The sequence below is a fragment of the Perca fluviatilis genome, chromosome 21, assembly GCF_010015445.1.
Source record: "Perca fluviatilis chromosome 21, GENO_Pfluv_1.0, whole genome shotgun sequence".
In the NCBI taxonomy this organism is placed as follows: domain Eukaryota; kingdom Metazoa; phylum Chordata; class Actinopteri; order Perciformes; family Percidae; genus Perca; species Perca fluviatilis.
Window position 1 is genome coordinate 10017215 of NC_053132.1, and position 143384 is coordinate 10160598.

A 143384-nucleotide genomic window follows, 5' to 3' on the forward strand; every position below is an offset into this window, starting at 1 on the left:
ACAGGGGCCGTTGGAAGCGGGATAGAGGCCAAGCTCCACGGCTGTGGCGGGACCGGGGTCCACCTCGCGGGTAAGGGGAATGCTACTCGGCATTCATACAGGTCAAGAACCTTAGCGGTGAGTAAGAAAAGCCACTGGTGTGGTGTGGGGCTCCGTAGTCCTCCACCGTTACGAGCTCCAGTCCTCCGGCAGGGAGTGCCGGCAAGGGAACCGTCTTTGGGGGATTGAGTCAGCGGCCTCATGCCCGCCAAAGAGGTCCCCTTCCCGGCTGTCTGTGTCACGAAGCCACAAGTGGGGAAGTGACAAGTCTGTGTGTGAATGTGTGTTTCTGCATGCTTCTTTTTCTTTCCCTCTCCCTCTCCTCTGCAGGCCCTTTTTTCCCTTCATCCACAGTGCAGTGTGTGAGCCGGCCTCTCCTGGGATCCAAACTAAATAAAAAAATTAATTTGCTAGCGCCATTGTGTTGTGTAACTAAGACATCTGCTGAAAAAATTATTTTATTCATTAGGATGATTGCCATACTTTTTAGTTCAAAAACATCCAAAACACCGTACAAAAACATAGCGGACCAGACGCAAGCTTTTATTTTGAAAAGTCAAAGCTCGTGGACAGTACCTAGCCGGGAGGGAGACGGGAGGTCTCCAGGCTGCAGCCATACCCGACTCAAATATCCTTTCGGTCCCGGTGATTATTTGTGAAATTGTGCAAACAGCTTTTTCAAAGCATGCAAGCTCCCAAATTGAGAAATGGAGTTTTGGATAATGTTCAGCTTCGGGAGATTTACCTATGCTAAAATATACAATGACTGAGGAAGCCTAGTGAGGAGTCCATAGCAACCAGTGTTGAATTTCCCAGTGTGCTTTGTTGAGTGGTCTCAATGTTTTATTGTTTTATTTCATGTGAATACTAGTTTACTAGAGGAGTAACTTAGTATTTGAAGTAATGCAGAAATGCAGGAAGTGTGCATTTAGTTTCCATGCTTATTGTGTTTCCACAACATTAGTGAGTAAATCAACTGAAATGGCCCCCACACCATAACAGGAGTGTGACGCGTCAGATGAGAATTCAGAGGTTAAGTCAAATTTGTCATGGCTGTGAAAAAACAATGGACATTTGTACATCTTTGACAAGTGCAAACCAGTACAGAAAGTATCAATAAGTTGTCAGGGACTGTCATCCTTTTTTTTCCAAATCATTTTGTAGGGTCATCCAAAATGTATTTCTGTGGGAGGCAGGGTCAGGTCTATTTTGGCTGAAGATCCTAAATCTCCTCTGGTGGCCCCTGAAATAAACAAAAAAGTCCCTAGTCCCCTTTTGCAGGTCACATAAAGTGGTGTGCTGAATGTACCACGTGGTGTAAGGATTGTAATTAACTGTAAATGTTCTTAAGGACCAAAATAAAGGTCTATAATATTTTTGGAAGAATAACTTTTTTGTCTCACACACACATATACATGCACACACGCAAATACACACACAGAGACTCTTTTTCTTTGTTTATTTAAGCCGTATGAAGTCTAATACATGCATTTTTCAGAACCAGAGGCCTGTACTACGAAGCAGGATTTGGCGTTAACGAGCTAACTTCAGGTTCAACCCAGGATTTTCTGTACTACGAAAGTGGATCAGTTGTTATCGGGTTCAATCGCCGTGGTAACTCATGCTGAACACCTAACCTGGTCGGGAGCAGGTTAAGTTGGAGATCAGAGATCAACCGGTGTTAAAGCACCGCCTACTGACCAATCAATACTCGACTGATAACGGCGTCACCGTTCTTAGAAGACCAGGCGGAGCTTGGTACACACACACACACACACAGAGAGAGAGACAGAGAGAGAGAGAGAGACAGAGACAGAGAGAGAGAGAGAGAGAGAGACTCATAAAAGTTAAAACATTTAGAGATCGACAACCCGTTAACATTCTCTCTTCGCCAATGCGCACATCGGTTTGAAATATGTTTTTTATTTGCTCTCACGATCGCTTCCCACTGCCAGGGTTGCAACTGAAATTATAGGCTAAAGCAACGACACTTTATGGAAAGCACAAGTGTAATTATGGTCAGATCTTGGTCCTGACTGATGAGGAAGTGATATTAATAAGCGTTGTGATTTAAACATCTACAGCGTCTGCTATTTTTTTTTTTTTTGCCAGTTTTCCTTCCTGTTTTAGGAAGCAGCGACTGTATTGCGTTATGCCTGTAAAACCGTGTCTGTGTTCTTCATATTTATGTAGAATTATAGTTTGCTCTTGTTGAAAATATGCTGCTCTGGTAGATGTTTGCGATTGGTCGTGGTGCGCAAACCTCGCCTCTTTTATGTGAACGCGCGCGCCGCTGGATTGGGAAACCCTGAGTTGACTGAACTAGTTGATAACCAGCGTCGTAGTACAGGTTATGCGGGACCGTGGTTGTTAGGTTAGGTGAAGCCGGATTACTGAAAGAAATCCAGGCCATGTTGATCTTGCTTCGTAGTACAGGCCTCAGATGAAATGAATATTATTCCATCACATGAATGTAAGCTTAATGCAAATGCATTACTCTAACCATAAAAGAAAAGAAACACATTTACACGTCTACAGAAGCACACTTGGTATATAGTATATATGCTTAGTATTCTGGATGAGTAAGCAAAACACTTAAACAGTAGGCATTGATTACATTGCATTTCATTAGAAGATAACTTGATATGGCTCTTTAAACCTGAATACACCTGAATTTTAATATATTCAATTATGTATTTGATGAACATATTAAACAGAAGAAGAGAGATGAGAAAAAAAAAAAAAAAAAAAAAAAAGAGATATGCAAATACTACAAGAACTGTATAATGCAACCAGATTGAGGTCATGGGCTCATACAGAGTATACAGGGCTGGACTGGCCATCTGGCATACCAGGCATTTTCCCAGTGGGCAGACACACTTTTGGGCCAAATCATAGATATAATTTATAGGCTTTATTTTTTTTATTTTTATTTTTTTTGACCGCACCGGCCCATAAAGAACTGACAGCAGCCCATTGGTTAATTTTCTTTATTGGCCTGACCCAATCAAATCCAGGAACCCCCCTTCCCCACTCCCGGCCCTGAGACACGAGCTGTAATAATTATGCTTATGCTGGAAGTTTGGCATCCACGTTAGAATGGACAAACGACCACCAAAGCGCAAGGGAGGTGCAGAGAAATTACGGGAGAAAAAGATTAAGAATCTACAGGCGGATGCCTCAAAATGTGTCAACATTTCTGACATGTTTAGGGCTGTAGTAGCTGCTTCAACATCAGCATTACCTGTTACGGGTGAGGGAAGTAGAGGGCCCAAAATGCAGAGAGAGCAGGCAGGCAGGCAGGCAGGCAGGCAAACGTTGAAGTGGAGGATTTACTAAAAACAAAAAGCGGCAGCACAAAGACTGGAAAACATATAAAAACCAAACTGATGGGAAAAACACAGGCAGGAGCAAACACACGGCACAGGGAGGAAACACAAGGGCATGGCTACAAAACAATCTGACACAAGACAAGGGGAACACAGAGGCTAAATACATGAGGTGATGGGTAAATCAGAAACAGGTGAGACAACAGGTGAAGCACATCAGGGCGGGGCAGGACAATCAACAAAGGCGGGAAACAGAAAGCAAAGCTAGACATGACAAGACAGAGGACCAGACTACCAAAATAAAACAGGAAGCAGGACAAACAGACAAAACATGACATAACCTAACTACAGACACTTGACACAACACTAGGCAACACAAGGGATAACAGAGAATACAGGAATAAACCAAAACACACAAGACACAGAACAGAATACATCAACACAACAGGGAACAGCAATGTAGAGAAAATGCAGACACAGAAAACATACAGAAACCAATAAGGCAACAGAAACGGAACAAAATGCAAAGCAAAACACTGAAACCATAACATTACCTGAAGTAGAGGAAGGAGAGGAGGTTGGCTATACAGAGAAGTAGAAACAACATCATGAAAGGGAAGAAGCCGAGGAGGAGGAGAGTGACCATGACGGGGCCATGGAAGCGAGTGAGGAAAAGATGGAAGAGAGAGTAGTTGACGACATGGTAAGGAGTAGGCAAATTAACAGGGACTCTCAGGAAGGGTGGCTGTGTGTGTGTGTGTGTGTGTGTGTGTGTGTATGTGTGTGTGTGTGTGTGTGTGTGTGTGTGTGTGTGTGTGTGTGTGTGTGTGTGTGTGTGTGTGTGTGTGTGTGTGTGTGTGTGTGTGTTAGATTAGCATACATTGTCTTAATCCAGTTTTTACACTTTGCCACTACTCGTCTGGTGCATAGTTCCATATTAAAAAGATAACAACTAAAAACAGACTGGTCACTGTGACATAGAAAATGAAGAAAACTTTGTTGATTGTTTTAGCCACTCTGGTCCAGTAGCCGGGCTTCCCGTCTTCCTTCCTGCTGTTGAGGAGCAGGAGCAGTGTTTTCTCCACCTCCCTCAGCTCATCTGAGACCTTCTCCAAGGCATTGGACTCATCCGTCAGTTGGCTGCTGTTGCCCTGCAGAAGTGTTTTTTTTTACTTGTAATTAATACGATTATGGACCATATAGGATTGTAAGCTGCTACATTTAACATTTATGTTTTTGTGTCCATTGTAATGAGAATAAAAGGGTTGATTCATCTTAATAACAAACAAACATTTTTTGACTCACTCCTTCTGTTATCTTGTTTGTGCAGATAGTTTTGGGGTTGTTTTTGATATCTATCCCTGAGATTTCTGTCTTTTTCCCAAACATTGTTTTTCAATTTTGTTTATCGTGCTCAATGCATTTAAAAATCTAAACCAAAGAAATTCAACAGCAACAACCCTTGCCCAAAAACATAATCTTTGTCACAGAAGAGCCGAAATGTTTTATACTTTTCGTTGATCTATAAATGTTTGTATTTTTTAATTTGGGTGAACCAACCCTTTAAAGCGCAACCGATCCTAACCTCTCTAGCCACCGACAGCAGTTCAGATGGAGGTTCATCAGCAGACACGTCACAAACACAAGCACAGTGAGTCCATTTCTTCATCTCTGAAAGCATATGTTTGACACAATAAAGACAGTTGTAACATCAACATTATGTATTGTAAGTTGTAATTGTGTCTGTGAGTATTCAAGTAGCACTAGCAAACTGAACAACAATCAGAGATTGAGGTGTGATCCAGAGGTTTGTTAAGTCTTTACCTGCCTCATCGTCTTGGGATGCAGAGTCTTTCTCCATTAGATGCATCACCAAAATTGTCTCCAGGAGGCTTAGCATCATCAAACCAAACATCCCAATGCAGAAGACCGCTAAAGGGAGAAGGCAGCATCATTAATGTAGAAGAATAACCACATTGACTCAGTCCATGTGCTGTTCAAGCTCACATGAAGTACCGTCAAATAAAGGCAAAACTCTGAGCTTCTTTACCTATGAGAGGAACCCTGTCTGACGACGAAGGCAGAATCTCATTGAGAAGAAGCTGCATCACAGTGACAGCAAGCAGCACAGTGACCTTGAAGCCGAGCTTCTCCCCCCCGCTGTCCGAGATCAGGAATGAGGCCAAGTCCAGACAAAAGAAGAACATGATGGGTACCAAGAAGTTGGCGATGTAGAGGATAGACCGCCTCCTCATCTTGATCTAGTAAGGATTAGGTGGTTCAAATACTTTAGTCAAAGGAAACTCTGTGGTGCCCAGGTTGCATCAACAAGGTCTCTGCTCACGTCTGTAGTAGTTGAGGAAGCTTTTAAATGATTTACTTAAAGTGGCAATCATTGACATATACCTGTAAGTTAACAATGTATCAAATGATAACTTTAAACATCACATGTGCTTTGTTGCTGCTGTGCTGTGAGTGTGTTGTCTTTAAGCGTTGCAGGTTCCTGGTTGGGTAGAGCAGGAGGTTATCAAGGAACTAAAGGCAGCTGGCCAGTGGCCACTGTCTCTAGGTCATATAGGACCTGCGGCATCCTGGTAGTTTGCAGGCTCCCTCTCCCCTGGTATCACTTTGTGTTACTTTGGGAGGTTTTGACTTTCTGTATAAATTATTTAGGATTATCTTAGTTTGGAAGAATGTCTTATTTGTTTAATCTCTAATATCTGTTAAACAACCTCCCGTGCCATTCACAAAATCAAAGACAAATCTGGCAAGTTAATTACCTCACAACAGGCGAGGAAGGCCAGATTGTGGGCCGAAACATTGTGTGCCTTATTAAAGTATTTTTCGGAGCATTGAGCTGTTGTGCGGACTTTACCTTCTTTCCACATTTACTTTTTTGTCCTACACCAGCAGCTACTTGGATGCGCATTACATCGTTGAAAACAAACCTAAAAACACCATCCTCACCTGTTTTAATCGTCACAACGCTAACAGCAAGGGGTCAGTCTCGTTTCTATACTTACTTTTACTAGCCCATGTAATCTTATCTGATGCTAACATAAGGAAGGCTTGGGAAGAAGAAATGGGAGCTGAAATTACTGTTGATACTTGGAGTACAATTCTTGCAATGGTATACGAAAGTTCCATAAATGCCAGACATTGGCTTATACAATTCAAGATCATGCACAGACTCCACCTTATTGTGTGATAAGTGCAAACAGGACACAGGTACACTACTCCACCAGCTGTGGCTATACCCTAAGCTCCACACCTTGTAATATTTGACTACATTTCAAAGACTTATGACAAACCAATTACACCAGACCAATTTCTCGCCTTGTTAGGCTTTTCTTTGACTTCCACTCGGGATAATCACATTGTTTAAGTCATCTCACTTTGTACTTTGCTAGTGAAACGCCTCATTTTACAACAATGGAAATCTGAATCCATCCCTCATTCCACCAATGGCTGAGACAACTTGGCAATGTAATCCACATGGAAGGCCTTCTTTATAGGCTTGCCAATCAAGAGAGAGTCTTTTTAAATAAAAAGAACCCACTTCTTGACAAATGGTGGATAACTCAGCAGTCATGAATTGATTTACAAACTTCATGTGCCTGACCAAGTTGTTGTCAAGTTGTAATCCATAGTGTATCGCTACTTTTTCCTGAATCACTGTTGTTGCCATGTTAGTTCCTATTTTGTTCTTTTTTTAACTTCTTTTCTGCCCTTCTCTCTCACGCCCAGTATAACATCCATTAGTTTTGTGTCAGTGTGTGTGTGTGTGTGTGTGTGTCTGTGTCTGTGTCTGTCTGTATGTAAATTTCTGAGTGTATATGTATATGGGTGTATGTATGTATACGTTTGCATATTATGTGTGTTGTGTGTGTGTGTGTGTGTGTGTGTGTGTGTGTGTGTGTGTGTGTGTGTGTGTGTGTGTGTGTGTGTGTGTGTGTGTGTGTGTGTGTGTGTGTGTGTGTGTGTGTATGTGTGTGTGACGGCCGGCCAGCAAGGTTGTTAAGCCTGCAAGCGCTTGTGGAGTTTAACTCCGAAAATGCAGCTAACCACAGGTTCCCGTTAATCTTATGATGGACATGTGTTGTGATATTTAAACAAATAATCCATCAATGGCGAAATAAAAGCCTCTTATTTACGAGAACGGTCTGAGAGACCTCCAGCTTAGAGCGGGTCTCTGAGCAGGACTGTCTGAGCGACGAGCTAGCGGCCCCGGCAGGCGCTAGCTGGCTCTTGCATCACTTTATGGAGCTCCTCAATTCTGAAAACTTTGAAGCAAATTGTCAATTCGGAAACGATTTACGCAAGACTGCCTATATTCGAAATCTAAAGAGTTCATTTCTCGCCTAAAATGTATTCAGAAGTGAATTTAGTGATGAATAAAATGGCGAAAATTGTTAAAATTGTCCTGTTGCTGGTCTGTCTATGTACCGGAAAGCCAATGGTTGAGGCACGTGTGCATCACTTTAAAGTGTCCCCTGGAAACACTTCTGTTGTTGGGCTATTTGCATGTGTTGTCTTATTGTTGCGTGCTGTGGCCTCTCAGGGCCACCGTAAACAGCAGTATTTTGGCAGTAACATTTTCTCAATACTTACAGTGTAAACAATCATGCTTTGGTTGAAGATAAGATCGGTGACAGTTTTGATGTTAACTGTCATGGATATGAACAACCACTCGTACTGGGTCCGCATCAACTGGTGAGTCCACTCTGTGTTTTTGAAAACATCTTCGATGGTTTCAAACATTATTTCGTCATCTGAGGTAGAAAATAAAAATAAAACTTTTTTTCTTATTAGGTCAACATGTATGTGGTGGTGACAAACTGTTCAGTGTGATCAAAGTGATCGCAGCACACATGCATTTAAACACAAAACACACATTTAAGATGAACGTCTAGAACTTTTAAAATTGGTTACAAGCTCACCAGAATACACAGCAGACTTAAAAGAGAGGTTGCAGCTCTGAATGTCAAAGGGAAATTTGTAAACTTGCATCTTGCACGTGCTGACTATCATCAGGTCGTTCCTCAGTGTGATGTAGCCGTTATAGTCAATGGTAAGATAAGGACTCGGAGGGGCCTTGTCCTTCTCTGTCCTGAATAACAAACATTGATGTTTTTTATCTAACGACTTTCTTAACAGTCTGACGCTCTATCACTAATAACCATTGTGAGTGTATGTGGATTTGTGAGTGTGAGAGCATGTACAAAACTTCAAACTTACATCTCTTCAATAGTTAGATCTGGCTTCCACAATAATTCAGTAGGAACAACCACCTGTTCAATTCCACAATAATTAAGTGGACGCCACCTAATGTGTTCATTTCGCCATTTCTACACAGGAAAACATGGAGGGGATCAAGAAGAAAGGAAGACGAAGAGAAAGAATGAAAATAAATAATTTCAGTTTCCACTCTGATGAACAGGTACAAATGATCAGAAAACTGATATCAATCTCAGAGAGAACTCACCATATAAATCCAAACATAAGGAACAAAAGTCTGGTCTCTCTCTCTCTATGAGTAAAGAAAAAACTATGTGTGAAAGTCTTTCCTGCTGCACAATTCAGTGAAAATTGTGGCTGACCATACAGCAAAACTGTCATTAAACACAGCACTATGCCGGTTTTATTATAAAATACAGCCCTCAAACATAAAACTTCATATAACACAGGGACAATGACAAACAACATTTCAGTTAATACATGCCAAATCTAAGCACAAGCTCAAGGTTAAGGAAAACCATTGGCTTCCATTTGTCCAGCAATTGAGTATCAACAATCATCGCACAGCATCGCTAACTGCGATAAGATTTTTTTTTTCAAAAGCTAATCACATGCTCCTGGGCACATGGTCTTGATTTCCACATTATGTCTCTTGTTCAGAGAGTTCAATGAAAAAAAAAATACCCTCATTAGTAAAAGGAAATAACCCTTATCATTAAAAAGAAAATAAAAAAAATGTAAAGCTTAATTTAAAACTTACCACATCTAGGACGCCATAGATCGCCATTTGCAGGTGTACCCGTGTTGTTGTGTTAAAGTCTTTAACAGGTCGAGTGATGGTGTACGTATCGTTGTTTTTGTTCAGATTCAGGTAGTCTAAAACCTTCCGATAACTACAGTTTTCCCTAGAGATTTCCTCAGAGTTCAGATCTATTGGGAGATTTTAAGACACAATCTCAGTCAAAGAGTTTTTTCTTAAAAAATGCTTCAATGCTCTTATTTTTGTCTGGGCATCAGATACACTGTATGTATTCATGGTTACTTATAATTTAGAGAAAAGAAATGAAAAACAATAGGTAAACAATAGGCTCTGTGGGTAGGTATCTACTGTTTCTGAATTTATTATCAAACCTTGGAAAACACCAGCTGACAAATATCTGCAGTAATATCCAGGGATTGTGGTCAGTGAAAGGCTATTATGAGATGGGCGTTGGCAGGACTGCGGGTGTTTATGTCATCAGCCCACTAATGATTTTTAAATTTTTAAATGTCATTTAAAGGTCTCTCTGTTTGAGATCCATCCGGTACACATTGTCCAAATGCATCGTTGACCAGACCACTTTACTGTTTACACCAGAATATCTTTTTGTTTTATTATTACAAACAGAAACTCAATAGTTAAAAACAGACTTAAGTTTCAGGACGTATAACTGTCATAATTAAGGCTAAAAAAAAAATATATATATATATATTCATACATATAATACTGTGTAGTCTGTACATACCTTCATCATCTGCGAAGTTGGGTTTAACCTCTGTGTTATTGTCGGTATCTCCACCTGATAGAAAAGAGTATACAGGTCTGATTCAGTCAAAGCTGTATAAGGGGCGACACTGCAGGTGAAGAGGGAAAATGTTTGGTTACACTTTACTTGAAGGTATCTACATAAGAGTGACATGACACTGTCATGAACGTGTCATAAACATTATAAACAAGTCATAAACGTTTATGACATAAACGACACATTCTTTTAGTAAGTGTCATTTGGTTTTTTTCATGACAAGTTAGGTTTGGTTTAAAACGGGTTAGGTTAGGGTTAGAGTTCACGTGTCATGACACTCGCATGCAGATACCTTCAAGTAAGAGAGAGATATCACCGTTACATTTTAAGTTTAAATTTCCCCACATTAAGACTATATTGTTTGTATTATAAGTGTTTTTCTAATGTTATGTGTGTATATATACAAATGATCTTGTTAAATATGTTAGCTGCTAGTTTGCATACATTTCCAAAACAGAATTCTGAACATTGGATAAAGCCAGGTTCAAAATGATTGTTTGCTGTGGTTAACATATTAGAGTCTAAGGTTTTTACACAGGGAATTTTATCTCTTTTCATCACTTCATAAATCAGAAAATACTAGTCAATTTTCACCACGTTTTTAGGTGTAAAATGTTACATATATTAGGCTACGAATAACATATAAACAAACTCCTCTGCAACGTACTTTAGAAAATAGATAGGAGTGAAAGTGGAAAGTTTGATGTATATGTGTCTGAGAAAAACTAAATTTGGAGAAAACAACCTTTAAAGATATTGTAAAATTCCAGACATTCTACAAGACACTACAGGTGAATAGGGTAAGACATTTTAACAAACAGATATCATAATGAAACTTCCCTAATTGATTACCTAAGACCATTGTTTTTTGTATCAAAAGTTTTCAAAAAATATGTATGTTTAAATATGCAAATGATGCATTAACTATTGCTAACGTGTATTTAAAATGTGATTTGAAATAGGGTCAGTACCAAATTTGCTAAATAAATAATTTCCCCCTGTGAGTGTTTGATTTCTGTACATACTTTCCTCAACGCTGTAATTAGACATCTGTTGAACGTTAGAAGGCTCTGCTTGGTCTAGGAACCTATCGGGACTTCCACCTGACAGAAAAGAGTACACAGCTATTTGGATTCAATATTATTTTCATGCACACATAAAAATGAATTGCAACATATCTTTCCAGGAAGTGTCCCCATTACTCTAAATTATCCACTTACCACACTGTGAATGTTTTTGTAAATATATATTGAAGGTTGTGTTAAACTACAACTCCATTCATCTTAATTGTATTGGGGTGACAACACAAGTTTCACACCTGCATGCATCGTACAGAATTGTTCCAGCTTACCTGTGAGGAGGAGCAGAAAGAGGAAACCTGCAAGCATCATGACTCTAAGAGGTCTGAACAGTTAATGAGCATCCCGGTCCTCTCTGTGCTGCCTGAAAATGATTCTGTCAGTAATAATATCACTGCCTTGAACTAGAAGAGGGACGGGCAAAGTTTATAACCAACCCTTTATTTATTTATTTTTAAATCTCATTATTATAATGATAGAAACATGCCTAATGCAATAAAGCTCACAGGAACTGCCAACACCCTTGACACTTAGTGGGCAGATCAATTTTGCTATAATACCAAAAGCAGTTTAATTCTTACTTCCTGCACTGTTGTTGCTGTTTGGTTTCCCCAGTTGAGTAGTTTAATGGCTGCGCTGCATCTGAATGGACTCTTGTGTCAAGCATTTACATTTATTTACAATCAATGTACAACTAATCTCAGTTGTGATTGAGGGTTACAGCGCCAAGCTTTCCCATCCATTCCAGGGCACAGTTCATTTCTTGCCCTCTTTTTTTTCCACCAAACATCATGTTCCTCACAATCATGTTTTTCATTGGGAGGTGGAAGGAGCTACTGGTTCCCCAATCACAATGTTTGTTTACAATACCTTTGGGGTAGAAAATTCCTGCGTCCCACACATACAATTTATGGGGATGAGCAAACAAGGGTGAGAAACAACTGGATGTACTCTCATCTCATTCATCTATAATGCATTTCTTATGCTTTTATATTGCAGCACTTTCACTCATTAGGTTGAAGATTAATTTACCTGTTAGGCCGCAGACTAAAGAAAATGACACCACCCAAAACTAGCAGTTACTCTTACTGGAAGTAATATGTTGCTGTGTTGGCTTGTGATAGTGTGGTTTTAGCTGCTGGCTAATGTTAGCTTGCTTGCTCACTAGCTAACTGGTCAGCTACCAATACAAATCGAATCAAGACAAACTTAATTATGTTGGGGAAACTGTAGCTTTTTTATTAGAAGGACATGAATGAACGTTACTAAACGTAACGTGAATAAACTTGAATGGGTAAACCTGTCCGTGAACAGATGCATTCTAATCGGCGATGGTGTTTAACAATGAAAACTACAACTCCCATAATTCCACGCAACATTACAATGTCATCAAAAGTCTGTGTTTCCCATCCATTTTTTGGCAATGGTTGCCAATTTTTTCGGCAGGGCCCAAATGCAAATACAGTATTTGGTCATAAACCAAAGTTTTGGACACATCTCAATTTTAGTTTGTACAGATGATTCAAGCAATTTCAAGCCTCAAAAGTGCTAATGTTGTCTATGCAGAAAATGAAAGGGATTTTGAGGCCCGTTATAACTCCCAATTCGCAATTCTATAGAAAATTAATGTCAGTCAGTGGGGGCTCTCAGCTTGCTACTTTGTGTGCTACTTTTGTGTGTTTCTACCCTTACATCCATCATTAGACAATAGTCACTCTGTTATGGTTTTGGTATTTTGTTCTGTGTTTTGTCTTATTGTGGTGGTCTGTTTTTCTGTTTTGTCGTGTCTTGTTTTACTTCCTGTCTTTTGGTTTTCCCGCTCTTGTGATTGCCTGATGTTTTTCACCCCATGTCTTGTGTCAGATCGTTATTTGCTGTTCAGTTTATTCTCGTTTGGCTGTGTTGGTGGTTTGCTTATCGCTGTTCTGTGTTTGCCTGTTCCTGTTTTTGAGTTCCTACCTGCTCCTGTTTTTTTGTATTTTGACTCTTCCACTTTTTGGATTTTGCCATTAAATCTTTGAACACTACACCGCCTGCTGTCTCTGCAATTGGGTCCACGTTCTCTGTAAGACTGTAACACACTCCCTCAGTGGACCTCACAGCAACTTTGAACACAAAGTGAATTTCAGACATGCTGCACTCACCAGTGAACATACAGAGATATAAATGAAAAAAATGGAAATAACATTTACTACCAAGCACGGCAAAATTTGGCAAAGTGAAATTTAATTCTGTGTCCATGTGAAATAGGTGGTCCTCACAAGTGACAAAAAAATACTGGTCACCACAAGTGACAAAACACTGGTCACCACAACTGTCATAACGTGTGTGTGTGTGTGTGTGTGTGTGTGTGTTTCAAATGAAAACATCATGACCAGTGTTGGGAGTAATGCGCTACAAAGTAACTTCTATTACTTTTAGCGGTAACGAGCATGTAACTAAAAAGATTTTTTCATCAAGTAACGCAATTACAATTACTGAAATTTAAATGAGTTTGTTACTTGCATTACTCTCTTTTGTGAAAAATGAACGCGTGCAGACAAGAAGACAGATAGGCCTACTTTAGCTGCTTTTGATCTAACGTCACAGGACCTTATGGTGGCGCAATGATACACCAATCGAGCATTAAACCACAGCATGGCCAATAGTGCGGATAAAATGAGCTTTCTCTCCTGGAAGTATGGGCATTGTAAAATGATAACGAAGGAGGCAGTTTATCATTTAGTCTTCTTTACTCTGAACTCCCAATGCAAGTAACAAGTGAGCAGTGACACACGTTTTGGGTGCTACCGTATATATCACAGTATATGCGCAGGCATATTCTAACTATCGTATTCAATTCAATTCAATTTTATTTATAGTATCAAATCATAACAAGAGTTATCTCGAGACACTTTACAGATAGAGTAGGTCTAAATGCACAATTAGAATCTGTCTGCTAGTTCTGCACTTAAAACAATATAAGCAGTATAGAGTATAACACATAAATACAGTGGACCAGCCTCCTCTGATATATAACTGTGTAGATGTGGTTTGTCTGTGTATAGGCTCTGAACTTTGACAGATTAACAGACTCAAAAAGCCCAAATATTCATCACAGAGATTACTTTGTCGGCAGGCATAACACAGACACAAAAAAGAGAAAAACAGGCAAAATGTTAAGACAGGCATGATTTGCAGGCAGGCAGATTTAGTCAAAACAAAATGTTAGCAATGCTACGAGGACAATGAAGATCATGAGTGCAGGCAGTTGTGAGGTGACTGGCAAAGTAGGAACACAATGGACACCTGGTGGGCAGAAGTTGAAGGGCAGGGTCTGAAATGGCGGCAGATGTGAGAATCAAACAAGATTTCATAACTGTGAATAAGAACTGACAAAAAGCTTTGTAATAAAAATGTCTTCATTTATAGATAAAATGAAAAACAATCACACTATGTCTAAATGATGTTGCCTCTAACACAGGCCACAGTGCAAGCTTTGGCTAAGGTGAGGAAAATGACATTGGCAGAAGCAGTAAGAGAGGTTGAACAGGGCCAGATGGAGGAAAGGTGAGAGAACAACAATTATGTTGAAGGAGAAGGATTTGAAGAGTAAATTAAACCATTGGCAAATCTTTGAAGATATTTTGATTGTTTTCCAAAAGGTAAAAATAACTGTTTCTACTTTTCTTTTGAAGTGAGAAGGAAGACCTGCTCATGGAGATAAGAAATGACATGGAGAGTGGGACTTATACGTTGAATGTCAACTAGCAACAGCAGACCTGCTATAAAAGCATTACTAATCTGAAAAATGTATTTAAGACTCGTTAGCCTCTCTGGAATAATTCTTGTCCAGTTTTGACAAGTGGTTGGCGGTTTTGGATCTGGACCTGGTCCAATGTGGTCTATGTGTAAAAAAAACAGTATAATCTCCCTTTATTGCATTTTCACAAATAGAATGAAGCTTTCACAAATCTCAAACTGTGTTTTTAAGACTCCTTAGACTTTCTGGGATAATTTAGTCCAGGTTTGACAAGTCTAGGTATTGCGGTTTTGGATCTGGACCTGGTCCAATGTGGTCTATGTATAAAAAAAACAGTATAATCTCCCTTTATTGCATTTTCACAAATAGAATGAAGCTTTCACAAATCTCAAACTGTGTTTTTAAGACTCCTTAGGCTCTCTGGGATAATTTAGTCCAGGTTTGACAAGTCTAGGTATTGCAGTTTTGGATCTAGACCTGGTCCGATGTGGTCTACATATGCAAAAAACAGTATAATCTCCCTTTATTGCATTTTCACAAATAGAATAAAGCATTCACAAATCTCAAACTGTGTTTTTAAGACTCCTTAGGCTCTCTGGGATAATTTAGTCCAGGTTTGACAAGTCTAGGTATTGCGGTTTTGGATCTGGACCTGGTCCAATGTGATCTATGTGTAAAAAAAACAGTATAATCTCCCTTTATTGCATTTTCACAAATAGAATGAAGCTTTCACAAATCTCAAACTGTGTTTTTAAGACTCCTTAGGCTCTCTGGGATAATTTAGTCCAGGTTTGACAAGTCTAGGTATTGCGGTTTTGGATCTGGACCTGGTCCAATGTGGTCTACACATGAAAAAAAACGGTGAAACCTACTTTTATTGTGTTCTCATAAAGACAATAAAGCTTTCACAAATCTAAAAGTGTGTTTTAGAGATAATTAATAATTTATCGTAATGACTAACACTCATTCAATACAGTAATAGGTTAAAAAAAACGGAGGATCAGCAATGTAAATCGTGTTTCCCTGCTGAATCGGACAGTTTTAAGTTTCCCTTAAATTTCCCCTTAACTGCCGAATCGGAAGCTGCGAATCGGATTAATAATAAAGATAATGGAACAGTGACTACAATGGTAGTTGTTGTAGTTCATGTCATAGCAGGGCACTTCAGGGCGTTACGGGATGTAACGTGGCGCCGCAGAGCATGGGTGGATGCAGCGGACGCAGCAGGACGCAGCAGGACGCAGCAGGACATTGCAGGGAATCGCAGAGCATAGCTCTGCGAAAAAGAAACATAAGGACTCCGGGGAATAAACTCCCCAGAGCTACGTTAGTAACAAGCATTTCTGGGGCAAGGATGCACACAAAATGAAACAAATGAAAACAGAGATGAGAGAGCAGCTCAGTGTGTCATAGGAAGGAAGGAACTTCCCCGGCAGTCTAGAATTATATTAGCATAACTAAGAGAGGCAGGTTAGGTTAGAGAGAGGTATATGACAGACATTACTTTTCCCTCGTCAAAATGAAAGTGAAAATGGTGAGTTGTCAATTATGTGCAGGTGTAAAGAACCTATCCACATCTAAAAGTAGCAATTCAAATTTTATGAAGCACCTGTTGAAGCAACACACTTCAACAAAGCTAGTAGTGAAAGACCCCAGCCCTACGGATGCTGAAGGCACCACTCCATGCAAACAACCAAAGCTAGATTTTACACGGACTGCAGTGCAGCTGATAAGCCAGGCAGAACTGAATAAATTGATTGCTAGGTATACTGTAGGCCAATCGCTTTTATTTCATTGGGCCTAATGTGGTTAAAAAAAACACTGTTAAATGACTGAGACAGTTGTTATTTTGTTTCAAGTATAAAAAGGGACTTTTGTACTACTGCTTGATTTGAAGGCCTGTTGCCCTGTTGATTACAATAAATAGTTCTAAAAATTATGTTTATTGTGTTTGACTGTTCAGTACTGTTCATATTTACATTTAAAAAGCAAACATAAAAGTAACTTAAAAGTGACTTTCCCTAGTAACTAATTACTTTTGATAAACAGTAATTGGTAAAGTAATTAAAATACTTCTAAAAGAAGTAACTAGTAACTGTAACTAATTACTAATTTTCAGCAACTTGCCCAACGCTGATCATGACATAATATAGGCCAAAGCAAACAGAATTTTCTCACAAGAAAACACATGACATAATTATTACCGTACTTCTTTTACTATCTCAGTTTCCTGCAAGAATCCAGACAACCTGTGAGAGCATGTACGATATAAAGATTGTGCATATTACATGCTATAGACATGTAAATATCGGGTTGAGATTTAGTGACTGTGAAGGCCATGTCCTACTATTCACATACTTTGTATACTCCTTAAACCCTTTTGTGACCAATACCCTACATGTAATTATATGCAATGCATCTGTATGTTTCAACCATTTATTCACCTTTTGCTTTGTCACCCATCTGTATACTGTAATCCACATGTTAACATACAGAAATACAAAGAAAAAGAAAGAACAAAGTTTGTCTTTAGTGTTTATTTCAGCATTTTAAAGTCTGAAACATGTTTTCAGAACCAGATGACAAGACTTTTATTCCATCATGTGAATACCCAATGTAGCTTCATATCTATTCAATGCAGATAGATATATAGATAAATAAATAAATAAATAAATAAATAAATAGATAGATAGATAGATAGATAGATAGATAGGTAGGAGAGCCTGATATGTTTTCAAAGCCAATAACGTACATGAAAAGTTATCTTTAAGTGTCCTGCAAGAATCTAGACAACCTGTGATACATACAGATTATGCATATTACACCCTAAAGACATGTAAACACTAGATGTCATATTAGTGTACTATAATTACAATAGAAGAATTTACAATTCTTATTTTTTTAGAATTTAACATTCTACATACAGTATGTGTTTGATGTAGAAGTAGCACTACATAAAACATGCAAACAACAGTAGTTGCAATTTACAAAAGGATTAAATATCGGAACAGCCAAATGCATATTTCCTCATCAGCTTTGCCAAAACAAGTGAATGGAAAACAAGGCTTTTATATGCCAGCAGAGCAAGATGACTAATCCTAAGATAACTAGGTAATACACAAAAGCCGAGTAGAAGGGGAAGGAGAGAGCTTTTGGCAGTGTTGAACTCAAAGTGCACATGTGTGCTATTTCCTGCAAACAGTACATACCAGTGAAGACCAGGTACGTATTAAGCAAAAAAAGGAAAAAAAAGACTGGAGGAGATGGAAATTAAATTATTAGCTGTGGGTATAGCTAGTCATAACAAAGGAAACAGCTAATCAATCGTGTTTTCATTATGTAGCAATGATCACCTCTGCATTGTTCCATTGAACAAAAATAATTATTAAAAACAGAGTGACCACTGTTACATAGAAAATAAAGAAAACTCTGTTGACTTTTTTAGCCACTTTGGTCCAGTAGCAGGGCTTCTCCTCTTCCTTCCTGTTGCTGAGGAGTAGGGACAGTGTTTTCTCCATCTCCCTCAGCTCATCAGACAGTTTCTCCAAGGCATGATACTCCTCTGTCAGTTTGCTGCTGTTGTCCTGCAAATATATTTTAGTAGACTGGTTTACACAATTATGGAAAACATTATCAGCTGATAAAATACACTTAGTTTTAGCATTTTGTGTCCATTGTGGTTAAATGCAACCCAGTTCTAACCTCTTTGGCCACAGGCAGCAGTTCACATGGAGTTTCGCTAATAGACACGTCATAAATACACGCACATTCACTCCATTTGTGCTCCCCTGAAAGGACAGTGTTTCCCAAATTTAAAAAAATACAATTACCAAGCATGTATGCATTTGAAATAAAATGAGACATCATAACAGTAAGACATTATAACAGCAAAATAGATTGAAAAACAGCTTCTATGCCTCCAGATTGAGTTGCACCAGTTTTTTTACAAAATCATTTCTGTTTGTGTGTAAAATCCTTCCTATGAACGTTGTTTGGTTATATTTTCTAAACTAACTGGCATGGCATTTTGTAATTTAGGTATTTAATTCTTCCTAATTTACATAATTATTAAACAGGTCTATTAGTTTATTAGTTGGTTTATAGAACTACAACAGTTACATGTGGGAGATATTAGCTGTAAAGTAATTTACAACAACTTATCTCTACATAAGGCCAGTAACTACTAAGGACACTTTAACTAGGCTAATTGTGGACTAATGAACAGCAGGTGCAACTGGCCCCAGGTCTTACCTCCGTGACAGTTGTGGAGGTTGGCCTTGCGTTGTTTGTTACAGTCCTCACTCAAGCTTTGGTCTTTATCTGCGTCATTGTCTTCACATGCAGAGTCTTTCTCCATCAGATGCATCACCACAATTGTCTCCAGGAGGCTCAGCAGCATCAGAGCAAAAATCCCAATGCAGTAGAGTGCTGGGAGGGGCAGGCAGCATCATTAATGCAGACAAATAACTACTCATTGACTCAGTAAATGTGCTTGTTCTGCTCATATCAAGTACAGAAAAAGGAATGACTCTGAGCTTCTTTACCTATAAGAGGAATTCTGTTTGACGACGAAGGCAGAATTTCATTCAGAATGAGTTGTAACACAGTGACAGCAAGCAGCACAGTGACCTTAAAACTGAGCTTCTCCCCCCCGCTGTCCGAGATCAGGAAGGAGGCCAAGTCCAGACATAAGAAGAACATGATGGGTGCCAAGAAGTTGACAATGTAGAGCACAGACCGCCTCTTCATAGTGATCTGTGAAATGATGTTTGTGTCAGATGGTTGATGTTCCTACTCCTGCACATCTGAGAAAGGCAGCTTGAAAAACTATGTACAGGTAACAAGGTAATCTGCACCAATGTGCTTGTTTCCCTTGTCAAAAGAAGCAACAGGAGTAAAAGTACAGTACACTCAAATGTTTACTGGAGTAAAAACAGTCAAATGTAGTGAAGAAAAAAACATTTGAGAAAAAGGAGGGCCGAAGAATGAAAACAAGGAAGGAAATAAGGGGGGTAAAAAGGAAGAAGGAGAAAAAAAACAGGAAAGTAATAAGAAAAGGTTGTTTGACAGGACAGGATGGGGGAAGGAAGGAACAAATAGGGAAAGAAAAAGTAAAAAGTATAGAACGAAAAAAAGAAGCTACTTAAACCTGTACTTAAATGAAGAGCTTGATGAGACTTTCTTCCTGTGTACATCTGTATCTAGTTATACGTACAGTGTAAATGACGATGTCTTGGTCGAATATATCGCTGGCATTGTTGGCTGTAACTATCATGTTGATGAACAGCCATTCGTACTGGGTCCGCATCACTTCACGAGACCACTCTGTGGCCTCTGAAGAGTTGTCGCTTGGCTGGAGCCGAATGTCTCTTGCTGAGGTGGGAGATAAAAGAAGTGTAAGGTTGTTTTAGGTGAGATAACAAGAAACGAATGGATGATAAGTGGTGGAATCTGGTGGTGTGTGGTGGAGACAGGTAGCCAGGACCCCCACTCTCTATTACTGTAAATGAAAATACAGTATAAGTATGGTGTCAGTGCCAGCCAATAATAGGACGGGATGTTACTAATTTATGCAAAATGAAAAGATTTATTTATTTTTCAGTCTACATATTTTCCTTTTGATGTTAATACTGTCACACACCAATTCTGTTATGCATCAGCACCCGACATTGGTCCCGTCTCACTTGGTGCACCAAACTTGCACTCATGTCACAATAAACTCTTACAAACACAACTCATCCCGCTCTCACCTGTGTGTTGGGATTTTTAATGATAGACTTGAAGGAGAGGTTGCAGCTCTGAATGTCAAAGGGGAATTTGTAAATTTGCATCATGCAGGTGCTGACTAGCACCTGGTCGTTCTGGACTTCAACATCACCTTTATCATTGATGGTGAGATAAGGACTCGGAGGGGCTTTGTCTTTCTCTGTCCTGTATGAGAACACATGGAGACATGTGAACACAGAAACAAAAACTTAAAAAGCACTAATATCAATACTAGTGCTCTATTTTTCCTAAACTCAATGTATGTATGCCTCACTATGTGGAACTCACACCAAAATATTTGTTATGTACGCAGCTCAATGTGACTTAATAAATGTAATTTTTATTAAATTATTGATTTTTCCTGCAACGTGAAATTAGTTAATACTGACACGTATCTGTAACAACAATAGACAAGTAGTGCAAACTGTAATCTGCATACCTGATGTTTTCTTCAGTCATTTTGTTTTTATTGATATAACAACCTTAGCCAAATGTAAAAATTGTCTTACCACAATTCAACAAATTTTTTTTCTTTGCTCTTTTTTTGTGCATAAAAGCATGGGTGGCTGGAAACACTTAATTGTAAGTGAGTGTGTGTGTGTGTGTGTGTGTGTGTGTGTGTGTGTGTGTGTGTGTGTGTGTGTGTGTGTGTGTGTGTGTGTGTGTGTGTGTGTGTGTGTGTGTGTGTGTGTGTCTGTGTTTGTGTGTGCAAATACATTCACACTTACATTTCTTCAATAGTGAGATCTGGCTTCCACAAAACTTCCGTAGGGAGGGAAACATTATTAATTCCACAAAACTCATTTGGATCCCAGGAAATGTATTCATTGTGCCACCTCTACAGACAGGAAAACAAGTCAGAAAAAGACAGACAGACAGACAGAAACGTACAAATTAAGTGATGACAAATAAGAAAAGCATTCCCCAACAAACGTTCATCTTTCTGAGAGTCTACAATCTACTGACATAACTCTTACGACCCCTCCCTTTCCTGCCTGCTGTTGGCTTCTCTGGCTTTCCTGGCTGAGCTGGCAGTGTGGGAGGGGTCGTTAGTTGATTGGTGGACACTTGGGTAGGCCTCAACCAAGACTATTTATAAAATCATGTCTGATTGTTCTCTCTCTGCATTCTCCTTCTCCTAGGCTCCACATCTCCTGGTTTGGGTTTGGTTTACTTCTTTTGTTGCAGTTGTCATTTGCCTGCACGTCTTTCACTCACGCACACACCTGATAACATTGATTCCACACCTGTTTTGATTCTTTTGTAAATAGTAGTTTGTTTATGTTGTAATAAACACTTTATTGGCATTTTAACCTGTTTGGTCTCCCCTCTTTTATCACATGCATTGAGTCGGTTTGTGACACTCACCATGACAGTCCAAACATAAGGAATGAATTTCTGGTCTTTTTCAACCTGTAAACAAAAACGTGTGAGTTTTCTAGCCAGACCAACACAAGTTATGTCAAATCTAAGCTAGACACCTCTCATGGAGCCCATACCGCTACACAGAAAAGGCATAAAATGAAGGCATTACCACAGATCTAAATATTTTTTACACAGTTTGCATTTCCAGCTGGAATATTTTAAACCTTTTTTCTACATTTCACGATTCTGTATTTACTGCAGTCCGCCTTTGTAGATTAATACCATTGATTTTGTTGCAATTGCCCAATATGCTCAAGAGTTATTGCTGTTTGCTAAAATAATTTGACAACCAATTCAAATAACTGAAAGGAATATTTAAAGTGGACATGGTCTATTCTGACAAATAAAACCAATATACATTTTGTTTATCATTTTAAAATTTGACAAACAAAGTATGAACCACTTACCACATCCAGTATGGCGTAGAGCAGTACTTCCAGGTACACCTGTGTGGGGTGTTTGTAGTTTTTTACGGGCCGGGACATGGAGTACAGCTCATTGTTTTTGGTCAGGTTCAGGTGGTTTAAAACATCCTGATAACTGCAGTTACGCTCCGGGTACACACCATCTAGAGGAGAAACACATTCTCCATGAGAAAACATGCTCTTATTGACTTTTCTTCTAGATTAAATTAGAACTTCTCATGTTGTATGTGCTCTTAAATATATAATTTAGACTTAGATTTTAGTCTTTGTGGGTAGGTATCCACTGCCTCTGAATTTATTATCAAACTTGAAAACTGCATCACAAAAACCTGCAGTAATATCCTGTAATTGTGGTCAGTGAAAGGCTATTATGAGATGGGCGTTGGCGTTGGGGTTTTATCCCATCAGTCCACTAATGATTTTTAAATGTGAGCATTAGTGCATTAGTTTTAATGGGGCTAGCTGTCTAAGATCAATCTGCAATTTGTCACCCAATGCATGTTGTTCAAATCAAGGCACAATTTGAGTTTAAAAACCTATTTATGTCAGAAAAGGTTCTCCCACAACACTGTTTTGTGTCTTTTAGTGTTCCTATAATAAGCTATCTTTTTGAAAATTGTATTTAAAAAAATATATGCTAACTTTCTTCTTTTTTTGTATTTTGTACATTTGGTACTACTCTGGAAATGTATCAACGGAAGGAAATAGGAACTACTTCAGGCTTCAGACTGAAAGCAGTGATCCTTCATTCATTCATGCAATTATTAACTGTGAAGGTTACCACAGCTTTCCAATTGGCTTACTCTTAACCTTCAAAATACAACGTTGCATCGTATTTAAATTAACAAGCCATGGGAATGTTCATTAAAAAAGTTAAGCCTTTATCCAACCTGCAGGACATTACTCAGGATACACCTGAACGCATCATGCTGAACATTGTCCAATCTTACCTGTGAGGAAGAGCAGAAAGAGGAAACCAGTAAGCATCATGACTGTAATCCAGTGAGATGGTGTCTATACAGTTAATGTGTCTGTTGTCTGATGCTTCATACTGGAAGAGGGCTGGGCAGTTGAATCACCTATCATTTACCGGACAGTAAACAGCATTCACTCCCACAGTGGTCATCATAGCATCCCTCAGTGCTCTTTCAGTGGAGGACCAAGAGGTGGGGAGGGCCCTAGTGGAGACAAAAATATGCTGTAATTATGATTGATTGTTAAAGCAACACTAGAGAACTTTTCCCGCTTCGGTCCCCCTACAGGTTGGAGTGGTCAAAAGGTGGGTTTGTGGTTAAAGTATAGTATCTAAGATGAATATACTTTTATTCCCATTGTATTGTGAAACATTTTATGTTTGTTACCTATCAACATTGTTTTTAATCACATTTGACCTGTTTGTGGGCATTTGCCATCAAAACGTCAGTCACTGTTATGCACCTCAAGAAATCAAACTATTAAGTAAGAAGACATCTGTGTTGCACCGGTGATTTTGTTTGTCTACATTTCACCTTTAGTATGTCCTTTGGTTGTGTTTTTTTTTAAGCCAATACAGGTTTCCACCACACCCTGACATGTATTATGTATTTCTTCAGTGTGATTTGTATTTATGTGTGTGAAACAAATAAACAAACATGTTTTTGATGTGGATTATTTTCCTACTGTCATGTATAATTGATGATTAATTATAATAAATGTCACATTCTTTATTGAATTGACACAGCCATCATATTAGAGTGTAATGCTATGGGTAATACAGTGTAGTTAGATCCAACTTTGCATTTGGAGGCAAAAAAATCATTTCGGAGCGGTCATTAAAGTGCTGTAATTAAAGTGAAATCTTTGCTTTATATCAGTTTTCAACTCTGATCTCACTCGTACTGGAAAAGACCAGTACTATTAAAAAAAGAATGTGAAAATTCAAAGCTGACTGTTAGCAGAAAGTAGAGCTCACCACCTTGTGGTGGCACAAAGACACTGCCAGAGGATGCTGTTGGGATTAAATTACAATACATTTATATTACAGGGTCCAGGGTGCAGGGTTTAAAGGCTTGAAAGAAAAGGCATTAAAAGATAACGCAATTATGACAATTTTGACAAGTGGGATCCCGGACGAGCCCCCACTTGTCACAAACCGGCTCACAGCCTGTGGCAAAAAATGAGGGGACACCAACAACAAGTATAGGCCAATCAAAAATATATTTTATTGTAAACCAAAACATTAACTTTAAACAAAGAAAAAGGAATGAGGTGTGAGAATGTCATAATGTAAGGTGCATGTAAAGTGCATGGGTGAGTGAATCTGTATGTGTGTAAATGACTGAGTGGAAACTAAATAAAACTATAAAGTAACAAACAAAACAGGATCATACCTGGAGGAGCAGAGAGAGAAAACAGAGTGGTTAGAAGCAGCTTAAATACCCTGAGCCCAGGTGGCTCCAATCACTAACGACCCTCTGCCTGTAGGAGGAACCTCCCCTGCACTGCAGAGGTGGGGTCGTAACAATTGACTCAGAAACTGACTGTTAATTGATTTATACTTCTGAATGTATTTGCAATTTTTCTACAAAGCATAATATTTAGCTTTCACTCACCGTAAGTGGCAAACAAACATTCAACTGGCAAATTATAAGCTTGGTGATTATAGAATGTTAAAATTACTACATTCCACGGTAAGCCATCCAATAGTTGTTGAGGCTCAAAACCACAAATAGAAAAGCTGGGAGATCAAAACAGTCATCAGAACACATCATCTGGGAAACACAAACATCTGTATGAAATCTTAAAGATGTTTGAAGATGTTGAGCTATCTGACAGGCTAAGTGAAAACTTTTACCTGCTGGTGGTGCTAGAAGATCATCGAAGTTATTAGGATTCATCCTCTGGGGAACATGAAGGTCTGTCTAGCAATCCATCCAATAGTTGTTGAGATATTTCACCAAAGTGGTGGACAGACAGACCAACATTGCCCGCTAGTTATGGCCTAAAAAAATAACATCCACTGTGATTCGATGTGGTGACACAATAAATCGTGTTAAAGTCCTGAGGGGACTTTTTATAGGCAGCCTGAGTGATGAGAGTGCACGTGTCTTTGTCTGCTCTTGTTTCTAAGCGATGCAATAACACAAGATCCTCCTTTCTGATGATGAGTATATAACATAGAGGCTATATCAGGCTGGTGAGGATGGACAAAATTGGTTTAAAGTCTAAATGACAGATGAGCTGTACACTCAAAGTAGACAGAAACAGGACAGGAGGGAGAGATCTGTTTCTCTGAGCGGAGAGATAATGTGAAGTATTACAGTGTAAAAAATATGACATCAGCGAGGTCAGGGAAGGATTTGAACTGGAGGCAGTGAAGTTTCCTCTTTAATCTCTTACCGTCGATTGTCCTAATTGGATTAAATTCAATTGGATTTGTCTCTATTCTTTTTGCACACAAGATTTTGGGAGGTGGTCATGACCACATCGAGGTACATCACCAGACAGCTGCACCTTCATTTATACAATTATATCAACCTTTTGTGGACTTAAACGTCATTGCAGCTGTGGATGTATCGGTGGACAATGAAGACTTTTTTTCTTCTCTCCAGTGGATGGTAAGTGCATTTATTTATCATAAAACATTTTCAGGTCAAATCCACATTTTGCCGTTGGTTTTCTCTTCTCTTTTTTGAAATTCAAACATTTAGCTTTTACTTTATTCTGGTATATGTGGCTGTGAACGAACAAGGATTATTCATGACACATTTTTATACAATCATATTAAAAGTCACTACATTAAACTGTCTTCTGCATTAATGTTTCCTTAATTTCAAAAACGGACAAAGCTTTTATCGACCGTATACATTTCAGCAGCACACATCTACAGGATTGTGTAACTTCAACTTCAACTGTGGAAAAGTGATCTCATCTTTACTTCATAAAATAGACCACACCAAGCTGCTGTAAATACAGAACGTTTGCTTTTATAGCACAAGACGACACTTGTAGATTCTACAGTAAACTTTTGCCATCACGTGTTGGCATAAAGGTACAATACAGAAGGTATTACAAGGTATTATTCTACATTTCTAAGTGTTCCATTCAATAAAGATGAGGGTTAGAAACAGTGACACGGTGGTGACGTAGAAAATGAAGAAAGCTCTGTTAATTTTTGCGGCCCAGTGGCCGGATTTTCCTACTTCCTGTCTGCAGCAGAAGTGCAGATTCAGAGTTGTCTGCAGCTCTTTGAGCTCCTCCAGGATCAGCAGTAACACATGAGACTCTCGTGGCTGAACCTGCACACACCACAAGTCACAGACATGTTAGAGTGGCTTTTTTCTCCCACTGAGACTGATAATGTATAGCAAGCAAGGTGGACAAAATCGTCTTGTGCATGTTATCACGCAGGGTATTTCGTTCTTAACAAATCCAACTTATAGCTCGTAACAGGTTAAATTGGGCATCTTAGGTTGTTAAAAGTATGGTATGTAAATATGTTTTGCCATGTTAGCACAACAATGTTGGCTGAAGCTTCCATCTCCACTGAGGGCAGAGGAATCTGCAGCCCAAACATTGGTATATAAAAAACATAATGCCCTTAAGTGATGAGTAAATATTCTGTAATTTCCAACTGATCTTCTAAATGATTTTTTATATATATCGATAATAATCTTTCTAAAAATCTTTGCTTGATTTAGTCAGGTTTCCACCCAAACGTAGCACAATCTTTTATACAGAATTTGAAAATAAGAAAATGGGACTGAATGCATGTCTCCATCCATTACTGTTAAGAGACTATTAGGAATATGAGTCAGTTCATTGAGATAAACAGCTGTTGGTGCAAATTTTCCATTTGGGTGCCCTTAAACCATTGCAGATGAAGAGACTGCAACCAGATGCAGCATTAAAAGCCCAATGATGGAGAAACCATGTGGACAACATGATGGAAATATTGCATTTATATTTGTTGCATGTATTAATTTGAGGAACATATCAGTCTCCTCATCGCTTCACACAGATCTGACGTTTCCATTGCACTTTTCATTTTGTTTTTTTTAAATACATAAATTCTATTAAGTGTATTATTAGTTTAAATTTTATTAGTTAGTTTAAGTGTATTATTAGTTTAAACAGTTTGAATACAGAGATAATTATCACAGGGTGTAAAGGAGAGTTTTACAGCGCTATACCACTGCATACAATTACAATTAAAGGAAAAGGTAGTCATCTTGCCACACAGGTACCCCCCTAAAATGTTGCTCCTAATTCTAAACACATTACAGCTTTGAAATTGACAGACATTTAGTTTAGTTTATTATAGGATCCCCCATTAGCTGTGCCCTTAAAGTGATGGTTCAGAGTAATTCACCCTAGGGTCCTTTGCACCATGACCTCGAGCCAAACACCCTCCCAGAAGCTTTTTTCACCTGGGTCTAACATTGGGAGAGTTAGCTAGAGTAGCGTTATCAGCTGAATAGCTAACGATGGATTGGAAAGTTTGTAAGTACACCAGAAGTTTATGAACACTTGCCTGCTCTCTTCAGCTCTCTGTTGCTGCTGCTGCTGCTACCTGCAGTTAGACGAGTGCTTAGGGCTGTCTACAAATTACTACACCAAAAAGAGATACAACAAAAATATTTATTAATTCAATGATTAAATAAGGTAATGTCTCCAAACTTACCTCAATTATTACTTGTCTCCTGCTAGTTATACTACAGCACTTACTTAAAAAAAAAAATTTAACTAATAAATATTTTTGTTGCATCTCTTTTTGGTGTTGTAATTTGTAGACGACCCTAAGCACTCGTCTTACAGCAGCAACAACAACAGCAGAGAGCAGAAGCCAGCAGGCAAGTGTTATTTACATAAACTTCTGGTGTACTTACAAACTTTCCAATCCATCGTTTTATGAGAGCATAACCTATTTGTACTACTTGTAGACGTTTGGTATCATTTCGGGCATTATTAGTGGGGTAATTTAGGAGATACAAACGTGGGTCCGTTTGCCCCTGCGCTAAGCTATTCAGCTGATAACGCTACTCTACGCTAACTCTCCCAATGTTAGACCCAGGTGAAAAAAGCTTCTGGGGGGGTGTTTGGCTCGAGGTCATGGTGCAAAGGACCCTAGGGTGAATTACTCCGAACCATCACTTTAAGCACAGCTACTCTTCCTGGGGTCCACATTTAACGACGTAAGAACCATACTTTTAACCTGTAGACCCAATAGATTTGAGTGTGTAATGACATCAAGATCCTGCATGATTACACACGAGAACCTACATGATTTTGTACACCTATCTTGTGATAATAATGCTTTATCTGAACACATGTCTGTACCTCTTCAGCCACCGGCAACAGTTCATGCTGTTTCTCACCATCACACGCTGTACAGATGCACAAACAGCCAGTTAGTCTTTTCTCCTCTGAAAACACCCAGCATGTCTGTCACAAGAGTGACTACGCCGGAAATAGGATTCACAATTGTGAAAAGCACTGGAAAACATAGTTTTAGATCTACATTTTATTCTCTTTTATTACCGTTTTGTGATTAAATATGAAAAGAAAAAAACATCCCTAGTTATAGTTGATGAGGATTTAACTGTTGAAAACCAGGTAAATCTCCATCATCGAGACGTGATCAGATATGATCAACAGTGGCACTTCTTTGGAAACTTAAGCAAACCCGAAAATTTGGATTCATATACTAGAAATAGGTGAAGGAGAAAATTTAATTTCAAGGCCTTTAAAGAGCCCCTATTATGCTTTTTTAGATTTTTCCCATCTTTTAGTATGTTATATCATTTGTTTGTGTATGTAATAGTTGTATAAAAGTACACCAAAACACATTTCAGTCCTAATGGAGCTTTCTCTTCCACAGACAGCATTTTTTCTCAACTGCCTGAAAAAAAATCAATTAGTGATGCCATTGATTGAGAAAGCCAGCCCAGTTTTTCCTATTGGTGCTGCCTGAGCTAGCACAGCCTGCCCAGTGGTTTGTTTAAATTTGGTTGACCAATCACAACAGAGTGGGCCAGCTGACTGGGCTCTTCAGGAAGGTGGGCCAAGTGCTCAGAGTGTTTCAGGCGGAGGAGCTGCAGCAATGGGCAGTATGAGACACATATGTTTTTTGAACATCAAAGCATGTAAACCTATTCTAGTAGACCCCAAGACTACAAATATGACGCTGAAAAGGAGCATAATAGGGGCTCTTTAAGATTATCGACTTAAACTAGAATCAGTAGCCAGAACATTTCCCTTCATGGAGCATCCTATTAATCTGTGATCTGTGTCTCACCTGCATTACAGTTATCGATTTTCACTTTCTCCCGTTTGTCCCTCAGCCTGAGCTCTTCCCGGGATACAGAGTCTTTCTCCATAAGATATGTAACCAAGATTGTCTCCAGCAAGCTGAGCAGCATCAGAGCAAAAATCACAATGCAGTAGGTTGCTGAGAGAAAAAAAAAAAAGGCATTAACTACTTTTTGTTTTGGTTTCTTGAGCCCTTTACTGTATTATTCATAATCCAGTTAACAATAAGGCCTAAAAGTGAGAGTCAGTACCTATGAGTGGAGTCTTGTTGGACATGGAGGGCAGGATGTCATTCAGGATGAGCAGCAGGACAGAGATGGCCAGCAGCACGGTGACTTTGAAGCCCAGCTTCTCTCCTCGATGGTCTGCGATGAAGTAGGAGGCGAGGTCCAGACTCAGGAAGAACAGGATAGGCAACAAGAAGTTGATAACATGGAGGAGGGGCCTCCTCTTCATGGTGAACTAGGAAAAAATGGGTTCAAAGGTCAAACTAGATGGAGAAAAACTGACATTATGCCATATCTGGAGTTAGAAACCTAATAAGAAATGTGTCAGGAGTACAACAAATCTTCTTTGCCCTTGAGTTACCTAATTTGTGGTGTCATATTACTTAATTCATGCATAGCAATTAGTAATTCATACAACGTTATGTTTTGTTAATTTGCATACTAATAAATAAAGAGCACACATTATTAAAGTCCAGAGCATTAATTTAAAGCTGTGGTAGGCACTTTATTTTTGGCAGCTTTAGGGGTCTTTTTAACTGACAATATTGTTTAAATTATTCTCTGTAAATTTGCACACCCAATTTATTAACAGAGGAGCACAATTAAGTAACTCAAGATTATTAATTAAGAAACAGACAGGACTGTGCATCATGGCGCTCTCCAAGGTGCTGATCCTCTTGCAAGGAGCAGCGAGGGAGCTATCCAGAGTGCTCTCTTTCTCCGCCACCCACAGCAGTGGGAAGAGGCTTCCAGCCAATAGATTCCTTGTCTTGTTACCTGGTTTCTAACATATAGATATATATACCCCCACCCCCACCCTCCCCCAGAGAACAAGATTATGTCCTGTTTTGGGAACCCAACTTATTAAAGGTGGTCTAAGCGATGTTGGGTGACGGCACTTCTTGTTGACGTTCGTAGTATTGTCAAACAAAACGGAGGCTAGCTCGCCCCTCCCTCCTCCTCATCACATCCCCCCCTTCCACGCACTAACCCCCCAACCCCCACCCCCAACTCCTTCTTGTCAGTTATTGGCTGGAACACTGTTTGTTATGTTTCGTGGTGCAGGTTGGGTGCAGTTTGTTTTTGATGCTGTTTGTGGAGCCTGGGCTGACTATATATATATATATATATATATATATATATATATACTTACAGTGTATATGAGGTTTTCCCACTGTCTATCGTTGAAGGTGAAATTGTAGCTGGTGATGGACAGTTGGAGGAATTCCCACTCTCCCTGACTTTTCATCACCTCTCGGGAAAACTGGGTGGCTCGAGACGAGTTGGAAAAAGGAAGGAGACGCATCTCATTAACTGAGGAGAGAGGGAGAAAGTTTGAGTGAAAAAAAGGTGGAAAAAACTGACTTCCCTGCAGACAGTCACATACACACACTCCCTCCCTCACCACAGTGTATTGCAGATCCAATAGTGATGTTACATCTCTGAGTGTCGAAGGGGAACTTGTACACGTCCATCTTACAGGTGCTGACCACCTTCACGTCCTCTTCAAAAGTGATTGTCCCATCGTAGGACACGTACATGTACGGATTGTGAGGGGAGTCATCCTTCTGTATCCTGAGACAAAAATACATACAATCTTTTCATGTCATGTTTGTCAACCACATATTATTTCACATTTATCATGAACTGAATGAATAGAAGATGGAGCTTCTCCTGTCACCACCTCAGGATAATGTGTTTGCTTTAATAAAAGTGTGTACTTTAATAAAACTGAGCACACAGTGACATCATTTACCAACAGGGTGTGTAGCATCAGCAGATATCAAGGTATTAAATTGCTCAACGTTGAACAGCTACAAAATGCATATTCACAACAAAGTAGTCTATATCCTCGATGTTCCACTTCCAGTACTGCTCCGGTGCCACAGGAAATTCCGCAAGCATGTCTTTTCGCCGATGTCCGTTTCCTTCTGCTTTCTTTGTGTTGGAATTTTAAACTCCGGTGGATTTATGAGGATTATGGTTAACTGCTCCTCAGATCTCTGCAGGGCAAATCTAGACAGCTAGCTAGGCTATCTGTCCAATCTGAGTTTTCTCTCGCACGACTAAAACAACTTTTGAACGTACACATTCAACCAAAACAATTTCCTTCCCGAGTCTATTTTACAGCGGTTCCGTGCGGATCTTAGCGCCACCCATGACTATTGTGATTGGTTTAAAGAAATGCCAATAAACCAGAGCACATTTTCTCTCGTCCCGGAATGCTGTGTGGACTATCCACACCCTGCTCCGCAATGCTGTGGAGGAAGGTCTGGCAATGCAAGACTAACGAAAAAGTAATTCCTCTCATTCTTTACCAAACCTTTCCTTTCTTTTTGATTTAGTTTACTGCATTCATTCCAATCATTTTAAATGTTTCTTATCTGTTTACCCCTTGTCTTTTTTACTTTTACTTAACTAATTTCAACTGCTTGATTTAGTTTCCTCGTCCAATACAGTTTCCCTTTAAGTTCTCTTTCATTCCTGTTTTTGCAGATGACAATGCAGTTTCTACCTTACATTTAAAGGAATACTTCGACAGACATTTTGGGAAATGCTCTTATTTGCTTTCTTGCCGAGTGTTAGATGCAGAGTGTTAGAGTCACTGTTTCTCCCTGTTTTAAGTCTTTATGCTAAGCTAAACTTACTGGCTCTTAAATACAGTATAAGAGCGGTATCATCTCATCTAACACGTACCTTTAAAATCTGATTGGAATTGTTGCATATCTTCCCATAAACTACTGTGTGTCTGTGTGTGCTGCAGGCTCACATCTCATAGATAAAGAGGTCTGGTCTCCAGAGCATTTCTCTAGGAACTGAAATATGAGTGATTCCACAAAACTGAACCGGGTCCCACGAGATGCGTTCATTGTTCCACATCTGCAGAAAAATAAAGGTGAATGAATTACCAGAAAGATAAGAGACAAGTGAGTTGTAGCCAGATTTTGTGTGTTAGTTGAGAGGCACAGGTGAAAAGAAGAGACATTTAGCATTTAAATAAAATCAAAACTCACCATTGTTATCCAAATGAAAGGAACAAAAGTTTGTGTTTTCTCAATCTGGGAAGAGACACACACACACACACAGTCAGAACAGATCAACTACATGGCAACATTTAGCAGATGAATCATACAGCACCTACCACAGCCAGGATGGCATACAGGAGGATGTCCAGCTCCACCATAGTCGAGTGTTTGTAATCCAGAACGGGCCGGGTCAGTTTAAACGCACCATTATCTGTGGTCAGGTTTAGGTAGTCCACCACGTCCTGATAACTGCACACTTTCGTAGAGGATGCACCGTCTTCATTCAAACAGTTATCAGAGAGAAGTTTCGTCTTAAAACTAAGTACAACTTTTTTATTTAATTTGTTTGGAATGTGTGGATGCTAATCTTTTTAATATATAACATAAATTTAAGTGATGTTAAATTGTCTTTGGTATAACCTACTATAGTTTTTTGTAGTTTGTTGTTGATTTTACTGGATATATTTTTTTCTATGTTGAGTCTCAAAAAGGATAAAAGAAATAAACAGCAGCGTGAAGCAGACAAACGAGAGAAGTCACAGCATAACAAAAACATTTTTGTTTCAAGATTTGGTCAGGTATGAATATGATGTGAAATAGTTCTGTGGTTCAAACACATAAACACACCTCAAACATACTCATACAGACCAAAGTCTTACCTGTGAAGACAATCAGGAGGAGGAAAGCAACATGCATCATATCTTCAGCGGTGAGTTTGTGTGTGTTAGATCAGCCAAGTGTGTGATCCTGCTGTAAGACCAGATCCACTCTGTGCTGCTGTCCTTTGATTTGAGCTGACGAGGGCTGGGCTGAATGAATGGCCCCTGCCTGAAAAGAGAAACCCTTCCCACAGTGCACAGCAGAGATTGACACTGTAATTGGTTAACAGAGAAGGGGGGGCAAGCAGGGGTATATATCCGGCACTGGTTTCACTCTCGAGGCAGATGAGACTGAAAGTAACAAATAATCAAACTAAGGGAAAGGCAGATCTGAAAGAGGACTTAATGTGGATTCACAGCTTGCTCAAATATTTTTTGACACCTGTGACTAGGGTTGCAAAATTCCTGGGAATTTTCAAAGTTGGAAACTTTCAATGGGAATTAACAGGAATAAACGGGAATTAATGGGAATAAACTGAATATTTTTAATATTGCTTGTTATAATACTGTTAGTCTATAACAGGGAACTTAAATGTACTTGAAAAAAAAACATCTTGCAGCATAATCTTGGTTAAAACAACCTGATTTATTGCAACTTCAGTTGAATGTCCTCCCTATATTCGTCAATGCAAGGCTACTACATACTTGCCAACATTTAGTTTTTAAAATACGGGAGTTTTTTTTTTTGAGGGGTAATACATAACCCATTGCTATTAACCTATGTGTGTTAATTGTATAGCCCACTTGTTCTTGATAGGCTGGAAACAATAGACTGCGCTGATGACTTAGCTTAGCACGCATATAACCATAACCATAACCATAACCATAGCAAATCAAAGGCAGCATGCTAGCTACCTTCACATGTTAAGCTAAAGGTCAATGGTTTGGGCTAGTACCATAGACTAATAATATACAGTCTATGGCTAGTACTTAGCCTTCTGCAGGGCCATTGAGGCCACACACACTGCACAGATCATTTCTGGAATCCAACATTCTACAGCAGATTCAAGCTGATTGAAGACAGCGTTTGAGCCCAAGGAATACATCTCATCCAAATTCCCATAATTTCCATTAATTCCCATGAAAGTTTCAAAATTGGAATGTTTCCAAAATCCCCCAGCTAAACTTTCCATGGAAAGCAATATTAATAATATCCTGTTTATTCCCATTAATTCCTGTAATTCCCATTAATTCCTGTTTATTCCCATGAAAGTTTCCAAAGTGGAATGTTTCCAAAATTCCCCAGCTAAACATTCCATGGAGTTTCCGGAAATTTCCCAGAAACTTTGCAACCCACCCCTTTGCAACCCTACCTGTGACTAAAGGTTAGTGGGTGTAAGTCTCCACAGTTACAAAACAGACTGTAACACGTCGAGAAGCCTACATCAAATGAGAAGGGAAAATTCAATTAAAGCGCAACTTCATCAGAAAATAAACGTGGTAATGCCATTATGAACACGAACGCCATTTAAACTCACTCGTTCTTGTTGACAACCCGTTGCCAGGCTCACTGCGGGCAGTCGAGCATTAAAGCTGATTTATTATTTATGTAAAAAAAAAAAATCTCTTTTTGGACACTAAGGGACTTTGCTAATGTCATTTTAATTCCGAAAATAATGATTTTGTATTTTAATGGACTTCTGTGCTTACACTGGAGTTTATGAACAACTAATGATTATTTAACTATTTAACTAATGATTTCTGTTCTCATTAATAACTCCTTTTGTCCGATCAACAGTTCAAAACCCAGTCAAAGTTTAGCCAATGTTTTGATTAATGACAAAAGGTTATTGGTTATAAAAAGTTATACTTGATTAACTTTCTGTCAATTGAAGATGTCTAAAGAAGTACAAAAGTCTGTTCTCTAAAAGAGCATGTAGTGTACAGCTGCTTTTAGCTGATCACAACCATGCTGAGAGAAGTGAGAGTAAATCAAAACAGGTCAGTCAGTGATTTTTATGCAACAGTGAAAATAATGTATATTAATGAAAAACTATATTTCAGTCATGCTAATGCTAAGCAGACATAATTCTGTGAGAAAGGGGGTGGTTACAATTAGAGCTCTGTGGTGGGAAAATGCTGCAATGCAGTTTGAAAAATGATAGTATGAAGCAGCGAGGAGAGTTTCAGTGAAGAGCAGCATGTTCAGGGACATGACCCAAAACATAATCCTGCGCCGATTAACGAATCTTTCCCATTTAAAATCAGGAAATCACTCAGTAACCATTTAGTTGCAAAAACTTTATTGTCGGTTTTCTTTGACATTTTCACTCCTAGATTTAGAAAAGTGGGGGGTCTTGCAGATTTGGGACCCATTCCTTTGATATCATAATGTGACTGGTGCCAGAGAACGGCTTCATCTACACATTCGGACTGGGATCGCATGACTGTTTGCAGCTTGGATATATTAGTGCCGTCCTCTTGACTTAACAGTTCGGGTCAAGTGAATAGGGAGCCAGCAAACGATATATAACACTTCAGAGGGATGTGGTCCGGCTTTATGTGTGTGCAATGATCCATAATCAAGTATTCTACAGGAGGGAGCAGGCTGATCCAGACTAACATGCTTACTCTACTATCGCCTCATGCACTGCAAAGTGTGTTGTCTAGGAAACCGCTAATAGTGCATTAAATGTTGATATTGTCCCTTTTCAGTTATTCTTTATGTGAGCACGCATGTGTATAAACCTTTACCAATTTTTCACAAATTTTCATCCACATTCTAGTAAACGGCACAGTGTTTTGCAACAACTTAAAACACAGTAAAGGAGAACATCAACAGGTGAGCTATACATTAAAGTTATACAAAACCAAAACAACTAAAGCTTCACAAACGAGGAGAAAAGGGCTCGTTGGGGATGATAATAATATGAACAAAATTCCAGCTAACCACGGCGTGGCCTAAATCTCACGTTAAGGTTTTCAAATTGAGGTTTTTCCTCACAAAAAACAATTCCTTTACAATGGCAAAATAAAAAACAAAATAACAAACGCACTGAAATGTCTGAATTTGAATGTAATAGGCCAGTGCAAACACAGTTTTTGTTTGAACTGCACATGACCAACCTCCTGCAGGAGAAGAGGAGATGCAGCTTCGGCATCTTTATTGCTTGGTGGTACTTGTTGGTTTCCAGTTGCAAATACAATAATACTGACATGCTAAGATGGTGCTGCAGAAGGAGAGGATGGTGTGTGTGTGTGTGTGTGTGTGTGTGTGTGTGTGTGTGTGTGTGTGTGTGTGTGTGTGTGTGTGTGTGTGTGTGTGTGTGTGTGTGTGTGTGTGTGTGTGTGTGTGTTGTGTGTGTGTGTAACCAGTTTAGGGTTCAAAGTTCATGTTTAATTCCAGTTTAGATGACGATTTAAATGTCACGTACATTCCCCTTCTAAAAGATCCACGTTCATTGTTCTACATTCTCTGTGACAAGTCTCTCTTTTTTGTTTTCAGTCCATTTCTGTTCATTTTGGCCGCCGTTTCTTGGCTCGTCAGCCGCCTTACAAGTCCGACCGCTTCTGTATTCACATTCAGCAAAGGTTGTTTGGAAATCATGGCGGGAATGAGAGGAAAATGTCAGCAGAGGTCTAAAGCTGCATGCGAAGTTGAGATGGGAGCTCCCTGATCCGAAGAGAGGAGTCAGCGCGTTTTAGTTCGCTAAGGTAAGGTAGTCCGGTGTGAGCCGACTTTTGAATATTGTCCAAACACTCGTTCAACATACAGTTTATAAGAGAGAAGAAGAAGTACATTAGTAATAAATCAGATTGCCGATCACAGTAGCCCCTGACTGTTTGGCTGGTAATAGAGGAGAGGGAAGGAGACGAGCAGCATGTATTTTTCTAGAGATAGTGTCATAATACACAGCTCTCATTGGTTAGACCTACAGGTAATAAATAATAATGTAACAGTAGGCTAATCAATCCCACAACAAGTTAGGTCACAGACAAAAAAACAAACAAAGAAACTCCTGTGAGATCAAAGTGCACAGACAACAGACATGGGATGCCCTTCTCTTCCTCTTCCCTCCTCACAACAATTAATCCAGGAAGTGTTCAAACGGATGGGGGGTGTCCCTGCTCAGTGAGGACAGTATCCAGTGATGCAGCACTATGGCAGGGTAAGAAAAGCCGACTCTGGACGGAGAAGTTGGAGTGTTTTTGTGTGTGAGTTTGTTTGAGTGTGTTACACAATGAGTGGTCCGCGGCGGGGATGTTTGGGACTCTGGCCGTCCCGGTTCTCAGCCCCCTGCTCCTCCAGGTTGATGTTGCTGGTGGAGGTGTGGTGGGGGTGGGGCTCTAAAACAGGCCTGTAGCCCCCGAGATACATCAGACCTGAAGAAAAGAAGAAGAAGACACACAGAGAGAGAGAGAAAGAGAGAGAGAGAGAGATAGAGAGAGAGAGGTTGCAAAATCAGAGGAAATTTCCCCAACTCTTTTTAACAACACAGCTGTACATTCACCGGTGTAGATTCATGTCCCAAGACCAAGACACAGCTCCAAGATAGCAAACTACTGTCCCACTCATTTTCTACTAATAGAACAATTTGTCTTTTTTTAAGATTATGTTTTGGGGTCTTTTTTACTTTATTAGATATTGGCAGTGGATAGACAGGAAACGGGAGGGGGGATGACACGCAGAAAAGGACCAAAGGTCGGACTCGAACCCAGGCCGCTGGAAAGGACTCGGCCTACACGGGCCACACACTCTACTGGATGCAATTTGTCATTTTATCTTCTTTCGCCTGAGTGTGTTTAATAATTACAACATAACAATAGCCACTTGTTTTCATGTGCATTTTCAATTTGTGGATTAAAAAAACAGAGCGGAAACTTGAAAAAAAGTTGCTATACTGCAAGTATTTATGCTTGGCTGAGGTGGAAAAGATGTGTGTTAATAAAAAGAAAACACAACAAAGTGAAATAGTAAAACAACCATGACGTACATGAAGCTTAACGTCCACTGAAGAGATGAAAACATCAGCTCTGTGTGGAGCAATTAGGAGAATGTAACCTACCTCAAATTAATACATTAAACGAACAAACATTTGCACCACGTTTTCAACATGGTCGTTCTTTTAATTACGAGATCTTGTTGCTCCTTCACCTTTTGCAATGGTTGAATGGCACTGACTAGAGACTTAGCACCACCAACTGCTTTATCTCGATGCGCATGACAGTAGTGGATAGAAACGTGCATTACTTCACATTTTCTTTTGTGTTTTTACTGGAAATGACACTAAGTTTGGATGGAAGCTTGACTCATGTCCACGATGTGTTCAATGGCACTTTTACGCCACCGTGTTTGATTCCCGACGTTGGTCTCTAGCCTCCTGCCCAATCACCTTGTTCTGAAAGACCGCAATGTTTTTAACATGTAGTCTGACGTGTCTCTCACCAAGTCACAGCGGGAATTTAAAGCGGAGAGATCACCCAATACGACATTGTTGCCATTTCAAAAGACATAAATGGCTTGGTGTCTGATCCTGGCTTTACTGTACGTATGGCTGTGCTTTAATCAGACACTTCCTTTTCCTCTGTGCCCCTGTGGTGGGCTTAATTGATTCTCTTACAGCTGAATTAATTAATTAATTACTTAATTATTTTGCACCCACTGCTACACTTTAAAGACATACTAAAATGCAAATGCTTATCTCAGGTCTCTGATTTAAGTGATTGATCTCTTGGTATACGTCAAAATATGTGTCACAAAAAGTTCCCTCTCTTCTCATCCTGTAAAACGATGATCCTGTGACGATTCATCCTACAGTCTGATTTGGACTTGATGTTAGCAGGTTGGACAATGATCAATACACATATCGGGATAAAAACATAATCGGTTATCACCCTACTAGGGTTCAAACCTGACGTGTTCCATTGCAATGGAAATGATACTCTACTTTTCTTGAAGTGCACAATACTTTGTTGTAACTGAATGTCTTGTTTATGGAATAAACATAATATTCTATATTGTTGTAATTTTGAGCCTAGATGATTGTATACCATGCATTACACTGCAGTCCTCCTGGCCTGTAATAAGGCCCACTTCAGCAACTCAAGGGCTCCCCAACCAACATAGTCGGTAAATACTGTATCAGCCAGGGAATAAAATCAATTATTGATCGTTTTAGATCTTGACCACAGAGAGTATGAATAATGAATAACATCCGCAATTAAAACTACTTCCACTCAACTATTACTGTGCAACTTGAAAGTATGAAAACATTAGGGCTGCAACTAACGATTATTTTCATAGTCGATTAATCCATCAACTATTTTCTCGATTAATTGATTAGTTGTTTGATCTATAAAATGTCAAAACATGGTGAAAAATGTGGATCAGTGTTTCCCAAAAGCCCAATATGACGTCCTCAAATGTCTTGTTTTGTCCACAACTCAAAGATATTCAGTTTACTGTCACAGAGGAGAGAAGAAACTAAAAATTGTTCACATTTAAGAAGCTGGAATCAGAGAAATCTTACTTCTTTTTTTTACAAACTCAAACTGATTAATTGATTATCAAAATAGTTGGCCATTCATTTAATAGTTGACAACTAATCGATTAATTGATTCATCTTTGCACCTCTGGAAAATATATAAGGTAGATTCTGAGCTGTGATTGAGAAAAGATAAATTCTGAAAAAAAAGATTTCCCTTGTTGCATCACATTTTAAAGATATTTGCTTAGTGAATTAAACTATTTTTCAGGGGGGAACATCTTAAATAAAACTGAATCATGATAAACATGAAAACGTTTAAGTAACAAAAGAGGGTGACTGTTAAGGTACATGCAAACGACAATATATAACCCTGGTGTCTGATCTACTATCTAGTCATAACTCCATACCTAGTCCTCAATGTGCACTGGGCACGACTCCTCATCTGTCCATCCGAAAGAAGGTAAAAGAAGGAAGAGAGAGACAAAAGGAGAGGAGAGAGAGGTAGAAAGGAAAATGTCCAGGAAAAGACAGCAGAAGATGTGAAGAATGACGGGGAAAAAAAGAGAGAAAGAGAGAGATAACAGAACACTTTTACGACACAGAAAGATAAAACATGTCACACCATCCACCATAAAAGACCAAAGGGGTGATGTTAGGTTCAAGGGGATGAAGGCAAATCAGGGTTTTAGTGGCTGAGAGCTACGAGAAGGATGCATAGCTAAAGACTGTGAAGCCGGTTTGAACCCAAAATGACTCAACTGTTAATTTAACAACCAAAAAAATATAGTAAATCAACAACAAAATTGACACCTTTAGCTCTCATCACAGCAATCCGGCGAGTGTTATGAAGCAAGGAGGAGAATTAGGAGAGGACGGGAGGGAAGATGGAGGGGGTGTAAGAACAGGTTGCAGATGTTTGGCAGAGGGGCTCGGAGCTGGCAGACACTGAACATGAACTTTAAACTCCGGGATGGACCAGACTCTCAGACTCTCTCTAACACACTTACACAAACAGAAAACACAGCATGAAGGAAGCGCTTGCCAGACACACGATAAGATACACTCACTCACACACACACACACACACCAGGGCTTCAGCTGAAGGAGGGAAAGGAGGGAGAGAGTGCACAGCTAACCGGTACTGAAAAAGCAATGAAGCACCACAACACCAAAGGGTAGGAATGAAGAGAAGAAGGAAGGCTCCAGATCTTCATGCTGGGCAAAGATGCTACAAAAGCCCCTCTCTGTTCATTAACTGCGAGTAAATATAACATTGAATTAGTTTGACTTGTTTCTTTCTAGCTTTCATTTGCATTAGCATGTTAGCAAAGCAAGCCAATATGTAAGAAATCCTTAAGTCTTCTGACTAATGCACTCTTTCTCTGTTACCCCTCTCATCTTCCTCACTTTTCCTCCAGTCCTGTATCTCTCCCCCCCCCCCTACTCCCCTCACTCTCATGCCCAGTCCTCAGCTCTCATCGGTCCATGTTCGAGAGGTTGCCACTCACCGGCGAATCGGCTGTCGGGAGCCTGCTCATTATCCAACCCCAAAGAGGGCGTGTCACAGAGGGCGACGCCCTGATTGTTATTGGCCAACTCTGGACACCTGCTCCGCCCACCTGCAAGCGAGGGCAAAGGTCAAACAAGAGCAGCCAGGCACCGGCGGAGGGGACAGGCAGGGTGAGGAAGGGAGGGGCGAGGGTGTCAGAGGTGGAGGGGTGAGGTTGGCCATGCTGGAACGACATTAATAAAATAATAAATGATAGAATATTTCGGCATTTTACCACTATGTATCTGACTAAGACGTGAGATTTAAAGAACTCAGTGTTGGGGACACCAAAATCAGCTCATTCGCTCTGATCCTCAGTACCTTAGGCAGACTTTCTTATAATCAAGTGGTTCTCACACTGAGGGGGCACGCATGACCAGGGTGAGCTTGTAAAGTTGGAAGAATCTGACTCATGAAGGAACAATAATCCAACAAGTGCAATCTGATACTTGCAAGTCTCGCTTTGTAAGATTTGATTAGACAGAACGAGTATGCACAAAATGGACAGTGTTAACAGAGAAGACATGAAAAACAAGCGATGCTCCTCTTGCTCTCTACTTTCTATTAATACAGCAGGAGAGATCTGAATCTTTTCTGTCTTTTTTCAGTTGTACATTCATTTATTGGTTAATTACGTTCTGGGGGGCTAAAAAAGGCAGCATGACAGGAAATATTTGACAACCACTGTGATGATCAAATATATCGAAGGCAGCCACAGTTGTTAAGCAACTTTGTAACTTTGTTACAACAAAATACTAAAACGAGTAAAGTTTGTATATTTCCTATTTTAAAAAGGCCTCTACATGTGATGATAGAAACCATTAAAAATAGGTGCCATCTTTTGTGGGTAATGTTACAAATCAATGAGCAGAGCTGTATTATGGCAATATTTGATTTTTATTTGATGATCTTTGCATCAGTGTGATGAATTAACTTTGCTTTATCCACAAAAAACTGTTTCTTAATTGATTTTCCATAAATTGTGTTGTATCATTACAGTATAGCATACCGATACCCTAATTGTAATAACATATATCATGATTAAGGTTTGTATCCACATTGTCCCCTTTTATTAAAGAATAATTAATATTATCAGTTTATCCCACTTCGATTCACTGCACTTAAATTTTGTTTTGAATGTCCACCATGTTCACTTTCTTTAGAAACAAAATTAGTCACACTGACAGTTCAGTAAGTGGAAATAATTAATAAAGCATAAACAGGATTTAGGATATATTTCATGTGTTTGTATAATTTAAAATGATCTGCCATTTTGTTTGAAAGCTGCCACTCTGTACTCATATTCTTCTAATACCGTGTTTGCTGATGCACACTGGAGCGACCAACAAGTGAGTCTGAACTGAGTGGATTCGTATTTTTCTGCCTTTTCCAGCATGGCCAGATAACAGATTCTGACATGTTTAATATGTGCAAGTGCCTCATGTCTGCAGCAAGCAAGCAAGCATGTGTGCGTGCGCGCGTGCGTGCGTGCGCGTGCGTGCGTGTGTGTGTGTATGTGTGCTAATGAGGAAGAGGATGACTGGATGATTGACAGCTCAGCACAGAATTACAGGCAGGGCACATACAGAAGCTGTCTGGCAGCACTGGTGCAGATGCAAACATACATCCTACAGTGCATGTGCGCATTCACAGTCTGTCAGGCAGCACAGGTCTGCTCGTCTCCTGAAGAACTGAAAGGTCATTCGGTAACTCACAGGCAGATTGTGTCAGTCTGGCCCCAGGTGTCACACACACACACAGAGAAACTAATTCACCTAGAAGTTTTCAACTGTTGTCTAATAAAGGCGACCTTGTTGTTTCACTTCAAGCCTTACTGGTCACACACACACACACACACACACACACACACACACACACACACACACACACACACACACACACACACACACACACACACACACACACACACACACACACACACACACACACACACACACACACACAGACACACAGACACACAGACACACAGACACACACACAAGCAGCAAAAAAAAAGCAAACAGTGCGCAGAGAATTTTTGAGCACAAACACATATGAAATACACAAATGATATACCTCATACACATAGTAAATCCACAAGCACACGTACACATGTACACACAAACATTTATATAGCGGTGCAAATCATGCAAATGCAAGCTAGTAACTTGGTGTGCAGCAGAACCTCATCTTAACAATACATGATGTCTGTATGTGCTCATTTCCTGTTGAAAGGATGCTCCGATCGATAGGAATTAGTCGTTATTGGTTGCTAATTGCATGATTACCATCATTAGCTTTAGCAATAAGGAAACACAGATTGTAAAATAGGGGAAGCATGCTGTATAAATAAAAGGTCACTCAAACAGACGTTTCACTGTCTGATCTGTCAGCTGTGTAATAATTCAGGGATGGATCCTCTTAAGAATGCAGGGTGGCTTTCAGTTTGGTCTCTTTTATTATTATATTTACGTTTAGTGTGTTATTGGCCGGCTTACTAACATTAGCCTACATTCATGAATCTGTTGGAGGTCAGTAAATGCCTCCAAAGTGTAGACTGACTTTTTGTTTGTCTCTTTTGTATGTTTTACATATCAAGTTGTTCAAAAGGCAGCTGTGCTGAGTAAAGAAAGAAAAGAGTCATTTTACTCACTTTACCGATTTTTGGGCCACTTGGGGGCAGCAGAAACAAGTTGGGAATACAATGTATCATCACTTTTTAAGTTGATACCGCAAACTCATTTGCAAACAGTTGCTTATTTACACTTCCAGCAGTTATAGATCAACACTATCATTCATTTGGAGTCTTGGTTCTGGTGAATGTAAGTCTAATATTCACTCTCCTTTAGCTCCGTTTTTAATCTCTTCTAACTCCTGAGGGAACTACCTGTCTCTTTAGCTGCTAAATGCTCCACTCTGTTCACCAGCTTGTCTCCAACTGTGTCAGTCTGCCATTTGCTTCTTAGCAGCTAGTGTACAGTGGGTTTTTAGAGCTTTTTCACTGAAAACAGCTGCCTGTTGTTGCAGAAAACAAATAATTAGATTTGAGGAGCCACTTTTTGCCAAATCCAGTCCAGTTTTGTGACAACAGAAGAAAACTACAGTGGGACAATCAGTGACAATGGGTATGGTATTGATTTTAGTCATTTAAATGTTTAATCAAGTAAATCTTATGAGCTCAACCTTCATGTCATAAAGACATGCATGCTATGTAACTAGGACTGCAGTTGAAAATTAGCCAAATGGCACATTTACAGAAATTTTGATTAATGTGCATTGTCCTAATACATAAATCTTAAATCTTAGACCAAGGTTCTGGTGCACACCTACTGTATGAGAAGCCATTCACTCCAGTTCAGACACCGCATGCTATGGTGGTTTCAGCCAACATTACGTGCATTTTGAAAAGGCCTGCCCCATCTAAAGAACGATATCTGGCATAGGCTCTCTTTATGTCAAAAGGGTTGTCAATCCTTAGCCATGATTCAAAAAGATTTACTGACAGCAACAATAAATTAGATCGACATCTCCGTGCATAATGTATACTTTGTATGAAAATGTGGGTTTCTTTTTTAACATGGCCTGAGAGCAACAAAATGCAAAGGGAGGTGAGAGGTCAGGGGTGATAGGTGAGTGATGGTCACCATAGTTACCTTTCCCATTAGACGGGGAGGAGCAGTCCTCTTCAGTGACATCGTTTCCCTGGGGAAAACCGAAAAAAATGCTTTGTCAAACTTTATCAAATTTAGATAAAAATATAAAATGACACATCAGTGTATAACTCACCTCTGAGTCCTGCTCCTCTACAGCCACTGAGTAGTTTTGTTCCTTTGGCTCCTGGGAAAACTCATGAATGAAAGAAAAGATACAAAAAGGTAGGCAGTCCAATGAGGAGATAACATGTTTAGAATAAATGTTAGGATCTTGTAGCCAATTTCTCCTTCATCCCTCCACACCTGGATTCCTCACCACGTGCTGCTGCAATGGCCCTCGGCTCTCCATGGGGGCGTCCTGGTTCTCCTCGCCCTCAGCGTCTCTACCCTCGTCATTCCCGGGCTCGCCTTCGGCCCCGGCCAGGTAGGACCCTGACATGGAGGACATGGTGTCAGTGCTGATGTGGGAGTGCTGGGAGTGGGACGAGGCCATGGACATCACTGACTGGACCAGGCTGCTGCTCACTGGGTCTGACAGACAGACGGAGACACACATCACGGTTGGGGCTATGTCTCAAATGACTTTTTATTTTTCTCTGGTTGCCGGTTGAGATTTCCACCATTTAATTTTTTATTTTTTTAAAAGTGATCCCTACTCTCATAGAATTACCAACAGCAGAAAACATATACAGCAGATGGTCATGTCCTTTCTGAATAGTGGGCCAAGAAGAAATGTTTTATTGTTATTTTCAATGTTTTGTTGTCACATTAAAGGAATAGCTCTACATTTTGGGAAAAAGGCGTATTCACTTTCTTTTAGGGAATTAGATGAAAAGATCACTCCCATGTTTGTACAGTAAGTATGGAGCTAGAGCCTGTTGGTTGATTAGCATCACTTAGCATAGAGCTAGCCTGAAGTGTAAAATATGTCTATGAGCGCCTCTAAAGCTCACTAATTAACATGCTGTATCTTGTTTAATTGATCTACAAATAAACCAAAATGTAAAAGCAACAACTTGAGGTTGCCAGGTTTGATAACATTTGACCTAAACAGAAACCTGTGCTCACGACCAGCAACCCTCACTGGCAGGTATTAGGTGGATGAACAAAATGTGGATCGTCAAAAAAAGTTGGCGGCTTTCATATTGTCATTTTGGATCTTTCTGTGTATGTACATAAACAACCAAGATACATTGGGTTACTTAGTCAGTTTTAAGGTGCCGGTAGGTGTATTTTTTGTTTCACTTTAAACAGAGCCTGACTAGCCGTTTCCCCGTTTCCAGTCTTTATGATAAGCTAATTGTCTCCTAACTCCAGCTCAGTATTTACACAAACATGAGGGTGGCATCCAACTCTAACTCTTAAAGAAAGAAAGGTGGTCATTTTTAATCTCATAGCTTTTTTTTTGATTCCATTTATTCCAGACCTCTCTGTCAGCAACACAAGATGGAACCCTGGCAACACGAGGATTTGATTTGTAGAAGAGGTTAAACATGTTTGAAGTCAGAAGTTCATCAAGTCTTTCATTCCAGCTGGAATAACAGTCCTCTCTTCCGGTTTTGTTCTGAAAAGTCGTCCAGCAGATTTCCCATAAAATCAGATCCAGTGGCAAGAATGTAAAACGCTGAGGTGGTACAAGCTTATGATTTATTCATGTTAAAATGCACCTGGAGGTTCTTTTTTAACCTCTTCTGCCCCAGTTACTTAAAAATTGCTCATTCATAGTTTTTCATGGTTTATTAAACAGATTTTGTGTTTGTTCTTCGTGCTTAAGAGATGACGATTGAGTGATGCATGTATTACAGTGATGTTGGAGTGAAAAACATTACATTTACAATACAAGAATTACATTTCTCTGTGCATGTTTTACCTTGTGCTGCTGCAGCCTTTATGGTAATTTGGCGGCATTAAATTCAGACTTGTTGTTGTTGTTGTGCCATGTTGAAAGTGATATGGATACATTATTAGGTCCAACCAAGTAAGATTGCTGTTGAGGCTTTTACGTAAAAGTGAAGTCATGGGACCGACGTGTAAAATCACATTTATGTTATAAGATGTGTGTCTGAATGAGGCTTAAATACATTATGAGCATCTACTACAGTATATGCAATATAAAGCATGAAGAAATAAACAAAGGAAATAAAAGTGATTTCACTTAACTACAGCCAATGTTTTCACTGCTACTCAGAATTTATCTGTTTGTCAGTTTAGGATGGTTCTGATTGTGTGGCTTCCATTGCTATGTTTGTGAGGACATTTCTGCATTGCTAGGACATTTTGCCCGGTCCTCACTACTTCAAGGGACTGTTTGAGGGTTAAGACTAGGTTAGAATTAGCTATTTATAGAAAGGCAAACGTGTGGGTACCTTCAGGGGAGGTGATGGTGGAGGAGAGCGGCGTTCCCGTGCAGGACGACTGGTCGATGGCTCCAGACGAGGAGAGAGTCAGGTTCTCGCTGTCTGGAGTCACTCGGCTCTGTAAAACAACAAGAGCAGTGGACAGCGGTAAGAGAGGAGCTCACACAAACATTTGCGTACACTTCCACCGACGGCGTTTGGTGTTTTAAGCCCCCAACGTAACAGCACTTAGGGTTAAGGTTAGGTGCCTTGAAGTCGAGGTTGGGGGCTTAAAACACCATCGAGCTCCACAGCCTTTGGAGATTTCTGACACTGAGATAAACACTAATGTATGGTCTCTTCATCTCGGTTACACACACACACACACACACACACACACACACACACACACACACACACACACACACACACACACACACACACACACACACACACACACACACACACACACACACACACACACACACACACACACACACACACACACACACACACACACACACACACACACACACACACACACCTCCTGCTGGTCCACGGCGAGTTTGTGGCGACAGGCCTCCGATTCACTGCAAGACTTCTCATCCTCCTCCTCAGGAAGCACCGAGGAATTCTGGGAAAGTGACCTAAAATAAAAAACAGAATGGACGATCTTCAGATAAAACAGGAGTAGGTTTGATGTACATGCCCCTGTACTATAACATCACAGACAAATGATCTTAACAGGATGTGGTTAAAATGAGGGGTATTTTTTTTTCTTTGTGTATTTAGATTTTTGTTTTAATGTGAAAAAAATCAGTATTAGAAAAAAACTATGATATAGTCTTATAAAATTATAAATGGGTATGGAATCATAGCCGTCCACACGCAAAGTTGCTTTTTTTTCTTTATAATTTTTAGGAACTACAGGACATAATCAGCAGCTGTTTCGCATTTTCACTCTCCTACTTTTATGTTATGCATACTCATCAAGGAAATGTACCTGTAAATGACTGTAAACTTGTGGAGTCTTGCAGCAGAAAACATCAAAAGTTTGAACCAATCTGTACCTTTTCAAAGACCAGGGTATTTTTTGGTAAAAATAAATAAACTCAAAAGCAGAAATAAATGAATCTTCATTGACACATTTGACTCTGGATGTAGTAGACAGAAGGACAGACAACAGTAAACTGATATTAAAATAATTGCTATTCCAAACAGAAAACAAACAAACGTTAACGGTCACTAATACTCACTTTGAACCACTCTTTTTGAGTTTGAGTCCCTGACTAGAGTTGGAGTGGTCTAGAGGGGAGAGGGAGCGGGCCAGTGCCGGGTGAGGCTCACTGCTGTATGGGGGCAGCGTTCCCGAGACGTGGCTGGGACCCGAGTGGAGAGGAGGAGGATTCACCACGGAGGAGTTGAGGGGGCCGTTCAACGCCTCCAGGAGAGACACCACCTCATAGCCTGGAGGGATGTGCTCAGACGCCTGTGAACCAGGAGAGGACACTGGTGAGTTTACTGATTATTTGACATTTACCCAGTAAGTGTCTGCTCTGTCTCACCGAGTGTTCCTCCGAGTCAGAAGTCTGTGAGGTGATGACGGGGTTGAAGCTGGTAGGTGACAGAGGACTGAGTTTCTTCCTCATGGCTCGTATCTGCAGCAGAGCTCTGAATGCTAAAAAAACAAAAAATAAAAAAATAGAGGACAATTAAATGTATTTAAATAATTTGTACATCTAATAATAATTGCAATGATAATGACATATACACAGAAGTATTTTGAGGCCACAACAAACATTTTAAAATGCAGGGGATCTGCAAAAACTATTTTCTTAGACTACATATATAAATTAGTGCTATTAAATAAGATATGATGCCAGGCTGAAAGAAAAAAAGTGTTTCCTGCTGCTGAAGGTTTCTGCTGAATATTGGTTGAAGAGAGGCCACTTTTGGAACTGCAAGTGTTTGTATTCATCCCGTAAGACAAAGGCCATATGTGAGGAAATATTAAATAGCCTGTTCTTATCAGCTCAACAACAACAACAACAAAAAGTGAAAAAAAGAGAGATTGAATGAGTCGTGGACTGGAGCTGCTAAAAGCCATGAAAAATAAGCCAACTGCAGGAAGCAGAAAGGCAAAAAGTAACTGCTGCATTGCTGTTTTTTGTCTTGTGTTGTGGTGCTGAACAGACTTCTCTGCTAAAGTAACTTTGTAATGTGTCTTTAAATTTGCATCTTTCTCTTTTTACACTGTCTCACTCAATGTTTCTGTCTGCTATAGTCTCTCTCACTCTGTTTTCCAGATGAATTTCACATACTTTGTCCCTCTGCACAGGAACGCCTAAAAAATACCAAACTCACAATTTGTAACGGCGCAAAACATCAGTGCGATACCTTAACTAGAGGAAATAAAAACAACGCAATTTGTCTGTTTAGCGCCTACAAATCACTCTCAGTGTGCAAAACACAGGTACAGCTTTCTTCAGGTCCAGGTGTAAGTCTGGAAAACAGTAACCGTGATTCCTGCTTGGCAACAATGTTAAAACAACCTGCAGATTAAGTAATCCTTTTTTAAAGGACACCCACCGAGTCTCATGTGATTCCGCTGTACCAATTTGTGGTGAAAATATTGTACTTTTTCTGTTGTAGTAAAATATAATTGTTAAACAAAGCATTAACAGTGTAGGGAGTACTTAAGAGGCAGCTTTCATTATTTTTAAACTCTTTTTTTCAGCAGTGGAAACCACTTTTTCACTGCTGGAAAACTCTCATTTTGGAATGAAATTCTTCCTTGTTGGTGGGAACTCACGCAGTCTGCAGATGGGGCAGCAGTTGGCCTGGTAGCGCAGAGTGTCTGCGCAGGCGTTGCAGAGACACAGGTGTCTGCACGGCAGGATGAGTGTGTCTCGCACATCTGACAAACACACCACACACTCAGCACTGTTGTCACTGATCTCATCGTCAGCCAGCTGGAGATCAAAAAAAACATTTGAATATTAGGAACATAAAAGATTTTTTAATTCATCCAATCGAGCTACAGACAGACAAACAGATTTATTTTACTATATTGCCATGTCACTTCTGATGCAGTCAGAGAGGAACCTCATGCCATCTGATATTTACCTTTGATTCTTGGCTGTTGTATTTGTTCTCTATCCCGTAGATCTCCTGCAGTAGATAACTCACCCCATCCACCTGAGAAAAGGAACACAGTGAAGAATAAAGGCGTAATGTTCAAGAGGGAAATAAAGCTTTGGTGTATCTTTTTCTTTCAAAAACATAATACATATTACACAAAAGGAGGAAGAAAGAGAGATAGAGAAAAAAAGCAGGTGCATTCACCACTTGTTTCTGCTTCAGAGGCTTCACACAGTAGCTCCCGTCCATGTGCTGCAAAAGAAAGCAACAGTTGATTATTACTTTGTCTAATTCATTCAAAACTCGTCCTGGAAGCCTTTTTATTTTTTATTCTTTTGCATTGTTTATATTTGAACGACGCTCGACTGAACTGTAATGCTGTGTAGAGGACTTCTGATGTTTCTACATATTTGTGTAATGAGTACAGAGCAGTTTTGCCTCTGCTGCAGCATCCTTAAAAAAATGAGAGATTGGAGGCCTTGTTAATGAATACCCAGAAATAGAGATGTTTGACTACAACATTTGTAATTATTAATCTAGTATCAGGTTAGCCTAGAACAGAGTCCATAAATCTGCTTATGACTCCAGAACTTGCCTGAGATCCTAACTGTTTTAAGTTTTCTTCGATATAAAGTGATCTAGTGATAGTTGTGTGTACATCCAGGGGTACATTTCAAACCTTACTGTTAATAGCTCATTCAGCATATTTTAAATGGTGCCAATGTGCCAAAATTAACTAAATGTAATGTTTCAAACTCAAGAGACCATTCAGTAATCAAGATTTACAAGCTACGAAATGTTTCATCACCACAGAGAAGTATTACACTACATTATACACTAATATCAGTTATACAAAACCCAAAAAGATAAGAAAAGAAAAAAGGCCCTCATATTAGAAGCTGCAAATGTTTGCCATTTTAGCTGGCAAAGTAAACTATTAACCAATATCAAAATAGCTACTGAAAAATGTCCTGGCCGTACATTGTTTTGGCTCTATCCGAGAGCCCTGGCAATGTCTGTAGAACAGCAAATTCCTGCAAACACCTCGTGCCTCAGCCTGCCATAATTTCTCTGACAAAGTTTGTCTTTCTTACCTTTTCAAATGTAGCCAGCAGTATGTGAGAGTGGCCCAAATGTTCTGCAAAGAATAAAAACAGTGGACAAGTCTTTGCTTAAACTTCTGCAGCTCTACTCTTACATCAGGCAATCAGCATGATAAACACCCAGCAACTCACCGTCCCCCTCATCTACAACGGCCTGCACCACCATGGGGAAAACCTCTTTGTCCATATCAAACAGCAGCTGTGGAGAGAAACAAAGTAGATTTCTGTCTGCCCCTGTGTACTTAATCAGGTTTCACAGCACAGCCTCATACAGACATGTGTGTTCAGTATTCAGCCGACAGACACAAGCTGCTTACCTCCTCGTCAGCCCACTCGCTGAGGTTTACAGTGTGTGAGGGCAGACAGAACTGCTGGCACACTCCCCTCTTGAAGTGCACCGTCTCAGACTGCAGAGAGCTGTCCTGTGGCAGGTAGCTGCCAGAAACATGTAGACACAGTCAATGCACAAAAATATATCATCACCTTATTGGTATCAAGAAGTAATATATTACTTCTATATCTAAACTATAACAGGCTGTAATTTCTGTTTAACTGTGACAGTTACTAGTGTTGAATACATTTTATTTGCTTATTAAAAGATGATTTTTTTATTCTATGTGAAGTGGAGGATAGGCAACGTCTGCTTGCATCCTGCATGGACAGAAACCACAGACAGCTCTTTATGCAACATATGCAAATAGTGATATATAACGCAAGATATATAAAAGATATGTAAGATCATGTTGGCATAACTTATGAAATGAATATTTATGGAAACATATTTTGTCCTCCATATTAGCCTGTATTTCTATTTCTTTGATGACTAAGAGTAGAAGATGTCCCTCTTTTGATATTTACTACAGATGCAATGATTAGACTTTTTTCTCTCTTACGATACAGATTCTGATACCTCAACTTTGGCTGTGTGCCTATACAGATTCGGGCTGCAAAGGTCTGGTAAGCTCACTTCTGTCTAACTCCACACTCTCAGGTGCTTTTTTTTGTCATTTTCTAAACTTGTAGACTCTTGATTACAGACAGTTTAGTGTTTAGCAATAAATCAGCAGGTGCATTAATAAAGCTACAATTTGAAGACACACAAGGCAAATTCTACTGAGTGAAACTAGATACATCGTGATCAGTAAAATTAAAAATATTGACCAAAGTGATTGGTTATTGGATTTTAGCGAATCTTTCTTTACATGCATCCAGTGTTATTTGTTCACCAGGAAACATGTTTCCACTTACACTGGCACTCCATTGTGAAACTCCTCTATGGCCTGGTAGTAGATGGTTATGGCCACCTGTGTGTCAGCGTCGAAGGTGAACTCTACGTTGTAGCAGGCCCTGTTCTTCCCCGCCGCCTCGTCACCCGGCAGTTTCAGGTCCTCACTGCACCTATGGGTGAGAGAAGAGGAGATAAGGATGAGGGAGAACGTTTTCATGCAGAGAACAGAAATCTGAGAAGGATCCAAAATCCATTTACTAGTGTATGAGTTAGGGAGAGCATTCATAAAACATGCATGAAATCCAATGATAAAGTGCTTTAAGCCTCAATAATCATACAGAAATGATCTGCGAAAGATGGACAATTTATTGTTTGAAGTCAATAATTAACATGCACATTTATTGAATCACTTTTCATATTTTTGTTTGTTTGTTATAGCATTATTTCTTTGTGTATGTAATTGTCTGATGTATTAAGAGACATTTTGTACTTTTATGGTTGCCTTGAATTGTTTTAATTGGATGTTACACTGGTATACTGTGTTTTTTCCCCCCCCCCACGTATGCCAAGAAAGTAAGTTTGAATTACAAGAAAAAACATGCATGATATGACACTCTCTCTTAAATTAGCTGTTGTGGCCTGTTAAGCTAAAAATAGCTAAGTGTTGTAATGAGGGGTTACGTATACGTTTAGGTGGCTAGAGGTGCGTACCGTACGAGCCGCAGTGTGTCCTTACGGATGTTTATAAGGCTTCGTAAAGTCTTCACTGGTTCCTGAGGTGGAGGGGCTGCATACGGGAACTGAAAACAAAAAGAAAACAAATTATAGATGTAAAATACATGTTATGAGACTGAAGAGTAGTGGCTTTCATCTTCCCTCAAACCACCCCGACATTCCTCTCTTTACCACAGGGAATTCAGGGTTACACAATGACCGTGGCTGCTCCTGGTTTAACCTTAACACAAGTGTTTCGGTTGGTCAGCACCAGCGAGATCTGTGCTGACAAGTGCTGAGCCAGAGAAAAAAATCTGCTCAAATTGTGTCTTTCCAGGGACAAGGCTGACACTTCAGACAGTGTTTGGGCACATTTCTGCACACACAGGGACCACAGGAGCGTAAATCAGTCCAAGGTCCAACAGTTCCTGTTTCAAGGACCAGATGGGTGAAGTTTACCACATCAGGAGACTTATAGTGATAGCATTAATTCACAGATGGATGTGAAATACCTTCTTTTTTCACCATTTTCTCTTATGACCAACCCAATCTTTAGCGATAAAGAAACAACATTAAAAACCCTGCGGTAAAATCCACACATAACCTTTTACCTTGACCCAATCTGTGGGTCTCTTTTGTTGTGTGTCTGAAGCCTGAAGTTGCTGACTGAGCATAAGAGGGGAGCTGAGGTGGTTTGAGGATCAGTGGAGGAGAAACATGCAGAGAAACACACTACAAGCCCTCATCTGTCCGTGTGTGTGTGTGTGTGTGTGTGTGTGTGTGTGTGTGTGTGTGTGTGTGTGTGTGTGTGTGTGTGTGTGTGTGTGTGTGTGTGTGTGTGTGTGTGACCATATTCAGTACTATTACACATCTGGGCTCAGCGGGAGTCACGCCTGTAAACTACACAAACAAACACACAGGGAGTAACAGATGCTGAAAAGAACCATTCATTGGGAAACTCACAGGCAACACTGTGGGTCTTGTAACATATTAAAAATAATGAAACATCGAGGAAAAGTCTGTATTTCCTCACACATGCTCAGACTAAAATGAAAAGCTTAGACTGTTTTCCTTTTCAAATACAGGTAAGCAATCGCCAAAGTTATTACAAGGAATGTCTGTATAAACTTCCATGGCAATCCATCCAAAATTTGCCAAAACATTTCACCTCACCTTTCATTTCGCCTCATCGTGGCACTGTAATAAAAGTCAGAGGATCTCCAAATTCAGTAGGGTTCGTCCTCTGGGGACCATAAATGTCTGTACAAACTTCCATGGCAATCCATCCAATAGTTGTTGACATACTGTATTTCAGTCCAGACTGAATTGGTGGACTGATGGACCATCATTGCCTCTAGCATGGCTAAAAAATCCATTTTGTAAATCTATGTGCTTCATGCAGAAATAACTGAAAGCCCCTAAATATAGCCCCACCCATTATCATATTTGTAGAGTGGTGCAGGAGACCGAGAACACAACAACTGTGGTTGGTTTTATGATTCCACAGCACCATCTGCTTAGAAACCAACCAAAAATTATGTAATATGGTAAAGCTTCGGACACACATACAAGAAAAGAAAAAAATCACCAGCTGCATCCTGTGCCCACAGGAGGATTATAAACACCCACATAATCGGGAGAAAAACTGCACTCCTAATTCTAGCCCCAGTCTAGACAGAAACAGCAGTGCGACTGAGATTAGCACACACAGTGATGGAGCAGTCTCTGCGTATCAGCTTCACTCCAAGCCTTTCAGTCTGTGACAAATTCTCTCTTTCCTCTCCGGACTTGAGCCCTTTTTGATATGCAGCTCTCATTAGTTAGGTTGAACGAACCCTCCGGAGCAACCGCAGCTTATCAGCCTCTCTGTACAAGGGGAGCCGGGCAGACTGTCATTTCACTTTTAATTAGTTTGACAGGATGAGACGTTGAAATAAATGTCAATCAGTGACAGCTTGTTAATTGCCACTGCCGGATTCACCACTGCTGAAATGCATCAGCTGCTGTTTATTGGTGAAGAGACAGCTACAGCTTTTAGTTGATTAATCAGTTAGTTGATTAACATAGAATTATTTTGACAACAGAGTCATCTGTCAAGACAAAAATGAGCAGTTTTTTCTTCTCAAATGTGAGGATTTGCTTCTTTTGTCGGTTTTTAGAATTGCAAATTGAAAATCTTTGGTTGTGGACTGTTGGTTTAATAAAACAAGCAATTTCAAAGACATCACGCTGGGCTGTCTGATGTTTTTTAAATATTTTCTGGCATTCGATAATTAAAAAAACTCATTAGTTGCAGGCCGAGATCCTTTCTTTATTTCCCCCCCTTTATATCCATTATTTTGTAATCTTCATACAAATTAAATTATGAGACTGAAAAGCTCATTCTTGAAAGAACAGCTGACAAAAACTCTGAATCTCAACTTTCAGGCCAACGTGTGTGAAGTTGTCTTTAAAATGCTCAGCAGATATCATCTACAATTCCTTGACAACTCCATCCACAGAGGAAGAAGATGTGTCATGAGTCGTACTTTTGGTGAGATTGTTTGAGTTTTTAACATTTAGTGTGTTAGAACACCTACCGCCACTGGTCTGGTCCCCAGGAAGTTAAGGTCTGTGTTCTCCCCAAACAGGTAACCCTCCGGATGGGTGGAGTCAAACTTCTCTCCACCCATGATGAAATGGCTGGCGAAGTAACTCCCTGCACAGAGAGGCTCACTTTTAAACACACTTAAAATACATCACATCATCTGAAAAAAACAACAACATATTAATGACAAAGAGACCCACTAACAGATAAAAATACAGATTTTGTTTTGCGGTCATTCTTTTGCCAGTTGCAAATTCTACCCACCTGACACTTCACTGGCATAAACATTAACATTTCCCTTAAATATTTGAACCATTTGGCTGGCAACGCTATCCACAGACAGAGCCAGATCTACTCAAGCTTTACATCCTCAAATCATCAAGTTAGTACAAGGGGCAGGAGACAAACAATACCCTGAAAATAATCTAAGGCGTTCTGACTGAAGCTGGGCTGTTATTGGGTGTACTGCAGCTTGTCCACCTGTTTACCGAGACTTTGGGTTGATGACAACAAAACTAAATAGACGTTCTGCATTTTAATCACAGGGTGAGCTAATATCATAAGACTGTAATAGTGGTACAGAGTCTTTAAATACATGCTGGACAGGCAAGTCGTGCATCTGCTCGGAGGAATCTGGCATCTTTTACACTTCTTAATGCAGGAGAGGAGGCAGGGTTTGGATGCTCTGACATTAAAGCCATTCACACTAGAAGAAAAATCCATAAACACGAACAAATCATAAACTAAAAAAAGCCACAATGACGATGCTCTCCCTCTCATCATCTTATTATTATTTACAGCAGGTGGGAGAGGCAAGTTGGGTAAAACTACTTATTTTTCCCGATTTGCTTCCAGGTTTCATTATGTGACAGATTTTAATTTACTTGATGTCTATACGATAAGAGTTGAAAAGCAGTAACAATTTCTTTACAATTCAATTTGAATACGGTAATATTAGATTACTACTAAACCCTGATGGGAAGCTGAACACAGTGCTGTAATCAGAAAATGTCACATAAATTGTCACAATAAAGTGTTTTTTTAACATTAAAGCATGTAAACATGTTCTAGTACAAACACAAAATGCAAGGATAATCCTGAAAATGCTATATAATAGTTGCCCTTTAAAGTAAACAGAGGTTCAAGAACTTTGCCTTAATAATACACTATATAAATTCAGTAAAATTATGATTTTAGTCAAAAAATTCCTGATCAAAGAACAATAAAACAGGATACGAATTGGATTGGTACTATATCTGTTTTCCTTGGAGATGAAACAATTAGTCAATTAAAATTGATTACATTTTCTTAATTAAATTTAAGAAAATTAAGTCATTTTTGCTGGCAGACAAAAAAACGATTTGACGATGTCACAATTGTCCTGGAAAATTATGGTGGACATTTTACACCATTTTCCATTTGAATTAAGAAAATAACAAAGATTAATCGATAATTTATAAAGCAAAAATGCCAAACGTCTAATTCCATCTTCTAAAATGAAGATGTTCTGCTATTCTCTGTTTAAATCATTATAAATCTAATGCATTTGGCTTTTGAACTCTTTTAAAGCACTTCGAAGACATCAACCTCGGCTCTGGGAAATTATGAATGACATTCACTATTTTGACATTTTATATGTAAAAGAAAATCTACAAATGAAAAGGATAATGAAAAAAAACATTGGTTACAGTCCTTTTTTCAACTAAAAAACCTCATTCACACTGAACACAACTTCCATTTCCATGGATGAACGTCTCTACTGCTAATGGTGATGTTGGTCTTTTCATTTTCATCCTCTTGGGATCCATCATTACTTATTTATTTTACAGACAAACTGAGGCAGGTATGATGCCATCAACGCAAGTCTAGCTCCCAGGCTATAGATGCCCAGATGCATCGAGAGTAGAGCCAATTCCAGTTATGTATCTGACACTGCAAATAGATGATAATATAAGGTTAACTTAGGCTATAAGGGGTATTCACGAAGGACGGGTAAATAAGAAGATGCCCCTGTGTTTCTGTCAATATCACTCCATGGACAATTCAACAATGCTGCAGTGACAGAAATACAGATGACATGATAACATGTAGCCTAATAGATATACATTAAGTAAAGGCAAGATACAATTTAAACATGTTAAGGGGGAAATAAGGTTTAACAAGCTCAGAAAAATCAGGCATTGGTCCTCCCCTCTCTCCACAGGTAACGTACTCCAGGTTTAAGGCCCAAATGCCCTGCAGCTAAAAGGTAAGATGGTGAGGATTTTGATGGTGATGGATGCGTTTGAAGCACAAAATAATGTAACAGCTACCCGTCCCCAGTTGGACCTGTTGTTCTGTGACTTACCGGATTTTGGTGGATAACGGTACACCGAACTGGACGGAATGTCCACTTCTTCCACGCCTATGTTCTGTCTGCTTGTTAAAGCGCCCATTTCCAGTCAAATAAAGACCACACGGATTAACGAGCATAACACTTCAGGTTGGCTTTGTTCGCGGAGTCTCCTTTATTCCCTATCATTTAATCCAGTTCGTGCTGCCCTGTCCATTTCTGTCAGGTCCAAACCCCGCCGTGAATGTGACCGTTCTGCGGATTAGTTCTCCGGGTGCTTATCCCTCCCCGATCAACAGCTCGTTTTTGAGGTAGAAAACAGCCGTTGTAGTCCCTTTAATAGCGGAGAGGCGGTCGCATGGTGCGCCGCAATCGCATAATCAAAGCGAAATATTCGTGTCTGGTTTTACTTTAAGGGCGAGTATGTGGCACAAATCAGTCGTGTGCTCGTCGACATCCCCCGGCCCGCTGGATGTTGATTACACATCCCCGGTGCTTCTCGTTGTTGGATCCTGTCAAAGAGGTCTGAGGCTCCCCATGACGTAAGGCAGGCACAAATCCGGGCCGTGGTTTTTGCGCAGTCCTCTCTCCAGCAGCAGCTAGTGCCGACCCACTTTGTAACGTGACCGTCCTACGCCAAATGTGCGAGTGGCGATGACTGCAGTGCAGAGAAAGGACGAGTCTGTCTGTTGCATATAGAAACTCCAAGCAAAAACTACATTACCCTCTGGACATGTGTGGAAAGGCTAAAAACTCGACAATTTACCCTAACGGGAAAGACTATAAAATGCATTTTTTCGCAACAAGTAGGGCCACGGCAATCAAACTGTTTAAAGTTGTACAACGACCCGGGAATCATAACAACGTCTGGCGTTGATAAACTAGCTACAACAACAAAAAACAGTTAACTCATACCAAATAGCTAGTATGATATTTGTAATGAAACAAAACGGGGGGGGGGGGCAGAACTGTGCAATATGGCCGTTAAGCGACTCCCTCTCGATAGAGGGCAGTGTGTAACGGTTTATGTGGCGGAAGGTAAACAGTCGAGTAGCCAATCGGAGGAGGCCAACACAGGCGCAAAGAAAGGGGAAAAGGAAGCTTAGTTGCCGCCATTTCACGTGAAAGCAGCGCGGTAGGGATGACGACTAGTGCAAAACAATTAAAAACACCAGCTAGAATTTGAACCAAATTCGCTAATTGGAGATTTATAAACTAACAGTAACCGGTTACTTAACAATAGGGCCTAACGAGTTTCGACTTAACAGTCCGGCTGTCTTGCTAGGAGACGAAAAAAATGAGCTACGGAAGGGCGCCGCCAGACGTTGAGGGTATGACCTCCCTGAAAGTGGACAACCTGACTTACCGAACTTCGCCGGAGACTCTGCGCCGAGTTTTTGAGAAGTACGGCCGTGTGGGAGATGTGTATATCCCCCGAGACAGGTACACCAAGGAGAGCCGCGGGTTCGCCTTCGTGCGGTTCCTCGACAAGCGCGACGCCGAGGACGCCATGGACGCTATGGACGGAGCGCTGCTTGACGGGCGGGAGCTTCGGGTGCAGATGGCCCGCTACGGACGACCTCCGGACTCCATGTACAGCAGGAGAGGCGCTCCGCCACGCAGATACGGAGGCGGGTACGGCGGACGCAGAAGCAGGAGGTAAATGCTGGTGTGACTAGGTTTAGCTGTGGAACTCGTTTACATTTGTTTTGCAATAGAGTGAACAAGCACATGTTGGGGGGGAAAAATAAACTAACTTAATTTGAAATAGTCCTGCTTGTTTTCCTATACATTATTTTGTAACTTAAACCTTTAATAATTGTAGCAACACTTTCAGTTCAACTGTGCATGTGAGTTATAATTTATTCTGAATTGAACTTTATTTTGCATATACTAATATGCTAATATAGTACAGTAGGTTAGGTCTGCAACTAACGATTATTTTCATTATCTAGTAACGTTAACGTTAATCTACAGATTTGTTGTTTTCATCATTTGGTCTATAGAATGATCAAGTATCTATAGTTATTGTTTTTGCTTTACATTGCAGCTACCTCTGTCTGAGCAGTTTTAAAGTCGAGTAGCCATTAAGATACTTTAACTACTTTTTAGATTACATCTGTCAGTTTCTCTTGTTTTGGTTTGCTCTTGCTGTTAAAGTGCTTCTCTCTGTTACCACAGCCGTTCAGGAAGCCCTCGTCGCCGCAGACGTAGCCGCAGCCGCTCCAGGAGCAGAAGCCGTTCCCGATCCAGGAGCCACCACCACTACAGCCGCTCCAGGTCTCACTCTGACTCCAGATCCAGGTCCAAGTCTAAATCCAAGTCCAGGACCCCCAGACGGAGCAAGACAAAGTCTCCCTCCAGGTCTCGGTCCTCCAAGTCAAGGAGTCGAACCCCGCCTTCCAACAGAGGGTCCAAATCCAGGTCCCGCTCCAAATCCAAGAGTAGGCCGAAATCTCCAGAGGACAGCGAGGCAATGACTTAATCCAGACATGGACACAACATGACGGTATTCATGGGAAAGGGTGGATTATATTATTTGCTTCAAATATATGAGATGGCTATCTGTCATCACTTGGGTTATTATTCTGCAGGCTTGGTGCTATCTAACAGTCATTTGCACGCAAGCAACAAAGTCTGCAGAATCCTGAATGTTTTATTTAAAATAAGATTGGGACTGATGTAGTCCACAGTCCTAGTTCTGTGTGTCCTTTACTTTGCGTGTACGTTCAGCAAATCCAAAGCACACACAGACATGAGATTTGGGTTAATGTGACCTAAAATATATTTTAAAATGGGAATGTATGGGAGGGTTCTTCACTCAAAACGTTCACCTAAATGTGGAATTCTTTCCTCCAAGCTGCTGAGTCCTGTTTGCAAAGAGAGGAGGAGGAGGAGGAGATGGGGGTGTGGCAGTGTGAGAGCAGTTAGTGTGTGACCCGCCCATGTGACCTGCCTGTTGCTGAGAGCGATGGCAGTTGCTAAGAAGCAGGTCACCAAGGCAACGGTGGTTGCTATGGAGCAGGTCGTCATGGCGGTGGTTCGGGCTGTCAGTTGGTGTATGAGGTGGTGTGGTGAGGTACGTTCGCGGGAATCACAGGCAGATGCACTGAGCACTGTTCCCACCTGTGCCTGTGGGTTCCTCCGCCTCTCACAAAGGGAACAGAGGTTTGTTTTTCAAATTCGCCCGAGTGTAAGAGTCTTGTTAGAGCTAGTTTTTGGGGTGAGGGGGAGGGGCAAGAATGGTGTGTAAATAGCAAATGTGAAGATTACTAGAAATGTTAGGTATAATACATGAAGATGGATGCCCAGAAAAAAATGCTGTTTGATAAATGTTAGTTTCAGGGGAAAGAAGATCAGACCAGTACTGTATTTAAATAATCCAGGTCAGTTGCAGGAGTTGAGTCATTTTGGTTTGCTCTTCTTAACTCTGTTGTGTCTTTCCTTCCAGATCTCAGATGATTGAGCCTTTGCTGAGGACATCAGGAAGAGTCTCACATTGAGCAAGTGGACTCCACTATTACCACTGAATGCAGACTGAAAGGTTATTGGAGTTTGGTCTAAAATGTTTTAAATTTGACTTAAGTTAACATAAACAAATTCTGTGACTTTGATGTGATCATTGTTTGTAAAGCTTGAGCTTTCTGAAAAGAATTTGTTAGATTTTTTTTTTCTCAATTAAATTGGGTTTTTTATACTTTTGATTACATGTGTACTTTTTTTTTTTTTTTTTTAATTACCATAGATTTATTTTAATAAAATCCCTTGTTTAACACTTTCTAGATGGATATGAGTTTTATTTGCAGGGTGTCATGTTGGATGTTCAAAGCCTTGACAGCTATGTTATACCACTCTTTTTTTTTTTTTTTTTTTTTTTTTTTTGTCTTTTGAAAAATGCCCTACTGTTTAGTGACATAAAAGCAAAACCTTAATATCGCTATGCCAATTCATTTGTAATTTGCTAATCCGGCAGCATACATTTTCTTTTCTGTCGTCAAATCTCTATTTTCTGTCTGGTTAAAGTTGCTTTCCTATGACTCTAACCCTCTTTCTTGTGTATCTTTTGTGCACTAGGCGCAGTTGTGTAGCAGTTGAGTAATGCTGGTTAGCTGTTAAGATGCGGTGCGGTGCGGTGGTGACATGGTGTGGCGTGTTGCGGTGCTGAGTGCCCGGCCCTGTTCCGGGGCTCGACCCTCCGCTGCCGTTTGCTGGTTTGTAAGCTCACAGGTGTGGCAGATCATCCATCCTCTCCTGTCTTGTGACCTCTCCTTCCCTCCATGTGCTATACAGATTATTTCCTCCTTTCTTTTTCTCTGTATTCTCCCTCCTCTTCTCCTCTGTGGTTTATCCACTTTTGAAAACTGGTTTGCTTGCTTTTTTGAAATTGGGTCCAGTGAAGAGTTTAAAGGGCAGTCCAGGCTGCCTAATGAATGATTTTTTTTTTGTGTGTGTATTTCATTCCTCTGTGAACCTCTCAAATGTCTTGTAATTGCTTTAGGTGAATGCTAATAAACATCTTTGTTGTTCAAGTCAAGTTTTGAATCTTTTTTGGTCTTATACACAACAATTAACAGTGGCAGTGAAATTCTTGTTCTCGGACTCCCTCCAACAATGCTTTTAAATGATGTATAAAAGAAGAAATGTGCAGTAAAACTGACGTGACTTATTTTTCTAAATATGCCATTGTCATGCTACATTATAGCATGTATCGTCACATAACTGTCTCGTGGCAAATGTTTGGTAAACGTTATATAGCTTTATTAAGTCTGAAAGATTTTTTTATATTATTTTGGATTTAAAAAATTCTAACAATAATAAACTTTTTGTGGAAAAATCATGGTGCAATCAAAATATTCCAAGTAGAGACTTGGAATAGATGGAGCCTCGAGATCAGGCGATTTCGGCTGTCAATATTGATTTTTTTTGAGTGAAAATTTCCACAATCCATATTGAATCTGGGGCCCTGGTGCTTTTTCCTGGTTGGTGATCCAGCCAGTAATAAGTATACATGTGTTTTTTTTTTATTGTGATATCAACTAGACTTGTAACTTGTAAACTTGTATTTAAAAGAAGACTGTTTTAGCCTACACAAGAGTTAAGTCTGATGTATAACAGTAATATCAGTTTGTTGAATGAACAATCAGATAGAAAGATGCATTTAGTAGTTCAGTGGAGCTTGTTAGAGCTGAGAGGAAGACGTAAAGACACTGTTTACATGTTTTTCGGATTAAAAATAAATGTGGTTGAATCAGTATTTTCATGGTATACAGTTAAAATTATTTGCTTAGCAGTACAAACAAGAATCATAAGTACAACAGTCAGGAATCAGAAAACTACAATAAAAAAATATATTGAAATAGATTGCCTTTAAAAAGTGTGCAAAATATTGACCGACGAATGTGCAATATGATATTGATGTCAACCATATCACTGAAGACTAATTGGACATTAAATCTACAGCTTTCTGGCTCTCAGATGTGTATTGTCCAAATGAAATCCTGGTGCAGACTGATTGGAAGGTGCGTCCTCGGTGAGAACAACTCACTCCTGCACCGACTGTGTACAGCCCCTCATAAAAGTCTTGTCGCTTATCTAAGTTGTAGGAACAACAATAACTTGACTTGTAGTTGATCAATTGGAATCAGAAATGACTTAAATGAAAGGCAACGGCTTCTGGATTATGCTTATACCAAAATAAAGTCTTATATCATTCATTGAGTTTTATCATTGAATTAGGACAGAAAGGTCAGATTTGGCTTGTACAAAAAAAGTCTTGAAGAAGAACTCCAGCACACTTATTCTGTCCTAGCAGTTGTGTCCTAACAATGCTTAGGCAGATAGCGAACAAGGAAATGAATGAAGCTGGTTTGACGTCTTCTTAAGTTGGAGATTTATTGAAGAGTTCGTTCCAAGCAGTTTTCTTTTTTGTAAAACTAAGGAATACAAACAAAAATATAATTACTAAATAGCCAAATATTTCTTTCACATTTTCATACACGCACATATTAGCCTGTGCATACACACGCAGCTAGCGCTAGCATAACTTACACAAGGAAAAAGAATGAGCTATGCTAACATGAAATTACATGTTAATAACTATTATATTATTGCATACATATTCACATAAGTGTTAATTATGATATCTGCATACAACAACCAAAAGAACACTTACGGACGTACTACTCCAAGGATCCGACATGTAGCCTATAGAACAGCCGTACAGCAGTATTTCACCATTTGACACGTGTGGGAACCATACAGTCTATGGTGGGAACTAGACTCATCCACTAGTTAACAACAGTAACGTCACAAAATGCACTACCCATTTTCGCCACTAGGCGACACTCTCGCACCAACAATGATGCACAACAGCCTAACAAAACAGGCTCAGAATACTTAAATTGACATTTACATTTCTCGACCAGGACAACAACAGACCTTCATGTGAAGTGCAACCTGACCTCTCACAATATGCCAAAGATTCAACCACAGACCAAGGTGTCCTGAAGACCAAGTCTGCTGCTGAGGTGGCATACATCTTCAATGTATCCAAACGTCAAGTGGAGAGGATAAGAAAAAGATTTGAAGTAACTGATGAAGTTCATGACAAGCCCAGGTAAGACAGACCCCGTAACACAACTGTTCGAGAGGACCATTTGTTGCTTCGACAGTCCAGGGCCAGCCCTTTTTCACCTGCAGCAGAGCTACATGAGAATGGTCACCAGAAACCCCTGTATCTATAAGAACAGTGTCGAATTCTTTCACGCTGGTGCCTCCATGGCCGAATTAGTGCTCACAAACCAGCATTAAACAGAAGACAACTTAAGAAGTTGTGTTGCATTTGCAAAGGCCCACAGCTTGGTGAAAGGATGGACAGTGGAAAAGTGGCAGAAGGTTGATTTTTCTGATGAATCATCCATTGAACTTTATCCCAATTGCAGCAAATACTGCAGAAGACCTGTTGGAACCTGCATGGACCCAAGATTCACCCAGAAAACAGTTTGGTGGAGGAAAAATCATGGTTTGGGGTTATATCCAGTATGGCGGTGTGCGAGAGATCTGCAGAGTGGATGAAGTATCAACAAATTCTTGCTGCCCATTACATTCCAAACCACAAGAGAGGGCAAATTCTTCAGCAGGATGGTGCTCCTTGTCATACTTAAGCCTCCACATCAAAGTTCCTCAAAGCGAAGAAGGTTAAGGTGGTCCAGGATTGGCCAGCCCAGTCACCAGACATGAACATTATTGAGCAAGTCTGGGGTAAGATGAAGGAGGAGGCTTGGAAGATGAAACCAAAGAATCTTGATGAACTCTGGGAGTCCTGCAAGACTGCTTTCTTTGCTATTCCAGATGACTTTATTAAAGGTCCCATGACATGGTGCTCTTTGGATGCTTTTATATAGACCTTAGTGGTCCCCTAATACTGTATCTGAAGTCTCTTTCCCATAATTCAGCCTTGGTGCAGAATTACAGCCACTAGCCAGTCCCACAATGAGCTTTCCTTAGGATGTGTCATTTCTGTGTCTGTGGCTATTGAGGAGGAGAGAGTGGGGGTGTGGCCTTGACCAACTGCCACTTTGCTCGTTTGAAAGCCATGATGTCTCTCTCTCATGGGTGGGCCAAATTCTCTGGGGGGGCAAAGCAGAGAAAGGGGAGGTAACCTTGCTCCTTATGACCTCATAAGGAGCAAGATTCCAGATCGGCCCATCTGAGCTTTCATTTTCTCAAAGGCAGAGCAGGATACCCAGGGCTCGGTTTACACCTATTTATTACCCATTTCTAGCCACTGGGGGACCATAGGCAGGCTGAGGGAACTCATATTAATGTTAAAAAACCTCATAAAGTGACATTTCCATGCCATGGGACCTTTAATAATTTATTTGAGTCATTGCCGAGAGTATGTAGTCCTCCAAACTCATTTTCTTTTTCCCAAGGCACCATGACTTTACAGATGCTCTGACATTATTGTAGCATGTTTGTGTATTAAAAATAAAGTAGGCTATAATTTCTACCATACATTACTGTATTTTTGTATGCGACAAGACTTTTGTCCAAGCCAAATCTTACCTTTCTGTCCTAATTCAATTATAAAACTCAATGAATGATACAAGACTTTATTTTGGTATAATACGGTAAGCATAATCCAGAAGCCATTGCCTTTCATATAAACCATTTCGGATTCCAATTGATCAACTACAAGTCAAGTTATTATTTGTTGTTCCTACAACTTAGATAAGTGACAAGACTTTTGTCAGGGGCTGTAAACCCTGCTTGACTTTAATAGCCTGCACCCAGTACACTTGTCCTGTCACAAACTATTTCAATCTCCCGTTCTGCGCGGTAGGCCTACACTCACCTCTGAAGGGATTAACGGCGAAAGTAGAGAGCCGAGCACGTTGCAACGTGCCGTGCCAGCCCACCTGATTCGCCCGGCGGTGTGGGGATATAAACGCCGGGAGGGGGGAGGCGGGACCGGAGGATGTGACGTCATGGTCGTAGAGGAGATTGTAGGCTACCATATCCCGTAATGCTGCTCGTTAACGTAGATGTTTGGTGAGGCTTATTACAAGCTGCGGGGATGGCCAACTGTGAGTGAATGCAGCCGCCTCAGGTGAACAGAAAGCGGGATAGAGACAGTCACAATACAGGCCTAAACACACCATCCACCGAGCTCCACAAATATGGATCTAACTTTTGTATTATCCGCTGTTATCTTCACTCTTCTCGCGATTGTGGTCGCAACGTCGCTATTTAACGTCTCGTCGCCTACAGTCGACTTTGCAAGTTATTTCGGAAACAGAGGAGACGGTGCAGCCGGGGGATTAGATCAAACGAAGCAGAATGGCTATTTACCGGACAAGAAGAAGAAGAAGAAGGAGGAGGATGACTGGTGTGAGATCAGCGGGAGCACGCATGATCACTGGGATGTAGTGAAATCTGTGCTTTCAGTAAGTTGTCTGTCTTCGGCCTGTCATGGGAAAGCTCTGCTTGTTTGTTTTGTTTTGCATTTTATTATGTTATTCTCTCCTAATCTGTTTTCCTCCCAGTCAGATGCAGTTTACAAGTCCATTCAGAGGTGGAAGAAGCACTCAAATCGTCTATTTAAGTAAAAGTAGCAATAATGAAAATAAAAATGAGAAATTAAAAATTAGCCTATAAATTGAATTAACTGCATTGTGATGTAATCAGGTATTACAATCAAAAGAAAAAGGCAAGAAAGATATTTAATGGAAACCCTGAATATGCACAAGAAGATACATTTCATGGAGTAACAAGTAGCTAGCCTACACACTAAAAAAATACTCAAGAGAAGTAGCTTACCTTTACCTCTAAATAGCACTTAAGCAGATCTTTAAGTCAAAGTAGCACTACCGCATTACATTAATTACAAGTAAAAGTACTGCAGTAAGAAGTGTTATCAGTAAGATTTACTTAAAAAGTAATAATTTTTCTGTAGGCTATTGCTTTATTACATTATTGGAGTACACTAATGCATTAATATGTTAAGTAGAATTGTAACATTGTACCAGGTCCAGATGAAGCTAAGCTTGTTTTATAGACTGCAGTAGTTAAATGCATTCTACTTTATAATCATATGTTTTGAATGTCTGAAGCGTCCGCGGTTAGTTGATTAATTGATAAGTCCATCGACAGGAATTTAATCGGCTAGAATTTTGATAATAGTTAAAGTAATTTTTGTATTTTAAGTGTTTTGGTTTTGGAGTGTTGATCAGAAGAAAGAAGACATTTTGAAGATGTCACATTGGATTCTGGGAAACTAGGATTTGCTATAATTCTGTAATCCAAAGATTATTCTATTAATCAAGAGAATAATCAGATTTTTCAATAATGATAATAATTAGCTAGTTAGCTGCAGCCCTGTTCATGTCAAATCAATGTAGTAAAGTAGGCTACAAATTACGTTTCCATGTAAAATGTATTGAGTAGAAGTGTGAAGTAGCATAAAATGGATAAACACAGTACACAGCGCAATATTCATGTCGCTTAAATGTGGCTGATTTCCACCTATGCAGACATTTCTAGCAGACGATATCCCACCCACCTTGCCGTGCACAAAAATAAAGGGCACTGGGGGCAGAGTGGGCAACAAGTAGGAGGACTTCAACAACATGAACTGGCCGTAACTGTCTTTTGTTGTGTCTTTTAGCCTAAATTGGTATCAATAAATAGAAAGAAGCAACATGACTTTACTCAAAACACCTCTCAGGTAGCTGTCAGGACCCTTCCTGACCTGTTTTTAGCCTCTAAAATGCCTGTTGAGGATATCTGGATGTAGAGAGGTCAAAGGACAGGGAGAGAGATGTCAAATCAGCACCCAAGGGAGCAAAGTATGAAACGATAACCTGACACCTGCGCCAAGTGTAGGCCAAGACAGCATCCAGGAGAGGTGAGGAACACAGGTAACACAAGGAGTGATTTGTTTGGTGCTAAATATCTATACAGCAGTTTATAATCTGGGCCGGCCTACAAGGACGTACACATATTTCAGACGTTAAAAAATTATATTAATTGCTTAAGTTGTACGGGGAAAATTATGATTTGATGCCCCTCATCTGATCCCTTAATTCTCTGACAGGAGGAGGCAAATCCCCACCCTCACACTGAAGAACTGGCAACACCAGTTGAGCACTCCTCCTCCACATCCAGCCTGTGCGTCCCCAGGCCTGGATGTAGGCATATGAGTTTAGAGGTAGACTCGGCATCCAAGGCCTCGTCGGGGGCGAGCCGTAGGTCATTCATTGGGCTCTCTGATAAGGAGCTCCTAAAGTGTGCTTTCTCATACCCCCAGACTGAAGGAGCCACAGAGAGCCCAGGGATCAACGGTGAGCACTTTTACCCACTTTGAAAAAGCTGTTATTTAAACATTGAAATATATACCACTTTTGTTTGTTTTGTTTTTTTTCAAAATAAAGGTTAAGTGTAGATTTCTTATCAAAGTTTATTCTGTTTTATCAGATAACGAGGAATCAAATGCAAATGATTCCTTGAAGTACGTCCCTGGAAAGGCGCGATCCCACCACTTGCAAATGATGATGTCAGCAGATGAGCTGGAGGAGGAGCAGAGGTCAGTGAAAACTACAAATATGGGTACCGTTTTCTGACAAGGCACCTTTCATAAAGTGTTTGTAAGCTGTTAATAAGAACGATTAATTTGGGAATAACCCCTCCAATTGACCCTTCTAATAGCTGAGAGGCCTTCCTGATGAATAAAAAAAAACTAAAGACAACCTGGCAACCCAAAAGGTGTTGTTATTAATAGCTTATAACTGATCTAAAAAACATTAGTTAACAATGTATTAACCATTAATAAATTCATTTAAAGGGTGCCTTATGAAAAAGTACCCAAATATTTCACATATAAATTAGTAAATTCACAGAGTTGGACACCTTAACTCTGTTCTCCCAAAATACTCCAAAACAGAACAAAAATGCCGAGGCAAAAGATTATTTGCCAAAGTATTACTGAAAACCGAATAGATAATGTTTTCGTTCAACATTTACATAAAGTTCCCTTGTTTCCACGTAGCAGTGCTTCCCTCAGTCCAGTGTTGACTCGATTTCTTCAGCCCTCTAATCTCCCCTACACTGTCTTCACGTGTTTGTGTGTTGTTGGTGGTTCACTCCACATTTAGGTGCTGTATCAGCCCTCCTTTTTAGGCTAGACTGAGTAAGGCGAGATTGAGTCTCTGCCAGGCATTAGCTGAAGGATGAATGACATGAGACTTAAAGATTTAAAGAAACCACACGACGCGTACGGTGGCTGCTGGGGAGAAAAAATAGAAAACAGAGGAGCACTCACCGACATAATGTATCTGCATTCCCTGCTCTTATCATTGCAGGATACACTCCAGCACAGACTTTAACTGTCTGTAAGCCTGAAAAAGGAGCAAATATGTGGTAAAGTATGAGTTATTCTCACCCGTTTATTGCAGGGGAGTCACTTTCTGGCCATTGTGTGAAAAACTATAATGCCGTTTTTCAGGCTAATTTGCATTCTCAGTTTGCAGTGATTTTTGGCCTCGTCATCTCTTTTCCTCAAGTGGCCATGAAGCGACCGACACATCCCACTTACCCACCTCCCACTGCCCCATCATTCCACATTGTTCAGCGTGTGATTCTCAGGCGTCGCAGCAGGTGTTGATTGTGTGTCCAGTCGTCACCTCTGACAGAAGAGTGTTAGTTAATCCTCTCAGGACTCTTCTCTGTTGTGCCACAAGGAGACACTGTGACTTGTGCTGACATGGCAGTCACTTCCAAAACTATTCAATCACACTGGAATAGAGAGGGTGAGGGTAAAATTGGGCATTTGTGCTTTGATATGAGTAATACATCTTGTAATATGTGATTTCAGGAGGACAGACAACTGGGGGAATATTCATGTCAGAGTATTTTACAATAGCAGCACTGATAGAGGACCTGCTTGCCTTGTATTTAATGTATTTAATTTGGCTAATGTGTTACCAATAATTAAAATAAATAAAACGTTTTTAAATACTGGAAAAGACCTTTCACTCACATCAAGTTAATGATGGTCATGTAGCTTATCTTTATCAGCATTCCTTGCTGTGAATGTGAATGATTCACTTTTAATTGTCAAGTAAGGCTAGATAAGCCCTTATTGATCCCCAAAAGGGATATTCAGAAGTTGCATTAGCACAAAAACAGAAATAAATGCAGATAAATAGAGAAAGTAAAAAAATAAATACGAGGTTTATAAAACTAAGATGTATTTGATGTAAAAATATAAACTATACAAAGGAAATTAAAGACGAAATACCAAGACAAAAGTGTTTGTGAAATTGTGAAATTTGCAGAGAAGTATTTTATTTAAATTTTTCAATATTCCCATTTGTCCACTGGGGGTCGTGCTGTCCTAGTAGCAGGGTCCATGCTGAATACACTATTTTAGATCCCACATGCTTACATACATACACACTGTCAAGCGTAGGCTACGGTTTGTGCAGGAGTCGCCGGCGTAAATGTCTTTGTCAAAAAGGAGAAAAATAGACAGAGTGTTGTAAAACAAGAGTGACCACTTCCTATTACATCAGAGTTAAATGGGACCAGTGTTCTTGGTGTGTTATTTAGTGAGTTTTGGAGGTGCTGCAAGACTGGAAGTATTTTGAGACTGTTGGACAGAGCCAGGCTAGCTATTTCCAGTCTTTATGCTAAGCTAAGCTAAATGGCTGCTGGTAGTAGCTTAATGTACCGTACAGACAGGAGAGTGGTATCATTCTTTTCATCTAACTCTCTGCCAGAAAGCGATGAAGCATGTTTCCCAAAATGTCAAACTATTCCTTTAAAATCTCTATTGTATTATATGTATTTATTTGGTTCATCCTTGTATATTGAATATGTACCTACTTAGTTTATCTTTTGACATTTTGTTTACAATTGGAAAAGCTCAGTACTAACTAGTAATTACAAGAGCTGACTTTCCCTAATGGACGCTGGGTGGAGCTCAGATTTGTGTTTTTTTTTCCAGCTTTGTTTACATATATTTACGGTACCGGTGCTGTCTGTTATTACGATTTTTGGGGTTCTTTTACCACTCAATATTTGTTTGATATATTTGTCTTCCCAGGGTGCAACGTGAGCAGCTGGCAGCCATCTTCCAGCTGCTGAAAGACAACCAGGAGACGTTTGGGGAGGTATCCGAGGGAGAAATGGAGGAGCAGCTCAGACTCTACTCCATCTGAGACGCCTCTTCGTGTTTTTAGGATCATCCCTTTAAAGGCGTGAACGCTAAAGGACTACTCCAGTATACCAAATATTTCAATAAACTTGTTCACAGTATTCGACTGAAGCTGTGCAGTCCACTCAACAACCACTCATTTGTTTTTCATATGATGTACTTGTTTTATTATGTTGTTATATTGCTGTAGCATCCACCTGTCAGCCACATGAAGAATAAAGCATAACAGCATTTTAGCTACCCATAAGTAAATAAAATGGATAATGGACTTTTGTTTCTATTAGTTTTATATTTATATAAATATTTATTCATTTCTTACAATACTTTTTTAAATTCAATATTCTGTAACTGGTACAAACGGGGTCCAAAATTAGCACCATCTACTAGCAAAATGCTGGTAAAGTATGCAAGTAGCTGGTAGATTTGATTCACTCACCAGCCAAAAAAACATTGGTAATCTATTGAGTGGCTGGTAAAATTTGAACATTCACTAGCCATTTGGCTGGTGGACAAAAAAGTTTATTTTGAACCCTGGGTACAAATCCTGTTAAGTTGTTTTTGCATATCTTCCCCTGTGTGTGGGTGTGGGTGTCGGTGTGGGTGGGTGGGTGTGTGTGTGTGCGCACATGCGTGTGTGGGTGAGTGTGTCATTAACATGTAAGCAGCAATTAAATAAGTAAGTAAAAAGATAGTGAGGTAAAAAGTGCAATATTTCCTTCTGGACTGCAGTGAAGTATAAAGTATCTGGAATTACTGAGGTAAAGTACAGTTCTACTTTTTCAGCACTGGTGCCATTTGGTCAAATATGAAGTTAGTGGGTTTTTTACACATTTTTGCAGACTGACATTTTATTTCTATGATCCCACACTTTTATCATATTTTTAATTCACAACTCACTACATAGATGGGTTTCTGGGCAAAGTCATTGTGAGATGTGCGCGGCTGTGAGATTGTGGGGGATAAAAAAAAGAAAAAAAACTCCCTTTCAATTGTGCAGAATTAGCTTTTTAGATAGCAGACAGCTATCATAAAACATTTAAATATATATTCTGTTTTATGGTATATCTTTTTTTTATACTTTTTTTATCGTGACATTCATATTACAATCATACAGTTAACATATCAGAATTGACACGATGTATTTTTTTCCCCCTTCCCTTTCCCCCCTCCCTTCCCCTCCTTCACACCCAGTGGGGAGGAAAAAAAAAATAAAACGTTTACAATGAAGTAAAAAAGAAAAAACATAAAAATAGATAATTAACAGAAGGAAATATACTGTATATGTCTACACACACTCATACACACCTACTTACATATATATACATACACTCCCAGACGTACATCATATATGCACCCATATATTCATATATACCCACGCATATGCATACATACATACATCCCTATACATGTTTACATACAGATTTCCATATGGTTGCATCATATGTCACAGAGATTACATCCATGCCTCCTCTAATTACACAAGTCCAAATTCATGCTTGGTTTTTGTTTTTCAATGCATTTGGTTAGCATATGCGAACCATCTCTTCTTGAATAACTTCATTTTACCTCTCATCTTGCGTTATTTCATTTTTTCTAGTTTTCTACAACCTCAATCCATTTATCTAACCTGGGTGGATCAGTTTTTTTCTAACCTCGAGTTATTAATGGCAGTTATTCTCAACACCCAGAAGATATAATAATTTTCTTTGTTTAAACCTTTCGGCTGTATGCCAAGCATGACATGTAATTTGTAAGTTCAAAATTAATATTTTGACCACAGATTTGCTTCATGAATTCCAACACATTAACCCAATATGGCTGGATTTTTGACGATGTATAGAGGACGTGAACCAGGTCAACTTTGCATTCACCACACTCTCTCCAACAGTATTGTATTTGGTTTGTATATTTACCAATTTTCAGGGCTGTTAAAAAAAATCTAACCAATAGTTTCCACGCATATTCCTGCCAATAGGGGGACTTTACATAACAGAAAACATTTTTACATGCCTTACTCCACTCCTCTTCAGTCACTGTTATTCCAATATCTTTCTCCCAAGAGTTTAAAGTATTATTAATTTGATTAATCGAAAATGCAAACACAAGCTTTTTGTGGAACTTCAATGGGGAATAAAGAATAAAGTAATTCATTTTTTTCATTTAGGCGATTCATTTTTCATAGTGAAAGGTGCCGGATCCAATAAAAAAGGTTCCTACTGTTAGCTACTAACAGTAGCTATAGATGGCATGTGGACATGTTTAATAACTTACAGTGTCGCAGGTATGCAGAGCCAGGAAGAGAGTGAATGCCCCATTGCTTGGTCTGACTAATGCCCAGTATGAAGCATTTAGATTAGGAGACTTTAAGAACCTGTGGGCAATGAACAGTGTCAAGTGAACATACATTAAAAAGCATTCTACAAATAAAGTTATAATTGTAATTATAAACCATTAAAAGTAAAATATTTTGGTATGACTGTGAGCAGAGGTTGACCTGTTTCGAATGTATCTCAGGAAGTCCTGGTGCAGAACATAGAAGCGAGTCTCATTGTAGTGCCCAGCATAGTACGTCCGTGGCCTACAGGGTTAAAACACATGACGGAATGATGCAAAGCTAGCGTTCTTGTCTGTACAATGCAGTTAATTATCTCTGCTGGAAACTGAGGCAAAATTGGAGCAAGAAGGCACCTCAAGTTACATTTTGCTCTTGGTAATGAGTTTTGCTTCTAAATTGGCAGATTAAATTGCCCTACTTTTGAAAGGGAGTTTGGTGACTTTCTGCCTGAGCCACAATGGAGCGTATAGTGTATATTGTGAGTGTTTAACATGACTTGTTAACTCCATAAAATGTACTAACTGATGCCTGATTTCCTTCTTTCACTAATTTAGGAATTTGTGAGTAAAATTACTTTCAAAATAAATGTTTACCTGCCTCAGATATGAGACTCTTTCCATAAACATGGTCTAAAAAAAGGGTTACTTGGGAGGTTATAATCCTTACATACATTTTCGAATGTATCAACTACATGGTCTTTGAACATTTTATGGAATCTTGTAAGTCCTTTAGTTTCCCATATCCTGAAAGTCTGATCCATACGATTTGGAGCAAAGTCTGGGTCCTGACCAATTTCCCTCAGGCAAACTGTATCAGTTGATTTTATTTTCATAACTTTACCCAATCTTTTCCAGCTCTTCCATGTATGGTAAATAGAGTGATTCAAATGTTTGACCCTTTCTGCAGTTTGCCCTGAGAAAATTAGAGAGGTGGGGGAGTCTACCAATTTGTCCTCAATAGATTTCCATTTAGGATTCATTTTATTATTCATCAAAACTAAAATGCTTTTAACTTGAGCTGCATGATAATAAAGGCTCAAATTTTGTAGACCCAACCCACCCTGTTCCCTATTTTGTTGTAAAGATTTCAGTTTTACCCTTGGTTTCTTTTCATCCCAAATAAACTTACCTAACATTCTTTCCCACTCCTTAAAGCATGAGCTTGTTAGATATAAAGGAATGTTCTGGAAAAAAAAAGAAAGCGTGGCAATACGTTCATTTTTATAATTCCTATTTCTTTCAAATATTGTAAGTGGCAAAATTTTCCGACGCATAAGATCCTGCCTTAAGGAGTTTTCCAGAGCTTTATAGTTACATAAATACAATTTATCAATTTCTCTGGGGATTGTGATACCTAAATATTTTATTTTATTCTGATCCCATTTCAGCTTAAACCTTTTCTTAAATTCTGTTTGGAGATTGCATCCTATTTCCATGGCTTCAGTTTTAGCTGAATTTAATTTATAGCCTGAAGTGGCTCCATATTTTCCAATTTCCTCCAAAAGTGCTGGTAATGATTTATGTACAGGCCAAAAGTTTGGACACACCTTATCATTCATTGCGTTTCCTTTTTATTTTCATGACTATATACATTGTAGATTCTCACTGAAGGCATCAAAACTATGAATGAACACATATTGAATTATGTACTTAACAAAAAAGTGTGAAATAACTGAAAACATGTCTTATATTTTAGATTCCTCAAAGTAGCCACCCTTTGCTTTTTTATTAATAAGGGAAAAGATTCCACTAATTAACCCTGACAAAGCACACCTGTGAAGTGAAAACCATTTCAGGTGACTACCTCATGAAGCTCATTGAGAGAACACCAAGGGTTTGCAGAGTTATTGCAGAATCTCTTACTTCCATTCTCAGTGTATCAGTGTTGTTTAGGCTTTTTCGTCCCTGTTTCTGACTCTGTTCTTTGATAAAGCTTAATTATTTTGCTGTCATGCAGTTTTTTCCACAAGTTTTTCTCCAGGATATAGTCATGGTTGGCGTAGAGAATGACAGGGGTTTTAATATTTTTCTCAAAGTAGTAAGTTGAGTATTTCTTGTAGTCCTCAGTCATGAATCCATATGCATTCACCTGAGAACAACAACAACAACAGAGAACAGGGACTAAATGATTTGTTAAAAGAACAGTTTGACATTTTTAGAAATAAGCTCATTCATATTCTTGCCAAGACTTAAATGAGAAGATCGATACTACTCTCATGCAGTGCTTAATTTGTAAAGTGGGAGGTCCCGGAACGCAGAGGGGGGGTAATGGAAAAAAAAAAATACACGGCCTGCGTAGCTTCTCTGACTAAAAAAACCTAACAACGCTGTGTGTACATCAGGACAATGTTTATTTTAATTTCAGAACATGCACTGCATGGGTACGAAATGTAATGAATCCACATTCTTGATGGATTTTTGCTTGTTTGGGAGCCGACTGGCCAGCGTATTTGAACAAGTTAAGCAAACTTTGTTGTCTTTTTGACATTGATCCCCTGAGTGAAACGAGGCTAACAGCAATCACAACCAGCACAAGCGCATGTGTCAGTTGAAGTGCTCAAAACTCAAAACGCATCAAAAATGCAAACACAAGCTTTTTGTGGAACTTCAATGGGGAATAAAGAATAAAGTAATTCATTTTTTTCATTTAGGCGATTCATTTTTCATAGTGAAAGGTGCCGGATCCAATAAAAAAGGTTCCTACTGTTAGCTACTAACAGTAGCTATAGATGGCATGTGGACATGTTTAATAACTTACAGTGTCGCAGGTATGCAGAGCCAGGAAGAGAGTGAATGCCCCATTGCTTGGTCTGACTAATGCCCAGTATGAAGCATTTAGATTAGGAGACTTTAAGAACCTGTGGGCAATGAACAGTGTCAAGTGAACATACATTAAAAATCATTGTAATTATAAACCATTAAAAGTAAAATATTTTGGTATGACTGTGAGCAGAGGTTGACCTGTTTCGAATGTATCTCAGGAAGTCCTGGTGCAGAACATAGAAGCGGGTCTCATTGTACTGCCCAGCATAGTACGTCCATGGCCTACAGGGTTAAAACACATGACGGAATGATGCAAAGCTAGCGTTCTTGTCTGTACAATGCAGTTAATTCTCTCTGCTGGAAACTGAGGCAAAATTGGAGCAAGAAGGCACCTCAAGTTACATTTTGCTCTTGGTAATGAGTTTTGCTTCTAAATTGGCAGATTAAATTGCCCTACTTTTGAAAGGGAGTTTGGTGACTTTCTGCCTGAGCCACAATGGAGCATATAGTGTATATTGTGAGTGTTTAACATGACTTGTTAACTCCATAAAATGTACTAACTGATGCCTGATTTCCTTCTTTCACTAATTTAGGAATTTGTGAGTAAAATTACTTTCAAAATAAATGTTTACCTGCCTCAGATATGAGACTCTTTCCATAAACATGGTGATCTGGCGACACATCTTCAAGCCCAGTCCAATATGTGCCAGCACTGGATATACTGTGTTTTTGTGTTTGTGTGTGTATGTTACCCTCTTCTAAGTTGTTGTGATAAGAGTTGATATTCACCTTATGTTTCCATATCGATCAACAGTGATTCTTTCTCCTTTGAGAAGACCCCTGAGCCAATCGAAATCCCCCATCCCCTCAGGAACTATAATGTATTTTATACCCTGTCAAAAAGAAGAGGATGACAGATAAGTGTGTATGTGTGGGGTATAAACCGTTATGATATGATATTACACATAACATACAAGTTTGAGTACCTCATCATGAGGGACAGTAGTATATCCAAACTTCTTGAAGAAATACAGCGCAGATGTGATGGAGTGGGCCGTGTGAATGTACACCGATGTTCTGTTTCCTACGTCTTCCTCGTAACCTTGGGTGATTGCACCATTCATCCTGCCGCACATACAGATAAAAATGTGAGAGTGGCCTTTGTAAATTAAATTAAACAATTAAACAAAAGCAAATCAATGACAACAAAGCTTTTCTATTAAAAACGTGCAGATGAATCTGTAAAGGGTCTCAAGATAACTCTTGTTATGATTTGATACTATAAATAAAATTGAATTGAATTGAATTGAATTGGCACCTGCCTGGTACCCCATTTTCCAGAATGGAAAAAGGCAATCATCACATCTGTCCCTACCCTGTCCACAGGAGAATAATGATTTTAGACCCATTGCTCTAACCTCTGTTGTGATTCAGTGTATGGAGAAGCTCATGGTGAGCAACTACGGCTGGATGTAGGCCCACAGCTAGATCCCTTCCAGTTCACATACACAAACCAGAGAGGCACTGATGATGCTATTAACAGTATAGTGCACCTATGACAAAACACCTGGAGAATCCTAGGGCCCATGCTAGACGGTTGTTAGCAGTACTCAAGACTGGTGTTAAGACCAATTTAGTTTCCATATTATGAAAAAATCACTTTTTCTGGGATTCTGGGTGTTATGTTGGGTCTCTGGTGCTTCCACACGCATACACAAAAAAATATCCATGCTGTTTTGAGTGAGATACAGGTTTCTGAATGTGTCCTGCCTTCAGTCTCCGGGTGAGCTGTTCAAAATCTGCACGGCTTTCTACGTCACTAGCCGAAACGAGGGGGCTAGGGGGCTAACCGTTAGCATGCTAGCTTGTTCTCAATGGCAAAACACACACAAAAATTCACCCTAATCTACAAAATAAATTGTATAGAACTACTTGCATGTCCCTGTTCTGCAGGTATTCCACCTGTTGGAAGTGCGCCCTCGTTTAGAAGAAGTCTCCCGGCTAATCCTGCCTTGTACAGGCCGAAGTTGGAGAAACAGCTAGCTGGCAATTGTGAGCCTTACCTAGCTACTGTGCATGTGCGACTGCCAACAAAGATGTTAGAGCAGTGAGATGTCTCACTATGTAGCTAAAACAGAGACCTGACACAGGGTGAAAAGAGGATCTGCAACAATGGGCAGTACAACAAAAATATCATGTTTTTTGAAAATTAAACCATGTAAACCTATTCTGATACAATCTCAAATTACAATTATGAACCTGAAAATGTGCATAATATGGTCACTTTAAAGGTCTCTTCTCGGAATCAACTACATTTTTACTCTGTCTTGTCTCGGTCTCTGATGAAGAGGACTCAGGATTTTATTTTAAAACCATTTTATTTTAAAACCAGCCAAGACCACAACTGTAGGGATTTCGCTAAATTACCTGTGCATTGTCTGATTTAGCCCTATGTGTTAAAACTTGCAAATGCAAGCAATAACTTGACTCATATCTAATTTGAAATGTGTTACCGCAAACCCCCCTCTCCCCTTTACAGACAGCAAGTGAATGCGTGAGACAGGAGAAGAAGCTCTAGCTGTCACAAATCTGGTCTTGGTCTTGTCTCGGTCTCGATACACTTCTTGGTGATGACTTGGTCTCAGTTTAGGTGTCGACTACAACACTGGTTGATGGTAGATTTCAGTTTAGCCTTTAACACCCTACAGCCTCATGTTCTCCTGAATACGCCTTAATCACTGCATCATATCACTCGTCCTCCCCAACTGTACCCAGCAGGTCAGGGTCAACAGGACCCTGTCTGAAACCTTGACCATCAGTACTACTGGCACCCCCCAGGGGTGTGTCAGTTCCCCAGTCCTTTTCACCCTGTACATTAATGAATGTATGCAGCACTACTAACAAATATATGATGTTTTCCGATGATACAGCCATCCTGTAGCCTGGGAAAACCCTGACGAACTTCTGGCAAATTTGAAGTCTGGCCAAGAGCCCATTCAAGCCCGTTTCCATTTTTTCCAAATTGAGGCACCAATCACAACCGTTGACGCTTTACACAATGACAATAGCGCAGAAACGGCAAGCAGCTTTTTGTTTACATTCAACATAGAGCTGGGCGATATGGACAAAATCAAATATCCCGATATTTTTTTGTTTTATATAATAACTTTGTGGGTAAAGGCAAATAATAGAACAGCTAGAACAGTCTGGTGTGTTCAGAAAATTACATCACTCTACTGTAATGCAGCCTTTAAAACCAGGAAAAGACAACACTTGTGTCATATCAGGATATTACGATATCGAAAATTTAAGACGATATCTAGCCTCATATATCGATATCGATATAATATCAATATATTGCCCAGCCCTAATTCAACATGACGGCCACCGAAGCACAGCAACCCGTTGATGCCACTGTCACTGCTACGTTAGGCGTTGGTCTGATTGGTTGAAGGACTATCCAATTGCGCCGAAACTCAGACCATTGATTCCCAGGAATTTAGTGTCGAACAGTTAAAGAAAAGTTGTGACATTACATTCTAATATTTTAACTAAATGTTACCACAAAACATTTGATTAATGATTTTAAAGCATATTGTATTCTTAAATAACATTCTGGGAAACTGAAAACATTTAAAGAATGTTAGGGCTTAATTTTCTAACATTTAAATTTAATACTAAACATTTTAAGAATGTTATCACCAAACATTTTAAGAATGTTATCACCAAACATTTTAAGAATGTTATCACCAAACATTTTTAGAATGTTTTCATAGAACATTCTGGGAACCAAAAGAAAACTTCCCACTAAAAACATTACAAGAACAGTGCATGATTACATTCTCTGAACGTTCTTGGAACAAAAATATTCTAGCTGGGTAAATTCCACTTAAGTTTCCAGTACTGGGAATGCCCAATAAAAACAATACACAATTGTGTAGACCTTGTTAGCGGTTAATCTTTACTCTGTCATATTTAGGGCCCGAGCGCCGACAGCGGTGAAGGCCCTATTGAAACTGAAGGAATTATTAGGTCCCGAGCGCCGACAGCGGCGAAGGCCCTATTGAAACTGAAGGAATTATTGTTTCTTTCTTTCTTTCTTTTCCCGTAAAATGAATTGCCTCAAAAACTCACCAAATTTGGCAGTCGCATCAAGTCTGGTGAAAATTTACGTATTTTAAGGGTTTCGGGAATAGGCGCACAAAAATGGCTCGCTAGCGCCCCCTAAAAAAGTTAAGAAAATTGAGCCCCTGCAGTGTGTTTAACGTAGACTTACGAAACTTGGTGCACATATGTAACATGTCAAGATGTACAAAAAACTTCATTAGAGCCATACCCTAAACCCAACAGGAAGTCCGCCATTTTGATTTCAAAGTTCGAAATTAGTGCAATTTTGGCCATTTCCACATGTCGTACTTTAACGAACTCCTCCAAGAGATTTAATCTGGTCAACTTCAAACTCGGTCTGTGCCATCTTAAGTTAAAGATGAAAAGTTGTTAAAAGAAAAACTTTTCGTCATAGGGCGTGGCCGTGGCGGGGCAGCCATTTTGTGCGTTTCTCCGCCGAAACAGGAAGTGGGTGTAACTCGAGTGTACGTTGTCCGATTACCTCGAAACTTTTCACGATTCATAGGAGTCCAACCCTAAAGACAAATAAAGGCCGCTGTTTACTTAAAGTCATAGCGCCCCCTAGTAGCAACAGGAAGTAGGCCTAAAAGTCAAGGTGCTATACTTTAACGAACTCCTCTTAGAGATTTCATCCGATGGACTTCAAACTTGGTCTGTACCATCCCAACACCTTAACGATGAAAAGTTATTGGAAGAAAAACTTTTCGTCAGACGGTGTGGGCATGGCGTGGCGGCCATTTTAAGTGTTTAGCGATGAACAAGGAAGTTGTTGGAACTTGAGTGTACGTTGTCGTATCTGCCCGAAATTTCTTACAATTGACAAGGGTCCAGGCCTGAGGACACCTACAGGCCAAAATTGACTTTTGGTCATAGCGCCCCCCGCTGGCATCAGGAAATCTGCCTTATATGACAAATATCATCCGATTTACGTCTACATGTGATACTGATCCGCCCCCTATAATATGACCCCGCCCACTTACTCAGGCCCCGCCCCCTTTCATAACATTTGAACCGTTTAAGGTAGAGTCTTGTTTGAGGTGTCATTGAACTCAGCAGAGACTTCATTCTTCATTGGTGATGGTTTGGCCCGCCCCCTAAGCTTTAGCCACGCCCCCTTTTATAACTAATGACGCGTTTGATGCAGACCCTTGTGTGAGGTATCATTGAACTCAGCACAGACTTCCTTTTTAATTGGTGATGGTTTGACCCGCCCCCTAAGCTTAAGCCACGCCCCCTTTCATAACATTTAAACCATTTAAGGATGACCCTTGTGTGAGGTATCAATGAACTCAGCAGAGAGTTCCTTCTTCATTGGTGATGGTTTGGCCCACCCCCTATGCTTTAGCCACGCCCCCTTTTATAACTAATGACCCGTTTCATGTAGATCCTTGTGTGAGATATCATTGAACTCAGCACAGACTTCCTTATTCATTGGTGATGGTTTGGCCCACCCCCTATGCTTAAGCCACCCCCCCCTTTCATAAAACCTTACCCATCTAAGGTAGAGTCTTGTGTGAGGTATAATTGAACTCAGCAGAGAGTTCCTTTTTAATTGGTGATGGTTTGACCCGCCGCCTATGGTTAAGCCACGCCCCCTCGAAATTAGTGCGATTTTGGCCATTTCCACATGTCGTACTTTAACGAACTCCTCCTACAGATTTCATCCGATCAACTTCAAACTTCGTCTGTACCATCCCAACACCTTAAAGAAGAAAAGTTGTTAAAAGAAAAACTTTTCATCAGATGGTGTGGGCGTGGCGTAGCGGCCATTTTGAGTGTTTAGTTAAGAAGTTGTTGTAACTTGAGTGTACGTTGTCGTATCTGCCCAAAATTTCTCAAGATTGACAAGGGTCCAGGCCTGAGGACACCTACAGGCCAAAATTAACTTTTTGCCATAGCGCCGCCCGCTGGCAACAGGAAATGCGACTTATATGACAAACATCATCCGATTTACATGAAACTTAGTATGTGTGGTCTACATGTGATACTGAGCCGGCCCCTATAATATGACCAGGCCACGCCCCCTTTCATAACATTTGAACAATTAAAGGTAGAGTCTTGTGTGAGTTGTCATTGAACTCAGCAGAGAGTTCCTTCTTCATTGGTGATGGTTTAGCCCGCCCCCTATGCTTAAGCCACGCCCCCTTTCATAACATTTGAACCGTTTAAGGTAGAGTCTTGTGTGAGGTATCGTTGAACTCGGCAGGGAGTTCCTTTGTCATTGGTGATGATTTGCGGCGTCTGAGTGCCAAATTTTGCACGGTCGAAAGGAGCGGCATCCGCCGGTAACCCCGACGCGCGCAGAGGAACGAGGGCCCGTCCATCGCTGCTCGCAGCTTTAATTACAATTGTTTTTTTTGCTTGGTACAATGCCGAAAAGTTGCTTCTGTGCGTCTAATAAAAAAAATCCTGGTCTTAGGTTTTATATACTGCCGAATAGACAGACGGAGCTAGTTTAAATGCTACTAACATCGCTGCTACAGTCGAAACTGTAACAGTTACATGGAATTTATTCATAAAAAATGCTAAGACATTTAATATCATAGCTTTAATGAACGTGCGCCAACAATAGATGATGACCCTGGGATAACGTTACTGATAAGATTGAATCATTTAAGATTAGCTAACAGATAACGTTAGCTGTCTCTTATCTGGAGACTCATAAATAATGATAAAAACTCAAAATATCGGGAAACGACACCTCTGGCCATTCTGTTGGGTCGTTTGTCCAGTCACTTATGATGTACAGACAATCTGACCCAATACGGCTCAGTTTGTTTCATGTATCTTGCTCTGTCAAGCAGCAAAAGTGCTATTGAGTAGGTCATACTGGGCTCCATGTCATTCCCCCTCTCTCTTCCCTTTCATGTCTAAGCTCTCCTGACAAAACTTAAAGCCTAAAATTCCACACAAAAATCTAAAATAAATAAATAAATGATTTGTTAGTTTAAGTTCATTGGCTAAACATTTTCCATTATGCGCTGATGAGATTCCTGCTACTGTTGCGAGCAGTGTTGACAGTGATTTTTGTAGGTCTGACGGTGCTGACTCCACTAAAAGGATTTATTAATACAATACAACAATACATGTTTAAGTATAGGTGTATTACGTCTCCATATAGCTTGCTGCAATCATATACAAAAATGTATTAATACCTTCAAAGGGCCGATGATGTCTTTTTTTAACTGGAATTTATCTTTCTTTCCTGGCCATGTGTTTTGCAGGTTGAATTGACTTTGTTGCACAAACAAGTACAAAGAAATAGTCCTACTCAAATGTTTATGACACTGAAGTTATTAGTCATATCTTCTGCCAAGGTTAAAGGGAAACTTAAGGGAAACTTAAATAACAATTTAAGCGACCAATTCTCAGTTTTTGCACCACCTATAGTGGTAAAAAGATGTTAGACATTGTAGTCAATGCCTTAATGCTGCTTAAAACCGCTCTAAAATGTGTGAAACCTTTATTTTTTAAATTTGATGAACTGACAAAAGGGCAATTCACTGCATTTTCTCCATCCAGAGCAAAACCTGTACACATACATGGTTTTAACTTTCTTGTTGAACCTCACATTGACAACATATTTTACACTTTTTTTCTCATAAAGAGTTTCTGTACAGATTAAACAAACAAGATACAATGTTACTTAGTTAGCTTTAGAGATGTTTGTATTTTGTCAACTTTGGACCCTGTTTCCAGTCTTTATGCTAAGCTAAGGTAAGCAGCTGCTGGCGGTAGCTTAATTCGTAGCATACAAACAGAAGAGTGGCATTAATTACCCCATCTCCCTGCAAAAAATTTAAAAAGCATAATCCTCAAAATGTCAACCTATAGAACTGGGCAATGTGGCTACAAATAATATCCAATTTCCTAATTGTTTTTATAAGTTTGATAATAAAGTCTGCAGGACTTTTAAATGTAGAGCATAAAATAAATAAAACATAATACGGGAAAATTCTAGTGCAGACTGGTAGGATGTTTTCAGCCACAAACATAAAGCAAATACAGAAATTATTTCAAACAATATCCTAGAGTAGCTTTTACCTCAATCAACCAAAACATGCTGTTTACTCACATTACCAGAGCTTGAAAGAACTTTAGAAGGATCTATCACTAGACTCAAGGTTGTAAATGTTGCCAAATAATAGTACAGTATTGGCTTGTGGGTAAATCATTTTCTATATTGACATTAAAGCATAATCTTTATCAATTTAAGCTTGAGGTTAAAGTCTTGCTCTGGTGATTAGTTGAGCAGTTTGATTAAAACAAGTAAAACCATTTTAAAAAGTCCAAAGGACTGTAGTAGTGGGAGCTACAGTCCCCTCCAAAAGTATTGGAACGGCAAGGTAAATTCCTTTGTTTTTGTTGTTCACTGAAGACATTTGGGTTTAAGATCAAAAGATGAGTATGAGTCAATAGTTTATAATGTCAGCTTTTATTTCTTGGTATACATCTAGATGTGTTAAACAACTTAGGACATATCACCATTTGTTTAAACCCACCCATTTTTCAAGTGAGCAAAAGTATTGGAACATGTGACTGACAGATGTTTCTTGTTGCCCAGGTGTTGCTTTTCAGGTTGATTGTTCAAACATTAAATAGCTCTGCATGAATAGTCTAAGTTTTAATCCTTGGTTTAAACCTATTGTAAGAGCCAAATAGGGACTGGTTCATCTTAAATGGTAGGTTTGTTTAGAAACAGTTAAAATGGTATAAAACTGTTTCATGAAAATTCATAGGACATGTATTGGTTTGGAATGCATGATTTGGTAGTATTTGGTTCTGGTGATGTTTTAGTGTTTTGGGCTTCCAGTCGGATGGTGCTATGTCATAGCCTAGTTGATTGGATGTTGTTAGTTTAAGTTTGAAGTTAGAGATGTTGGAAGCAACACAGTTTTTTGACCGTGCGTACTATGTTTAATTTTGTTTTTTACAAGTAAACATTTTAAAAAAAAAGGCCGTATGGTTTGCTCGTGTTTCAAATACTGGTTGTATTAGACTGACTTCAAAAGGTGGTACAGAAAAATTAGAAGCAACTAGGTGCCACTACACCTATAAAGACTGCATTTCTTGTTGAAGAAGATAAACCAAAATGAAGACCAGAGAGCTGTCTATGGGAGAGAAGAAAGCCATTTTCAAGCTGAGAAAAGAAGGAAAATCGACTAGAGCCATTGGACAAACATTGGGCAATGTCCTGAAAAAGAAACTACTGGCGTACAGAGCAACAGACTTCGAACAGGTCGGCCAAGGAAAACAACAGTAGTTGATGACAGAAATATTGTGAGAGCTGTGAAGAAAACCCCAAAAACATCATTAAGTGACATCACCAACGACCTCCACAGTGCAGGGGTGAAGGTATCACAATCCACTGTTCGAAGAAGACTCCGAGATGAGAAATATAGAGGTCATACCACAATATGCAAACCACTCATCAGCAGTAAGAATCGGAAGGCAAGATTGGAATTTGCAAAAAAGTACAGAGATGAGCCGCAAAAGTTCTGGAACACAATCTTATGGACTGATGAGACCAAGATTAATCTCTACCAAAGTGATGTAAAGGCCAAAGTGTGGGGGAAGAAAGGAACTGCTTATGATCCGAAGCATACAAGTTCATCTGTGAAGCATGGTAATGTAATGTCATGGCTTGGGCGTAATGTCATGGCTTGGGCGTGCATGGCTGCTTCTGGAACAGGCTCATTCATATTTATTAATGATGTAACTGATGATGGTAGCAGCAGAATGAATTCAAAAGTGTACAGAAACATTTTGTCTGCCAATTTACGGAGAAATGCTTTCAAACTAATCGGGAGGAAGTTTATCATGCAGCAGGACAACAGCACACTGCCAGCAAAACAAAGGATTTCATCAGGGTTAAAAAGTGGAAGGTTTTAGACTGGCCAAGTCAATCACCTGACCTTAACCCAATAGAGCATGCATTTCACCTCCTGAAAAGGAGACTGAAGGGAGAAACCCCATGAAACAAACAAGAACGGAAAGAAGCTGCGGTAAAAGCCTGGAATGGCATCACAAATAAAGAATGCAACAGTTTGGTGATGTCGATGGGTCGCAGGCTTGAGGCAGTTATTGCAAGCAAGGGTTATGCCACCAAATATTAAATGTTATTTACTTTAAGATTATTTGTTCCAATACTTTTGCTCACATAAAAATGCAGTGGTCTAATACAAACGGTGATATGTCCTGAGTTGTTTAACACATCTAGATGTAAATACCAGGAAATAAAAGCTAAAATTCTGAACTCTTGTCTCATACTCATCTTTTGATCTTAAACCCAAATGTCTTCAGTGAACAACAAAAACAAAGGAATTTGCCTTGCCGTTCCAATACTTTTGGAGGGGACAGTATGTACTTTGTATTATGACGTGTGTAGAAAGCATCTGGGTAGAACTGGCTTTCGTTAAATATGTCTTTGTTCACTTGATGTTATCAGCTCTTTAGAACAGCAGTGAAGGAAAGTAACGTCCTGTTTCCTTGTTGCTAAGCAAGCTAAGCAAGCTCAAAGCTGATAACCATTATCTTGAAATCCACATTTGACATCCCTGACTATACTCATTGCTGGTTCGTTTTAGTCAGCCGAAGTATGTATATAATAAGTACTCTGACAAATAAAGCAAACAGTTTAAATATTTGCTCACCAGTGTTTTAAATAACTGGTAAATATTTGAGTTAACAGTAGAAGATGAGAGGCTTTGGGACAGACTGTTGTAAATCGCCATGATGGTTTTTATTGGCATCTCACCATGCACAAATCATGGGATCCCTACCAGACTTTAATATTGCCTTGGCAAATATAGGTAATGATTTAGTGCTGCTTACAGATGTAACTGACACAGGGATGTATGATCTTCCATGAATTACCTGTCAAATTGCCTTTAAACCCTGTTGCCCACCATTTGGATCCAAACTAAATTAATGTTTCTCTTACCGAAAAACATAATCATGAGCATCAATCTCTTTCCCCATTTTAGAGCCATTGAGGATCCCTGCATTGCCCACCACAGCACAGCGCACACACCCGTCACCGCCTGGTTTTGGAAGGAGCAGTGGCTCTTTTGGCTTTGGGATCAACTTTACTGAAGCCATCACTTCTGCAAAAACAAGTAAAAAAAAACAAATCGTAATGTGTTTTAAAATGCAAAACAGTTGACAACCAGAACACTTTCTGCAGTCAAATCTCACAAGCATATTGCTAATGTCTAGGTGGTTGTAATTGTGTTAAACTTAGCTTTAATTCATATTTTTATAGTAACAATGTATTAAATGACGATATGAAAGCAAAGCGGTCGCTTATGAACCTACAGAGAATTATCAACTGAATCTGCAGCTCATCACGGCTTTACAGAGCTTTATAGTGAGTATCAGCTCATAGTTTAGATTTCCGGCTCCCAACTTTACTGTTTCGGTTCACTCTCACCGTGTTGCTTTCAGTAGGCAGCTGTTTTCAGCAAATTAGCTCTAAAACCTCTCTGTACCTACCTGCTCAGCAGCAAACAATAGAGAGACAAAGTTGGCAATTAGCTGGTGAACATAGTGGAGCATTTATCTGCTAAAGGACCAGACATTTTTCTTCGGAGTTGCTGGAGACCAAAAACAGAGCTAAAAGAGAGTGAATATTGGACTGAAATTCTTCAGGTGGCTACAAACACGACTCCAGACTACTAATGTTGCTCTGTAGTCCTGTCTCCTAAAGATTACGTTCCCGTACCACTAAACTGCTTTCTCGTTTTAAGGGGAAACATATTTTGTCCTGTATTATGTTTGTTTTCAGAATGTCACAAATACTATCTGACTACTACTAACTGCTTTTTTAATCCAAATCCACATGGGATGGGTCAAAGAAACACAGGACTTCTCCCAGGAGAATGAAAACATGAAAACCATGAAAACTTAAGTAGCTTTAACAACATTATGAGGGGATAATGTCAGATGTTGTTTTCAGCTTGTTCAGCTGCCCCTAAAAAGCCAACAAATACATGTGTTTGTGTGAATGTGATTAATAGGAGAAGGAAGTACCATAAGTCCACCATTAGTGCCATAAATGTTCATAGCAAAAACACCACACAGCGATTATGAAATACATTCTTGGCACACATCTGTCTCACACAGAGAGCATTGTTGGGGGAAGCTGAGATTTAAGATTTCCATTTTCAACTTTCTTGTAATTGTTGTGCCCATGATAATGAATAACTTGAAACTTGAGAAACACCTACCATCATACTTGTAACTCCATAAAACCAAAAGGATTGTTGAAATGTGAAAGCCGATTCCACTCGCTCATGTTGATACTGTCTTTGTGCAGAAACAAACGTATGTTGGGGAGGAAAGCCTTCTTGAAGCTCTCAACCTCAGAGTTTCGCAGAGACTGGGCACATGTCTGAGGATGTAGGATAAATTATTAAATAAAAAAGAACATCCAGTGATTTAATAAAGGATCTCTTACAGCTGAAGAAACAGCAGGCAATAAGATTGGCAAGAAGCCAAAGTTAAAAAGGTACATTTTTAAATACAATTGCTGCAGTAATAACTTTTCCAAGCAGGTCACACTAAAGACACCCAAACACGTGGCTGTGCAAATAACCCACTCACACAAAAAGTTAACACATTCATCATATTCCTGTCCCATCTTGTCATAGCATGCTTACTGTCTGCCTGGGTGGAACATCCTGGTTATAAACATCGTCAAAATCCCAGTGAGGAAGCTTCTTGAAGGAGGTTTTGGAGAGGACGGGCATGGGAGTCTCAACCACAGCGCCAAGTGTAGAGCGTCTCATCTGATCAGTTTTTAGCTTTGTTTTTGTGGAATCAGCTTTTTTTGCTGTATGTGTAAACACAACAGGGGGCTGATTCTTGAAAGTAATCCAGCTGATGTGGAAATTTGACAAAGAGCAATAGATGCAACATAGAAGAATTAGCAGGATACACTTTAAAATGACTTAAATGGAAAAACCATACCTGGAAATGTGCTGATACACATTTCTTTGAAGACAATTTAACAGGATTAGAAACTTATTAATGAAAAAAATATAATATATAATAATAGATAAGTTCCCTTCTTTCCCCTAAAGTCTTTCTAGACTAAATGCAACTTACCTGATGCTGCTTGATGATTGGCCCCATGATAAAAGAAAAAGTACAATACAAACTGAGATCACAAGCAGCAAAGAAAAACAGCTGGAGGTTTGGACTGCCATCCCTGAGACTGAGAACTGGAGGCTTTGCTGCTCAATTTATTACTGAGTAATACTGAGTGTTTGCCTTCGCTTTTTAAGCCCAGGAGGAAAACTTTACCTGACAGGGTTATAGCAGAGTTTACCGATAGGCATCAGAGACACACCCACACACACACACACACACACACACACACACACACACACACACACACACACACACACACTAAATTGAGTTGTATTTACCTAGAAATGCTGTCCTTCAGACATGCCACAAACATGAGGGTAAACACACACACATACACACACACACAAAAAAAAAAAAAAAAAAAAAACACACACACACACACATCTATTTTTATACTCAACAGAGGGGAACTTGTGCAAAAACAACTTTACAACTTTACAGGATTTGTACCTGTTACAATTTACTTACAATAGTGAATTTAAAAAAGTAATGTAAGAAATTAATGAATATTTTTTCATTTGATTAAGACATTAAACAAAAGAATACAAGTCCTTTATCCCTTTTATTTACTTATGGGTAGCTATAAAATGCTGTTTTGGTTTATTCTTCATGTGACTGACAGGTGGATGGTACAGCAATATAACAACATAATAAAACAAAGTACATCATATGAAAAACAAATGAGAGTGGTGTTGAGTGGACTGCACAGCTTGAGTTGAATACTGTGAACAAATGTATTGAAATATTTGGTGTACTGGAGTAGTCCTTTAGCATTCACGGGTTAAAGGAGCGCCTTTAAAGGGATCATCCTAAAAAAAAAAAAGGAAGAGGCGTCTCAGATGGAGTAGAGTCTGAGGTGCTCCTCCATTTCTCTCTCAGACACCTCCCCAAACGTCCAAGGGGGTAAGCAAGTATCCAGAAAGCGTACCTCCTGGCTATTATACTATATGGGGAGATTCTGAGGCTAACAAGCCATCACCTTCCAGTAGCATTCCATCAGCGTACATTACAATGCTGTAACATTTTTACACTATAAAGTCGCTGAAGTTGCTGCTATTTCAAGCCTGTCGGCTCTCTGCAGAGGGCGGGGCTGCTGCTCAGTTCCCCAGCAACTGACACACGCACTAAGGCATGGATACCCGACCCGAGGCCGGTGGGTCCCGACGGTACCCGACGGGCCGGGCCGGGTTCGTACAGAAATTTAGAAATTATGGTCGGGGTCAGGTCAGGCTCGGTCACATCAGCGCGATAAGGCATTTGTTGTAAAATGGTGCTGCAGCTCCTTTTAAGAGAGCTCAGTGTGTGTGTGTGTGTGTGTGTGTGTGTGTGTGTGTGTGTGTGTGTGTGTGTGTGTGTGTGTGTGTGTGTGTGTGTGTGTGTGTGTGTGTGTGTGTGTGTGTGTGAGTGAGTGTTTGTGAGTGTGTGAGGTAAGTGGGCAGAAGAGAGATAGCCTAGAGAAAGAGGAAGCATGCGTGTTGTAGATCATGCAACCGGAGCAGAGTTAGTGGTTATTCATGTTATAACGTCGGCCCTGGAGTTAATGAGTTTCCCCCCTTTTTTTTGTTATCACAGTCGGAAACGAAGCGATCAGGAAAGGTTAACCCATTGAACATGTTAACAGCTGATTAACGTGCGCTTGTTGCCCCGTGTGCGCTGATGCGCTCATCTGTTGACATTTCTGAATGCCTTCCTACAGTTGCTTAATAAAAGCTTTCCGCAAACGTAGCCTGCATGTGTCATTAGTATGAGGGAAAACAAATGAGATTTTAACTGTGTCGGGCTCGGATCGGGCTCGGATGCAAATTTCTTAATGCATGTCGCCGACAATACAACGTTAGACAAAAACATCAATATTACGAATACTATGTATTTGTATCTTTTCTATCCGCCAAGCCGTAATTACGACGTCACTTCCGGAGTCTTCAGCTGATTTTTTTTAAACGTTATTACGATGCATAACTTACTGGAACAAAACTGAGCAACGTGTTGTTGCTGGTGACAAAACTACTGATTAGATATATTTATTACATGACTTGCTTATATTCTAATGTACAATGCGGTCTGTTATTTTCTTGATAACAGACCGTTGCTAAGTATAACCAAAGAACTTCTAATATATCAAGAAGTGCCACTCCCTCGTTACTTCCGGGTTCTGAACTGGTTGCAGTTCCACTAGAGTTCCATATAGGGGGCGCTCACAGGCCAGTGCAGAATGAATGGGGCTCTATGGAGATATACCCCTCAAAACCCACTTTTCTCAGGATATAATTTTTTGTCTAGTAATCTGAATGTTGCATTCGAAAGGGGAGGCTAAAAAAATACACACTGCTGTACAACACAGCTAACAGGTTCGGCTCTCCCTATCAATACATGTGCTAGAAAGAGGTTTGCCAATGTTTTAAAGACCTCACCGAAATATTCACTCTGATATTCAGGCTCTGCTTCGGATGCCGTCAAGCTGGATCTCCGATCGTAATCGCTCCTTCACTGACCAATCAGCATTCATTAGCAGAATGCTAGCGTGTTATGGGCAACAACGACTCACCCTGTAAGAAATCAAAAGGAGATAAGTACTCGTTCATTCAACTTTCGACCTATAACACATGTTGAACTTGCAAAAACTACAATCAAATCTGAGGTTTCTCAACGACAATCAGGCGAAAGAGACCCATTTAGCCGTCTAGCTCCATAGAGTCCCATTCATTTTGCACTGGACCGCGATCACCCCCAGTGGAACTCTGGTGGAATTGCAACCAAAATCCGGTACAATGGGGCTGAATAGGGAGTGGAATGGCTTTCCGTAGACCGGCTTTGGTATAACACACCGTTGCCATGCATAGCAGAGCGTTGCCATGGACGCAGTTCTGTTCCCTCTGGAGGAGCGCTATCAATAAATCCCAATCCGCTAGAAGAAGATTGGCGTCGGGGTCCTGATCACCCCGTCGTTGTTGTATTCGCTATAACAACGCTCTACGTGATCCCTTACGTACATTGAAGCGATACTGGCGTTATAGACCCGCTGATCGCTATCTGATTCTGTGAATGAATGCCCGCATTGCATCTTGGGACATCGGCTTTGAATGCGCCCAGCTCGGCTCATTTCGTAGCCTACTGTTCTGTCTTATTTACTGTAATATTTCACCGGTAATAAGACCGAATTATTAATTATTATTAAAGAAATGCATACCATGATAACAGCTAAATACATGTTGAAAGATGTAGCGTAATAGTTTTAAAAATATCAATAAACAACAAAGCAATCCAGCTTCCCTGGCCGAAATAAACCGAAATAATAACATTAAAAGAAATACATATACACCGTGATAAGATCTGGTGAATAAATGTTGATTAAAACAGCGATTATTGGGCTAAAAATACCAATAATATCAAAGCTGTATCCAGCTTCTCTGCAGCAGCCCGACTGGCAGAAAGTTTCGTGCTGTGATTACGTAAGATGCTTCTCATTGAAATACATTAGTATAAAAAACGTGACCCCAACACGTAAATCTTCAAAATAACGTGAGGGTATCACGTTCTAATAGATTTAATTTCGTAATGCCATCACGAACTGACGTGAGACTGGGTTGGATAGTAACAACAATGGATGTGATGTAATGTTGAGATGATGAGATGAGACAGTGCTCTAACAATGTAGAGTAATTTCCTTTTATATGCATTTCTTTGTTGATGTGAGTCTGTTTGTGGTTAAAACCTATAAACAAGAGAACAACATTTTTAACATCAAAAACAAATATCGTGACAGAAAATGTGTGTGATTGTTAACTTATATCAAACAATAATGAATTACTGTAAGCTTACAGGACACACACCACACACAGCTGGAAATCAACAAAGATTTATTTTTAAAAAGTGGGAACCTATGGCCTCTTGTTAAAATAATATTAGTTCAACATTTTGGGAAATAGGCTTATTCGCTTTCTTACTGAGCGTTAGATGAGAAGATACCACTTCCTGGTAAATATGAAGCTACAGCCAACAGCTGCTTAGCTTAGCTTAGCACAAAACTGGAAGCAGGGGGAAACAGCTAGCCTGGCTTTGTCCAAACAAAATCCACCCACAAGCTCTTCTAAAGCTCACTAGGCCTAAAAATCAGTTAAAATGTATCAGAACAAATTCAAAGTTCAAATGTTAAAGCGTTCAGTTAAAAATAAAAAAGTGTTGTTATATAGTCTTTGTTTGTGTTTTTCCAATATGAAGGTAGGCTTTAAGGTCAAACGGGGCAGAGGAAGATGATGTGTCAGCTGCTGTCGCTGATGTAGAAGCCTGATTACATTTTCTACACACATGGTGCAACAACAGCACCGGAAGCTTGAAATGAGCAGCTCTTTGGTCATACTTTTAATTTATTTTGTAAATGTTTTTTTCTACAAATCTATTTTTGTTTGATATACCTCTTATTATTTATGTTTTACTTTCTCTATATATCTGTATTTATTTCTGTCGTTGTGCAGCTCCAACCTAATTTCTTAATCATTATACCTGTGCAGAAAAACTGTGAGGTTAGAGTATTGTGGTTGGTGAACCAGTCCCGGACCAGAGCAGCCCGCTGGAAACTAACTTTATCCCAGGTGACAACAAACCTGGGCTGCTGTGGTCCGTCCTGTACAACTGCATGATGTTGTGCATCTGGAAGTTTAATTATGTATGCAGTATTGTAAGGATCTAGAGTGGCATGGTGATGGAGAACTCCTTGCAGACTCATGGCAGCACACAAGGTGATCATGTTTGTAGTTGTGTTGCCAATTTCAGATAGTGTTTTGCATTTTGAAGAGAAATGTTTTCTGAATGACTGCAAGAGTCTTCATTCTTGAACAAAGTGTCTAATATTAAAAAAAAATTTTTTAATTATTGGTCCATTTACAGCCACATTAAATACATTAAATACAAGGCAAACAGGTCCGCTATCAGTCAGCCAGTAAACAACTTACAGTTTTTTACAATCACTTTGGCACTAATTTCAGAACCTTGACGTCATTTTTCAAAACTCTAGACACAAAACCAATGATCAAAATGCACATTTTTTAAAAACTCTAACACGTCTTTCAATTGCTTGGATAGAATACACATAAACCTGAGATCATTTGTTCATTTAACAAAGATCACCGGTTCAATATGACACAACTTAACATCAAAGTACTAGTATTTCAAAAAGCAATTCACACATTACATTTCAGATGATTGTCTATTCATTCCATTACAATCATCTAACTATCAATCCATACAACTACTCAAAATGATAAGTAACTGTTGCGTTACTCTTAATGCATAGTTGTATGGAAACAGACAAACAATATTCCATGTTTAGATCATGAAAGTTTCAAGATAACGAGATTCATTGTCACCAATTAGCGTGGAGCATGAACCAATTAGACTACATTATCTATGGATGTAATACTTCATCATCCTTCTTAACTGTAATGTACTACTGTTTACCAGACACTGTTTCTATGGTCCCATGTACCACCTTTTCAGACTATTTACAGTATTGACAGTTCTGCAGTGTATGCATGCAGGCCCTTGGAATTGCTTGTCCAATTATATAATATATAAAGTATGTATATATATATATATCATATATAGGTCAACCATGCCCGAAGGTTTTTTCCAAGATGTTTGGCTAATGAAAACATCCATTGTGATGTAGATGAGAACCTGTGGCCAAATCCACAAGACAGAGTTGATGAAGATGTAGAATACAATAATCACTCCTTTGTTTTGCTTATTAAATTACAAGCAAGTTGAGGAACACTGCATTTGATGTTTACAGTAACAGTACTACAGTCTTTTCTTTTCTATTTCCTAGCTAATTATTTCGCTTTGATTCAAATCAACCTATGTTGTGATTGTACTGTATTGTTTTTCATCAGTATATTTCAGATTTTGTTCAATGATTCCAATGTGTCAGTAGTATTCTCTCTACTACTGCAGTACTTTTTTCAGGGATGTATTTACATGGAGTACCATAATGAAACATGTCTCACCTATTTTGTACTACAATATTTAATGATTGTACAAACAATGACACAGTGAAATCGGTAGCTTGCGTGTGGGTGATCTAAAGTAATGTTTCAATGGTATTTCACAATAAATTAGTTTTTTGAAATCAATGATTGTGCAAGTGCAAGATTTATTTAAAGATATGAATGCACAATGCAATGTTTTGAACATTGGACAGCCTGTGTTACAAGTGATGACCGTTTTGAGTTTTGTGTCTAGAGTTTTGAAAAATGACATCAAGGTTGTGAAATTAGTAGCAAAGTGATTGTAAAAAAAACTGTAATCATTGTGACGTTATGTCACATTTTAAATCTTACTTCAGTCACAGTATTGAAATATTGTCAGATTTAAAAATTTACCTGAGGTACTATTAAAATATGACTTGATTTTATATATATAAATCGTGCATGCGTGTGCGCGTGGGTGCACGTGTGTGTGTGCATGTGTGTGTGTGTGTATGTGTCATTAACATGTAAGCAGCATTTAAATTATGTAGATGGTCGAGATAGGGTTAGTTTGAACTACTTCATATCTTGTTTCATAGTTTAATCTGTAACAATGCATATTTTAAAAGCTGATATTTGCATGATAAATCACAATAAGTAAGTAAAAAGATAGTGAGGTAAAAAGTGCAATATTTTCTCCTGAACTGCATTCCTCCTGAATTTAAAACAAAATGACCTACATTCTTGATGCCATTACTTCCATTCTCAGTGTTTCAGTGTTGTTTTGGCTTTTTCGTCCCTGTTTCTGACTCTGTTCTTTGATAAAGCTTAATTATTTTGCTGTCATGCAGTTTTTTCCACATGTTTTTCTCCAGGATATAGTCATGGTTGGCGTAGAGAATGACAGGGGTTTTAATATTTTTCTCAAAGTAGTAAGTTGAGTATTTCTTGTAGTCCTCAGTCATGAATCCATATGCATTCACCTGAGAACAACAAAAACAGAGAACAGGGACTAAATGATTTGTTAAAAGAACAATTTGACAGTTTGAGAAATATGCTCATTCATATTCTTGCCAAGAGTTGAATGAGAAGATCGATACTACTCTCTTGTCTGTCTGGAAAATTGGAAGCTACAGCCAGCATATGGGTCGCTTTGCTTAGCATAAATACTGGAAACGAGGGAAAACACTTGTTTGGCTCTGTCCAAATGTAATCTGCCAATCAGCAGATAGAACTCACTAACAGTAGCTATAGATGGCATATGGACATGTTTAATAACTTACAGTGTCGCAGGTATGCAGAGCCAGGAAGAGAGTGAATGCCCCATTGCTTGGTCTGACTATTGCCCAGTATGAAGCATTTAGATTAGGAGACTTTAAGAACCTGTGGGCAATGAACAGTGTCAAGTGAACATACATTAAAAATCATTGTAATTATAAACCATTCAAAGTAAAATATTTTGGTATGATTGTGAGCAGAGGTGACCTGTTTCGAATGTATCTGAGGAAGTCCTGGTGCAGAACATAGAAGCGGGTCTCATTGTACTGCCCAGCATAGTACGTCCATGGCCTACAGGGTTAAAACACATGACGGAATGATGCAAAGCTAGCGTTCTTGTCTGTACAATGCAGTTAATTCTCTCTGCTGGAAACTGAGGCAAAATTGGAGCAGGAAGGCACCTCAAGTTACATTTTGCTCTTGGTAATGAGTGTTGCTCCTGGATTGGCAGATTAAATTTGCCCATTTTTGAAAGGGAGTTTGGTGACTTTCTGCCTGAGCCACAATGGAGCGTATAGTGTATATTGTGTTTAACATTACTTGTTACCTCCATAAAATGTACTAACTGATGCCTGATTGCGTTCTTTCACTAATTTAGGAACTTGTGAGTAAAATTACTTTCAAAATAAATGTTTACCTGCCTCAGATATGAGACTCTTTCCATAAACATGGTGACCTGGTGACACATCTTCAAGCCCAGTCCAATATGTGCCAGCACTGGATATACTGTGTTTTTGTGTTTGTGTGTGTATGTTACCCTCTTCTAAGTTGTTGTGATAAGAGTTGATATTCACCTTATGTTTTCATATAGGTCAGCAGTGATTCTTTCTCCTTTGAGAAGTCCCTCGAGCCAATTGAAATCCCTCATCCCCTCAGGAACCATCACGTATTTTATACCCTGTCAAAAAGAAGAGGATGACAGATAAGTGTGTATGTGTGGGGTATAAACCGTTATGATATGATATTACACATAACATAAAAGTTTGAGTACCTCATCATGAGGGACATTAGTATATCCAAACTTCTTGAAGAAATACAGCGCAGATGTGATGGAGTGGGCCGTGTGAATGTACACCGATGTTCTGTTTCCTACGTCTTCCTCGTAACCTTTGGTGATTGCACCATTCATCCTGCCGCACATACAGACATAACTGTCAAGTTTTGGATTTGAAAACAAGGGAAATTTTCCGGTGCCCACCTCGAGCAGTCCCACCACCCCAACCAAGCTCCAGTATCCCTTACATTTTAAGACGGGTGTACAAGAAAGCTAAAATCACCACTTGATGCAGAATGCTGAAAACATTTACAATTTATTACATTGCTTGTCTTTACATTTAGCCTACATTTTATTTTCATTCCACACATTCTTTTCATTTCATATTGCTTTTCTTTTACAGTTTTTCTTTTAATTTCACGTAACTTTTCTTTAGTGTGTTATTGTACAAATTTGTTGCAGACTGTGCATTCTTTAAGACTGTTTTGGAAGGAGTGTATTTGTGTGCGGGGCTAGAGTGGTTCATTTTACATGAGAATAGAGCGCAAACAGTTCTGTTGTCTAACGTCATCCTATTCTCTGTAAGAAGAATGCTAAACACCCTTTCTCAACTTGCATTGCTATGGGGAATGCATAGTAAAGCCTTCATAAGTTTTGGCAGCGCACCGTCTTTGTCGTAGCGTCCATCATCCGTCTCTGTTTTTTTTTCTTTTTTTTCCCCGCGTTGTCACCATAGACTGTTACAGTCTATGGTTGTCACTCATCATCTGACCTCACACACTAACCTCGCGTGACAACAGCCACCTACAGTACCTTTAGTAGGCTACTGCAGGTGGCAGTTATCGTGAGGCTAGTGACAGAGCTCAGATTGGGAATGTTTTTTTGTTTTTTTTATTCCGCTTGGGCCCGGGGTATTATTATTTTTTAATAACGCAGGTTAAAATACAGAAGATTTACGGGAAAATACTAATACGGGAGGACAGCGGGAAAGAAGGGTAAAATACGGGACTTTCCCGGCCAAAACGGGATACTTGACAGGTATGCATACAGATCCAAATGTGAGAGTGGCCTTTGTAAATTAAATTAAACAATTAAACAAAAGCAAATCAATGACAACAAAGCTTTTCTATTAAAAACGTGCAGATGAATTGGCACCTGCCTGGTACCCCATTTGATGAATGTCAACGCTTTAATCACTGCATCAGATCACTCGTCCCTGTTCACCCTGTACACTAATGAATGTATGCAGCACTACTAACAATTTTTCCGATGATACAGCCATCCTGTAGCCTGGGAAAACCCTGACAAACTTCCGGAAAATTTTAGATTTGCTCTGCAAGTCAGTCTGGCCAAGAGCCCATTCAAGGCCATTTCTAATTTGTCCAAATCGAGGCACCAATTACAACTGTTGAGGCGGGCTTTACACGATGACGATAGCACAGCAAAGGCAAGTAACTTTTTGTTTACATTCAACATAACAGCCACCGAAGCGCAGCGACCCGTTGATGCCGCTGTCGCTGCTACGTCACCCGGATCGTTGGTCTGATTGGTTGAAGAACTATCCAATTGCGCCCAGAGGCATTTGAGCGGCGTCCGTTGGTGACGCTCCTTTGGAAATGGGCTGTGAATGAAGCTTGCCCAGACCCACTCTCTGTTACAACTGAGAAGGGTCTGGTGTCAGCCAGCCATCCTGGGCATGGGCGTCAGTTTGGTTTGAAATGTGCTGGGGACAGAGACGCATTCGGAAGTGCATTTTCAGAAGTGCTGGGTACAATGACGCATTAATTTTTTTCTTCTCTTTCGCGCAGGTCATGTTTTGAAAGATGCTGTCTGTAGTTTACTAATGTAAATTAATACAAATGTATACAAAAAAAAAAGTGATGGTGTCTGACACGTTTTATGAAGAATAAAGCCTAAGTTTTCAAAAAGCATTAGACAGGCAGTGTTGTGAACAGAGAAGCATGTAGCATGAACTTTATTGTTTTTTGAAGAGGCGAAACTCAATAGAACATTGTGTTGCGTTCAGTCCAAGATGGTGGAGCTGCACTCTTTAGAACCAAACGCACCAATGACCGTGTCACTACCCGATGTGGGAGGTGACTTCGAGTCGAGTGCATATGTGAGTTGCGCATGCGTCACTTTGCGACAAGTAGCCTGCAATATACTGTCTATGGTTTTGAGCTAACGTTAGCAATCAAACAATCATAGATAGCTAAAACGTTTTTGAAATGACTGCTAGCTAAGATGCTAACGGCGTTTTGAACTAACGTTTGCAATCAAGTAGCCTACTAGATGCTTTGAGCCAATGTTAGCTACAAGTTAGCAATCAAACACAACAAAGGCTGTCACTTGAATGGCGTTTTGAGCTAACGTTTGCAATCAAAAAATCTAATATAGCTACAACATTTTTGAAATGATTTCCATCTTCTGTTATTGCATGTAAAGAGAAAAGTTTATTATTTTACGGATTTCACAATTTCAGTATGACACGTTATGCCGTAAACCGTTTAAATCGGAGCATGCGCGACTCGGCACTCTACTCACATCGGGTAGTGACAGACCGAGCTGCAGCTTGCAATGGAAAGTTCTAAAGCAGGGGTCTCAAACTCAATTTACCTGGGGGCCGCTGGAGGCAGAGTCTGGGTGAGGCTGGGCCGCATCAGGTTTTCCACAAGAAAAGCTTTGTTAAAAAAATTCCAATCTTCTCAAATCTCTTTATTTTTATTATTTATTATCTCTTATCCTGCCGCGTATGCATCACTTTGATTTATTTTGTCAGAGAGAGAGACCTCATATTAACTCTCTAAGTGCCATTGACGTGTGTGTGTGTATAAATATATATATATATATATATATATATATATATATATATATATATATATATATATATATATATATATATATATATAAGGGGTTAAATTGGGATTTGTGGGATATGTTATTTGAGAGCCGGCCACTGCGTGCGGTGTGTGTGTGTGTGTGTGTGTGTGTGTGTGTGTGTGTGTGTGTGTGTGTGTGTGTGTGTGTGTGTGTGTGTGGTGGTAAAGAGAGAGAATGGGAGAAGAAGTTTGTGTGAGGTGGACCTGATCACCACAGACCCAAATCTTCTCAGCTGTTGCCATGCTACTGTCATGCTCTGTCATGTCTCTTCATGTGGCACATTATGTTTGGCACATTGTATGGGTCACTTCTTATATCATAACAAGGTAATACCATGTGTAATCAAGGGATGACTGATTAACAGTAATGTAAATGCTAAATGTCCTAATACCTGTTGATACTACAACAATGCAGAGTATAGGCTCTTAACCTGGCAGTTTTGCACATATCATGTAAGACTCAATTTTTCCATTTCTTTGCACAAAACTCTCCAGAAAGTATATATATATATATATATATATATATATATATATATATATATATATATATATATATATATATATATATATATATATATATATATATATATTTATACACACACGTCAATGGGACTTAGAGAGTTAATATGAGGTCTCTCTCTCTGACAATATAAATCAAAGTGATGCGTACGCGGCAGGATAAAAGAATATAAATAATAAAAATAAAGAGATTTGAGAAGATTGGAATTTTTTTAACAAAGCTTTTCTTGTGGAAAACCTGATGCGGCCCAGCCTCACCCAGACTCTGCCTCCAGCGGCCCCCAGGTAAATTGAGTTTGAGACCCCTGTTCTATAGAGTTTCGCCTCTTGGTACTTCTATACTCTTTGTAACGCCGCCTTCACACTGGCAGTTGAAATCAGCTCCGATACGGCTTCGAAACGACCGGAAGTCATTCATTTCCTATGGAGATTCGCAGACCGCATGCGAACGTGTCCAAACCAGGTCCGAACGAGTGTAGTGCGAAAAAAATCGTGTCAGTTGGTTATCCGGATGCGTTCAAAAAATTTAACTCTTGCGAAAGGCTACGGACGATTCCTATCCGACAATTCCAGCGGAAGTTAGCGTTGCTATGGTACTGATAAACAAACCTGCTAATGCTAATTGGTTAGCTAGCAACAGACATCAAACTATTGACATTATACCGCTATATCACATTTAACCGACGTGACATGTCAACGTCCTGGGCAACTTTTTTCCACGCAGCAGCCTTTCTATTTATCTGTATAAAAGAGGTCAGAGAGAATCGTACATTCAGACACTTATCACTCGTTCTAGTCTCTCTGCCATTTTTGTGGATCGCTTCCGAAGCTTTTCAGTGGTGTCTGGGGCGTATTGCGTTTTATGGAGCTGATTTCAACAGCCAGTGTGAAGGCGGCGTTATCACCAAACATTTGTAGAATGTTTTTATAGAATGTTATCCTACCTTTAAAAAAAAACATTCTGGGAACCAAAAGAAAACTTCCCACTAAAAACATTACAAGAACAGTGCATGATTACATTCTCAGAACGAATATTCTAGCTGGTTAAACACTTCAGGGGCCCCTATCCACAAGTTCCCAGTAGGGAATGCCCAATAAAAACAAAACAATTGAATGAATGAGCATAGACCTTGTTAGCGGTTAATCTTTACTCTGTCATATTTACGATTGTTTTTTTGTTTGGTACAATGCTGAAAAGTTACTGTGTGGTATTCTGCGCTAGCCTGGATGCCAGACGAACTTAGCCCCGCCCACAACATTCGAGGTCGGGAAGTTCACATTCTGACTAGAATCTGAGTATGACCATGTCAGGCTAGTTCTGCGCCTCTAATAAGTTAAAAAAATCCTGATCTTAGGTTTTATATACTGCCGAATAGACAGACGGAGCTGGTGTTAATGCTACTAACATCGCTGCTACAGTCAAAACTGTAAGAGTTACATGGAATTTATTCATTTAAAATGCTAAGACATAGTCTTTAATATCATAGCTTTAATGAACATGGGCCAACAATAGATGAGGACCCTGGGATAACGTTACTGATAAGATTGAATCATTTAAGATTAGCTAACAGTTAACGTTAGCTGTCTCTTATCTGGAGACTGAAGCAGGTAGCCAACGTTAACAAAAAATATCGGGAAACGACACCTCTGGCCATTCCATTGGGTCGTTTGTCCAGTCACTTATAATGTACGGACAATCTGACCCAATACGGCTCAGTTTGTTTAATGTATCTTGCTCTGTCAAGCAGAAGTGCTTTTGAGTAGTTCATACTGGGCTCCATGTCATTCCCCCTCTCTCTTCCTTTTCATGTCTAAGCTGTCCTGACAAAACTAAAGGCCTAAAATTCCACACAAATATCTAAAATAAATAAATAAACGTTAGTTTAAGTTCATTGGCTAAACATCTGCCATTATGTTCTGATATGATTCCTGCTACTGTTGCGAGCAGTGGTGACAGTGATTTCTGTAGGTCTGACGGTGCTGACCCCACTAAAAGGATTTATTAATATTCTACACACCCAATCCAGTGTTGCAACAATACATGTTTGAATATAGTTGTATTACGTCTCCGTATAGCTTGCTGCAATCATATACAAAAACATTTTACTACCTTCAAAGGGCCGATGATGTCTCTTTTTAACTGGAATTTATCTTTCTTTCCCGACCATGTGTTTTGTAGGTTGAATTAACTTTGTTGCACTAACAAGTACAAATAAATAGTCCTAATCAAATTGTTAGTTATGACGCTGAAGTTATTATTCACATCTTCTGCCAAAGTTAAGGGAAACTTAAATAACAATTTAAGCGACCAATTCTCAGTTTTTGCACCACCTATAGTGGTAAAAAGATGTTAGACATTGTAGTCAATGCCTTAATGCTGCTTAAAACCACTCTAAAATGTGTGAAACCTTTATTTTTTACATAATGATAAACTGACAAAAGGGCAATTCACTGCATTTTCTCCATCCAGACCAAAACACTCCTGTACACATACATGGTTTTAACTTTCTTGTTGAACCTCACATTGACAGAGAATTAACGTGTGGATTTTACACTTTTTTCTCATAAAGAGTTTCTGTACAGATTAAACAAACAAGATACAATGTTCCTCAAAATGTCAAACTATAGAACTGGGCAATGTGGCTACAAATAATATCCAATTTCCTAATTGTTTTTATAAGTTTGATAATAAAGTCTACAGGACTTTTAAATGTAGAGCATAAAATAAATAAAACATTAAAGCTGCAAGCAGCGATGACGGGCCCTCGCTTCTTGCATCGGGGGGCAACATCACATGTAGACCACACATTCTAAGTTTCATGTAAATCGGAATGACTTTTGCCAAGATACAACCTGTGGAAAACTCCCTGCTGGACTGAGTTGACGTCACTCCTTGGACTCACGCATTTGCGCACATGTGCAACTTCGCCATTTCCTTTTGTAGTTCGCTGCAGACATGAGTACAGCTGCTCCTAAAGTTGCACGTTACTTGTATAGCATTCTGTTGTGTTGCCGTGTGCGTTATTGAGAATGTCAGTGCACAATTTTATGTCCATGCTGGTGTTGCATGTATCTTTGTTTGTGTAATTAACATGACAGTTTTTTCTTTATTATAGTTCAGGATTGCATGCTTATGTCTACTGTAATGCTAGGAACTTACTGCAAATATATCATTCAGAAACAATAGTTAACACTTTGATTCATGGATGTATGTTAGCACAGTGTTGTACATTAGTTAATTACAATCCTGCTGAGGATTAGATCAGCTACTGCACTCGCGATGGCGTTGCTGGTTTAATTGTTGAAGTGCATTTCACCGTGCCATTCGCACCGTTGGTCTATCACATGACTATTGTACCTGTATGTTGCTGTTAGGTTCATTTGTGGTCTTAGAGCACCATCTAGTGGCAATAGATGTAACTGCATAATAACCTAGTTATTAGTAAGTTTTAATAACCAAAATTCTAACAGCGTCACCTAATGGCCTATTCACTCTTAATTTGGCATGGATGCTCAAGCGCCTATGCTAAACAACTGTGTCATGTTTGGTGTCATTTGGAATAAATCTTGGTAAGATATGCAACTACCTGTTTCGACAGCCCCCTTCAGGAAGTTGGTCCTCTCTAACTTGCGCATTGTGTTAGCTATCAAAATTCTTTTGATAACTTTTTGTCATGAGGTTCCACAGAGTCTACGCGTACATTTTTGTGCAGATGGGACTCACGCTCTACGAGGCGTTAAAAAAAGTAGGTTTCGCATAAAGCGAATTTGCTAATTAATTAAAAAAATTAAAATAGCGCCATCGAAAGGCCGATTGACACCATATTTGGCACACAGCCTCATTGGCACATGAGGAATAACTGTCTTAAGTTTTGTGTCCATCAGAATAGCCATGTGCAAGATACAACAGTTCCTGTTTCGACACACACCTACAGGAAGTTGGTCCTCTGTAACTTGCGCATTGTGTTAGCTATCAATATTCTTTTGATAACTTTTGTCATAAGGGTCCTCCAAGTCTATATGCAAGTTTTTGTGCCGATCGGACTCACGCCCAAGGAGTAGTTAGACAGAGTATGTTTCCCATAGATCAATATTTTGCTGATTAATTAAAAAAAATGTAAACAGCGGCATCTAATGGCCGATTGCCGCCAACTTTGGCACACATGCTGAACCAGCCATGAGGAACAACTTTGTCAAGTGTCGGAGCAATCAGAATAATTGTTGCCAAGATAACGCAACTTCCTGTTTAGAAAGGAAGTTGCTATAACTTGCACATTTTTTCAACTATCAAAATTCTCTGGATAAATTTTCGTCATGAGGGTCAACAGATACTACCTGCAAAGATTCAAGAAGATTGAAATCACGGCCTAGGACGAGTTCGAAAGAATGTAAAACACCTGAAAAATTCATAATTAAAAATGGCCGCCTTCCGGTTGGGCGGAGCTAATGAAGGTAAATGGGAAATATGTCTGCAATGATTAGAGCAATATGGGTATTAAATCTGGTGAAGATCGGAGCAACTATGTCCAAGTTAAGACATTCCACGCCTTAGGGGGCGCTATGGAGCCCGCTTACAGGTATGGACCAAATCGCTGTACAGTCTCACAAAGCTCCCAGGTGTTTATGTTGGAGCCAATCTTTGTGAGTTTTCGTATATATTGAGGCCGTAAAAAATGTGCCCAAGGGCTAAAACCAATTAGGGGGCGCTATAGAGCAACCAAACCACTCCCAGGCCTAAATGTGTATTCAGATGAAAGAGTTTAATATTCTGCACATGGCTGCAAAATTTTGAGAGTTTTTGTGCATCCTAAAGTCCTCAAACAAGTGTTTGTATAATGAAGATTTGGGAAATTTTTGAATTTTGTAATTTTTTCTAAAAATAGCTCCATGGAGTTCAAGATGAGACCTATGTTCCCTCAAAAGTTGGTATATTAATTTCTTACTTTTTTCGGAATTAAGGCGCACGTTAGGGGGCGCTATGGAGCCCCCTGGCAACACCCGAGGCCAAGCACTACAGAACTTTGCAATTTTCACCAGTTGTGACAGGTGTGCAAATTTTTGTGAGTTTTCGTGCATGCTAACGCCCTCAAAAATGCAACAAAGGACTCGGAAAAATAATAATCTGACGAAAAACAATAGGTTGCTTCGCACTTTCAGTGCAAGGCACCGTTGGGGCACCGTTGGGGCCTTGCACTTTCGTGCTCGGGCCCTAATAATACGGGAAAATCCTAGTGCAGACTGGTAGGATGTTTTCAGCCACAAACATAAAGCAAATACAGAAATTATTTAAAACAATATCCTAGATTAGCTTTTATCTCAATCAACCAAAACATGCTGTTTACTCACATTACCAGAGCTTGAAAGAAGCTTGACAAGGATCTATCACTAGACTCAAGGTTGTAAATGTTGCCAAATAAGCCTACAGTACAGTATTTGCTTGTGGGTAAATCATTTTGTATATTGACATTAAATTGTTATAATCTTTATCAATTTAAGCTTGAGGTTAAAGTCTTGCTCTGGTGATTAGTTGAGCAGTTTGATTAAAACAATTAAAACTATTTTTAAAAGTCCAAAGGACTGTAGTAGTGGGAGCTATGTACTTTGTACTATGACGTGTGTAGAAAGCATCTGGGTGGGTAGAACTGGCTTTCATTAAATAGGTCGTTGTTCACTTGATGTTATAAGCTCTTTAGAACAGGAGTGAAGGAAAGCAACATCCTGGTTCCTTGTTGCTAAGCAAGCTAAGCAAACTCAAAGCTGATAACCATAATCTTGAAATCCACATTTGACATCCCCGACTGATCGCCTATACCCTTTGCAGTGTGAGAGTGGTTTGTTTTAGTCAGCCGAAGTATGTAAACAAACTACTGCGAAGTATGTAAACAAACTACTGCTCAGTGTCGTGACTCAGTGCACTCCCATAATAAGTACACTGACAAATAAAGCAAACAGTTTTAAATATTTGCTCACCAGTGTTTTAAATACCTGGTAAATATTTGAGTTAACAGTAGAAGATGTGAGGCTTTGGGACAGACTGTTGCAAATTGCCAGGATGGTTTTTATTGGCATCTCACCATGCACAAATCACGGGATCCCTACCAGAATTTAATATTGCCTTGGCAAATATAGGTAATGATTTAGTGCTGCTTACAGATGTAAAGAAGAGACAAAACTGACACAGGGATGTATGATCTTCCATGAATTACCTGTCAAATTGCTTTGAATTGCACCGCTGCTGAAATGTGCTATACAAATAAAATTGCCTTGCCTTTAAACCCTGTTGCCCACCATTTGGATCCAAACTAAATTAATGTTTCTCTTACCGAAAAACGTAATCATGAGCATCAATCTCTTTCCCCATTTTAGAGCCATTGAGGATCCCTGCATTGCCCACCACAGCACAGCGCACACACCCATCACCACCTGCTTTTGGAAGGAGCAGTGGCTCTTTTGGCTTTGGGATCAACTTTACTGAAGCCATCACATCTGCAAAAACAAGTAAAAAAAAAAAATACATAATGTGTTTTAAAATGCAAAACAGTTGACAACCAGAACAATTTCTGCAGTCAAATCTCACAAGCATATTGCTAATGTCTAGGTGGTTGCAATTGTGTTATATTTGAAGTAGCTTTAAGTCATATTTTTATAGTAACAATGTATTAAATGACGAGTGAATATTGGACTGAAATTCTTCAGGTGTCTACAAACACGACTCCAGACTACTAATGTTGCTCTGTAGTCCTGTCTCCTAAAAATTACATTCCCATACCACTAAACATATTTTGTCCTGTATTATGTTTGTTTTCAACATGTCACAAATACTATCTGACTACTACTAACTGCTTTTTTAATCCAAATCCACATGGGATGGGTCAAAGAAACACAGGACTTCTCCCAGGAGACCGCTGTTCGTGTCCCGTGTGAAAAAAAAGTAGCTTTAACAACATTATGAGGGGATAATGTCAGATGTGGTTTCAGCTTGTTCAGCTGCCCCTAAAAAGCCAAAAAATACATGTGTTTGTGTGAATGTGTTTAACAGAAGCAGAAGTGTGGCAATACCCAGGAGAAGGAAGTACCATAAGTGCTATAAATGTTCATAGCAAACACACCACACACAGCAATTATGAAATACATTCTTGGCACACATCTGTCTCACACAGAGAGCATTGTTGGGAGTAACCTGAGATTTAAGATTTCCATTTTCAACTTTCTTGTAATTGTTGTGCCCATGATAATGACTAATTTGAAACTTGAGAAACACCTACCATCATACTTGTACTCCATAAAACCAAAAGGATTGTTAAAATGTGAAAGCCGATTCCACTCGCTCATGTTGATACTGTCTTTGTGCAGAAACAAACGTATGTTGGGGAGGAAAGCCTTCTTGAAGCTCTCAACCTCAGTGTTTCGCAGAGACTGGGCACATGTCTGAGGATGTAGGATAAATTATTAAATAAATAAAAAAAAACATAAATGATTTTCACCCTGTAACCAGTGATTTAATAAAGGATCTCTTACAGCTGAAGAAACAGCAGGCAATAAGATTGGCAAGAAGCCAAAGTTAAAAAGGTAAATTTAAAAATACAATTGCTTCAGTAATAACTTTTCCAAGGAGGTCACACCAAAGACACCCAAACACGTGGCTGTGCAAATAACCCACTCACACAAAGTTAACAGTCATGATATTCCTGTCCCATCTTGTCCTAGCATGCTTACTGTCTGCCTGGGTGGAACATCCTGGTTATAAACATCCTCAAAATCCCAGTGAGGAAGCTTCGTGAAGGAGGTTTTGGAGAGGACGGGTATGGGAGTCTCAACCATAGCGCCAAGTGTAGAGCGTCTCATCTGAATCAGTTTTAGCTTTGTTTTTGTGGAATCAGCTTTTTTGCTGTATGTGTAAACACAACAGGGGCGAGTCGAAAAGTAATCCAGCTGATGTGGAAATTTGACAAAGAGCAATAGATGCAACATAGAAGAATTAGCAGGATACACTTCAAAATGACTTAAATGGAAAAACCATACCTGGAAATGTGCTGATACACATTTCTTTGAAGACAATTTAACAGGATTAGAAACTTATTAATGAAAAAAATATAATATATAATAATAGATAAGTTCTCTTCTTTCCCCTAAAGTCTTTCTAGACTAAATGCAACTTACCTGATGCTGCTTGATGATTGGCCCCATGATAAAAGAAAAAGTACAATACAAACTGAGATCACAAGCAGCAAAGAAAAACAGCTGGAGGTTTGGACTGCCATCCCTGAGACTGAGAACTGAGAGGCTTTGCTGGCTCAGTTTAACACTGAGTAATACTGAGTGTTTGCTTTCGCTTTTTAAGCCCAGGAGGAAAACTTTACCTGACACCTTGTCATCAAACAGTATTGGTGGGCAGGGTTTAGGCAGAGTTTACCGATAAGGATTAGAGCACACACACACAAAAACAACTTTACAACTTTACAGGATTTGTACCTGTTACAATTTACTTACAATAGTGAATTTAAAAAAGTAATGTAAGAAATTAATGAATATTTTTTTCATTTGATTATGACATTAAACAAAAGAAAACAAAAGTCCTTTATCCCTTTTATTTACTTATGGGTAGCTTTAAAATGCTGTTTTGGTTTGTTCTTCATGTGACTGACAGGTGGATGCTACAGCAATATAACAACATAATAAAACAAAGTACATCATATGAAAAACAAATGAGAGTGGTGTTGAGTGGACTGCATGGCTTGAGTCGAATACTGTGAACAAATGTATTGAAATATTTGGTGTACTGGAGTAGTCCTTTAGCATTCACGGGTTAAAGGAGCGCCTTTAAAGGGATCATCCTAAAAAAAAAAAGGAAGAGGCGTCTCAGATGGAGTAGAGTCTGAGCTGCTCCTCCATTTCTCCCTCAGACACCTCCCCAAACGTCCAGCATCCAGAAAGCGTACCTCCTGGCTATTATACTATATGGGGAGATTCTGAGGCTAACAAGCCATCACCTTCCAGTAGCATTCCATCAGAGATGTATAGTAACGAAGTTCTACTTCACTACTGTACTTAAGTACTAAAAGGCTGTATCTACTGGAGTATTATTTTTTTCTCCTACTTCCACTTTTACTTGAGTAGGCTACATATTTTCAATGAGTTTAATACTTTTACTCTGATACATTTTTTATGTGCTGCATCGTTACTCATTACAACCAATCACCGTGAATTTGGTGCGACTCACAATTTTACCAGACTTTCCGTGCGTTCATGGACATCGGAAAAACGTTTTTCCGAGTGAAAACGTCACCATTCACGTAACGTCCTGTGGGAATCAGAAGGAAACATATTTCAATGATAATAAACTGTTTATTGTGGACAAATGCCTCTGCCAAGAAACATACACAGACATAATATGTTTAAAAGTATTCATAAATAGGCCTATGTATAAAAAAACAACACATTATCCGTGTCTTTTCCCGTTCGTTGTCCTGCAGTTAACACAAAAAAACACCTGTCCATGTGATGTTTGGATGCTCGCATAAGTCATGCTAAAAGTTGTTATGCCAAACGCCAATATAACAGAAGAAGAAGAACACGCATCCCGACCATGTGAACGCTGCCAGTCGGAAAAACAGCGTAACCAGGGGGGCGGTGTCTGTTATTCCGAGGTGGCATGAACGCAAGCAGGAGTCAATTCATTAGGCTCGTTCGAGATGAGCCAGATCTGCGCAGAATCAATCGTCGGCGATCTCCGCCCAATGCATGCCGGTTAGATTTGTGTCCGACTTGAGCCCGACTTGCTCTGACGTCATGCACCTCGTGGGCAACGATAACCTCACAAGATCAACGCGGCCGCAGTTCTGAGACGCAGGCAGTGCAGTTGCTTTTCACCGACTGCAAGACCCAGGCGGACCCAGGGCATGCTGGGAAACGCCAGCCTCTCAGCTGATTGGTTCAGAATCAACTCAACATGATGACGTTTTATATAAACTTTTTATTGATTTTGATTTGGAGGGATTTTAACTGCTATTTGTCGGATTTAAAGGCTTATTCTCTACAAACCACATGTTGTGTGGCTGATAGTTACGTTTAGAAGTCAGAGAGACTAAATCCGTTCAGATTACAGATCATCTACACTGTAACTCAGCAACAGATCGCATGTAGAGCATTTTGACAGCTACTCTGTCATAATAAACAACTGGAGACTGTGTAGGAGCTGATGGGTCTGATAACATTTTATTAAATCAGAATCGGACCACACTGTTTCTGTGACTTCCTGTTCAGCCTGAAGTCTGCTGGAATCGGCTGGAAACGGAGAAAAATCGGCAGAAAAAAACAGAGATGAGACGTACAGGATGACCTAAATTGAGGACAGCTCCGCTCGTTATTGTAAGAGCAATGATAAGTTAAAGTCCTATAAGTACTTTATCAAACCGTATAAATGTGTGCCAGGCCAGGATAGGAAATTAACTAACAATGTAAAGATCAACAAGCCACTGACACATTTGTTCAAATTTGATTCATTCAATAAATTGACTACTTGTGATCTCAGTTTGCATTGTACTTTTTCTTTTATCATGGGGCCAATCATCAAGCAGCATCAGGTAAGTTGCATTGAGTCTAGAAATACTTTAGGGGAAAGAAGGGAACTTATCTATTATTACATATTATAATGTTTTTAAAGGGGTGATAGAATGCAAAACAGATTTTACCCTGTCATAGTTGAATAACGACAGTTCGGTGGGTAAATAGGACATACATATAAGCTCAAAATCCCATTGCCACCCCTTTACTATGAAAAATCTCATATTTTGAAACTGCCGCTGAAAACGGGGCGAATCTCAACAAAGCTAGTTGCTTGCGGTAAGCATCTCAAAAATCGGGAACCTTTGTCACAGCCGTGGGTGTATTAAGAGAACGGTCACGCCCAACATTTACATAGGCTACACAACTGACCTGAGATCAGTTAGTCTTCTGAATCTAGGTCCGGCAGATCTTAGAAATTGTATACATTGTTCATATGCTATTTTACCATTAAATTCACTTCTGAGACTTTTTTATGGGAGAACTCAACTATGTAGAGGTCAAATATGGGCCGTTTTACGAAAATTGATGTCTAATTGCAAATTTTGTCCGACTGTGTGTCGGACTTCAGAGGCTGGTGCTGCCTGTGTTGCTGCCTCGCTGCCTGGCCTGCCTTCCTCCACAGACCCCAGCTTGCTGTGAGCTCGATTGAGCTCCGGCATGGCTGCTGCAGCCCACAGAACCTCATACGCAAGAAGTCACCGTTTTGGGCTATTGGACTACTACCAAACGCCGCTGCCCTGACAGAGCTCCAGGGCCTGCAACTCCCCTCTTCCTGCTAGCTAAATGCCCGGTGTATGTGAGTGAAAGCGCGGTCAGCGAGCTTGTTACGCCAGCATTCTCTTACCACAGATTCTAGTTAATCTTATAATGTGTGTAATTATAATGTGTTGAGTTATTTAAACAAACGATTGGGAAAATAAACGCCGCTTGTCCGCGAAGTCTCATTGATAGAGCCTGCGGCTGGATGGAGCTCTATCAATGAGAGCTAGCTAGCCTCCTCTTAGAATTCTTCTGGAATTCACAAATATTCATTAAAGTCCCACCCGATCATATTTTTAGCTATTTTTAAACATTCTCAGTGGTCTTTAAATGATGATTATGCCATTTTTAGCCAAAATCACAAAACCTGTGCCGTTTTCTGGGACTTCGCTTCAGCAGAGCGGCAGTAGCTCATTAGCATTGCGCTTCGCGTGTGGGCGGGGAGCCATTGGCACGGACGACCTTCCCCTCTTCTGTGGCTCCCACTGACAGCCTACATCTCTTGTCGTTCTGTGTCGGCCGAAGAGAAGGCCGTTACTCTGAAGAAACAGAGAAAACAGAACACAATAAATAACTTTACCATTAATCATACACTTTTTCCGGACCATAGACAGTTAAAGGTCCGGATTCGAGATAAGTTTAGACTGCTAGGTAAAGCTACATCGATGTTTTGGTTACGTTAGCGCAACAGCGTTAGCCTAGCCTACTAGGTAAATATTACGACTGCCTTCGGAGTTAACTATATCTGCGTCCACGTTGCCAAGATAAGACCTGTGGCGTTAGTGCTCCTTTTGTACATAACTTTATTCGCTCCTCTGAGATGGGTGGGTTTTTGTTATGTTACATACAAAGCTAACTGGCTATAGTTAGCCTACATTAGCTAGCGGACATTAGCTAACGTTACCGAGACAGTGGCAGTAGAGCTTCGGTGAGCTAACCAAGACAGTGTTGTCGCCCTCTCGCCCACAATCAACCTCTGCTGCGAAAAACAATCAACCTGCAGTGATGTTTTGAAACAAACATATCGTACCTTTTCCCAGAAATCCTGGCCATTATTTTAAGGCATAAACCAACCATAAAGGTACACTCAGGACTAACCCTGCTGCTAACACGGGCTATTACGTTAGCCTAAAATGATCATTATAGCCATACATCTATATCACAGTAACACTGCAAAATTAAAAACCGACAAATGATTAAATTGTAATCGGTCAAAAACGTTAGCTTTGTAAGACCATATAGTATGTGTTATATAAATGCCATGACGAAATTCAAAGTATGTCGAAAGTCAATGTTTCCCCATTGGAATGAATGGCAAACAGAGCTATAGCTAGCTTCCTCGTAACGAGACCTCTCCAGCTCACAAAAATGTATTAAATTGTAATCGGTCAAAAACGTTAGCTTTGTAAGACCATATAGTATGTGTTATATAAATGCCATGACGAAATTCAAAGTGTAAATATACGCAATGTGTGTCGAAAGTCTAGCCGCAATGTTTCCCCATTGGAATGAATGGCAAACAGAGCTATAGCTAGCTTCCTCGTAACGAGACCTCTCCAGCTCACAAAAATTTATTAAATTGTAATCGGTCAAAAACGTTAGCTTTGTAAGACCATAGAGTATGTGTTATATAAATGCCATGACGAAATTCAAAGTGTAAATATACGCAATGTATGTTGAAAGTCTAGCCGCGATGTTTCCCCATTGGAATGAATGGCAAACAAAGCTAGCTATAGCTAGCTTATAACGAGAGCTCTCCAGCTCACAACAATTTATTAAATTGTAAAACAGCTCAACTCTTCGCGCGATTTATCCTTCCCCCCACAGTGATCAATCAGGACATATTTAGCTAGTATCAGTGGATTGCTCCGAATTTCAGGATTATTATGATGCTACTGTCACCGCTCTATCTGAAAAACTGACTGACTCTCTCACGGAGTGATGGGCTTGACACCCGGGGGACAAACGATCGCGACAGGCTAAACTCGTCACTACCCCGCGCGGCGCGTCTACTTGAACGCGCGGAATTTAGATTGATAAACGGCGAAAAGTGACTTATTTGTTACAGCATGTGTTCCAATTTCAGCCACGTACTCGGTTCACAATGCCATGCAACGGCTTGTGTTGTGTGTGTGTGTGTGTGTGTGTGTGTGTGTGTGTGTGTGTATCTGTGACATTCACATATTCAAAAACACAACTTCAAAAAAGCCCCTGTAAATCGCATTACATTACATTACATTATAATCTACATCGCTTTAACACAGATGAAGCTAAGTTAACAGAGAGTTACCCGGTAGGTAACGTTAGCTGATGTAATGAGCAAACAGGCGGGATCGTTGAATTGGCTCCTGACAGAAAAGCGCCACTTTGGCCGCACTGTGCTAGCAAACAGGCGGGATCGTTGAACTAGCTCCTGACAGAAAAAAAAAAATAAACTTACCGGTAAAAACACAGGCTGTCCAGTTGATGGCGTCTTGATGGAAGGCACTGCATCCGGCTTCAAAAATAATTTACTGACAAAGCCCATTTTTTCTCCTGCCAGTTGGTGAAACAGTCTTCTGTGAAGTGCTGACCGCAAACCGATGTGTGTTTTTTAACATTGCCGTGACCAAGGCTTTTAACCATAATCCTTCTTTTTCCCCCCGCGCATGTTTTGGTAAAGCATGAAAGCTAATACCACTATCTCTCCTCTTAGCATTGCAACCCGCTACCGCACATAGGTGTTGATCCGCCATCGTCTTCTCTACTCCTCAGAACCTGAGCGGGCGGGACGTGGGCGGAGTATGAGCTTGTGGCCCCGCCCAGTGGAGTTACTACGTCACAACTCCAGTCTATTTTAGCCGGCATTTTAGCGTCTGCTACTGATTCACAGACATTTGAATGCAGAAATACTCAGAAATACAACTTTGAGCTTATTTTTCTCAAGATATGTCCTCTAACATCAGAAAAATGCTACAAGAACATGTTAACACCTAGAAAAACATGATTTTCATCGGGTGGGTCTTTAACTTGAAATCGGACACCGTTGTTAGCTTTATAAAACATTTAGTTAGATGTTGTATAAGTGGCGTGACGAAATTCAAACCGTAAATATACTCAAATTACGACCAAAAATGAAGCTAACTAGCCGCAATCTGTACACATAGGATTGAAGGGACAGTCGCGTATTAGCAACCATTACAGCTCACAAATATTCATTAACTTGAAATCGGACACCGTTGTTAGCTTTATAAAACATATAGTTATATGTTGTATAGCTAAGTGGCGTGACATGTGTGTAACATGTGGTAAGAGATTGCTGGTGTAACAAGCTCGCTGACCGCGCTCTCACACGCGGGCCATTTAGCTAGCAGGAAGGAAGGAGATGCAGGCCCTGGAGCTTTGTCAGGGCAGCGCGTTTGGTAGTAGTCCACCAGCCCAAACGGTGACTTTGCGCTGGTATGAGGTGTTGTGGGCTGCAGCAGCCGTGCCGGAGCTCAATCGAGCTCACAGCAAGCCGGGTCTGTGGAGGAAGGCAGGCCCGAGGCGGGCAGCAACACAGGCAGCTGAACTCCGACATACAGTTTTACCAAATTTGCAATTAGCCATCCATTTTCGTAAAAACCGACCCATATTTGAGCTTTATATAGTTGATTTCTCGCATTAAAAAGTCTCAGAAGTGAATTTGGTAAGGAAACATTGCAGTGTCTGGAATATGAGATTCTGTCGCGTTTCTAATGTATGTGTATTGGGGATTCGCTCAACCAATCAGTACACGACCTCTAATGCGTGTGTATGGCGAATTCGCTCAACCAATCCAGCGTCTCTATGTGTGTGTTAAGCGGGGCTAAGGCTCAACCAAGCAGCGCCGCAGCTCATCTGAATATTCATGACCATACCATATTTGGAAGAAAAGCTCTTGTTACAAATAGGGCCAAAACAAAGGGATGCATAAGGGCCAGTAAAATATCAACCAGGCCATTTTCAGCCCAACTAATGTTACATACCCCATTAGGAGACCATAAGGAACAGTGTGAAATACCCTATATAATCATTCTATCACCCCTTTAAATAAGTTTCTAATCCTGTTAAATTGTCTTCAAAGAAATATGTATCAGCACATTTCCAGGTATGGTTTTTCCATTTAAGTAATTTTAAAGTGTATCTTGCTAGTTTTTGTATGTTGCATCTATTGCTCTTTGTCAAATTTCCACATCACTTGGCGCTGTGGTTGAGACTCCCATGCCCGTCCTTTCCAAAACCTCCTTCACGAAGCTTCCTCACTGGGATTTTGACGATGTTAGTAGTAATAACCACCCCACCTTCGCGCGTGCACGTACGTGACGTGCCCGCGCTTTGGAATCAAGACTTTTTATTTTTTTTTTGAACTTTTTTTTTATTTTTTATTTTTATTTTTTTTAATTTTTTTTTTTTTACTTTATTTTCTTTTTTTTCCAAGGTACGGGGCAGATTAGGCGTATAGTCGAAGTTGCGTGCACCACTCAAGGAGGGGGGTTGACGTAGTCATCCCCTCCTCACCTATATTTTATTTTATTTTTTTTTATTAACAATTAAAAATAAAATGCAGAAATAAATAAAATCAATAGTCCCCGGTTTGTTGGTCCCAATGAATGGAAGGGAGACCCGTGCAAAACATAGCCGTGCCTGTACGGAGTGTTCTGCCAGAGTTTGTTGAAGTTTTTAAATCATGTATTCCTGTAAGGCAGTTTGGTGGGGGAGTCTTTGTGCTCGCTGCCGGAGTGCGTGATGACGTCGTCGTTGCGGGGCGCATCTACGTAGGGGGGCGTATGAAGGTAATATATTTAGATTTATGTGAAAGGTGTTAAAAAAGTGGTGTTAGCCTATGATTAAAGGGGTGAAGAGGTGGAGGTAGGGTTAGAGTGACAGCTCGTCACACAGGGAGTGGTTTGTCCGCTTTTAAAAGACGTTGTCTCGACCTACCTGGCCTCTTTTCCCTGACGTTTTTAGCTAGCATTTGTTAGCTAGCTAGCTTGTCCGTTCGTTTTTCCTTCGCCCTTCTCAACCAGACCAACGGTGTTTTGTTTTTTTCTAACTCGTTTGGTGGAGAAAAGCAAGAGGAAGACGTCTTGCAGTCATGTCTACAAAGGGTGAGTAAATTTAAAAAAGCAGCGTAATGTTTAACACTATTCTAGGATATATACCATTTCATATAATACAATTTCATGAGTTTAAAAACGTATTGTTCAATGTATGTTTATCTAGCTAGTCTGCATCAATAGGGCCTTCTACGAAGATTAGGAGTAATGCTTCTTGGAACTCTGATGATGATGATTTTCAACAAGGTAAAATATATATATATATGCACACATATATTGACAAGACACTGTTGCATAATGTGATTTTATGTCGTCATATGATCTTACATGTATCCTTATTGCTCTGATTTTATGTAGGGAGACCAGTATTACAGAATATAAGTCAACTCTTAAATCAGACCACTGGTGTAATAAGAAAAAGAAGTCGAGCTGAACGCTCTAAGAAAGCTGAAAGAGGGTAATTATCTAAAAAAAAAAAATAAATGTTTAGGTGTTACTATTATTTGTTTCGTCTTTTTTTATACAATGTGTTATGTGTTGTCTTATTGTATGGTACGTCTCTACCTCTACAAAAGCGACAATGTGGTGCAGGGTTTTGATAAACCCATGCTTTGAAAACCGAAGACCCGTCACGCCCTGTGAGTCACCGCAACTATTTGGGGGCAATGTTATACCCATGCCATCTCGCGTTCGGCAGAATAAGGAAGACCACTATTGGGGTAAGTTGATAAGAAACAAAAATAAGCATGTAATATTTAGAAGGTGTGATTTTCGTGTGTGTGTGTGTGTGTGTGTGTGTGTGTGTGTGTGTGTGTGTGTGTGTGTGTGTGTGTGTGTGTGTGTGTGTGTGTGTGTGTGTGTGTGTGTGTGTGTGTGTGTGTGTGTGTGTGTGTGTGTGTGTGTGTGTGTGTGACTCAGGAGCCCCGGGTGCTTCTCCCACTCAAACATGCATGCTGAGACGTTACATTGGATGAGGCCTCTTCTACTGGGATAGCAGTGGTCCCCTCTTATACTATAGAGGTACCATATTCTGTGTCTAGCAGCATATAATCAGCTAACACGTTAGAAATCTTTTTATATATATTAATAGTGGTACCCTTGTGCTTTCAGACGCTAAATGCTGTGCGCAGATTTGCAGAGTGCATCCCGGGTCAGAGGAGTTGTTCGCACCCTCATTGGATGCATCAGATTTCCCGAGAGACAGCGTGATGCGCCTCAACAATTTTTACAATGGGGGGATGTGGCAGAACTCCAGGACATAGCTGGGACGGGTTGCCCAGGGACGTAATAGCCCCAATCCAGGAGCTACCTCAAAGCGGAGCTGAAGAGGTGAGTACCTGTTATCGTGTTTTATGGTGGTGTAGCACAGCGTTTATGATCGGGGGTCTGCAGCGATAGTCAAACATTTGAAGGGATGGGGTACTGGGCATTGTGTTTATGGTAGGGTGCCTGTAGGGGATTGTGTGTGTGTGTGTGACCAATTGTGTTTTATTACCACCTCATAGGCACCCTTTGAAGGAGAGAGCTAAGAATCATCAGAGACCGACCCCGACCTTTTCGATTTCACCTGAGCAGGAAGCCTGTCAGTGCCATGGGAACAGGGGTGATGTAGAATGTGATTGTGTGTGTTATATTCCAAACACCCCCATCAGTCAGAGACCCAAAGCTAAAGTAATCCCACAGGCTCATGCAACATCAGACGTCTCTGTAAATACAGAAGATATTGATGAGGCATTTCAATGTGGTCAAGTATTGGATTGTTCTAGTACCAACAGCAGTCTTGAAGCAGTTGATCACATAAACCGTCCTGCACAGATAACAGTAGTTGAGGATGAGGCCCTCTTCGAATTCTGTGCCGAAACTTCACGCCGACACACCGTGTCAAATGCGATACATCGCCAGCTAGAATCCAAAGTTGATAATTTACAAAAACACATCGATAGTCTGGTGAATGCAGTGGGTGCATTGCAAGCCACCAATACAAGTCTGTTTGATCTAGTTACGTCCTTGGTTGCAGCGTTAGACAGCCACACCAGAGACCTCGAGACGTCAGAGGCGCGGCATCTTCAGCGAGCAGTAGCTCTCAACAGACTACTAACACCGCTGATAACCATATTCGCAGAAGACAGTAGCAAAAAAAACATGATGTGAAGCAGTCTTAAGGGTCTGTAAAAAAAATTAAAAAAATAAAATAAAAAAACATTTCAATAACATAATAAAATGGAAATCCCCGCTAAAAAACGTAAAAAATCGCATCAAAGACATGTACACAACGATGAAACCAATGTAGATGCTATGTGTGCAGATGACTATAGCCGTGCTGAGTGTAATCACGATGCATATATTCAGTGTGTGGGAAAGCTGGGGAGCAAATTCCAAGATATTCTGAACAATAGGCCGCGGCTGTCAATGGTACTACAGTTCCCCAAGAAACAGGCAGCCTTGTGCGCAATCAGCCATCAAATCACACCCCACCGTTAGCATGTCCAGACAGGCCTGTGGACTGTGTCGAAACCTCCGGCCAAAAATCCTGATTACAAAAGTCAAACATGTTTTTGCGAGTGTCCATCGTCAAGTTGTATACGTTCAGATGATTATACAAACCCCCAGCCCTCCACCAGAGCCTACATGGGGCCACCTAGAAATCCACAGGCAGCGATGCAGTGTGGCGGGCGTTTGTCTAGGGTATCATCCGAGATATCGTGCAGAGATTCCTCATTTTAATGCAACAGAGTTTCGTCAAGATGTCGATCTACGAAATATCGATTTGTGCAATATCGGTAGCGTACCAGCCCAAGTACACAGAACTCTAACAGGGTTAATCGTCAGGGCCTTAGAGCGCTCGCAGCGGGATAGCATTTTAAATGTAGAGCTACGGGGTGCTGCTTTAGTGGCACCTATCCAAACAGTTCTGAGCTCAAACGATAAATATAATACAGATGAATTTCTGGAGCAAATTGCAGACGCTATGCAAAGTAACGACACCTCATTGGCCGATGATTCGCTAGAATTCGTTTGTGACACTAGCACGCAATATGTCGGGTGGGGCTCGACTAGATCTGGGGGGTATGCTTCGATGAAATCCTGACTGATAAGTGTAATGCACTATACAATCCGATGAATACCAATGACAAAGAGAATCTTTGCTTTGCCCTCTGTCTGGCTCATTATGTAGACGCAAGAATGACTCAAAGCGAAAGATAGATTATGCGAAGCAGCTATATAGGGATCTTGGGTTTTGAATGTACGCGCGCAGTATCGTTCTCTGATGTTGACAGATTTCAGAGAAATTTGAATATGAAAATCGTGATATTCCATCACACAGCCGGACGTAAAAACCAGAGATTTTCAAAACGAGCCGAACAGCATGTGAAAACTGCATGGCTGTATTTACACGGTGAACATTTCTACCTCATTGTGAACAAAACTTCTTTTTTCGGCTCTAAATGCGTGTGCGATACTTGCGTACAAGGCCTATCAAAAGCCACTGGACCACAGCTGTAGTCTGAGGTGTAATGTCTGTCTCACTGCATGTATATCAGTGAAAACTATCAGGTGCTCCGACTGTAAAAGCGCTTTGCAAGTCAAAGCAATGCTTTGATCAACATAAAAAGCCTGATGTAAAGCATCGCATCATACCATGTGACAGACTCAAATATTGTGACACCTGTCACATGACTTACCCGGGTGTCCAAAAACAAAAAACACACCTGTAGGCTGCCGAAATGCCCCCATTGCGGTGAACACGTAGTTGACTCAGCTCATGAGTGCTACATACAGCCGCCCGAAAATGCTGAAAGTAATGATAAGTACATCTTTTACGATTTCGAAACAAGATACAATGACAACCGCACGAGGCTAATTATGTGTGTACTATGAACATGAAGGTGAAAAGCACTGCTTCGAAACAACGAAATGTGTGGGGTTATTCATCAGTCATTACAGAAAAAAAATATAAAGGCTACACCTTTATCGCCCGCCGCCTCAGGCTTTGACAGCTACGTTGTTTTGGAATATTTGGTGAGTCAAGCGTGTCTGTCCTAGTATTATTATGATGAGGTTCAAGGGTGATGCGTCGATTGTAGACTCTAAATACAAACAGCGATGGATTGACTCATTCAGTTTTTCTCCCCATGGCACTAGCTAAAACCCCTGCAGCAATGGGTTTCACTGGCGTGCTAAAAGGACATTTCCCACCGCCTTCAATCGCCGACAAAATGAGAAATACATCGGTCCCTATCCTGCGCCAGCTCTCTTATTTCTGACTCTGCAATTGGAGCCGCGTCTAAGAAAGCATTCATGGAATGGTACGACTCTGTTAAACACAAGCGGTTCAACTTTCAGACAGAGTTGTCCCGCTATTGCAAAGCGTGCGTTAATGTGGTGCGTCCTGGTTAAGGCATGTAAAATGTACAGGGACGCGTTCATTGCTTGTACAGGTCTAGACCCCTTTACATTTACGACACTAGCTGGATCATGCATGGGAGTGTTTAAGACATTGTTCATCCCCAGAGACACTGTGGCACTAACCTATGAGGGATCGTACGTAAAGCAAAACAAAACGTATTCAGACATCTCAATACAGTGGCTCCAGTATGTAGCATACAGAGACAACATCGACATCCAACACGCTCTTAACAGAGGTGAAAAGGCCTTTGGGCCGTTTTTTGTTGATGGGTACTGCCCCACCACAAATACGTGTTACGAATTTAACGGATGTTTCTTCCATGGTTGTGATAAGTGTTACGGACAGGCCGAGATCAATCCTCTCACAAATAAAAAAACACATGGCGAGCTGCTCAAGGAGTTCAGTGACAGAGTGTCAGCACTGAAGACTGCCTATGGGCTAACGGTTGTGGTGAAGTGGGAATGTGATTGGAAGCACAATGTGAGCAATAATCCAGACGTTAAAAGGTTCATGTCGACATATGAAAAACCAGAGCGTCTCAACCCCCGAGAAGCCCTCTACGGAGGGCGAACAAATGCAATTAAGTTGTATCACAAGACAGAAGGTGATGAAAAAATCAGATACTATGACTTTACAAGTCTGTACCCCATGGTTCAGGCACAAAGAGACTACCCCATCGGTCACCCTCAGATAATCCACCGTGACTTTGACGACCTAAAAACATACTTTGGCCTTGTGAAATGCACTGTGGCTCCCCCTAGAGGCTTGTACCATCCAGTTCTCCCCTATCGCTGTCACGGTAAGCTGATGTTCCCGCTATGTGGCCTCTGTGCTGAGCAGTTGAATCAGACAGCCGACTGCGGTCACACCGATCAGGAGAGACAGCTGTCCGGTGTGTGGGTGACATTTGAACTAAACAAAGCCGTGGAGAAGGGGTACCACGTAGTCACCATTTCGGAGGTTTGGCATTTTCCGGAAAAATCTGACCAGCTTTTTAAAGGCTATGTTAAGACATTTCTCAAACTCAAGCAGCAGGCTTCCGGATACCCAGGGCATATCAAAACGGAAGATGAGAAACAAAAGTACGTAGAGGACTACCTACGTGAGGGCATACAACTTGAGTCTGACAAGATAGCCGTTAACACGGCAGTCAGAAGTCTTAATAAGCTATTGCTTAACAGTCTTTGGGTTACGCTGCGATCGTCGCGTAACAATATGCCATCTGTTGAGCTCATAAACGCCGCCCAGAACGTTTCACACAGCTCATGTTCAGCGATGCTTTCGACGTTCGACACTTCTCATTTATCTCTCCAGAGGTTGCCATTGTTCAGTGGCGCCATGCAGAGAGTCAAGGGTCCAGAGTAAAAGATGTGAATGTGTTCATCGGGGCTATGACCAGCGCCTATGCTCGTATGGAGTTGTACGGTTTGCTGGATAAGCTGCAAGACAGAGTTCTTTATTGTGACACAGACAGCGTCATTTTCACAACCAAAAAAGATGAGTGGGTCCCCCCTCTGGGGCCATATCTTGGAGAGTTGACAGATGAGCTCAATCACGCACAAGCTTGTGGTTCTCCTACAGAGGATTATATAACAGAATTTGTTTCGGGGGGGCCGAAATGCTATGCTTATCGAACCGCTCAAGGAAAAACCCAGGTGAAGTGTAAAGGCGTGACCCTCAACTCGCAGAACGCACAAGTTGTTACACACGAGTCACTAATAGGTCTTGTACAGTCTTTTGTGGCTAATCGCCAGTCCACAGACCATCTGACCACTAGCGCATTCACCATAAAACGCGACAAAAAGCGGTTTCATCTCAAAAACGACACAGTTACCAAGAAAGTGCAGGTCGTGTACAATAAGCGCCGTGTGCTCTGTGACTTCACAACCCTCCCTTATGGCTACTAATAATAATAATAGTAGCCAGCTTATTGCAGGTTTTGATGGACGGCTTCAGCATCCATTCAGTGCAGTTGTTAGCGGTCCCTCAAATTGCGGAAAAACGTATTTTGTCAAAGATATTATCGAAAATTCATCAAAAGTAATATCACACGAGATCGATAACATCGTATACATTTACTCTTGCTGGCAGCCGATATACGATCAGATGCTTAAAACAGCGAATATAAATTTTGTGCAAGATATTCCTGACTCGCTATCGCACGACGACTTCTCCCCCTACTAAGAATAATCTGCTAGTAATCGATATGACTATGCCAGGCCAGTGGTAATTTGGAGGTGCAAAATGTTTTCACAAAATGCGCGTACCATAGACGTTTAAGTTGTATATATTTAGTGCAGAATCTGTTTATACAAGGCAAGTCAGTGCGTACAATCAGTTTGAACACAAGCTATATGTTTTTGTTTAAAAATCCTAGAGACCAGATTCAGATGAGTTTATTAGGACGTCAGATGTTCCCCAGAAATAGTAAATTTTTTTTAGAGGCATTTAACGATGCAACAAGTTACCGATATGGCTATCTCATGATAGATTATAAATCCAAAACCCCAGATAATTTCCGCCTCAGAACAGATCTGATATCGCCACGGCAGGTTGTGTATGTCCGAGAAAACAGAGGGTGTAATAATGTCAATCCGGATGCACGGAACTTTGGCTCTGCTGGACCTTCTTCATAGAGGCGACACCCCGTGCTAGAGGTGTCATTGTGAGCAGCGCTAGTCCAGATTTTCTTAATGCACGTGCGCGAGATAGCTTTGGAAAGCGTTTTAAGAGGGAATATACCTCTGTCTAGTACTCAGTACAAGTTGTTGAAAAAGAAGAAGAAGGTTATCAGACTAATCGCGGATAAAAAAGTCAAACATTTAAAAAAAAGACAATTACCCAAACCCGGTGGTTTTCTATTGCCTCTACTGGGGGCTGCAATTCCTTTCATAGCTAGCCTCATCAACAGGAACTGACATGGAACACACACAGAAAATGTATCTGGTGCCTCAACAGCAGCTATCAGCATTACAGCATCATCAATCCACAGACCCTCAAAGCGTCTCTTTGAGGCAGTCTGTGCAAAACGAATTGGACAGAGCCATGAGTGATAAACTAAACCAGTCCGACATTGACGTATATGAAAAAGCCAAAAAATATTCCAGTGTTTTGCAGAAGTATCTAAACCTGGTAAAACTGGGGAGCGGTGAGAAGATATGTACTTACGTTATCCCTACCCCATGATGCATCTAAGGGCGATGACACAGGTGTTGAGTCACAAGACATAGTCGTAGAAGACGATATAATAAGATCAGAGATATTGGCACATATGCACCCCAGGAATAAACGCATAGCGCTGAATACATACTCACCGCTTTATCCCGTAATACCGATCACATCTCGTGGACAAATAATGGGGAAATTGTTGTTGAAGATAAGACTGTAACAGGCAGTCATCTGTATGATCTACTGAAAAGTGTGACACCCCTAACAATGTTTCAGACCTTTCGAGACCTGCGGGGTGGAATGTTTTTTAAAGACGTTAGCGCTCTTAAACATACCCCTATCCGTAATTCCAAACACAACTGTCCTTCGTGCTGTTACTGGCTTTAAAACACTGTCCCCTGTGGCCGCTAATAGTCATCACACAGTTACTGATTCACGGTCACCAGACATGTTACAAACATAGGGCAGCTCGTCTTGATGCCCTATGTGTGAACATTCTTTGACCGTCATCAATAGAAGAATGTCGTTGACAGGTACAAGCACACGCGCCCATCCCTAGGACAGTACGCTTGGCTTCACCCTTGACCAGTACACGGTGGACTTGTTTTTGATTTATTTTTTATCGCCAAACTGTCAAAGGCATTTAATGTTTGTTTTTGTCTATTTTTACATATTGGTTGTTTTCTATTTTAATACTATTTTTACTTATTTACCTATTGACTGTGACACAGAAAATGTTTTTCCTACTGTGAAAACCTAAAAAAAAGACGGTTAGTCTCTTGCCCTCATGCTGCACAGACATTTAATGATTGTATCTTGTCTATTTTTCTATTTTTTACGTATTGTTTGTTTTATATTTTAATACTACTTTTACATTATTTTCCTATTGACTATGACGACACCCGAAAAATGTTTTTTCCCCACTGTGAAAACCTAAAAGACATTATTGATAAAATAAGCGGGGAAAATGTTGAATGTATTTCACTATTTGTTTTCAAAAATTTTCGGGTATTCTACCCTACTGTGTTACTGTTTTACCATGTATTTAAAAAATAAATAAATAAAGAGATGGTAAGATGGATATATTCTGCATTCTTTATTATTGGAAAAAAACATCATTGCCCAAGACTTTTACCTATATACAACACTTGCACATTGCACACATTTAAATTTCTGATCATGACACACATCTGGATGTATTTTGCTAACAAAATGAGTGACCATTGTATCATTACATACAAGATTAGAACCGTTACAGGCTCAACACTTTTGTATAAGGAATATTTTTCTGAATATGATATAAAAAAAAACAAAATGTTGCCCACAGGTTGTAGAATAATTATTTTGCTACTTGGACCCCCAATATGGTACACCTCCACGGCAGTTTTTAAGAGAAAATTATTGATTTCCGGGGAACAGCGGTAGGTGAATGACCAAAACTGTCAAAGAACAATCCATGTTTGTTTTCGGTTATGTATATAGCCAACCAATGTTCACCTGGCATATAACTTGGATGAGTATTTATCAACAGCACGCAGAGGCAGCTTGCGATGATGGTTTTGGAAGTTGGTCACAAGGCCTGACTCCCAAGAAATTTACTTCCCCATTCATTCTTTTTCTAAGGGACGCTGGTAAGCTCAATTGTATTCATGTTATTAGTAGTGGTCCAATAGGACTTGTCTCCGGTTAGATATCTCGATTACAGAGTCAAAAACAGAATAACAGATCCAAGCGTCACCCGTGCGTGCAAGTGGGTTTGGGAGCGGGCCTCCAATCTCACATTGCCTGTCTTAACCAGTGAAGCGTTTCGGACCCCCCTCCATCAGGTTCAAATTAAAGCAGAATAGTGTATATCCGCCCAAAATCCTCGTGTTATGGACAATAGTTCGGTCTTTTAAGTGGCGGCCTGTTGATTCCACCATCTGGTAATATTCACGAACATATTGCCCTCTTTGAAAATGTGGTTGAAAAGGTCGATGCGGGGTGAGGTTGTCCGTCAAGCGTATAGGCCTATAAACTCTGTATTATAGTGTCCGAAATTAAAGGGTGTTCACGTGCAACGACCGGTGGTATGCTTCATTATACGAAGCTATGACAACAAACTTAGGTATCTGACCAATAAATAGATTATCTTGGTTGCACACGCGCGCACGCCCGGTATGGAGAATGTTTTTATGGCTACTCTGTCAATAGCATATTTGGCATTATTGTGTTGTAACGCTCTGCTATGTGCTAGTCTCACAGTAGGAGACACTGATATTTTCTTTACAAACAGACTGGCAGACATTATTTTTACAGTGAATTGAACATTTCGGGGCGGCGGATAAGAACAAAGTCTCTTTTGACCGGGATGAATTTAAGTGACATGTCCACCCCATTTAACAACAGTTTTTCTTGAAAAACAAATCTGCGTGCACTGGTGATATTAACTCCACAATACGACTTTCGGAGGTGTATGCAGCCCTTTGGTTCAGCCCCACATTATCGCCGAGGATAGACCTCTCGTCCATTTTTCCGTTAGTGTCCTTACAAAATAGACCCGTGCTAAACTGTGTGTCCAATGTGTCGTTTCCATAATTCAGTAAAACCTCAATAATTCCTCGATATGGATAAGTATTCGAAGACTGTGTAATCAGTCTATCACCCAACATTATATCTACTTGGGAGAAGAGACTACATCCGGGGTAGTTTATAAAACCCACATTCGCGTCATTAGCCAGCACTGTGCCATCAGGATTTGTAATCCTTACACGTGTGTACAGATATGAATCGTTAAGGTCTAGATAGTTTTCTCTGCTAGCAGCGATGAAAAACTCAATAGGACCCGTGTCCGTTAGGGCGGACATTGGTGGAATTTCTACAAATGATGATTTTTCGATAGATGTCTGGGTGTAAGGAACTGTAAACAGATCCAATTCTGTTTTCACACACTCTTCCGACTGATTATGAATGAATGCCATGATTATTCTAGAATATGTCTTTTGCTGAGATGAGGGAGAGTCGGGCGGAGTCTCGCGACTTCTGGTCGTCTTCTTCTTTTTGACGACCCTCCGTTTTTTGTTTGCGTTTTTATTCTTTTTGTTCACAGCCTGGGTACGCCCACATCCTGGTGGGGTTCTTTTTAAGGCTTTGCGCCTGTACACCATGAGACCGTTTCCCTGCTGTCTGGCCGCTACAGCATTCCTGACATTAGATACAACGTCGCCAATAATACTGGTGGCTGCTGTTTTCAGATGAGGTTTGGCTATATTAAACCCCTTTTTTAAAAGCGGCACAGCCATTCGGAATAGATTTCTGAATATTCCCCCTAGTCCGTGTCCATACTGCGTACTGGCTCCTATGAATCCTGGCAACTCCCCACCGGCCTGATTCATATAATAGGTCAGGTACCTCCCATCATCAGCTGTGTATGCTTTACGCATCATTTTAGTGTTGTTTCACAGGTCTGAAATGTAGTTTAACAACTACTTTTCCGTATGAGAACGGGATGAGCTGATTCTGGTCGTCTCGTAAATCTATTTGGATGTCCGTAATAGTTGTGCGTGACAACGATGTGTAGTGGGGTGTGTCGTAGGTCAGAGTGGGCATGCGCCTACTCTCATCAGAGATATTTATACAGCGGAGTAGTGGCACGTGACTATCCCCGACCAACTGATAATCCACAATGTCGCTGTAGATAAATATATTATAGCGCCCCCCATGAATGTCGGCAGGGTGCGGAGCTATACATTTTAAATGGGGTCTATGCATTATATCGAACGCGTCTCTGGGGCAAATCCAAGAATTTCGGCTAGACGACCTTTAAACACCACTTGCCACCCATCTCCTCCAGTAAAGAATATTTTATTAGTGAACTGATTGTAGCTCATAGTTATGTGTGCCGTGGTCGGGGTAGATGCACATTTCATATTATATTCTTTAACAAACCCACGGCTATCGTATTATAATACCCTACTGCTAACCGTATCTTATTGATCAGTTTTGTCTTTGTGTCAAAGAATTCAATTTTGGAATCATTCTCCGTAAAACTATTCCAGACTCTGGGGTATTGAATCTCAATAAGACCCACCTCATACGCCTGTGATAATATGATCGGCTTTGCCAGTTTTGTTCTGAACTGGCAAATCTCATTATTGGGGTAAACTAGTGGTGATGCGTTACTAGGTAACGTAACAAAAAATCCGTTCTTATTCATCGTTCCGATGTCTTGCACTATCAAGTCAAAGTGACTAGTTTAAGACTGTGTCATCGCTCCTTTATCTCACATCAACTATGTCTTTTTCAGAGATCCATGAGTTGAATTTGTCTGGCCAGCCTAACCACTTCACTAGCACTAGATTTTTACGACCGGCTTTCTTTCTAGCCACAACTTTCTCTATTTTAAACACTTTGTTTTTGTCTACAATTACGGGCTGTAACTCTGCCTCGTAAAAGGTGCCTGTCAGTGTCTCCCCACTATTGTCGTTTAGTATATAAACAGGAGGCGTCCTACCTATACGCTTTGCTATTGTAAAAAACTCGTCTGTAAACGTTTGATGGTATCCTTTACGAAACACGCCCCTATGTTTTGACAATCTGACGGTCTCGCCATGCTGAAATTTAAAAGCAATCATTCCGGGGTGTTTTAGTTTGTACAGATTGTTAAGAACTGTTTTCTCGTTGTCCTTATTCACTGCAGAGGGTGCCATTTTTATTGACCTATGATATGAATTATTGTAAGCATTCACAAGATCTTGCAATGCATCGATGTATCTACGCGAGTTAACAGCTGTTAAATATTTCCACATACGAGTCTTAAAAGATCGATTGAAACGCTCAACAACACTTGCTTTTGTCTCATTTGATGTAGAGAAGTGATGAATTTTATACTGAGTCATTAATCTTTGAAATCCCTTATTATAGAACTCTCCCCCCTCGTCTGTTTGAAGTTTCACAGGTACACGCCCCTGACACAATATTTCTTTAAAGGCACTTGTAACGCTGGGGCCCGATTTATCTTTAAGACATCTGACCCAGGCATACTTAGAAAACACATCGATACAAGTTAATATATACCGAACATTGTCGTTTTCTACAGAATATTCAGCCATATCGACCAAATCGGCCTGAAACTGTTTATCGATACTATTAACTAACACACGGTTCCTGGGGAAATGTCTCAAGGCAGGTGCATGTAGAGTATGAGCATCCTGTCGCAATAGAAACTTTTTAACCGCGGGGATTGCCGGGGGTAACCCCGCATATTCTTTGACTGCATTTCGGGAGCTTATGCACCCCACTTAACCCTCCAGGGTGTGCTGGGTCATAATATTTTTTTCGCGCATGACCCTCTCCATGATTCATATACCGACACAAGTGACCACATTAGTTTTATGTCAAGCTTATTTATTCTACAACACACGAAAATTATGAGGACAGCGAAACCCCCTCTATTACAGATAGAGTTTTGACTAAAATGGCCACACCGGATTCACTGATTATGAAAACGTGTAGTTTTTGCAAAGCCTGTAAGACATCAATACATTGTTTTTCATTCACATACAGACTCAACACATCTATAAGCATCGTGTACGTAACCAGTACATGACATACATTCAACTTCTTGAAATCATGGGTGATGTTAGTTATGACTGCACAGAATGTCTCCACAACATTCTCACGAGCTAGTAGCATTGATAACAACATTTGCAACAAATCATCCCAACGTGGTTTGCTATAATGTCTTCTAACAAGACCCATCAGTTTTTCTAGCCTACACACGTCAATGCTACGACTGTGCATACTTCGATACTTTTTAACACCATTCACTTTGCCTGCAATGGCTTGTTCTAAAATACAGGATAAACGATCTATCACATATCTCTCAGTGTTATGGTTATACATTACACGTAAACAATTACCCATATTCACACACAGTTTTTTCTCTCATATAAATCTCTCCAGTAGTCTCCAATTTCTCGAATTTCGGCCACTTTGATGACGTCCTCACCAATCATAGCATCATACATTTCTTGTATTTTGACTGTGACATCTTCCACTGTTTTCAACTCGTTCAAAACAGTTTCGGCTACCACACGGATTCTTGCACCATCAGCACAGAGATGTTTCATTGCCAAGAGCGCGTTGAACGACTGGGACAAATTTATCCGTCAACAGTCTTTTCATAAGTTGTTCAAAATGTCTTACATAGAACCCTCTCTGGGATACTGCCCAAACACTCGTGCTGCTTCTGACTTGGATGATTGATCTGACAACCCTGGCAGATCTCCCCCAATATCGGTAAAGTACTACATTGAGCAGATGTAGAGGGACGCTGTTTTAACACTGTCTATAAACAATGTTGTCACCAATCCATCCGCTGATCATCCCCCACAATGTCTGAACAAACATGACCACCTGTCAGTTGTAAAACATCAGACAATTGGGGAAGAACAGATGACCTGGGGGTTGGGGGATGGTATAGGTGACCTGATCAAAAGAGAGGGCGGTAAGGAGGGGGACATATGTGGCGGCGCCAGGAAGCTTCGAGGGACATATGTGATGATGATGATGATGAGGACGATTGAGGAGATCCGGTTGCAGTCAGTGGAGCAAATAAGCCATGTTGGATTGGGGCGTCCCGGGTGCTATACAGTTCCACTCCATGCATTCTAGAGAAAATACACACATTACAGTAACTGTAAAACATAGTAACAGAGTAAGAAGCATGTTTAACTATTTTGCAATTAAACACCACGTAGAATAGACCCACCATCTTACTAATCTTTGTGTCCGACGATTTTAGGCCTGTACAGCGGTCTTGGCATGGGCAGTGTGTGTTGTCCGTCGTCATCGAAAATCAACTTTTTTCTTATGGTATCATACGAGCTCCTTATCTGATCTCTTCTGATGACATAGTCAACTGTATCAAACTGCTTCTTCAGAAACTCCCAGTCACACCATTGTATAATAAAGCCATTTTTAAACCACTTGTTACATTCCTCGTTAGAAACAGGATATGGTTTTAACAGCCATTCTTCACGACCTCTGGCTGCAATAATCTTCTCCTTTTCTTCACATACACTGGAGGAAAAATGAAATCCTTAGCAGATTGTGGGAACGTTCCGCTTACCCGTACCGGATTATGCGCCTTTGCTGCTATCCCACTGGGACACATACACCATCTCAGGAAATCCAGGGCTGTCCAGGTCCTTACACACAACGTCCCTAAAAGCTTCCAGTCTTTCACAGAGATTGTGCACTCTGTTTTAAGCGTTGCTAGGTAGCCCCTGCTAACGCTAGTGTACACAGCTACTGTCACATGCCCTCGCTGTATCGAATGGAATAACAATATCCATTCTTACCCTCACATTCCATATCGACAGTACACGACTCTGCCATGCTTGGCGTAAAGATCTCTGGACGGGATCGCTTTTTCCGGGGGCACAATTCCAAAGCAGTGGGGTTATCTGTAATAGCAGTAGCTTCTCCAGTACTAGATGTTCCATTTAGGGGTGCACGGTTCCGTGCAAAACGTGCTGGGTCTCAGTTCAAATGTAGTGGGTCTCAATTCAAATGTACGCGAGCGTGTATCAACGCGTACCTTCTTCAGCAGATGATCCATCTTGATATCCAAATAGACGTGTAGACATGGTTGTAAGGAGTTTTCCTCTTGCTGTCGACCAAAGGAGTTAAAAGTGATATGCACCGTTGGTCTGAAGGCAAGACAAAGTGACAGGCTAGCTAAAAATGGTGTCTAAGAAAAATGGTGTCTAAGAAACGTCATCCCATCCTTGAGTGGCGACGCGCCCCCGATCGTGATGATGACGTCATCACGTTCGTGAGATCGTCGCGCAGTTTCGACTGTCGCCTAATCTGCCCGCCGCTTAGAAAAAAAAGTAAGTTTAAAAAAAAAAAAATTAAAGTAAAAAAAAAGTGCGGCCGTCGTCCCACATGCGCGCAGCGTTACACGTACGTACGTGCCGCGCGAAGGTGGTGGGTGGTTATTACTACTTATATGGGGAGTCTGGGGATACTCTGAAGCCGAATTTTTTCAATTTTTGGACAAAATGAACAAATATAATGATTCCATCCAACTTACAGCAGTGCTCAGTCAGAACAGTATTGATTTTTTAGACACGACTACTTATAAGGGCCCCCACTTCAAGGACACTAACAGACTTGACGTCAAGGTTTTTTTCAAAGAAACCGACAGCCATTCTTTACTTTACAGAACTAGTTTTCACCCGAGGCATACTTTTAAAGGCCTAGTTAAATCACAACTCATTCGTTTCAAGAGGATCTGTACCAGACAGGAAGATTTTAGACAGGCTGTCAAGATTCTTTTTTCTTCCCTCATACACAGAGGCTATACGTACACCATTCTGCGGGACGCTTTGAGAACATTTGAAAGAACAAAACCCATTTGTTTGGACTCCATACTACCCATAATTGTCCAATATTCGGAACATAATGTCCATTTTGTCCAAAAGCTCAAACATAATTTCTCTTGCTCAGGAGGTAGCACCTTTCTCCCCGAACACAAATTGATCGCGGCCTATAGAAGGAACAAAAACCTTCAGGATATTCTGGTCAAATCGAAATTAAAACCGTTAAATCCACCAAAGAATAGGAGACTTGATGATTTTTTTAGGTCTTACAGATTTGTTCAAAATCAGACCACAAAAGAGGTTTTCAAACCCCAGGAGGGGCTAGATGCCCAAACTAAAAACTGTGTATATCTCATAAGATGCCACCAATGCTCCCTCCAATACGTTGGTGAATCAGGGAACAGTCTCCTTACCCGTTTCACCCAACATAGATATAATATCCTCAAACGTAAAAACTTGCACAGTCCTTTAGTGAGACACTTTATACATCATAGCTGGTCCAACCTCAGAGCCACAATTTTGGAGGCTAACCCTTCTTGGACAGTCCAATTGAGAAGAAAAACTGAACGCATGTGGATCAAAAGACTAAATACAATTATACCCAGAGGTCTAAATGAAAAGTAAGTGCCCCACCCTTCTACATACTTCTCTCTGTCTTCCATTTCTCTATTTTCATTTTTATTCCTTTTCCTTTTCTTTTCTCTCCCCCTCTTTTTCTTTCCTCTTTCTTCTTTCTCTCTCTTTTCCCTTTTCTTTTTCTCCCCTCTTTTCCCCCCTCTTTTTTCTTCTCTCCTTACCTGTCCCAACTCTCTCTTGCCTAATCCTAAATTCTTTTTTTTCCCCCCCCCCACCTATTTTTTTTCATACTCTACCCCCCTACCCTCTATGTACCTTTCCTAAACTTAACCCTCTACCTACCCTACTCCTAACCTTAACCTCTTCCCTAACCCCCAGCCCCCTCTCTATTCTTCACACCCTACCATCAATAAACCTAACCCTCTATGCCTTACCTCCTAACCTTAATTTTACCATCCCCATCTTCCTACCCTACTTCCAACTCTCTATTCTTCCACTCAATACCCCCTGCCATAAAACTTAAACTCTTAACCATTAACTCTAACCCTACCCCAACCCTAACCCTAACCTCTTCCTAACCCCCTACTGCCCCCCCTCTCTATTCTTCACTCTACCTCCCTACCCTCTATATTTTTCCTAAATTTAACCCTCTATTAACTACACCCCTAACCATAACCTCTTCCTATCCCCCTACTGCCCCCCCTCTATTTCTCATACCCTACCCACTAACCCTATGTTTTTTTTAAAATTAACCCTCTATCAACCCTTACCCTAACCTAACCCCCTTCCTACCTCCCTATGGCCCCACCCCCACTCCACCTTCCTTTTTTTTCACTTTCCCTCCCTTCCCCCTCCCTTCTTCTTTTACTCTACCTCTTTTCCTCTTTTTCTTACCTTTTTATCTTTTAATTTTTTTCTTAATTTTAATTTTCTTTTCTCCTCCTTCCATTTCCTCCTTTTCTTTTAATCTTACCCTTTTAGCCTACACGCTCATTTATTTATATTTTTTTATTATTTTTTATTTTTTTTTTTTTCTTTATTTCAATTTATACTTTATTAATTTATACTTTATTATTATTTTTTGTGTATTTTATTATTTTATTCTATATTTTATTTATTTATTATTATTTTTAGTCTATTTTTTATTTTTTAATAATTTTGTTAATTTTTCATTTTAATTTTCATCTATTTTCAATAATTTTCTATCCATATTTATTTTTATTTAGTTATCTATTATTACTTTTCTAAATTTCTATTTTATTTTTTGTAAATTTTATTTTTATTTTTACTCTTATACATTGTCTTTATTTATTTATTATTTTTTTCTCCCTATTTCTTTATTTACTTAACCCCTTCCTTACCCCCTATGCCCCCCACTTTCCTCCTTTCAGTCTCCCTCCCTCCCCCTCCCCCTTCCTTTTACTATCTCTTTTCCTTTTTGTTTCTTTCTCCTTTTTATCTTCTATTTTTCCTTATCTTCATTTCTTCTCCCTTCCATTTCCTCCTCTTATTTTCCCCTTTATTCATTACTTTTTTTTTCCCTATTTCTTTATTTACTTAATTTCTCTCCCCACCCCTATAAACCCCCCAACCCCCCCCCACTTACCTTCCTCCTCTCAGTCTCCTTCCCTTCCCCTTCACTTACCCCCCCTTTTTTCCTTTTCGTCTTTCTCTCCTCTTTATCTTTTACTTTTCTCTTAATCTCCATTTCTTCTCCCTTCCACTTCCTCCTCTTCTTTTCCTCTTTTTATTTCTTCATTTACCTAACCCCTTACGTTGCCCCCTATGTCCCCCCTCCACTTACCTTCCTTCTTTTAGTCCTATTCCCCTCCCCCCTCCCCTTTTCTTTCCCTCTTTGGTCCCCTTTTTCCTTTTATCATTTTTTTTTTTTTTTTTTCTTAATCTTCATCTCTTCTCCCTTCCATTTTCCCCCCCTTTTTTCAATCTTACTTTTTTACTTATACACCCATTTGTTAATTTTATTACCCATTTTATACTTATTTTATTTTTTTTATTTTTTTATTTTATTTCTCATTATTTTCCTTTGTTTCATTCTATATTTTATTATTTATTTTTTTCGTTTTTATTTTTTTGTTATTTCTTATTTATTTCTATTTAATTTTAAAGATTTTTCTATTTAATTTTTACTTGTATATTATTTTTCTAATTTTTAAAAAAAACTTTTTACTAATTTTTCATTATTTATTATCCACTACTTAATTGTTTTAAATTTTCTTTATTTTTTATAATTTTTTATTCTTTATTCTTATCCTCTTTATTTACTTCTTTCCCTATTTCTTTATTTATTTATTTACTTATCCGCTTATTACTTTTTATTTGTTTATTTACTATTTTTTATTATTTTTTTATTATCATTTTTTTATAATTTTTTTTTTTATTATTTTTTTATTAATTTTTTTAAATTTTTTTCATTTATTTATTATTATTTTTTTATCTACTATTTCTTACCACCCCTTTATCTTTCTCTCCTTTCCTTTCTCTCCTTTTCTTTCTTTTTTTCTTTTTTTATATACTTACAATTTGCCTCAGATCTCTCCGGCACCGAGACTTCATTTTTTTACCCCTAACCATAACCCCCGAACCCTAACCCTAATTTTAACAAAAACAGTTTTATTCCTACAGGTGGTCTTCTCCGACTGTCTCTGGGTCTGGTTGACCATTCTCTCATGTTCTTTGGCGGTTTTTGTGTCGGCTGGGACTGTCCTGCAGCTTTGTGGCAGGTATGCCCATAACCCTTCACAATAGGTACACACCACTAACATTGGCCACGGGGGGAGGGGTGGAGGGAATGGCAAACCATCGCTCCCCTTCTGCACCTCCTCCTGTGGCCAACAGCCAACCTCAAAACGTTACAATCAACTATCATTTTCACCACACCAAAGCATATTTCAAACTCCTACAGGCCATACACCACTCAGAAATCATAAATAACACATTACACATAGGCATCTTTCCACAAGGAATGATGAGACAAATCAACAGACTAACATCCTTCATCAAACCTTCCTCACCAAACAATAACACATTAGAACTGGTCAAACTTAACACAGACACATGGATGAACAATAACATGAATATACTCAGAGATCACTATGACACATTCATTGCCACACAGCTGCAGGACCTTCCACCTTTCGCACAGGCATCTTTTAACAAGGCACTTCAATGGGGTAGGGCTAGATATAGGAGGAAACTTACAGCCTCCTCTGTCTCCACACTGAGGGACCTCGTAACCAGGGGTCCCCAGATGGAGGAGGTCCCTCCGCCATCTCAGCTCTCCCCGGACCATTTCCCACCACTTCCACACCCAGCAGGGCCTCCACTACTTCCCACTCTTGCCTTACACCACCTCTTCCTGATGCACAACCTGGTCCTTCAGGCCTCTGTACGCTGGGGTTGGAGGTGCCCGGGGGGCCCGGCGAGGAGATCCAGCGCCCAATCCTGCCAAAGCGAAACCCAAGACGCACAGTTAGGGTGGAGCTGAACCCATTGTCAGACATCGAGCTATGGCGGCATGGATTGGTCCGTTCTGGGTCCCTTGCCTGCCCCTCTGCCCCCTCTAACCCCTCCACCCACTCACTATCCAACACACCCCAGATTGCACGCAGCACTATAACTACTAACGTTGCTCTACCATGCAGTAACACCATTTCTCTTTCACCCACAGAGTCCATTACATCTCACAAACAACAGAGGGAGCCAGAGCTGTTGGCTGCAGAACCCTGTGGGGGAAACACAATCACTGAGGTGGATACCAAAACAATGACGATGAAGGGAAAAATGAAAAGCGTAAAGCTGATTACAACCCAAACATCTGAGTTATCCACCTCCATCCCAAACAGGGTTTCTGCGGCAACACCTGGCCCCCCCGGCGCCGCGAACCACACACACATCCACGCACTTTCAGAAAAATACAGGACTGGTTGGAGGGTGCGGGGAAGTCCCTCTTTGTTGGGGACTCCAACCTCTCACGTATTCCATCTTTCACAGATCCAGACATACAGGTTGACAGTTACCCCGAGACAACTTTCCATCACATAACAGCCATTTTAAAGACACTACAGCCACAAACAGACACACATGTATACTCTCTTTTGGACTACAACAACTGCCTATCAGAACACGAACAGACTACCATACTTAAACAGCTACAGCAGATGGTAAAAACTGGTCATACTACCTTCCTACCACGCCACCATTTACATCCCTGTAATAAACTTCTCCACCAGGTTGAACAGACGCCAACAGGCACTACTAACCACTTTGAATGAAACAATAACTTCCAAAATACACCTTTCTTGCAGAAATTAATCCACTTCTTTTTCAAACAGCCAGAGACAACATACATTGGACTGCAGGCCACGGCCGAGATGTTGTTCAAGTACTGGAAACAACAATTAAACTACTAAGGGGGACAAACTGTCATAATACAACCCCATTCACTCTAAAATAACAAATCTTTCTGCTGTTTTCTCCCTTACGCACACACAGCTGGAGATACTGGAAAAGGGACTCACCTTTATTCCAACACAAAACCCCACCCGGCCGGAGCTCAGGGGACAAAATTTTTTTTTTTTTACAATTTTTGGGGGCGATTTTTTTTAACTGAGAAGGCGGGGAGCCTGTGCTCTTTACGCCGGCCCCTACTGGGAACCACACATAGACACATTAACACCACAAATTGCACAATTAATCAATAAAAACAACCAAGCACTCACACATTGCGGCCCTTACCACACAAAACACCCAACATTAGTCAGGAACACAAAGACATTATTAAAACATTGGGTAATAACAAATACATAGTCATAAAACCAGCAGACAAAGGGGCCAAATAGTCATACAGGATAAAAACAACTACATTTTAGAAGCCAACAGACAATTAAATAACAACACATATTACAAACCACTCACTCACCCATTACAGTTAGAAACACAAACACTTATCAAGGACATTACAGACAACCTTTATCAAAACAAATACATTAACTTTAAACAGAAGAAATACCGGACGGTCCGGATGAGCCCAGGCCTCACCTCTTTTTACCCTCCTCCCTAAAATCCACAAGCCTCCTGTGACTTGGGCGGTCCCCTTTGTTGTTCCGGTTCGGCGAACAATAGTAAGTGACTGCGGATCAGAATCATACAATATCACAGAATACATAGACCATTTCATTAACCCACTTTCTAAACTTCACCCTAGCTATATCCAAGATACATATGAATTTGTTAATAAAATAAAAACCTCCAGGTACCCGGTTACACACTCCTTTTTTCAATAGACATAGACTCATTATACACTAACATAGAAACACCACTTGGCCTCGCTGCAATAAAACACATTTTTGATCAACACCCAGACCCATCCAGACCTGACAGCCAAATTTTACAGTTACTCAATCTCACACTTACCAGGAATGACTTCACCTTTAACAATAAACACTATCTCCAGCTTTGTGGGTGTGCTATGGGCCGGAAGTATTCTCCATCATACGCAGACATCTACCTGGCCCATTGGGAGGAAACAGCTTTCCACAAACTCATCATCAAACCTCTGCTTTACTTCCGGTACTTGGACGACATCTTCGGCCTTTGGGACAACACCGAACAGACCTTTTTGACTTTTCTGGACATCCTCAACTCGCATCACCCTAAAATAAAACTCAAACATAACCTACAACCCGTTACAGTGGAGTCAGGGTGATGAATGTGATTGTGCTTGGTATTCAAACACCCCCATCAGTCAGAGACCCTAAAGTTTGGGCAGAATCCGGATAGGCCTAGATCATTGACGCCTTCAATACAGAAGATATTATGAGGTATTTTCTTGTACTGCGGCTTCAAGTATTGATTGGTTCTGCAGTACCAACAGCAGTCTTGGTAGCTGGTGCTGGATCGCTTTACGTAAACCGTCCCCGCACGTAAGTGATAACAAAGTAGTTGGAGGATGAGGTTCTTCGACCTGCGTCAACTTCATCACGGTCATTGACCGGCGGTCAGAGATCGCCAGCTGAATGCAAAAGTTGGTAATTTTATAAAACACATCGATAGTCTATTAGGTGAATGTAGGTGGTTTGCGTGCCACTCAATACAAGCCCGTTTGATCTTGAAGTTACGCCCTTGGTTGCAGCCGTTAGACAGCCACACCCACAGAGACCTCCAGACGCCAGATACGCTACATCTTCAGCGAAAGCAGTAGCTCTAAATATGACTACTAACACCGCTGATAACCATTTAGCATCAGAAAGCAAAAAAAAAAAAATGATGTGAAGCAGTCATATGGCCCTTGGTTAAAAAAATATATAAAATAAATAAATAAAGATTTGAAGAGATAATAAATGGAATCCGCCGCAACGTTAAAATCGATCAAAGATAAGCGTACAATAAATCTATTGAAACTACCAGTAGATGGTAGATGGATGAAGCCGTATGGAGGTAATTAACATGAGTGTAATAACAGCAATCGTAGGCAGGGGGAGCAAATTCCAAGATATTCTGGGAACAATAGACGCTGGGCTGTTGTCAATGGCGTACTACAGTTCCCCAGAGAAACAGGCGGTACCTTGTCGCCAATCAGCCATCAAATCACACCACCCAATCGCTAGTATGTCCAGACGGGTCCTCTTTTTGTGGGTCAGCTCTACCAAACCTCCCCGCCAAAACCTTGATTACAAAAGTCAAACATGCTTTGGCGAAAGTGTCCAATCGTCAAGTTGTATATTGCTCAGATATTATACAAACCCCCAGCCCTCCACCAGCGCTACATGGGGCTACCTAGAAATCCACAGGCAGCGTATGCAGTGCGTAGTGGGCGTGGGTCTAGGGTGGTATCATCCGGACATATCGTGGTAGAGAACTCATTTTAATGCAACAGAGTTTCGTTAAGATGTCGCATCTGCGAAATATCGATTTGTGCAATATCGGGTGCGTACCAGCCTAGTACTACAGAACTCTAACAGGGTTAATCGTCAGGGCCTTTAGACGCTTGCAACGCAAGGATAGCATTTTAAATGTAGAGCTACGGGTGCTGCTTTAGTGGCACCTATCCAAACAGTTCTTGAGCTCAAACGATAAATATAATACAGATGAATTCCTGAGCAAATTGCAGACGCTTATGCAAAGTAACGACACCTCATTACCGGCATGATTCGCTAAATTCAGTAGACACTAGCGACGCTATGTCGGGTGGGCCTCGACTAGATCTGGGGGCGGGTATGCTACGATGAAATCTGACTGATAAGTGTAATGCACTATACAATCCGATGAATACCAATGAATAAAGAGAATCTTTGCTTTGCCCCTCTGTCTGCTCATTATGTAGACGCAAGAATGACTCAAAGCGAAGATAGATTGTGTAAAGCAGCTATATAGGGATCTTGGTTTGAATGTAACCTAGCGTATCGTTTCGGATGTTGACAGATTTCAGAGAAATTTGAATATGAAAATCGTGATATTCCATCACACACAGCCGGACGAAAAACCAGAGATTTTCAAAACGATGACGAACAGCATGTGAAAACTGCATGGCTGTATTTACACGGGAACATTTCTACCTCATTGTGAACAAAACTCTTTTTCCTTGGGCTCTTACTGCGTTGCGATACTTTTGCTACAAGGCCTATCAAAGGCCACTGGACCACAGCTGTAGTCTGAGGTGTATCAGTTCTGTCTCACTGCATGGGTATCAGTGAAAACTATCAGGTGCTCCGGACTGTACGCTATTATCAAAGTCAAAGCAATGCTTTGATCAACATAAAAAGCCTGATGTAAAGCATCGTATCATACCATGTGACAGACTCAAATATTGTGACACCTGTCACATGACTTACCGGGTGTCCAAAACAAAAACACACC

The 143384-nt window shown here is 40.1% G+C and overlaps 7 protein-coding genes, 2 long non-coding RNA genes and 1 pseudogene across 24 annotated transcripts; 3 read left to right on the forward strand and 7 right to left on the reverse strand.

Annotated features, from left to right (window-relative positions):
* Positions 1 to 4176: 4176 nt before the first annotated feature.
* LOC120551215 (5-hydroxytryptamine receptor 3A-like) lies at positions 4177 to 11634 on the reverse strand. The gene is made up of 12 exons (XM_039788465.1): positions 11520 to 11634; positions 11194 to 11271; positions 10112 to 10165; positions 9367 to 9536; positions 8854 to 8898; positions 8607 to 8716; positions 8309 to 8478; positions 7980 to 8140; positions 5419 to 5629; positions 5193 to 5300; positions 4954 to 5039; positions 4177 to 4519 (listed from the first exon to the last, which is right to left on the reverse strand). The coding sequence occupies exons 1-12, from the start codon at positions 11557 to 11559 to the stop codon at positions 4280 to 4282; spliced, it is 1473 nt and encodes a 490-aa protein (XP_039644399.1). The 5' UTR covers positions 11560 to 11634; the 3' UTR covers positions 4177 to 4279.
* A 5873-nt stretch (positions 11635 to 17507) lies between these two features.
* Positions 17508 to 24269, reverse strand: LOC120551237 (annotated as a pseudogene).
* Positions 24270 to 24794: 525 nt separating this feature from the next.
* On the reverse strand, positions 24795 to 34181 carry LOC120551218 (5-hydroxytryptamine receptor 3A-like). Of its 2 annotated transcripts, XM_039788468.1 has the most exons (10): positions 33808 to 34181; positions 33265 to 33425; positions 33137 to 33181; positions 32893 to 33002; positions 31528 to 31697; positions 31276 to 31436; positions 30147 to 30357; positions 29882 to 30034; positions 28924 to 28970; positions 24795 to 26882 (listed from the first exon to the last, which is right to left on the reverse strand). In XM_039788468.1, the coding sequence occupies exons 1-10, from the start codon at positions 33845 to 33847 to the stop codon at positions 26676 to 26678; spliced, it is 1305 nt and encodes a 434-aa protein (XP_039644402.1). In that variant the 5' UTR covers positions 33848 to 34181; the 3' UTR covers positions 24795 to 26675. The 2 variants fall into 2 exon arrangements, with proteins under 2 accessions (XP_039644402.1, XP_039644403.1); XM_039788469.1 differs by lacking the exon at positions 28924 to 28970 and having other exon boundaries at positions 26664 to 26882.
* A 1852-nt stretch (positions 34182 to 36033) lies between these two features.
* rnf157 (ring finger protein 157) lies at positions 36034 to 59773 on the reverse strand. 7 transcript variants are annotated; one of them, XM_039788442.1, is made up of 20 exons: positions 58894 to 59773; positions 56539 to 56657; positions 53957 to 54045; positions 53266 to 53415; positions 52335 to 52452; positions 52150 to 52216; positions 52009 to 52052; positions 51119 to 51166; positions 50900 to 50971; positions 50586 to 50745; positions 49339 to 49451; positions 49030 to 49262; positions 48318 to 48420; positions 47804 to 47912; positions 45754 to 45968; positions 45571 to 45630; positions 45438 to 45486; positions 41744 to 41854; positions 40643 to 40677; positions 37995 to 38130 (listed from the first exon to the last, which is right to left on the reverse strand). In XM_039788442.1, exons 1-19 carry the CDS (start codon positions 58979 to 58981, stop codon positions 40643 to 40645), a joined length of 1983 nt encoding a protein of 660 aa, XP_039644376.1. In that variant the 5' UTR covers positions 58982 to 59773; the 3' UTR covers positions 37995 to 38130. The 7 variants fall into 7 exon arrangements, with proteins under 7 accessions (XP_039644375.1, XP_039644374.1, XP_039644373.1 ...); XM_039788441.1 differs by lacking the exon at positions 40643 to 40677 and having other exon boundaries at positions 36034 to 38130; positions 45571 to 45621; positions 45754 to 45869; XM_039788440.1 differs by lacking the exon at positions 40643 to 40677 and having other exon boundaries at positions 36034 to 38130; positions 45754 to 45869.
* Positions 59774 to 59975: 202 nt separating this feature from the next.
* Positions 59976 to 63412, forward strand: srsf2a (serine and arginine rich splicing factor 2a). 4 transcript variants are annotated; one of them, XM_039788496.1, is made up of 4 exons: positions 59976 to 60537; positions 61060 to 61387; positions 61739 to 62422; positions 62953 to 63412. In XM_039788496.1, the coding sequence occupies exons 1-2, from the start codon at positions 60176 to 60178 to the stop codon at positions 61361 to 61363; spliced, it is 666 nt and encodes a 221-aa protein (XP_039644430.1). In that variant the 5' UTR covers positions 59976 to 60175; the 3' UTR covers positions 61364 to 61387; positions 61739 to 62422; positions 62953 to 63412. The 4 variants fall into 4 exon arrangements, with proteins under 4 accessions (XP_039644430.1, XP_039644429.1, XP_039644431.1 ...); XM_039788495.1 differs by having other exon boundaries at positions 59977 to 60537; positions 61060 to 62046; positions 62330 to 62422; XM_039788497.1 differs by having other exon boundaries at positions 59977 to 60537; positions 61060 to 61957; positions 62330 to 62422.
* A 1332-nt stretch (positions 63413 to 64744) lies between these two features.
* On the reverse strand, positions 64745 to 65520 carry LOC120551239. The gene is made up of 2 exons (XR_005637847.1): positions 65051 to 65520; positions 64745 to 64811 (listed from the first exon to the last, which is right to left on the reverse strand). It is a non-coding gene; the product is annotated as an uncharacterized LOC120551239 (long non-coding RNA).
* A 1836-nt stretch (positions 65521 to 67356) lies between these two features.
* LOC120551228 lies at positions 67357 to 72864 on the forward strand. 3 transcript variants are annotated; one of them, XM_039788490.1, is made up of 5 exons: positions 67357 to 67826; positions 69476 to 69722; positions 69856 to 69964; positions 70740 to 70797; positions 72485 to 72864. In XM_039788490.1, exons 1-4 carry the CDS (start codon positions 67560 to 67562, stop codon positions 70771 to 70773), a joined length of 657 nt encoding a protein of 218 aa, XP_039644424.1. In that variant the 5' UTR covers positions 67357 to 67559; the 3' UTR covers positions 70774 to 70797; positions 72485 to 72864. The 3 variants fall into 3 exon arrangements, with proteins under 3 accessions (XP_039644424.1, XP_039644425.1, XP_039644423.1); XM_039788491.1 differs by lacking the exon at positions 72485 to 72864 and adding an exon at positions 70901 to 72381; XM_039788489.1 differs by lacking the exon at positions 70740 to 70797.
* Positions 72865 to 76679: 3815 nt separating this feature from the next.
* LOC120551225 (alpha-N-acetylgalactosaminide alpha-2,6-sialyltransferase 2-like) lies at positions 76680 to 91115 on the reverse strand. Of its 3 annotated transcripts, none has more exons than XM_039788486.1 (9): positions 90929 to 91115; positions 90481 to 90653; positions 90049 to 90212; positions 88764 to 88926; positions 78679 to 78817; positions 78482 to 78585; positions 77891 to 77974; positions 77688 to 77787; positions 76681 to 77018 (listed from the first exon to the last, which is right to left on the reverse strand). In XM_039788486.1, exons 4-9 carry the CDS (start codon positions 88919 to 88921, stop codon positions 76809 to 76811), a joined length of 795 nt encoding a protein of 264 aa, XP_039644420.1. In that variant the 5' UTR covers positions 88922 to 88926; positions 90049 to 90212; positions 90481 to 90653; positions 90929 to 91115; the 3' UTR covers positions 76681 to 76808. The 3 variants fall into 3 exon arrangements, with proteins under 3 accessions (XP_039644418.1, XP_039644420.1, XP_039644419.1); XM_039788485.1 differs by having other exon boundaries at positions 90481 to 90700; XM_039788484.1 differs by lacking the exons at positions 90049 to 90212; positions 90481 to 90653; positions 90929 to 91115 and having other exon boundaries at positions 76680 to 77018; positions 88764 to 90007.
* A 6061-nt stretch (positions 91116 to 97176) lies between these two features.
* LOC120551222 (alpha-N-acetylgalactosaminide alpha-2,6-sialyltransferase 2-like) lies at positions 97177 to 110812 on the reverse strand. Of its 2 annotated transcripts, XM_039788479.1 has the most exons (8): positions 110323 to 110442; positions 109872 to 110034; positions 108930 to 109092; positions 99206 to 99344; positions 99009 to 99112; positions 98422 to 98505; positions 98220 to 98319; positions 97177 to 97919 (listed from the first exon to the last, which is right to left on the reverse strand). In XM_039788479.1, the coding sequence occupies exons 1-8, from the start codon at positions 110425 to 110427 to the stop codon at positions 97710 to 97712; spliced, it is 1068 nt and encodes a 355-aa protein (XP_039644413.1). In that variant the 5' UTR covers positions 110428 to 110442; the 3' UTR covers positions 97177 to 97709. The 2 variants fall into 2 exon arrangements, with proteins under 2 accessions (XP_039644413.1, XP_039644414.1); XM_039788480.1 differs by lacking the exons at positions 109872 to 110034; positions 110323 to 110442 and adding an exon at positions 110767 to 110812.
* Positions 110813 to 118710: 7898 nt separating this feature from the next.
* On the forward strand, positions 118711 to 119436 carry LOC120551238. Its single transcript, XR_005637846.1, has 3 exons — positions 118711 to 119039; positions 119155 to 119234; positions 119346 to 119436. It is a non-coding gene; the product is annotated as an uncharacterized LOC120551238 (long non-coding RNA).
* Positions 119437 to 143384: the final 23948 nt, after the last annotated feature.

Bases quoted from the DNA above. Each gene is read 5' to 3' on its own strand.
- LOC120551225 (XM_039788484.1), bottom strand. From the start codon at position 89,023: ATGCTTGTGAGATTTGACTGCAGAAAGTGTTCTGGTTGTCAACTGTTT. The intron at 78,586-78,678 runs GTACTCAAACTT...TCTTTTTGACAG, and splicing joins CTACTGTCCCTCATGATGAG to GGTATAAAATACATTATAGT. The intron at 77,975-78,481 runs GTGAATATCAAC...TTAACCCTGTAG, and splicing joins GATCGATATGGAAACATAAG to GCCATGGACGTACTATGCTG.
- srsf2a (XM_039788496.1), top strand. From the start codon at position 60,176: ATGAGCTACGGAAGGGCGCCGCCAGACGTTGAGGGTATGACCTCCCTG. The intron at 60,538-61,059 runs GTAAATGCTGGT...CTGTTACCACAG, and splicing joins GGCGGACGCAGAAGCAGGAG to CCGTTCAGGAAGCCCTCGTC.
- rnf157 (XM_039788437.1), bottom strand. From the start codon at position 58,981: ATGGGCGCTTTAACAAGCAGACAGAACATAGGCGTGGAAGAAGTGGAC. The intron at 53,416-53,956 runs GTACGCACCTCT...TCTCACCCATAG, and splicing joins GACACACTGCGGCTCGTACG to GTGCAGTGAGGACCTGAAAC. The intron at 50,972-51,118 runs GTGAATGCACCT...TCCTTTTCTCAG, and splicing joins CTCTGAAGCAGAAACAAGTG to GTGGATGGGGTGAGTTATCT.
- LOC120551215 (XM_039788465.1), bottom strand. From the start codon at position 11,559: ATGATGCTTGCAGGTTTCCTCTTTCTGCTCCTCCTCACAG. The intron at 10,166-11,193 runs GTATGTACAGAA...CTTTTCTATCAG, and splicing joins TAATTACAGCGTTGAGGAAA to GTGGAGATACCGACAATAAC. The intron at 8,717-8,853 runs GTGAGTTCTCTC...TTTCCTGTGTAG, and splicing joins CTTATGTTTGGATTTATATG to AAATGGCGAAATGAACACAT.
- LOC120551218 (XM_039788468.1), bottom strand. From the start codon at position 33,847: ATGATGCATGTTGCTTTCCTCCTCCTGATTGTCTTCACAG. The intron at 33,182-33,264 runs GTAGGTGCTGTA...GTCTCTTCCCAG, and splicing joins TGTATGCCATCCTGGCTGTG to ATTGAGAAAACACAAACTTT. The intron at 31,698-32,892 runs GTGAGCCTGCAG...TTTTTGTCTCAG, and splicing joins GACCTCTTTATCTATGAGAT to GATACAGAAGGATGACTCCC.
- LOC120551228 (XM_039788489.1), top strand. From the start codon at position 67,560: ATGGATCTAACTTTTGTATTATCCGCTGTTATCTTCACTCTTCTCGCG. The intron at 69,723-69,855 runs GTGAGCACTTTT...CTGTTTTATCAG, and splicing joins AGAGAGCCCAGGGATCAACG to ATAACGAGGAATCAAATGCA. The intron at 69,965-72,484 runs GTCAGTGAAAAC...TTGTCTTCCCAG, and splicing joins GAGCTGGAGGAGGAGCAGAG to GGTGCAACGTGAGCAGCTGG.
- LOC120551222 (XM_039788479.1), bottom strand. From the start codon at position 110,427: ATGGTTGAGACTCCCATACCCGTCCTCTCCAAAACCTCCTTCACGAAG. The intron at 99,113-99,205 runs GTACTCAAACTT...TCTTTTTGACAG, and splicing joins CTAATGTCCCTCATGATGAG to GGTATAAAATACGTGATGGT. The intron at 97,920-98,219 runs GTAAGTTATTAA...TGTTGTTCTCAG, and splicing joins CTCTGCATACCTGCGACACT to GTGAATGCATATGGATTCAT.